Genomic DNA, 102,500 nt, shown 5'->3' with positions numbered 1-102,500 from the left:
ACAGTAGTCGAGCCTGGAGGAGACAAAGGCATGAACCAGCCTCTCTGCATCGGCGAGGGAGAGGGAGGGGCGGAGTTTGGAGATGTTCTGGGGGTGAAAGAATGCAGTCTTACAGATGTGTTGGATGTGAGTGTTAAATGATAAGTGGGGATCAAATCGAACCCCCAGGTTTATTATAGAGGATGTGAGAGGGATATCATGACCAGCAAATGAGTAAACCGTCAGGGGGGAGGATCAGAGTTGATGTGGGGTTCCAATGAGGAGGCCTTCTGTTTTGGAGCTGTTAAGCTGGAGGAAGTTGTCAGTTATCCATGCCCTTGTCTCCTCCAAGCAGGAGGTTAATGTGGTGAGTGATGATGTGAGGGATGTGGGGTCCAACCTGATATAGAGCTGAGTATCGTCAGCATAGCAGTGGAAGGCAACTCCATATCTGCTGATGATGTGGCCCAGGGGGAGCATATAGATGGAGAAGAGGGTGGGGCCAAAAACCGACCCTTGGGGTACTCCACAGGTAACGATGTGGGGCCTTGACCTGGCTTCCCCTAGGGCCACATACTCAACCCTATCAGTCAGGTAGGACTGAAACCACTGAAGTGCTGTGTGTGAAATGCCAATGTAGTGTTGCAGACGGTGTAGGGGGATGGTGTGGTCAACAGTGTCGAAGGCGGGTGAGAGGTCCAAGAGTAGGAGGAGGGATGTAGAGCCCTGGTCAGCAGCCACCAGCAAGTCATTGGTGACCCTGACCAGGGCTGTTTCTGTACTATGAGCAGAGCGGAAACCAGACTGAAATTTTACGTAAAGGCTGTGTGAGTGAAGGTGGTTGTGGATTTGGGTGACGATTACTTTTTCAATTACTTTGGAAAGAAATGGAAGGTTGGAAATGGGCCGGTAATTTGACACACTATCAGGGTCAAGGGAGGGTTTCTTAAGCCGAGGGTTAATAAGTGCAGTTTTAACCGAGGTTGGGAGGTGGCCAGATTGCAGGGAAGAATTTATGATGGTGGTAATGAGAGGGCTTAAGGAGGTGATATTTGTTTTGATCAGGGCAGTAGGAAGGGGGTCCAGTGAGCACGTTGAGGCTCTCATGCTGTGTATGAGAGTCTCAACCTGTCTGTGTGTGGGGAGGATGAAATGAGAGAAAGTTGGTGCTGAGGTTGGGGGAATGGAAGTCGTGGCATTGTCAGGGGTTAGGTTAGAGCGGATGGTAGTGATTTTTGTGGTGAAAGAATCAAGGAATTTATTGCACTGATCGTCACTACTGTTATTTTGCGTCTGGGCTGGTGGATTGAAAAGATGATTTATTGTTTTAAAGAGCTGTCTTGAGTTTCCTGGATTATTACTAATGATGTTGGAATAGTATTGTGACCGTGCGTGGCTGAGTGATTTAGCATATGATCTTTGGTGCTCTCTGTAGACAATTTTATGGACAGTCAGCCCAGAGGCAACGTAGCGCCTCTCAAGGACCCTCCCAGCCGCCTTCTGTCTAAGCAATGCACCGGTGTACCAAGGAGCAGAGCGTGTAAAAGTTACAGTCCGTGTCTTGAGGGGCACATGGGATTCAAGTATCTCTTGTAGTCCAGTGTTGTAGTACTTGACAAGCTCGTCAGGGGCAGAGTGATAGGCAGTTAAGCTAAGATTTTGTAGGTCGTGGAACAGATGTTCAGGGTTTATGTCATTTATTTTCCGGAAACGAATTTGATGTTTAGACTTATTAAGTGAAGTCAGGAGTGAAAAATCTAATGATATGGCATTGTGGTCGGATATGCCTAGATCATGAACATGAACGTTGTTTACAGGAAAATTTGTTATGATGAGGTCCAGTGTGTGCCCTTTGATATGGGTAGGGAATGTCACGTGTTGTTTGAGACTGAGAGTATCGAGTAGTTGTAGCAGTTCTGTGGTATATTGACTTGTGGTGGAATTTACATGAATATTAAAGTCCCCAAGAATTGCAACATTGTTTGATGTTATTCACACTGACAAGTGTAGATCGGTTAATTCTGAAATAAAACTTGGGTTTGTTTTAGGTGGCCGGTATATGAGGATGGTTGTAAGCGGAATGGGATTTCGACATGTAAAAGTCAAGCATTCGAATGACAACAACTTCGGCAAAGTCACAGAGGACAGGTGCAGATCGGAGCGATGAATAACCGCTAACCCCCCCCATGTCCATTACCCCTGGCCTTTTACAGATATGTATAGCCAGGGGGGCACGCTTCATTAAGTGCAGAGTACACTTCTGGTTTGTGCCAGGTCTCAGTGAGGCACATAAAGTCAAGCTTCTGATCAGATATATAGTCGTGGATAAGGGATGCCTTGTTGGTAAGTGATTGACAGTTTAACAGTTCAATTTTAATAATTGAGAATGGAGTCCACTTTACCAGAGAGACAGCACAGTATGGTCCACTCCGCGCTTGTCGGAGCGCGCAGTGCGCACTTCCTCCAGCAGGGGGCCTGGGTGTGGTTGGTTGTCGGTTTTTAGACCTGAACCGCAGTCGCTCTGATGACGTACCCAATGACGCCGTTGGTGCGCGCCGGTGCTAGCAGCTGCCCACAGGTTTGGAATCGAGCTCCCGGTCCTGCTCTCGGAGTAAACAAAACGCCGTCGTGACCCTCTATGGATGTAGCGGGGTCGGCGAAGAATGCCCAGTTGCTTGAGAGCGGAGATGTTTAGTGGGGCGAGGCGAGTGTTAAGTTCCAGGAGTTGGTTCGGCAGGTACCGGAGCATGGTGGTTGGAGGAATCAGTGTGATGCTACAATTAGCAGCTATCCATGGATCCGGTGGTAAACGTGGATGGATGATGACTGTGTACACCAGAATAAATGACAGTGCCCGGCATAGCCCAGGAGACAAATGTGGCATATGGTGGAGGTGAGATTTTTTTTTTTCAGGATTTGTTTCTAGACAGTAGCTGGTAGTAGAAGGCTGTTAGCCTAGCCACGGACCCGCGCAGCTCGATGGACGAGAGGACTTCAGCCAGCTAATTTATTGTGACTGTCCAAGGGTTTATACTATCGATATATTCGATGTACTGAAACCAATCCGGCTGACAGGATCCTCAGCAGAATCTCGAGGTGATTAAATAGCTCCAGATCGCTCACCACTCCAGGGCGGCTTCAGGTAAGGAACATCTGCGCCTTGATGTTTTTATGTCCTAAACGAAGCTGGACAGATGACTCACTATCTGCCTCAATATCTGTCTCAATATTTGTTATCAGTAGATCAGATACACAGAAATGTCATGGCAGTTTAGCAGTTTAAGCAGGCTGAGAAGTGGCGAACACACGACGCCAGCGTCCTCTCAGCAAGCATACAGTATAGCTACTGTATTACTTCAGTTTACATTTTTCAGTAAAAGCCTAGTCATTTATTTTGTCTAAATTGTGCAGGAGGACAACCACAGTGACACAACGCTACACACCCTCAAGATTCTGGTTGTCCATAGAGCTGATGGAAAGGATCCAGTGGACATATCCATTATTCTTGAAGGAAAGGAGATCTTGCCGGGATGCCACAATACTGCTAAATCTTGTGCCTGCTTATGGGACTCATTTATCCCCTCAACCTTGCATACCCCAGAACATTGTGTTACACTTTCGAAGTGTTTCAGAAACTTTTTCTGTAATTGGATAGAATTAAGCTGTCTCCAAAAGTACAAGCTTTAAAGTCGAAGTTGCTTTCTTAAATGCTTTTGCCATTGCAAGTACTGCACATTTTTGGATGCCAGTATACTCCCCAACTATCTTTTAAATCTTCCAGGTTGTATTGAACCGTTTGGACAAACACATTTTTGTGGTCACTTGTGTAGATAATTAGAAGTTTTGCTTTTGAATTTAGTTTCACCATTTCGAACAGTGGTGAGAAGACACTTGCCTATTAGAACTGTTGCCTATTAGAAGGCATCTGGTCATTTTTTTTTTTTTTGACATGTTTGGAGAACTAGTCTAGAGCGCCATGTTTAATTGTTGAAACTGCTTTGTTTTAGACTATTTTAAGTTTAACTGAATTCGTAAAAGCACATCTTTAACTGTTTATTAAAATGTTTTTATGCATTTTATTCATTGTTTTAGATTGTATCCATTTGATGTTGCAATTCACTAGTCCAGAGTGCTGTGTTGAATGTTGAAACTGCACTATTCGAGAGGATTGTTACTTTTATTGAAGTAGTAAAAAATGTTATGTTCCTGCATTACATCCATGATTGTATCATGGATCCCATGTTTTTGTATACCTCTTGTAGTTAAAACACTTTCTGATTTTGAAAAGTTTAGTTGTTTTCAGGACTCCAATCCCTAGGGAAACAGTTGCCATGCAAAAAACGGAGGTTTTGATTTTTCTAACGTTAAAAACCATACATTTGTGTGACTGAGTCATTGTTTATTGTTGGAACAACATAAATGTGAATTGTCTATGCCGTGTGTGGGTTTATTTAAATGCAGACAAAAATTACTACATTTTTTTGAAATATTTAATTACATATATTTAATAAATTAATTGAAATATTGAATAAAACTTACCTAATAACAGTAAATAAAATTTACTATTTTAAGGACAGCTGTGGGTTTAAATAAAAAAATAGACATTTAGAGTTTATCTAAATGCTTTGAATAAATATAGTTTATACATTAAATAGAATTAAGTAATATTTACTTGATATTTTAACACATTTTAAGTCATAGTAATACATAGATTTTACTTGATTCTGGTAAGTGCGTTTTATTTAAAATTATAGCAATAAATTTTACTTAAACATTGTTAGTGCAAATTGTTACAAGGATTTTAAGTAAATTTTACATGTTCTTTTTTTTTCAGTGCATGGCTGTACTGCATTAATAACTAGATGATTTTAAAGTTTGAGTACAAACTTTATGTTGGCTTGAGAATGCCTGGCCTGAAGAGTTTGAAATAGTTTGAATGGTTTTATTAACATGATGGTTTAGCATGATCATTTCTCAATAATTAAAGATTGGAAATAAACTATTATATATATTTATTTATTAAAATATTAAGCCATTTGGAATATTTTTGTGTTTTAGGTAAAGTGGGCAGAATCTGTAGAAGAGGCAAGAGCAGCAGTTTCTGCCTTTGCTGACACCTTGGGTGTGATGGGTGCCTTTACCTACATCTGGACTTTAAAAGACCGTGATAAGGTCATGGAAATTGCACTCTGGTTTTATCTGAAGGACAGACTTTCACAGGCTCTTTCACAGTAAGTTCTGGAGATGTGAAATGTTTAATGTTAAAATGGACAAGATATTAACTCTAACTGAAGCAATTGATGTAATTACTGCTTTTTTACATTATCTTTCACTCTAGGCTAAAGGAAGGTCTAAAGACATTGGGGCTCCTGGATGAAATTGTTGCCAATCAAGAACTATTTCATCAAGTCTTTACACCATGTATATAGAAATCTAAGGGTACAAAAAATCTAAAGACTGAGAAAATCACCTTTAAAGTTGTCCAAATTAAGTTCTTAGCAATGCATATTACTAATCAAAAATTACATTTTGATATGTTTACAGTAGGAATTTTACAAAAAATCTTCATGGAACATGATCTTTACTTAATTTCCTAATGATTTTTGACATAAAATTTTTGGCTTTTGCTACAAATATACCCCAGCAACTTAAGACTGGTTTTGTGGTCCAGGGTCACATATTTATATATATACCCAGACAGCAGCTGACTCCGTGCCGGATCCGTTTTCAAACCGGCAAATCCGCATAACAGTCGCATCTGTTTCAGTGCTGTAACACGGATTCGGCCCGAGCCCGGGTTTCAGTCGGTAGGAACAACAGTCGCAGAGCGGACCCGGGCCGCCTCCGTGGAAACGAGCCCAGACAGCAGCTGACTCCGTGCCGGATCCGTTTTCAAACCGGAAATTCCACATCCGTTTCAGTGCTGTAACACGGATTCAGCCCGGGTTTCAGTGGGCGGGAACAACAGTCACAAAGCGGATAAGGGCCGCGTCCGTGGAAACGAGCACGCTGTTTTTTTGAGTTCAGAAGACGATCGAGACAGATACAGACATAACGTTATGCTCCTACCTCAAAACTCCTACCATTAACTTCACCAAGGTAAGTCACACGGTGTGATCAAACTGTTCTGTTAATAAATGTATTTCTTATTATGTTGTGTACGCTACTCCTTAACTTAAAGGTTTGGTGTTTTTATTGCTCCTTACTTAGATCGGTGTTGGATTGTAGCTAACTAATTATGTTATCAGAGGGATTGCTAACATGAAGAAGACGGCAGGCCCACAGGTATGTAATTATATGTTATTAACGAATTTTAACTGCTTATATTTGTTTTTAATGTTTAAGATTGCTGGGTGGTTAGTGGTGATGGGCTTACAACTATGGTAACGGCTGAGTACTAGCTAAAACATATCGCACACCCTTTAGGCTGAATTTATTTGATCAAAAATAAAGTAATTGTAAGTAAAAGTAATTGTTTTGTGTGCTGGTGGGCTATGGAGTACACAAAGCAAGAAAAGTTTAAAAACAGCCTTTTAATCCACAAAACGAATACAAGGAATCAAGGAGAGGTAGCACATCTAATAGAAACAGAAACAGGTGTGTGGAGTTAATTGCTAATTGACTAAAGAGAACAAGAACAGAACCAATTATGGGCAAACACTAACTAAACCAAAACAGATCAAACATGTGACAGTAATATTGTTACAAATTATTACACTGTGAAATAACTATATCCTATTTTAATATATTTTAAAATGCAATTTATTACTGTGATTTTTTTAGCATCATTACTCCAGTCTTCAATGTCACATGAATGATCGTTCAGAAATTATTCCAATCATAAATATGTATAGCATTTATCTATTATAATATCCTGATTTGCTGCTGGATTCTTATTGGTACTTAGTTATCAAAATTTTATGATTCACAAGAACATGATTTATTTAAAATAGGACCTGAAAAAGAACCGCGGGCAGTTTAACTGTTCAGAACAAACAAGGGACTCATGAATAACTATCAATAAACAAACAAACAAAAAACAGCTGTGAATCATTTAGGCAACAACACAGTATTAAGAATTAAACGTATGTAAACTTTTGAAAATGGCATTTTTTATAAATTCAACTATTTTTGCTTGTGGACTGTATGTAAACATTTTATGTGAAATGTCTGATTCAGGTCAGTAATAAAAATGACAAGCATTTTGTATAATCTATCTTATTTTGTTAAATAATTAACATTTTGCATATTCTGCAAGGTGTTAGTACACTTAGATCAAAAAAGTTCATCAAAATTTTCCATTCCTTTTGGTTTTAGGAAAATTTTGATGGAAGGTTTTGAAAGGTTTCACTTCAAATGTTGACTCCTGTATATATATATATATATATATATATATATATATATATATATATATATATATATATATATATATAGAGAGAGAGAGAGAGAGAGAGAGAGAGAGAGAGAGAGAGAGAGAGATGGAGAGATGGTAATAACATTTTTTTCCCAATTTTAATCTTATTTTTAGAGACAACGAAAAGGAAAGAAATGTCTGGAGTCAGAAAGAGGGCTTGCATTTACCTTAAAAACGACATTGAAGAAGACTATTTCAACTAGAACCAACTCAAGCACACAATGGTGACAACACATTTGTAGTATAAGAACTTTCCCTGTGGTAATTATTCAGTTTCTTTTCATTCCCATTGTGTAGGCTTGTGACTTGTTTTAATCTTTGCAAATATTTTGTACAGTAAGTAAGCACTAGAATTAGAGACATGTACTACTTGGAATAGTGTTTTAAATAAACGTTAATTTTTCCTTTTGTGCAAAAAAGATCAAAATGAAAGAAAAAATGCAAAGTGGACCATCTTTTGCTCTTGTTTTGTGTAGTAATTCAGTTGTTTTATTATGAATATGCTGCTGTGTTTTGTCTTGTTTTCTAGTATAAATATCTAAATATTCTGAAATTAAGATGCCTATACCTGACAAGTAAAATCACTTAAGACATTAAGTCTTGTTTTCTAACAAAAAATATTCAGTAAAATGTTCAGTAAAATTATTGTCTATACATCTAAATCAGTACTTTTAAAGTTTTTGTTGATTTAGAGCTTCATTTTACAACTCAACAAAAAGGTGGTATAAGACAGTAAGATAATTATGCATTATATAAGATGCTTGTAGTCACTATAAAGTCATAAATTTACTTGTATGATTTGTCTTATCAAGTAACAACAAAACATGCTTTTTCTGTAAAGCTGCATTGATATATGTATTGTGAAAAGCGCTATACAAATAAACAAACTGTATTTAAATTCTAGTTGTGTATACAATTTGTGCTTGTGTGTGTGTAGGTCTATTTATATATAAAAAAACGAGCTGGCCCAGATCCGGCATGGTACTGGCCCAGATCCGGCATGGTACTGAACCAGATCTGGCATCGTACTGGCCCAGATCCGGAATGGTACTGGCCCAGATCCGGCCTGGTACTGGACCAGATGCGGCCCACGTTTGGGCCAAATCACCATAAAGGACTCCACATCTGGCCCGGGGCTGGCCCAGTTCTGGTCCAGATGCGGAAAAACGGATCCGTGCCGGTATTGGCCCGTTGTGCCGTACAAAACCGGCCCGAGTCCGTTGCGCGGATCTGGCCCAGAACTTGCGATAGGTCTGGGCCAGATCTGGGCCAGATGATTTTTGCTAGAGCCCTGATAGAGTTATTTGCATTTTGGGGGGGAAATAATACATTTTTATTATAAATCTTTGAAAATCAAAATCTGGATTTAGATTTTTACATTTAGTAATAACCTAAAGATGCTATGTGAAAGTTTGAAACAGAAAATTGTGTTTTTCATCTTGCCACTTCCTTGATAAAGAAAATACATTTTTACTCAAATTAATAATAATGGATTTATAGCGTTTTAAAAACCAAACTCTTCATTTGGTCCTTTTTGTAAAATTATATTTTATTAAGGTAAATTAAATTATATTTCCTTACAAACGTACCACGTAGCAATAAAATCTTTAAAAGAAATTCGGGTTGTTAATTAAATTATGGCGTAGACATTGCAGACTAAAAACGCATAGAACACAAGCTGAAATGTACTGGTAATGAAATTACGGGACAGTGACGTTGCAGTTACATTGCCAGTAATGTAGAAATATAACTATTTATTTCAGTGAAAATGACAAAAACAAATGCAATAAATAAATAATGATATAAAAATAATAAATAATTATAATAATATTTGAAAAAATACTTGAACTTGAATACTTGAACTGTGTGGGCCGCAAGCAAATCTTAATAGAGGTTGGCCTGCAGAATGGCAGAAAGAGAGAGAAAGAGGGGACACACAATGACAGAAGGTTAGTCAGTCAGAGAGATCTTAATGGTAAATAGTAACAAGATTTGAAACATACCTTAAGAAGAAGTAACTTGTTTCAGGCCCCTCTCTCTTCTTCCTCCATCCCTGTCTGATGACAGTTGGAGCCACCTTTTAATTATCTCTCCATCCAGTGCATGGGCAGTATTGCCATTTTTTCGGATGGATTCTTAAAAAAAGAAGGGAAATTAATAGGTGTAAGTTTGCCTTTTTTAAAACATGAAGTTGGCTATCCTAAACTTAGCATAAAGACCAGGGGTCTGTTTCATAAAACAAGTTTACAATATAAGCCAGGTTTATTTCAGTTAATCTGACGTATTTTTAACCAAATCAACTGACAATAAGTCAGACTAACTAAACCTGGCTCATTATTATATCATCCAGGTGGAAGCTGCACACTGGTGGTGGATGAGGAGATACCCCTGACACTGTAAGGGTTTGGAGTGTCTAGAAAAGCACTATATAAATGTAACAAATTATTATTATTTGGTAAACTTGTTTTATGAAACGGGCCGCCAGATGGGAAGAAGATAAAGAGTAATAATAATAATAATTGAAATAAAAATAAGAAATAAAAAATAGCACTTCATTGGATTATACAGTCATTTGAGAATGTATTCAGACCTCCTCTCTTTTTGCAGTCATTATTGTACATTGTACATTTTGAAAATGATGGAAAAAAGGCCTACAAAAGTTTGAGCACCCTACATCATCACTACCAAAATAACTGAAAATATCTCATTTCTGATGGTCACAGTTAACCATCTTCTGATTCCAGCTCTACTTTTAGCATATAGACATGCCAGAGCTATCAATCTCCTCATCTAAATCTCAGCATGAAAGTGTTAATGTGTTCATATAATGATGAGAATTAAGAAACAGTATGAAACACAAATACAACTTACTGAGAACAACATCTTTAATGGCAAGTCGTTCAAACCCCCATTTCCTGTTTACCCCACACCAATTAAACTGCTTTGCTAGGGAGTTGGTCAGTAATTTCGCCATCACTCTCCAAACACTGTCCTTTACAGTCAGGCCCCCTGCCATTGCAAAATAGATGACCTGAAAGACCGCATTGTTAGTTACTGATGGTACAGTCTGGACAATCGCAAACATGTTGGGGGCCCTAAAGTGAAACTGTCAGAAAGCAGCGAGGGGTAAAAAGCGTGCAAAAATGTTACAAATCAGCTATTTAAAAATAAAAATTTAATATTGGTGATTATAAGTATAGTGATAATAATGGCCTACTGTCTGCAGTGCATTAACAAGAGTAATAAACAAGATTGTATTAAAAGAGACCACCAATTATTGTTCCTAGGTGAATTTATTTTTACTTTGTTAATGCTTTATTTGCTAATTTTTTTATTGCATTTGTTACTGATGCATGTATTTTTACACAATATGTGATAACTTAATTTCTGATTATTTTCATTCTGTTTATTTAGTGACTGAAGTGTAGATTAAATTTACTCTATTGATTTACGTACTGCTTGTTTTCTTTAAAAAAAAAACCCAATTTGTTTATGAAAGGATTTGTGAGATATGTCTGTGATACATTATTCAACGCTGCAAAAACATAAAAAGATTTTAAGCTCCCCTCAGCAGAAGCAAAAATATGGTGATTGGATCAGTTGCAGTGGTGCTCCTAAATATTTTTTGTATAGCCACATGCACTAGTGATTACGGAAGTTCTAAGCGGCCATGCATTGTTATTTTTTTCTTCTCGTTTTGTCATGATCACAACATAATTTTCTTGTGATCTCAACATAACAGAAGTTGTTTTGTCGTAATCACAACATCATTTTTTGTCGTTTTCATAACTTATATTTCTCGCTATTTCGACATTACAGAGGTTCTCGAAGTTACTCAAATGCGCCAACAGGCGGCAGTATAGTATTACAAATAGCTGATTGGGACCAGAATACTGTACTGTATATCCACCTCACTGTACAAGTTTGGGACAGAGTAAGGACCTCTCCATGTTCACTGTAATTCGTGCAGTTAATTATTGACATTTAATTAACTTATAAATGTTCCAGAATCACGAAACATTCTTAAGAAGAAATTTCTTCTTAGCTGCCATTTTCTTCTCATTTTTTACAATAAGAAAAAAGTTAAGAATATTTTGTATTCCAAAAAATCATCTTAAGAATATACTTATCTTTTTACTTAAGATTAAGTGTGACTTCGAGAACCTTGGTTATGTCGAAATAACGAGAAAAATAAGTCATGAAAACGAGAAAACAACTTTTGTTATGTAGTGATAACGGGAAAAATTTGTCATGATAATGCGGTGGCCGAGAGAGCTCAATGGGCTGCAACTTAAGAAAACACATGCAAACAGAAAAGAACTACAACAAATTAAGAAAACATCTTCATCAGTTTGACAACACAGGCGCTGCAAATCCTCGCAACACAAACACAAAAAAGTGCTGCAAACACACAAACGCGCTGCAAACACTTTCACTATCTTATCGGTGAACTATCACCTTTTAGTTCACAGACAACACCTCTGCTCTGACCAACAGCCACTGAACAAATAATTAGGTCCCAGATGGGTTCGTCACTTTTTGAGGTCCCCCTGAAATATTTTCGTTGTGCTCCGTGCTATTTGCAGCGTTTTTTTGTGTTTGCAGCGCTTTTCTGTATTTGTGTTTGCAGCGTTCCTGTGTTATCAAACTGAGGAAGATGTTTTTTTTTTTTTTTTGCAGATGTCCACCGTAACAAACTTATTGGAGAAAAAAAAGTGACAGGTGTGTGTGTGGGGGGGGGGGGTTATGCAGAATGGGTGACACTGACACTGTGAACTCAAGTAAGTGTTAGGTGCATGACACTAAAATAAGAAAACAACAAAATTATATTATACTGAAAAACATTTATTTTTTCCTTCTTAGCCTGGACAAGGATTTCACAAGCTTGCTTTCATTGTTTGGCCGCATGCCTCCTTCTGGCCAGAGCCTTCTCTTCTGCCTTGGTTCAAGCAGCGCTTGAGGATGGCTGGCAGTCGAACATCCTCCCTCTCTCCATCTCCTTCAAGGCTGCTTGCTTTCTTAAAGCTTTGTCCTTACTTCCAGCCGACAGGATGTTTTGACATCTTCTGTTACACTGGCCCATACTTTATGTTTTCTCTATTGAACATTTTAACTGCAGTCTTCTTTTGGGTCAGCATGGTGTGTTTCACAGTTTGGATGGCACTCAGAGTGCTGATGCTCATGCCGCCACTTTTTGAGTCAATGATTTTTGACATGTAACTGAAAGATGACTCAATCAGTGGCCCATGGCAAACAGACATTGCTGTCTGTGTTGATTTGGTGAGTGCTGGGTACCTTCCTGTATCAGAAACATCTGCCCACCAGCTGACAGCATTTTCTCCATCAGTGAATGTTGGCAGGCTCTGATCCACACCATACTGGAGAATCTAAGGCAAGATAAGAACTATTTAATTATCCCACCAGGGACATTTAACCTCCACAGAAGAAAGATATAGGGTTAAAAATTAAACAACTACGGGTAACATCAAAAGCATCCATACACATCTACTCACAAACACATTAACGTTACATACTAATAATATGGACGTGCATTATTCAGCTAACCTCTTGCTGAACATCCACATCAGCAGTACTTACGTAGCAAGCTACGTAGTTAACTTTAGTTAGCAAGATGGTCAGAAAATGCAGTTATTAACATTACAACTAGCTAATAATGTTAGATGGCTAGAAAATTTGCTATCTTGCTAACGGAAATTCCAGCATTGGATCCGCTTGCATTGCTTGCTATTAAGCATTTTGCTCGAATCATAGGCTAACTGTATGAAAAAAAAAAAAAAAAAAAAACGCTAGCTGATGTTATTTGACTTAAGCAAACAAATATCTGTTGTTTAGCTCCAAAAAGACCGACTTACCTTGAATTCAATTTCCATCAGTGGAAACATTAGGTCGTGTAACTTGACATGCGCGAACACAGATGGCAGCATGTTTCAAGATCCTGAATCAAGCGCTGAGATTCCGATTGGTCCAGAAAAAATGTCATTTATAAGAATTGTCCAATAATGGTCTACATGGCACGCAAGCCCACCCCCATCTCCCTATCTTGACAGGCGCGAGCTCAGTTGAGATTCCGATCGGCCCAGATGTCAATTAACTCAAGTTTTTTATATCTGGAGTGCAGTCCAGAATTATTGAAAAAAAATCTTTGCCTGTATTGCCAATATTAGATGTTTGTGGAGACATATGACTTGCTGAGGACACAGATGACAGCTCATCCTGAAGAGCAGAGACCATTCCAGCAGAGTCCTGTGTCGGGGGGAGGTAGGTGGCTCATCCTGACAAGTGTCAGACGCAGTTGAAATTGACATCAAAAGACTGTTGGCTACAATATTACTCTTAAAATTGCAAATTTAACATGCTAAATGTCTGTCATTAGACACTATATTAATCTTATTTAATCTAATCTAATCTACGAGAGGAACAATTAGCTCCTTGGTTAATTTACTGCCTCAAATTATATACTTTGCGACGTTACAGAGTTATAGCAAATGGAAAATGTTTGTCTTTTAAACTATCAACACTGGCTATTTACAGTAGCCAAAATTAACACAAACAATGGAAATAAATAACTGTACTTGCAACAGTTGCAAAGCATAATTTTGTGGTTAAATTTAATTAGATCTTGTGCTGAAAAAAATAATAGAACCCTGCCCAAAAATAATAGAAAATGTAATGTATTTAATGGTTATAATGGGAATTGTATTGGTTTTAATGGTAAGTGTCTGCTGGTATGTGATGGATTCTATTGGTGGGTGGGATGGAAAATCCTATCGGAAAAGTGCCCAAAACACACTACAATAAGAAATTTTGTAATAGTTTCACTGGAAAAAGTTAATGGTTCATAATGGTATTTAATAGAAACCATTAGAATTTCTGTGATGGTTTGTATATTAGGCTTTTAATGTGTGTTTTTTTTTTTTTTTTTTTTTTTGCAAGGTGAGCATATCAAGCATTATAAGCGATAAGGCTAACAAACCTAAGAGTTTACATTATACCACTAATTAACATAATGTCATGAATACCTCAATCATACAGAGAGAATATTGTTGCATACCTTTATCTTTTGCCCCGTTTCTCCTCATCTTCTTTTCTTTCTTTTTTTTCCTAAATTGGGCACCTGGCAGCTTTGACCTTTTCTTCTCCATCGCTGTGTTTACTTTGCAATCGACAATCAACAGTTTTAGCTATGTGGTCTTTAAAAGTCAATTGGACATCAAAGATTACACCAAGATTTCTGGCTGAAGTCGATGAGGTAATTGTTGATGAACCTAACTGGATGGAGAAGTCATGTTGTAAAGTTGGAGTGGCGGGAAAGACAAGGAGCTCAGCCTTAGCTAGATTGAGCTGAAGATGGTGTTCCTTCATCCATGCAGAGATATCCGCCAGGCAGCCCGAGATCCTTGCAGCTACTGATGGATCATCTGGTTTGAAAGAAAGATAGAGCTGTGTGTCATCAGCATAACAATGGTAGGAGAAGCCATGTGCCTGTATGAAGGGGCCCAGAGATGTGGTATATATGGAGAAGAGGAGGGGTCCAAGAACTGATCCCTGAGGAACCCCAGTGACCAGTTGATGAGTTTTGGAAACCTCCCCTCCCCAGGCCACTGTAAAGAATTAACTCAAATTTAAAGTTGATTCGGATATAGAATCAAATCTAAACTTCAGGGAAATCAATTCAGAATTAATAGTTTATGTTTCTTGACCGGTCGTCCACCGAATCGGTCAAATCAATGTACCTTATCAATTCTGAAGTCTATTCACGCTCATGGTCAGGAGCGTAAATCAACTTAAATATTACTTTGGGAAACTAAAGCCAGGTAGCTTGATCTAGGCAAAATAGTACTTTGTGAACACAAAAAGGCAAGACAATTCTCTCAATGAAAACAATGATTTATTGAAACTACACTAGGATTACAAAACTAAACAACTTAAAACACGAACACACACCCACACATTCACACGCACACTCATACAGTTTCAGAGATGGGATTTCATGAATTTAGGAGAAAACCCAAAACGTGTTCTATTACCGTTACTAGCTTCTCAAATCACAACCTCAGAAAATTACAAAGCAGAGATCTAACTTAAACGAAAACGCACCAGATTTCAACAAGAAATGTGAGACCCTGTTTACTTGCGCTCGTGCTGAATGGGTATTTCCCTCTGGGGGCTCGTCTCAGCGGATGCCCTGGTTGGTTGCTTGCTTGTCGGTCTTTCGGATGACGTCTTTGGAATTCCTCAGGAGCTGAGAGTTGGGCAACGTGAGTTGCTGTAGTCGAGCCGCGGTGGCCCGGTTCCGCCGGTGTTGCTCTCAGAGTTCGGTTGGCGCCTGGGTTGCAAGGCGCGTAGGCTCTGAAGGTTCAAACCGGGCCGCGAAAGTCTTTGCGGTTTCTTGCGAGTTCTGGAGGGCAAGAATGCCTTGTAGCTGGAAAGAGCAGGCGATCTTCGGCAGAGAAGAGCTTAAAGTCTGTCAGGATGTTTCGGGGCTCTTCTCGCTCAGTTCAATCAGGTCAAGTCGGCACTTCAAGCGCAATTCAAAGCCAATGTTCTGGTTCGGGCCATTAGGTTTTAAGGGGTCTGTTAGACACGACCCTGGGGCCTGAAGGCCAATGGCGTTGCCACGGGGCCGGGGTCATGTTTGATGCAATTCCTTCTGGCATGTGACTTATTAGGACACAGATTTATCTTCAATTTGGTTATTAACTTCTGTTAACTAGTGTAATGCATAAAATACACACAACATCAAATTCTCATTCACTCAGACAACCTGCATTCGTTATGATCTTTCGAACGAGACCAAATATAGAAATATAAGGTTACACATGGGATACATACTTAATAACTTGGTTAATTAAGGCACACAATAGTAAAGTACACGATTACACGGCACACATTGAACATACGGGAAGGAGGGTGCCCTATCCCTTTGCATAGTAAGTTCGATTGATTGAAATGGCGTTCTTTGTTTCTTTTCGCCTTTGCATCATATTTGATAGCATGTAACGCACGTAGCGTGAGTTCAGTTTCGTGCGGTGTGAAGGGAATTCTGAGGGGGGTTTCGCAGCAGGAAGGCTATCCTGTGATCCATCATTTTTCTTAACTCAATTTGTTAAATCAAGTCACAAGTGGGTCAGGCGACCAGTTCTTTGGAGGGTCTCAGAAGAGGGGGGTGATCCCCGCAGATTGCCCTCTTCCTGTGTCAGCGAATTCTTAGTCATGTGTTCGGTGAAGGTGACAAATCTCCATTTGTTTTAATGAGTCTCTCAGCACAAATAGCTAGTTGTTCATTTGATAGGATTATCTTTTATTGCTGCTTTTGTTTCCTGGGGTGATCAGCAGACGGAGGTTTGGCGTAGACAAAGTGGCGCCCAGTGGCTTCGCGCCGTTTTGGCAAATGGTTCAGATAAAAGAATCTTTGAACTTCCTTGGAGTATGGAGATTTGTTCGTTACTTGTGTTTAGCGTAACTAAAATCCTACACCACCCTGAAAGACCTACCAGAGAGGTAGGATTTGAACCAGCGAAGTGAAGTCCCTGTGATGCCCAACGATGAGAGGGTAGACAGGAGGACCTGGTGATTCACAGTGTCAAAAGCAGCAGATAGGTCCAGCAAGATGAGCACTGATGATTTGGAATCAGCTTTTGCAGTCCGCAAGGCTTCAGTGACAGATAGTAGCGCCGTCTCAGTTGAATGGCCACTCCTGAACCCTGACTGGTTAGCATCCAGTAGGTTGTTCTGTGAGAGAAATAAAGGTTCCAATGTTTTCGCTATGAACGGAAGGAGAGAGACAGGTCTATAGTTGTCTATGAGTGAAGTGTTAAGTGTAGGTTTTTTGAGCAGTGGGGTTACTCTGGCCTGCTTAAATGTAGTGGGGAAAGTACCTGTGAGAAGAGATGTGTTGATGATGTGTGTGATCGCTGGTAGGATTGTAGGGGAGATTGCTTGGATAAGGTGTGAGGGGACGGGGTCTAAAGGACATGTCGTCGGATGGCTGGAGAGGAGAAGTTTGGTTACTTCTGCCTCAGAATGGGGATGGAAGGAGAAGAGGGGAGTTTCAGCCGTGGGTACATTGCTGTATGGACATTTGAGATTTTCATAAAAATATAAAAACAAAAAAGGTTTTCTGCAAATTCCTCGATAAACTTGTTCTTCATTTCCCCAAGTACCTCTGTGGTGATTTTCAAATGGTTTTACTGTTTCATTTTTTAATAATTTCATACCGAAATTCGACAAATGCTAGTTACTGTCACGATGTAGGCAGGAACACACGAACAACGACGTAGTAAAAAACAAATATTTAATAAATCCAACGGAATACAAGCAGACACAGGAACAGCAGGGTAAGACATCCATATAACATCAAAGACCGACAAGAGTACTGGGAAAACACATACACCTTAAATAGACAGACTAATTACAAACACAGGTGCAGACAATAAGGGAGAAACCAAAAACACTCAGAACTGCGGGGGGAAATGGGAAAAACCAACAAGAAAGTCCGGGGGTGTGACATTACCTCCCCCTCCCGGAAGGCATGTCCTCGTGCAGACAAACAGACAAAAGGAAACAGTACAAAGTGTTAGGAGGGGGCTTAGGTGGAGGACGGACTCCCGGGAGGAGGACACAAGATGGAGTCCAGGGTGGTGACGGAGGGAGGAGCCAAGGAGGTGACAGGAAGGGGCTGGAGCAGGAGGAGCCAGGTGGGACCCAGAACTCAGCCATGATGGAGTTCCAAGGTGGAGCCGATGGAGGGAGGAGCCATGGTGGAGGAGAGGCTGACGACTCCATGGGGCCGACCGACGGAGGCAGAGCAGGTGGTGGGAGAGCCCGATGCGGAGACGGAAAGCCGAAGATCTTGGGCCAAGGCGGAACCCAAGGCTCTGGCGACCAAGGCGGAGATGGAGATCCGGAGGTCCGCGGCGGAGCCGGAGCGACAGAGGGCCGAGGCTGTGCCCGCGGGAGGGAGGAGGTCCAACGAGCTGGTGGGACGGAGCGACGAGGCACAGCCGGAGGAGTATAGTCCAGAGGCGAAGGTGGGGCGACGACTGACCAGGGCGGAGCCGGAGGGACGATGGAGCCCGGTGGAGCTGGTGGACCGACGGGCGACAGCGGAGACGAGGGAGCAGAGAACCGGGGTGGAGCCGCAGGGTCGGAGGGCCGAGGTGGAGTCCAGGACTCTGAGGCTGGAGGCGATGGTGAGGGATCCTCCAGCCATGACACCGATGGAGATTGGCAGACCCGCGGCGAACCCACCGCACAGATGGTGGGCTGAGGGTGAGCAAGGGGTCAGACAGCAGACAACGGAGATTCATGAAGGCTGGGCGGAACCAGCGGTGACTCTGGAAGACTGGGCGGAACCAGCGGAGATTCAGGCTTAGGCAGAAGAGGGAGGGTGGGAGGGAAGTCCAGGCAGATGGGTATTTCCGTGAAACAGTCAATTAAGTCCCCAGAGTTGTGCTCTTGCTCACCCCCAGTGGCGGTGCAGTGGACGGGGCTCTCTACAGCCCTCTCTTGCTCCATGAAGCACTCCACCGTCGCGGATGTAATGGCCGGCTCACGCACCTGATCAGCAGTTTTGACCCCGTCGGCACTCCATACTGCTGTCGCTCCGGGCTCGGGCTTTCCGTCTATGTAGGGCTCATAATCCGCGGGTCGGGGTGGCTGGCTGGGCTCTGGGTCCGGAGTGGCACTCCACAAATGCGGCGAAATCCGCTCGAGGGCCGTCCTCGGACGACGGCGCTCTGCATGACGCGTTGAGGTTAGCGTCGTAGAACGCACAGAGCGCGTCGTCCGGGTAGCTGGTGGTGTTTGCTACAAGCTGGAACATGATCGTAAATCCCTCTAGCGGTAAATCCCCCTGCTTCAGCCGGAGGAGGATGAATTCTGGTCGGAGGAAGGGATCCATGGGGGAAACACACTACGGAAACAAAAAGACTGAAAAACAGACCGAAAAACAAAACGGGGTGAAATACGCAAAAAAAAAACTGTTTCGGTCGGTCTTTCTGTCACGATGTAGGCAGGAACACACGAACAACGACGTAGTAAAAAACAAATATTTAATAAATCCAACGGAATACAAGCAGACACAGGAACAGCAGGGTAAGACATCCATATAACATCAAAGACCGACAAGAGTACTGGGAAAACACATACACCTTAAATAGACACTAATTACAAACACAGGTGCAGACAATAAGGGAGAAACCAAAAACACTCAGAACTGCGGGGGAAAATGGGAAAAACCAACAAGAAAGTCCGGGGGTGTGACAGTTACATTGCTGTATAGACATTTTAAAAAAAACATTAAAATATAAAAGTAAATTGTTTTCTGCAAATTCCTCCATAATCTTGTTCTGCATGTCCCCATGTACCACTGTGGTGATGCTGTTTTACTGTATCACTTTTTAATATTTCATACTAAAGTGAAGACAATTGCTATTTATATTCTTTTATAGACATTTTTAAATTTCATTAAAAAAATTAAATAAAATTGTTTTCTGAAAACTCCAACAGATTATTGTTTTGCATGTCCCCAAATACCACTGTGGTGATTTAAGATGTTTTACTGTATAATCTTTTAATAACTGCATGCCAAAGTAAAGACAAATGGTTATTACATTGCTGTACATAAAAAAATCATAAAAATATGAAATCAAATAGTTTTTTGAAAACTCCAACAGATTATTGTTATGCATGTCCCAAAGTACCACTGACATAATTTCCATGTTGTTTAACTGTAATGTTTTTTTAATAATTTCATACCAAAATCAAGACAAAAGCTATTTACATTGCTGTATGGGAAAAAAAATCATAAAAATATGAAATCAAATTGTTTTCTGAAAACTCCAACAGATTATTGCTCTGCATGTCCACAAGTACCACTGTGCTGATTTTCAAGTTGTACTGTATCATTTTTTAATAATTGCATACCAAAATAAGGTGAAATATTATTGAATATTTCTCTAGACATGTTTATTAAAATAATAAAAATATATAATCAAATATGAAATATAAATAAAAACATGAAATCAAATGTTTATGCTGTTACGGATTGGTCAGGTTCTGACCAATAACACTGCTTCCGTAACACATGCAGTTTTACTGTTATATATATTTCTTTAAATAATTGCATACCAAAGTAAGGAAAAGTACTATTAACTCTCTCTATATAGACGCAGGCATAAGACGTGAAGGGGCTGGGGAGTAGAACTACAGTAATAATCTGTTTTCAGAAAACATTTTTATTTTTTATTTCATAAATTTTTTAAATGTCAACAGCAATGTAAATAGCATTTGTCTTGATTTTGGTATGAAATTATTAAAAAATGATACAGTAAAACAGCATGAAAATCAACCCAGGGGTACTTGGGGACATGCAGAAAACAATTTTATTTCATATTTTTATGATTTATTTTTATTTTTATGTACAGCATCAACGGCATTGACAAAGCTGTCCAACAACGCCAGCTTTATCTTTCCTGTTACATCGTAGATGTGCAACTCTTTAATTTGACAGTCCGAGCCACTGACCGTGTCCACTTACTGCAGCTTGGTCATTTCTACGTCGGTCCCATGAGAGCACAAGAAGTCACTGTCATCTGGATCAGAGAAGCCTAGGAACAAGCAAAAATCTTTAATTAAAACCAAAGCCAAGGCCAACTGAGCAACGAGCCACAATACAAAACAGTGAGGTTCATCTGGAAAGGCTTCTTAATGGTGTAGCTGAAGTTCCACAGCCGCACCTTGTTCTTTTCAGCTTGAACAAAGACGATCAGTTTTTGTTTTGTTTTTTGTTTTTCAGAAACTCCTGCCTGGCAGCCGTGAGAAATGCAGAACTATTCCTGGATTGCTTTCTGGGAGTGAAGTTAAAGACAAATCAGTTCACCGCGTCTTCACCTTCTTTACCTTTGAAATCGTTATGTTGGCCCCTTACACTGAAGCGAATGGGAGGCTTAGTCTTAATATAATTTGCATATTAGAGGTATAAAAAGCTCAACTGCTACCTGTGCTGTCGTTTGTCGGAGCAAGCCAAGTTGAGTCTGCATCAGGTGGTGTCTCGAAAAGGATGCATGAGCAGTTCTGCTAAGGTACGAAAAGACAGTGAAGACTCAGTGGAGGGAACGTCTCTCCCAGAAAGCAGTCCAAGAATAGTTATGCGTTCTTCACTGCTGTTCTTCAGCGCGCCAGGCAGCCATACCATTTTTGGTCATCTTTGCTATGGATAAACAAGCTGTTTTCCTCCAGGCTGAAAAGAACGGCAACCCAGTCAGGCGCAGCATAAGTGAGCAGCCTAGATGTAAATGAACCTCCCTGAGAACTTTTATTGTGACTCTTTGCTGAGTTGGTCGTGGCTTCTGTATTAATCACAGATTTTTGCTTTTTCCTTAGGCTTTTCTGATCCAGAGGAATTTGACATCATGTGCTTTCGTAGGACCGGGGTGGAGGTGACCACGCTGCCATTTTTGCGGTGCGTGCCACCAAGCTGCAGAAAAATTACCGTGGCGGAGGTGAAGGCCCTCTGTCCCAGACAGAAGGTGCGAATTGATGATGTTTCAGAGCCGTATATTGCGGGACCTTTGTTGTGTTTGTGGTCAAAATGTATAGCAAACTAATGCTGTTTACTTGCATTCTTTAGGTAGGAGAGGTCCATGCAAAGGTTGTGCTGCAGGGCATCATAAGCAGGGTGGTCATGGTCAGCGGCTCGGACTGAGCTCAAAGAGGTCTATATCTATGATAGAACAGGGGAGATGAAGCTGACGTTGTGGGACAGCTTTGTCAATGCTGCTGAGGCCGGCATGTCCTACGTCTTCAAGAACCTGTCCACCAGAGAGAGAGACGGGTGCCTTTACGTCTGTACTGGTCCATCTAGCAGCATCAAACAGATTGCAGACTTGGAGGTGGCAGAGCGAGCAACCATCCAAGAAGACGAGAAATCAACAACGCTTTTCGGTTGCACAATAAAAGGTATACAGGTGTTTATTCAACGGCGGTGCTCCAGCTGCCACCACAAGCAAAAGGAATTTGTGGAGAAGTCGAAGACGCACAGGTGTGAGGGCTGTAGACTGAAACAGCATTCACTGTTTTTCTGATTTCACTTAAAGATTTTCTGCATGTTTTGATAGAAGTTCAATAAATGTTCATTTTTTCATCAAATCGTTTTTGTATTGTCTGCTCATTTTTTTGGAATAAAGGGTTTCACATTGAATATTTAAAAATATATAAAAAAAATCTAAATATAAAATATTTTATAAAAATATTCATAAATGTATCAAAGTGTGAAAAAATGTAATTTGAGCAAATTTTACTTTCAAGTTTTAAATTCAAGTGCATTTTTAAAGTCTGTTCTAGTCTATACTTAACCTAAAGTATAGAAGCAGGTATAAGGGTTATGCTTAAGTAATTCTAAGGCATGTTCAGGACGCAGGTGTTTGTGTAAATGGTTGCAAAACGTTTTAATAAAATTAAAATGAACATGTGGTGAGATGCTGAAACAATTTAAGAAATATAGTCAGACTGGTTAGTAATGAGTGAAGCTGGTGCTACTGTTTGTGGATTTTGAAAAATCCTGCTTTGCTGAGATTTGATGTATTTGTTTTCAGTTGTTTTTATCTAAGTATGTGGACGAAGTCAGTTGTAGTTCTTGTGTTTGTTTTTCTTCAGTAATTCTGCTTGTTAACAGCAGGTGTTCATCACTAACGCTCAATCAGCACTTAATTGATTACTTTATTGCCTTATCTTTAACTCTGCTTAGAGTGGGACTAAACGTTGATTTAACAATGGGGGTTTAACTGTGTAAATATGTTAAAAATATTACAGAATAGATCAACAATTGTTACAGTGATTGTCTATATTTTGTACTTTTAAAGTTTTCTTAATTTTCTGTGTCAATAAGACTAAATAGATAGGCCTATTCAATCACATAATTTTAGATGTAGTATGCAGTGTAAAGCAAATACAAAAGACAATACAAAAGTACGCGACGCGGTGATCGTTGGAGACTCCATCGTGCGGTACGTTCGTGCTAACTTAGCTACCGGTAAAGTGCACACTCACTGTTTCCCTGGTGCTCGCGTTCTCGATGTTTCCTCACAGATACCTGCCATCCTGGAGGACGATGTGAGCGTCGGTGCGATCGTCCCGCACGCGGGGGTGAACGACGTCAGGCTGCGGCAGACGGAGGTCTTGAAGAGGGATTTCGGGAGCCTGATCCAGACAGTACGCAGCACATCGCCCACAACGAAGATCATCGTGTCAGGACCGCTTCCCACGTATCGACGTGGACACGAAAGGTTCAGTAGACGTTTTGCTCTAAATGAATGGTTGTTGTCATGGTGTAAAGAAGAGAATCTGCTCTTTGTTAATAATTGGAATCTTTTCTGGGAGCGTCCTAGGCTTTACCGCGCTGATGGCCTGCACCCCAGCAGAGTCGGAGCAGAACTGCTGTCGGACAACATCTCCAGGACGCTGTGCACCATTTGACTAGTAAGCAAATCTTCAAATAGCTGCGATGATGGCTTTTGTTATGCACATTTAAACCATAGTACTGGTGCTGTCCAACCTATAAAGACTGTGTCTGTACCTCGAATAGTGAGGTCAAAACAAAAAATTAATGCAGGATCTAGAAAAAACCTAATTGTGATTAAACCAGAAAAATGCACAGTAAATGAACAAAAACAATTTTTAAAGCATGGGCTCTTAAACATTAGATCACTTGCACCCAAATAACTTATTTGAAATGAAATGATCACAGATAATAGTTTTGATGTACTCTGCTTGACTGAAAATTTGATAAACCAAACGACTATATTGGTCTTAATGAGTCTACTCCACCAAACTACTGTTATAAGCATGAGCCCCGTCAGATCGGTCGTGGCGGTGGTGTTGCAACAATTTATAGTGATATTTTCAATGTTACCCAGAAAACAGGTTACAGGTTTAATTCATTTGAAGTACTTCTACTCAATGTTACTCTGTCAGATATGCAAAATAAACCTCTCCTATCTCTTGCTCTGGCTACTGTGTATAGACCTCCATGGCCGTATACAGATTTCCTAAAAGAATTTGCAGATTTCCTCTCAGACCTATTGGTTAATTTTGATAAAGCATTAATTGTTGGAGATTTTAACGTTCATGTTGATAATACAAATGATGCGTTAGGACTTGCGTTTACTGACCTGATAAACTCTTTTGGAGTCAAGCAAAACGTCACTGGACCCACTCATCGTTTTAATCATACACTAGATCTAATTATATCGCACAGACTTATTTCAACTGCTCTGTGCACCCATAAATAAACATGAACTAGACAAAATGACTAGTAACATAGGCACTATCTTCTCTAATACATTAGAAGCTGTTGCCCCCATCAAGCTAAAAAAGGTTAGAGAAAGATGTACTTCGCCATGGTACAACAGTAATACCCATTCTCTCAAAAAAGAAACTCGAAAAACTTGAGCGTAAATGGAGAAAAACTAACTGAGAAAATTTTAGAATTACATGCAAAAACATGTCCAGCTATAGATGGGCTTTAAAAGCTATAGTTTTACTTGATCTTAGTGCTGCGTTCGACACTAAAGATCATGAAATACTCATTGATCGATTACAAATCTATACAGGTATTCAAGGGCAGGCTTTAGAATGGTTCAGATCATACCTGACTGATCGCTATCACTTTGTTTATTTAAATGGGGAGTCATCGCACAAGGATCTGTCCTAGGTCCTCTACTATTTTCAATTTACATGTTACCCCTCGGTGATATTATTAGGAAATATGGGATTAGTTTCCATGGTTATGCTGATGATACTCAACTATATATCTCAACAAGACCAGATGAAACTTCTAATTTAGCAAAGTTAACTGAGTGTGTTAAAAATGTGAAAGACTGGATGACCCATAATTTTCTACTTTTAAACTCATTTAAGACCGAAATATTACTTATTGGACCAAAAAACAGTACACAGAATGCCTTAAACTGCAATTTGCAAATAGACTGATGTACTGTTATTTCCTCTACAGTTAAAAATCTGGGTGTTATATTAGACAGCAACCTGTCTTTTGAAAATCATATTTCCTATGTTACAAAAACAGCATTCTTCCATCTTAGAAACATTGCTAAGCTACGGAACATGTTACCTGTTTCTGATGCAGAAAAGTTAGTTCATGCATTGACGTCTAGACTGGACTATTGCAATGCACTACTAGGTGGTTGTCCTGCTTCTTCAATAAATAAGCTACAAGTAGTCCAAAATGCAGCTGCTAGAGTCCTTACCAGATCAAGAAAATATGATCATATTACCCCAATTTTACAGTCTGTACACTTGCTACCTATAGACCTTTTTCACAGAAACCGGAAATACGCAATCGCAGGGTATGCAGACTTCCTATGTAATGTCAACACAGCAGAAAGCCGGGTAATTTAAAATTAAAATGGAGAGAGTCTACCCAACTTCCCTCGCTGGTTTGCCAAAGATAACTTTTGCCGACCTCATTAGAGTCGTGTAGGAAAACTCCGTCACAAAGAGGAACAAATTGGATAAAGGATATACATTTTTCCACTAAGAGTTTATCCGCGTTTATACACGTTTAACGTGGCTTAACGTACGTAAAAAACGACCAGGAAACCCCAAATTTCTGTCATACCTTACTTGGAACAAACACTAACTACTATCAAAAGAACGAGCCCTTATTCCACAGATAAAGTGAATAATATCACGTTAAGCGTTTTCTCCCCCATAGAAGCCCATTATAAGGAAACAGCTTGGTTTAACTTACCTTAACAGCGACCAGGGAAGACCACACTTCTGTTAAATTTCACTTATAATCAACACTTTCTGTTCTCAAAAGAACGAGCTCTCATTCAGCATATAAAGTGATCGCCCCCCACAGAAGTCCATTATACAAAAAAAAAAAAAAAAAAAAAAAAACCTTAACGTGGCTTAAAATTTTACTTATAATAAACACTTTCTGCTGTCAAAAGAATGAGCTCTTATTGAGCATATAAAGTGAATAATATCACGCTTTTCTCCCTATAGAACTCCATTAAGGAAAAAGCTTAACATGGTTTGTTATAATGGACTTCTATGGGGGGCGATCACTTTATATGCTGAATAAGAGCTCGTTCTTTTGACAGCAGCAAGTATATTATAAGTGAAATTTAATAAGTTTGGTTTTCCCTGGTCGCTGTTGAGGTACGTAAACCACGTTAAGCTGTTTCCTTATAATGGGCTTCTATGGGGGAGAAAACGCTTAACGTGATATTATTCACTTTATCTGTGGAATAAGGGCTCGTTCTTTTGATAGTAGTTAATGTTTGTTCCACGTAAGGTTTGACAGAAACTTGGGGTTTCCTGGTCGTTTTTTTACATACATTAAGCCACGTTAAGCGTTTTCCACGTTGTTTAACTGGTTACCGGCATACCGGGGCGGAAATAGGTTTACACAGCAATTACGTATTTCCGGCGCAAAATACGGAAGTTGTGAGAAAGGTCTATTAGGTTCTGTATCACTTACAAAATATTACTTCTCACCTATAAGGCCCTTAATGGTTTAGCTCCTGCATACCTAACTAGTCTCCTACTACGCTACAATCCCTCACGCTCCCTAAGGTCGCAAAACTCTGGACTTTTAGTAGTACCTAGGATAGCAAAGTCCACTAAAGGAGGGAGAGCCTTTTCTCATTTGGCTCCCAAACTCTGGAATAGCCTTCCTAATAACGTTCGGGGTTCAGACACACTCTCTATGTTTAAATCTAGATTAAAGACTCATCTCTTTAGCCACACATTCACATAATGTATCTCATAACGTTGTACTTCAGTTACATCTGATCAAATGCACATCAACTTTCTTCAGCTTGGGCTAAACACATAATTTTTTGCTTGGTTGGAAGTTGGAACAGCAGCTACGCTAATTATTTCTCTATTTGTTTCTCTGTTTCTGCCAGGGGATTCCCATCCCGTGGTCACTAGGAATTATACAAGATTCAGTCCGGATTCAGAATACCTAATAAGAGATGATGCCAACCCCTCAGAGGACCGCAGATGATGGGGTCACCAGATGAGCTCCAGAGATGAATCAATGAAGACATCGCCAACCTAGACGGCCATTGGTGCGACTCCACAGGAACCTGATGAGTTTCTCTACAATCTGACATTGGTAAAAACTGCTGGTTTCGTCTGGCCAGAAGAGAACTGGTCCCCCGACTGAGCCTGGTTCTCCCAAGGTTTTTTCTCCATTTCTGTCACCCATGGAGTTTTGGTTCCTTGCCGCTGGCTTGCTTAGTTGGGGACACTTTCCAGCGATATCGTATAATACTGAACTGACGATGATATCACTGAATTCATTGCTGTACTGCCTTGATCTTAAAATTGATTGTTTACAATAATGTGTTACCTACCCACTATTGTGGTGTTTAAATACTGTGCAGTTGCTTTGACACAATCTGTATTGTTAAAAGCGCTATATAAATAAAGGTGACTTGACTTGACTAGAGAGTTCTAGCTCATCTTTCCTCATCTTCCTAGGAGTTTAAGGCCTCCCAGGCGCAGAAGAATCAACTCTGGGACTTATCAAACAGAAGATGGCAAGGTGATGAGACACGGTACTAAAAGAACTGAGAAAAGCCTGGAGAACTGAGGCAAGTCACTGTGTGAACCCTTTATCTCCTATGGGGGCCGCAGTTAAGAGATAAAGGTAATTGGGAGGCCAGGTTAATTGATCATTGGGAGGCTAGAGAGCCAATTCTGGGATTGGTTGTTCATGAAAAAACTACTAAAGATTCTTAAAACACTAATATTCTGCATAGGTATCAAAAGATAAGACACAATCTTTTAGATCATCAACAAATTCAACGAGACTTATCATGTTATATGTGATGTTATACTACATAGTGATCATAACACATGCATAAAAACATTTTACAATACAAAAGACAAAATAAATGAACAGTAATAATATACACAATGATCTGAGGATCTGTTCATTCACAGAAAGGTTTTTATAAGAATTAATGAAAGAAGTCAGTTCCTATGGCAGTGTGTGTCCTTTTTAGAGTATTAGTTGGGGAAAGTACATACTTTTGATTCGTAAAGATTATCTGGTCTAGCAGAGAAGTCCTGGATGCCATAGTAAGACCATTTGTAGACATCATGGCAGCCAGTGTTGTGGATTGGGTGAAGGGGGACTGTGACCATTTGTTAATCTAATGAAAAATTGATTATTTGGTAAATCTAATGAACAACTTTGTCTAATTGGTCCGGACCCTACATTGTTTTTTTTCGGTTTGTAGAGTAATTTACAACAGCTTCAGATGTGGCTCAAAAAACCGTAATCAAATAGCCGGAACTGTCCGTTTATACATTTTGGTTGAAACTCTTTCCAGACTGAGGGGATCTGTCAGCCTTCTCTCCATTGTGAATCTTCATGTGCATGTAAAGGTGTCCTATTTGACTGAAACTCTTTCCACACAGTTTGCATGTGTAAGGCTTCTCTCCAGTGTGAATTCTCATGTGCCTTTTAAGGTTTTTATTTTCACTGAAACTCTTTCCACACTGTTGACAGATGAAAGGCTTCTCTCCTGTGTGAGTTCTCAAGTGGTCTTTAAGGGTTCTTTTTTGAGTGAAACTCTTTCCACACTGATCGCACGAGATAGACCTATCTCCTGTGTGAATTCTCATGTGACATTCAAGGTTTCCTTTTCGAGTGAAACTCTTTCCACACTGTTGGCAGATGAAAGATTTCTCTCCTGTGTGAATTTTCTTGTGGACTTTAAATTCCCCTTGTTGACTGAAACTCTTTCCACACTGACGGCACGTGAAAGACTTCTTTCCAGTGTGAATTCTCATGTGGTTTTTAAGGGTTCCTTTATGAGTGAAACTCTTTCCACACTGAAAGCAAGTGAAAAAACTCCTAGTTCTTTTTTTTCGTGTAGATATATTTTCTGACTGTAAAGAACAAAATGATTTTTTTCCAGTTATGGAAACATGAAGATTCTCAAACTGATCTTTCTCTTCAGTTTCATTCAGTACTTCTCTCTCATCTTTCAGTGCTGTTGGGCCTAAGGTGGGAAAACAAATAAATAAAAGTTAACCCGAATTTAATGCCACAAAGCAGGTAACACCAATCATGTAGATTTGTAATGCGTATGCTAGATCTCATATCATGGTGTCCAAACCTGATCATAGTCGGCTGGTGTCCTATAGAGTTTAAGCTGGCTGCTATACAATTTATTCAAGCTAATAAAAGTTTAGGAAACCTAGATAAAGACTTAATCTCAATTATGTACCATTTTTTATGCCCTAGGCTAGGGGACAAATGCAAAAAAATTTAAGAAAGGCAAGGAAAAGGGACAAACTCCCACTCAACCATCAGATAAAAAATTCATCACACAATAATTCTTTCTGGGGTTTTAATAAGGGGGCCATGATGTTAGCCAATCATAAAAATGCGTTGTTACAGCGAGTCCCAACTAGGTTCCTGGAGCCCCCCAACACTGCATGTTTCTCTAATTAAGTGATTAATTACCTGGTTCAAGTGTGTTTGATCTGGGTCAGAGCTAAACTTTGAAGCATGGTAAATCTTTAGGAACAGGGTTGGGCACCCCTGCACCAAGACCTAACATGGGTGTGTGAGACAAAAGAGAGATGCAAAATGTGCATGTGTTTGGGGGCCTCCAGGAACGTGATTGGGAACCACTGGTCTGTTACACTGACCTTTTTAATTGAAAATGCCCCATAACTTACTGTAAAAAAAACTAACAAACAAATAAAAACCACATCACATCAGAACATATCCATTAAAAGAAAACAGGCAATATTTTTACATCAATTGAATGTGAAGTGAGATGTGCTAAAGTATGGTAAATTTGTGCTCTACATTTAATCCATCAAAGTGTGTTTGCATAAACACGCACACGCACCGAGCACTGACTCTCTCCCACACAAATATTTAACTTTATTATCACTTTAAACATAAAAGTACATAGGAAATGCAACGCAAAAAAAGAATAAAAGCCATAGACTACGTACAACCGTATTTATTGTTTTGTGCCTAAGATTTAATGATGTTTTAATATATATATATATATATATATATATATATATATATATATATATATATATATAAATTCCAGATCTAAAATGAGTCTTTAAGGCACTAAATTAAAAATGAAATAATAGAAAACAGCCTACATTTTAACTGGGATGAGGAACAGACATTTAGAAAGTAAATAAGACTGTATTAGTCAGCTTACTTTTTTTTTTCATTTACTGCTATCATAAAAATACACTTGCATTTAGGATTATAATTGTACATGTGTCACATTTTATGTCCAAAAACAAATATTTTAGCAAACTGTCTACTTTTCCCAGAATTATTGAGCTACTACTATTGTCTGTTTAGCGTGCAGCAGCGCTCGTTTACTTGTGTAAACCTCGTCCACTCCTGACAGTAAGCTTGATATGTTTGCATGACTTTCTAACATTCACAGATGAAGAATATGCCCTGAGGAAAACAAAACATCTCGAATGTATTAAACAACACAAATAGATCCATAACCGACATTAAGGACTGTGATAGAACAAGCATGCACATCAAATTGCCTTCACTCACTGAACCATGATCACATTAGTGAGATTGTGTGACCTTAAATGGTAGGGCACGATATCGATATAGCACCAGATGACAATATAACTCATTTAAGGTTATCTTTCCTATAGAACAGGGCTATACATTGTTCTTTTATTAAACAAACTAAATAGCCTTATGTTATTTATCTTATTTACACGGAGGCATGTCATTTATTTCTCTACATGGTCGCGTGTTTACAATGTCTCCTCCGCGAATAAAAAAACACAGACGGGATTGGGGACTCCATTTATAAAAAACGAATTTACTATAGTGCGGAATGCCACCGAATCGTCGTTTTTTGGATTAATAAATCAAAAGTCGGTCTGTCACTTAATTCAAATCACGATATGGACTAGTGTTTGTGAAAACTGAAATGCAAAGAGACAGTTTCAATCTGAATCCTGCATGTTCCTTTTCCCTCTGTATGTATGAATGATGGAAGCACGAGTATTTTTTCTTTACTACACACATACTAAAGCACGCGTGACGCTCCCGCTAATTTTTGGCCTTTGCATCTCACATGAACAGATAAACTCAATCTCCAAAGCTGCTGTGAGTGTCACTATTCCGTTTCATTTGAGAAAGCATCATATCATACTGTACACACAGAAACTTCATGGCAACCTGTCAAAATAAAAGTACGTTTAACATGTAACAGAACAATATCAGTCTTGTATTACTTTTGTACAGTATAATGTAGGTGTTTATATATTCCTCTTTAAATCATTTACATAAAACAATATATATAAAAAATAAATATTACAACAAGATTAACCACTTTTATTATTACCACAATTATTATTTAAACGTTTTAAACGGAATATAATTTTTCTTCTTAACAGTAAACCTCTGTTTGCCAAAAATTAAAAGCGTTTATTTTGCATTTGATTAAAACTAAATAAATGTTTATGCTTTCATTTAATTTCATTTTCATATCAGAAAAATTTAAACACACAAGAAAAATAAATAAATAAATAAGATGAATTAAAATGAGAATATATTAAAATCGATGTCACTGCAGGGTGTGGTGTTGGACATGAAAAGTTAAGCAGTCTCATCTGTTCTCTTCAACATATTAAAAATTAAAACTTTAACAATAAAATAAATGCAACTAAATCTGTTATAATTAAAATATGAAAATTAAAATGACAGGTGATAATGATTTATGACTTTTACGACCCTGTCCGTCACAGGCAATGTAACAGTCTAACGCAACCTCTGGTATATATATTCTCATTATTTTTTAACACATCTATAGTTCTGCGGTGGCACAGAGTTAGACCTCTTGACTCTATTATAGAAGTATCGGATCGGGACTCGGTATCGGCAGATACTCAAAATCAAATGACTCGGACTCGAGGGCAAAAAAACCTGATCGGGACATCCCTATTAAATGGTCATTTATGGAACCACTTTAACTCAGATTGATTTGTTATTTTATCTCAAGTCAGGTTTTGGACTTTAATCCCAGTTTTTCTTAGAATCTTTTGGAAACAGCCCTCAGAGCTTGACATAACATGACATAAACTGAGTTAAGGTTAGGAGACACTGCCAACTAAAGCATAAGGGCAGTCACATGATTGGAGCTCCAGAGAGAAGCTTGCATACAGAAGCATAATACACCTGGTATGGTTGCCTTACGAAGCTCCATGGATCCTCTAGAGCAGGGGCGGCGAACGGCAGTCCAGAAGAGCCGCAGAGTTTTGCTTGAACCCTTTATCAAACACACCTGAACAACATAATCAAGATCTGAAGGGTTACTAGAAAGCTACAGACAGGTGAGTTTTTATTAGGGTTGGAGCTGAAATCTGCAGGACGGTGGCTCTCCAGGACCGGAGTTCGTCCTTCCTGCTCTAGAGAGAAGGGAGCACTGCCAAGCTCAAAGACAGGAGCAGCCTAACAGGGAGGGGAAAAAAGACCTGAGAACCTGATATGACTGCACACAGAGCTCACAGACAAAAGTCTTTAGCTCTCAGATCGAGAGAACTCACATGCTCCATCCGAGACTGGTAGCTTTATCAGGCTTTACATGCAGACAAAATGAAAATGACATTGAAAATTTGAAAGCTGCAGATTTGTTTACTAATGAAGTTGGGGTAGAATGAACAAATGCCAAAGCTCAGCATTTTGTTCAAGTACCCCTGCATCAGTTTGAGAACCACTTAATTTCTTCTCTTTATCTATTTATGTATTTTTTAAATATTTTTTTTCCTTCTTCTTTCTCTTTTTCCTATTTTTCCCCCTTATTCCCTCCTTTATTTTTTGACAAATCTACTTTATTATCTGCAAGATATAGAGGTGTACAACTAATACTACGGCTGGGCCATATCATACCTTTCGAGGTAATACCGGTGTAATGTTATGGTACGATATGAAACTTGGACTAAACGCGCGTGGGCAGAGCTGGTGTTTTCATGCGGTCGCACATGGAGCGAGAAGCATGGCAGCGACCGAGGAGGCGGCATGTACAAGCGAAGCATTGGCTAACACATGTGAACCAGTTGCAAAGCAACTCTACTTTACTTTTGTGGATAATATAAATGGTTATGCTCAGGAGATGTCAGCAAATTTAACTTAAACTGACATGCCTAGGGATGCACCGAATATTCGGCCACCGAAAATGGGCCATTTTCGGGTTTCGGCCGAAAGACTTTTATCACCAAAACAGTATGTTGACGCAAACAGAAACCGCTGCCTGCACGTGCTCGTCTGAAGCAACTCATCTGTGGTGTGGGCGTATTTTAGTATATCTGAGAAAGACCCACGGATAGCGATTTGCAAAACTTGTATTGCCGAAATTTCCAGAGGGGGTGTGTCTGCAGTCGTGCCTGCGGTGATGGGAGCAGACAACCAGACAGATGTAGCTTTCACTGTGAAAAACAATGGCTTTACGTCGCAATATTTTAAAGATATGTCTTTTCTATTTACTGTATTTTTATAAATATATGTTTTAAACCATGGAGGTGAGCCAATGGATATCACACAAGCAACGGGAAAACTCTGCAATGTTAAAGTGAAAGTGAAAACTGACAGTGCTTTCAGCTTCTGACCTGCATTCCCTCAGAGACAATAAGAAGCGATTATACTTCATATGCTGATATTAATGTAGTTCCCCAATATTTTTTTTGTGTCCTGAACATGGTGGGAAAAAATAAAAAGAAACGTATTTTGTGTAAGGTTTGTTTTTGAAAGTAGGTTCTTGAAATAAAGCTCTTAATTTTCATTGATGACTGCAGTGTTATTAGGGGTTAAGAAAGTCTAAATTATGATTTCAGGTGGTCTTAAATGTGGGGACTGAAAGACAAGAATTTCGATGAAACTTCAAAAAGCTATCCACTAAATAAATATGAGCGCTGCCCATTTAAAAGTCATTTGCTGCTCTGCTTTGTGTAATATTATTCTGATAGCGCCTCCTGCTGGAGGAGAAACACGTAGAGTTGTGAATGTGAACTGATGGATCCACAAGATAACGTGTTATAAAAAACTTTAACTATTAAACAATTTAAACAAAGCCATTAAAATAAATGTATATGTTACGTAATATAATAATTGATTGATGATAATTGTTTAAATTAATATAAATGATTTATTCTTTTAAACCTTAATATTAATTTATGCAATTGCAATGCCTTGATTTTAGTAAGATTATTACACATTCATAGCCATAAATGCAATGGTACTAATAATTGCCATAATTCTTTCGGTTTTAGGCCTTGGTGTCCTCTTTTTCAGTTTTCGGTTTCAGCCAAGAATGTTCATTTCAGTGCATCCCTAGAAATGCCTTTTGATTTCACAAACTGTCAGCAAGCAATTTACAACTTGTGTAATATTGATTTTGGTACAAAATGGTAGCTTTAATGCACATCAAAAACAGCTGCTTGTTAAATTGAAACAAAATGTTCTTTTCTTTTATTTGCACCAATAAAGTTGTGCAGTTTTGAAGTATTTTGTCTAGCGTCAATTATATCATCAGTTATATCGTTATCGCAAATTTTGCTATTTAGATTAGATTAATATTTATTGTCCTCAAAGAGGAAATTCATTTTCACAGATCGTACCCAAGCTATACTGCACACATCTTTTACAACATACAAATAATACTTCACACATATACCCCCAGCTACAAATATATATCCTACAGAAATACAATCTTACAAATATATATGTTACCCATAAGCTTATAGCATCAACAACACAGCCCCAAAGTCACACACTCCCCAGTTTCTGTGAATTTAGCATTCTGATGGCAGAAAGTACAAAACTTTTCCCGAAGCGTGTTTTTTTATGAGGTAACTGTTTATATCTACGGCCTGATGGCAGAAGAGAAAAGAAGAAATTAAGAGGATGGCTAGGATTTTTAACTATAGTATTTGCCCTCCGAATGATAGCATTATCGATAAGGGCTAGCAGGTTAGGAGTAGAAAGACCAATTATTTTTGAGGAAGTATTAGTAATTTTTAAAAGCTTATTCCTGTTTTGCAAGAAAGCATAGTAAAATAGCAAGTGACACAGTACATAACAATGGATTCGATGATACTGCGATACAGAAGAAGCAAAAGATATGGTTTCAATGACAACATCCTCAGTATGCGTATGACAGAAAGTCTCTGTTGGCAACGCCTATAAATATCCATGACATGATAGTCAAATGACAATTTACTGTCCAAGGTAATGCCAAGGTACTTAAAGCGGTCGCAGACAGAGCATGCGCCAAGCAACTAGGATATTTATATCGTGATAAAAAAATTGACCATATCGCCCTGCCCTAACTAATACTTTACAATCTTACACCTCACATTTACAACTAAATGGAACTTGTTTGTGATTTATATTTACAGCACAGTTTTTTTTTCCTATTTTGTACTGTCTGCAGAGCGCATGCAGTCGCCAAATATGATTACTCACATTTCAAGGTTTGCTTTGTGCAAAATGCATTATTTTCTTAGAGCCTTTTGCATATATAGCCAAAGTGCTAGAAATCAATGGTTTTAATATTAGAAGCAAATTTAGGATTTAATGTTACAGAAAAAAAACTCTCGCCTGCACTTGAAGGCAGTATTAGTGTTTGTCATGTGATCTCAACTCGACTCCTGTGACATTATTCATAAATACAATTCATTTCAGCTTTGAGAATAAAAAACCAACCTGTTTGTCTCTCAGTATCTTCATGTTTGACTGGAAACACTTCTTCAATCTTCACGTCTTCACTCTCATCTTTAATAAACACCATCTTTGTTTGTTCCTCAGTATCTTCATATTTCAATGTTTCTTCAATCTTCATGTTTTCACTCTCCTCTTTAACAAACACCATCTTTGTTAGTTCCTCAGTATCTTCATATTTCAATGTTTCTTCAATCTTCATGTCTTCACTCTCATCTTTAATGAACTCCATCTTTGTTAGTTCCTCAGTATCTTCATGTTTCAATGTTTCTTCAATCTTCATGTCTTCGCTCTCCTCTTTAATAAACGTCATATTCATAATAGTGTTGCATGGATCTCTGTTGATTCTCCAGTTTTTCTGTGTGTTCGAACACTGTGTACTGTTTAATATGAAAATAATTAAAAGAAAAGTCAATGCAAACTAATACTCTGTGTCTCAATCAGCTCAGGGCTCTCAAGTCTCACGCATTCACCGTGAGACACGCATTTCAACCAGTTCACACGCTCTCACGCCACACCTTGTGTTTCTCACGCTGAAAAGTAAGGGATAACTTGTCTCGCTATATGGTGTAAATGGACGAGGTGCAGGCTTTGCAGAGAGAAGTACTCTGCCAAGCTCATAGCTGTCTTGAGAGTTAAATGGCACCTACCAGCCGAAAAAATTAGAATTAGCTGTTTTCTGGTATATTACGTGATCCCGCTACAATCACGATCGTCACTGGGCAACGTAGACGCGCACACACGGGACAAGGCCAGCGGAGGAATCGTTGCGGGGCTGCCGCTTTCTCTCGCAGTGGAGCGTTTAGTACAGTTGAGGAGGTGGTCGCGTTGCGGCCTCGGATCAGACGTTGCCATTTGTGTTTACTAGAAACTAAATAAATGCAGAAGGGTTTTTCATATTTATTTTTAAAAATCACTTGTCTGTGATCAAAGATAGTGAGAATTTATGTTGGGGATTACAGACAAATTTGTGCAAAATTATTAGTTCTTCAACAGCTTTAACTAATTGTGGGCCTGAAATTAAGGAAAAGACAAGATAATTGGTAAATCTGAAAAAAGACAGACAAATTCGTCCAAATAAAATAAATTGTTTTATATATTTCAAAACACAAATGTATCAACATTGTTGGGAAGGTTATTTTGGAAATAGACTGTAATAGGCTGCAGATTAAATTTCCCTATTTAAAATGTAAAAGTAGTGTAACTATTTCAATTGCTTTAGAGGTAATGTAACATTACATTTGATTACTAAATCTCTAAGTAATGTTTTCAACTGATAATCCTTTTAAAAACTTTTTAAGCAGACAGGTTTTACAAAATCCTTCATCACTTGAGTTAAGATTATAATAATTTAATTTTAAAGCACAGCCACCAAAAAATCTCTAGCACCTCTGTTTAACTCCTGAAACATTGGTGTCTCTTATTTTAAAGCAGGCAATGCGATTTGGGAAATAAATCAATCAAAATATTTACATGTAACCCACTTTGTAATTGTAAACATTTTTAAAAGTAACTGTAATTTAACTATTTATCTGTTATTTCTCCGTAACTGTAACAGATTAGTTAAATGTCATTTATAATTAAATGAGTTCAAGCCCCTACCGCTGTCATCATGGCATCAAAGTGTGCAATAAACTCTTGAAATACAAAATGACATTAGTAAGCTGGAATATGTACCATCTCTCTTTCACAAACACACACACAGATTGACATACATGCTATGAGCAAGTTCTGCAATCCTCCTGTCACTGTCATTCACAAATGATTCGGATTCTCAGTTTCTCTCTTCACTTCTTATCATCACACGATTGATTCATGATAGAGAGAGAGAAATGAGACGCACTTCCCTGTTACTAAAGGCTAACGTTTTATTTCTGTAACACTAAATAAAGCATTGCAACGTTATATTTGACAATGATGCATTTATTTTACATAGCTTGTAAACCCCTTTAATTGTTGTAGCAGTTAGCATTGATTAAAAAACTTTTAAACCACAAACCTTTCGTCAGCTGAACCACAACAGATGAGGAGCGCGGCGCAGCTTTATGACGTCACATCATCAGCCCAAAATAAAAGTCCCATTGGTGCACTGCTCTCTAGAATCACAAACACATCACAGAAATGTTGACTATAGAATAGAATTCTGTACCCAGATAATGATGCATTTCTTAAGTTATTAACATCATAAATCTAGGAATGTTTTTCTCTATTTTAATGTACATTCATAACGCTATATTTATGTTTTTATACCTTGCCATTAAATTCAATTTACTGTGTAACTTATATAAAAGGGGTGTGATGGCAAATGTGATCTATCACTTTGATCTATGACTATTGTAATCAATCTCTTGTTATTTTGTTAGTGTGTTTATTTATTCCTCTTTTGGAAAGTTACTGAAACACTGTCAGGGATTTTATTTGTCGTTTTTCTATTGAAGCAACTATGAGAACTTCAATTTCTGAGAACCCCGTAAATGTAAAAATTTGACTATATAAAGACAAAGTCACTTAAGAAAAAAGGTTCATGTCAATCTTTGCATGAATTTTGTCTGTCACTTGCGGAGTTAAGAATTTGGGTGAAGGATGTCCTAAATAATTTTTTTTCCCCCAGAAAGACAGTTTCTGCCAAGATTCTCCTCTATTTCTTCCTCGTCCTTCCTGTAAAAAGTTAAGGGCTTGTGGGGTTTGCCAAGTATTGCTATTGACACAACTCTAACAAGTATTCTTACGTCTACAATTTAGGTGACTGCACCAGTCAGGGAGATGGAAAGTTAAAACAGTGAACCACATTTTTGGCTGTCATGGGTATCTGCATGAACAAGAGTAAATGCCAGCTAAATTACATTGCTTTCTGATGACTTTTTTGTGCACTTTTTGCACAAAAATGTGGTTATTTTAACTGTGGACATTAAAAAGATTAATGTGTTTTTTCAAAGGTTAAAATCAGAGGATAATTTCTTGATTGCCACTTTGAAAAGATTTCTGGACATTTTATGCATATTTTCTGACTCCCATTAAATGCATTTGCTCTGTTTTGAGCCATATTCCTGTGATTTCTTTTTTTTTTTCCGCCATCATTATTTTTTTAAGGAGATAAAAATATATGTCAACAAAATTCTATAACATAATTTTGGCAGTTAAAATTTTGGGCTGGTTTGGGCTGGAAATCATCAACCCGATCTGGCAACACTGGGTAAGTTACTCTGTACATTTGTCCTAGTTTATATATATATATATATATATATATATATATATATATATATACACACACATGTCTTCTGTTACGACAAACTCATTCAAGCCTATGTTTTTTATTTAGTTCCTTATCTAAATTAAACAATACACAGTAATTTTTTAGTTGCTGTTGCAGATCTGAATCCTAGAATGTTTCTTTTGTTAAATGTGGATAGATTTGCTTTCTGGCCAAAACTTTTTTTGGACCGAATTGGGATTCAAAAGATTCAAATAAATGAATACTCAAGGCGCATGTGTATGTATACCTGTAATAGCACCTTATTAAAATTGTCATAATCATGTCATCAGAACTAATCATATTCACAATAATAAAAAATATAACCTTTTGGGCATATTTTAAACATTACATATTCATTTTATAAATGTTACTTTTCTTTTAAAACTTAAAAAACAACCTTGTTTTTCAGAATAGTGTCATGTGTTTGCTGATTATGCTAAAAAAAAAATAAGGGTTGTTATTTCTGGGCATATGCATAATGAGACTTTAAACTCAGTTTCTCACATTATAAAATACTAACATTTTCTTCAGAGAGGGTTTGATCTGATGTAGACAAGTGATTTGTTGTTGTGGAAGTTGAGGGATTTGTGCAAATGTGGAAGATGTATTTGAAGAGAACAGGCTTTGAGGAGTCGACAGGGTTAGACCTGGAGATGTAGCCTAATTTTGGGGAAAAGATGGAGATGTTTCAGTAGCCTGGGGATTTGTCTAGACGTCTGAAATGACTTGGTTTGAAATGTCCTTAAAAACGTAAACAATCCTATCATAATTTCCCCAAGTAAAATGTGAGCCAAATCATCACAATTAAAAGAACCAAAGACTTAAACACTGAAATAAACAAACTTTTCCACAACATTAATGAGATGCACCTGTATATAGTCGTAGCATTTCTTCAGCCATAGAGTGAATGTATTGAGTTTGTTTATCTAGATTCAACAACAGTAATATTCAAAACTTTCAGCAGCTCCTTGAAAGCTGTGAATGCAGCATCTTTGGAGATAAGGAGAGACAAGTTTCCCAAGCAGTTACAGAAGAGCAGGACTTCAATATGGCATTTGCTGTGAGATCAGCCCTGTGTATCTCATTCAATGTCTTTCAATGTCTCTGTAGATGAAGATTGACCAGTATCTGGAGGACACCTTTTGCCAGATATGTAAACCTCAGCCTGGAATTTTTTTCTGTAGAGCTCAGTTCACTTGGTTTCAGTTTAAAAAATGTTACCATCTCTACCCGAGGAGGGCTAGCCCATTTGCTAGTAGGTCCAGCAACACAGAAGTTCGCACGGCTCCACTTGTGGTCACAGATGAGGCAGTAAAGGCTGCACAAGATGCACTGTGCCCACCCTCAACACCCATTTCTGGCAACGAAGACAACATATACTCAACTTATGGGTATATAACTCTCACAGGTCAAGTGAAAAAAGTAAGTACCTTTATCATTCTATGTCTTACATATTCAACAATTACTACTTCTACTAGGGATGCGCCGAAATTTCGGCCGCCGAAAATTTTTGGCCGAAATAGCATTATCGGTTTCGGCCGACACGTAAGAAAGCGCCGAAAATAAAAGCTGAAATTGTCGCCACGCCTCTCCCATCCTCCCGTCTCGTTCGCGCTGTCATTACGCATCAAACACGGAGTATGTCGGCGGTTTGGAAGCACTTCAAAGTTTACTTTGACGATGAGAAAAGGCAGGATGTACGCGAAATGGTGCAAACAGAGCTCACGGCTCTTGAAACCTCTAGTGAAGCACAAGCCGCGACGGGGAGAACAGAGCAAACTGTGCCTGAGAAACGGTCACGTACAAGTGATGAGGCGCACATTCCTTCGCTTTCTGATATGTTTGACGAAATTTTACAGGATAGCGTCCCAATCCACAGCGATGTAAGAGCAAGTGCAGCCTCACAACAAGTAGCAACCTATCTAGCTGAACTACCCATTGGCAGAAGTGACAATCCACTTGACTACTGGTGCAAAAAATTGAAGTAAAACGTTTAATGCAGGTAATATTTTGCACAATTCGTAAAGGCACTAAAAGCTAGCACAGACTGAGTGATTTTATTCAGTGCAGTATGTTCTTCATGAGAAGAGGAACTGTCTTCAGCCAGAAAACTGAAAAACTTTTGTTCATAAAGATAAACCTGATTCTTTTGCTTAAATTAAAAGCAGACCAATTTAGTGTTTATAGTTATGTTGTTTACAGTAAGAGGTTGGATTTATTTATTTTTCTTCTGTTTGTGCACTGTTGTTTGGTACAGTAATTTAAAATTGAAGTAAAAAAGCAGCTAGCATTTTTTTTTTTGCACAATTTTGTTACAGAAAGAAATTTTATTTAGTTTTGTTATTGTTAAACAGCCTTATTACTGTTATTTATTATCAATAAGTTTGATTGCTTAATTAATTTGTAGTTTTTTTAATACAAACAAAGAGAAAATATTTTAAACATGTTTTTTAATGAAGCCATTTTCGGTTTCGGTATCGGTTTTCGGCCAAGTGCATCCAAAATTTTCGGTTTCGTTTTCGGCCCAGAATTTTCATTTCGGTGCATCCCTAACTTCTACTAAATACAAATTCTGTGAATTCATTTTAAACTTAGATATTTCATACAACATACATTTCATAATTATCACAACAAAATCATATGGTGCTTACCTGTATCTTTTTGTCACCTTCTCTTTACTTTCACAGCTACAGAAAGTGAAGATGACACGATCCTCAATTCCCATTTGAAATCTAAAGCTGCTGTGTGGTCCTGATCTTCTTAATATCTCTCTGTGCAGAGATGAAGCTCTCTGTGACATACACATGGGAGACGACATAGAGATCACCCACCTTTACAGTGACATGGTGCCTCGAGGAGAAGGAAATTTGCATTCCTCTCAATACACAACTGTTCAGGTAATCATTATATAATCCATATAATCTATTATACACTCCTATCATACTCATCTTTGATTAACAACAAAAAAACATTTGACATATGAATAATGAAACTAACAATTTAACAAATTACAAAATAATGATTTATTACTGCTTACAATGTCAGCTACACTTTCAGATGTAAAAACTACATATTATCACAACAATATCATTAAACATTTGAAATCATTCAAAACAATATTAGCCATTTATATTACTGTATTTCAAAGGCCATGATGCTAATGTTGGCCACAGGATAACAGATCTCAATTCAAATACTTTTTTTTTCCTACAGTGTTTCATTTAGGAACCAGAACTCGGACACACTTGCTCTGGATCTTTTGCCCCAAGGCTGCCCAGATTGGCTCTCCAAGCCAACATACTGTTATGCTATTTAAAGGTTACATAGAATGGAAAACTGAATTCACCTTGGCATAGTTGAATAATAACAGTTCAGTACATGGACATGACATACCATGAGACTCAAACACCATCGTTTCCTCCATCTTAAATAAATCTAGTGTTTGCAAAAGACAACAGAAAAATAGGTCAATTCCAACATAACACTGACTGTTACGAAACTTTCCCGGGATCGTTAATAGTTACGCCTCCAACATTTGCATTGCCCAATCATCGGTAACGTCAGCACATCAGTAAAACAAAGAAAACCACTGAAGAGACACGGTTAGCTTAATGCTAGCGCTAGCCTGTTACATTGCAATACATATGATTTCACTTACCACATAAACAGAGAGATGACTGTGCTGATGATGGTGAATGATTTACAGATCTTGAGAATCACCGACAAGCAGCTGAACTTGTGTGGTAAGCACTCCCTCTGCATTATAACTTTACACAGAGCACATGCATCACAGTAAAGAGACTAAAATGTCTGCGATTCAAAATGGCAGATTCAACAAACCTCATATTAAAAGCGGCTAGAGCTCCTTATTAAATATATATTTTTATCCATGTGCGAGCTATAGATGAGCAGCTCTGTGAAACAGCCAATCGGAGCAGAGCTCATTAATATTCATGAAGCTTCCAAATAGGGCAAAAACAGAGCATTTCATTCTTGGGACAAATCCTAGGGTTGTAAATGGACCTGTAAAACAATTTCTGGAGATGTTTTGCCCTTTCCTATGCCATATACCTTCTATGTAGATATCATCAGAGAACAATTTTTAAATATTCTCTCAATGCATTCTATGGCACATTTAAAGCCTGTTCACACCAATAACAATAACTAAAAAAATTACTGTAACAGTAACTAGATTAGTGTCCACACCACTGTTTATTCAAAGCATGTTCTGCAGGTTTGTTGTCTGCAACTTTAAATGCTTGAGCTATTTATTACATTCGTGGAATGGATTCTGATTGGCTTTTTTTCTAAATAAATAAATAAAATCGAACAATATCTGTTTCTCACAAGTTCCAAGAGAGATCGCTGAGGGGATTCTCCACCTCAAATACTGATTCTGATCATCTAAATTTATGTTGCCAAACAGAAAGTATTAATAAAAATGGATGCACGCAGTTTTTGAGGCAGAGCATATCAAATTCACAAGCTAAGCAAGTATCGCAAGGGAGCATCAGTACAATTCTTATTATATTTAATTTGCTACAGGTATAAGTACAGGTCAGAATGTTATCATGCTAAATTGTATTATATTTCAAATGAATTTCACTTCACTGTGCTGTTTTCTGGCACTGTGCACAACAGTTACTTTTTAAAATGATTAAACGTATACAGTAGTCAACATTTGAAGACGATCAAAACCTTTCATCGAAATTGTCCTAAAACCAAAACAATAGCCATTCTTGTCCATGATCAACATTTGAAGTCAATCAAAAAAGTTCAATTAAATTAATTAAATTAAACTGAATTGCTATACTGTAGTTCTAATGGTGTTTGACCAACTGACAATCTAACCATAGGCTCCACACTCTTCAGCAAAATAAAAATTCATTGCCAAAAATATATATACTATATATATATATTAGTGGTGGGCCGTTATCGGCGTTAACGTGAGACTCTTATCGTGCGATAAAAAAAATATCGCCGTTAATCTATTCTCAAATTTGGGTTGGGAGCTGGGTCTAAACTACGCAAGATATGATGACTTTCACCTTGATAGTTTAACGCGGATGTATACCGAAGACTATAGAATATGGTCGCGCGTTTAAGTCTCCTCCGCCAAAACACAGACGGGATCGCGTCGTCCTCCATTCATAAAAACAGAATCTACTATAGCGAAATGCCACGTAAATGCGTAGTTTTTTTGATTCATAAATCAAATGTTGGTCTGTCACTTAATTCAAATCGCGATATGGACTAGTGTATGTGAAAACTGAAATGCAAAAAGACTGTTTTAATATGAATCCGGTATGTTCCGTTTGCCTGCTGTATGTATGAATGATGGAGACAAGCTTTTACTACACGCATACTGAAACACACGTGACGCTCCCGGTAATTTTTGTCACTTTTACCGTTTCATTTGAGAAAACTAGCATCATTTCATACTGTATGACACAGAAACTTCACGGCAACCTGTCAAAATAAAAGTACGGTGTAACATGAACGTAGAAGTAGTGGAAACGTAGGGGAAACACTGGCTACCATAGATATACATACGTAGATTTATATTTTTATCACACTGTACAACAATAATACTGTTTTTTTTTATTACAGTAAGGGCTAAATTTAGGGTTGGGTAGGTGTTGACGTTAAAAAAACACAATCTAATAGGTAGAAAAAATAATTTCATTGTTAGTTAGTTAGTAAACAGTACATCTTATTGAACATAATTTATTTTCATCAACAAATTATCATAGAACAGCTTTATGAGCTTTATGATCCATTCTCAAAGACTTACTTTTAGTCATTATTTGGGTAGCACACATATTCTGAATGCCTTCAGCAGAATTCAAATTAGCCATTTTAATCTAGATTTATCTAGATTTATTCCAAGATTTAATCTAGATTAATCTAGATTAAAAAAATTAATCTATGCTCACCCCTAATATATATATATATATATATATATATATATATATATTTTTTTTTTTTTTTTATATATATATTTTATATATATACACACATATATACATATATACTGGAAACCATTTAAAACTCTAACATTTCCAACATTTATTTGTTGAGTTATAAACACTAACAAAAACACATGAAATAACACGTAATTCTAACATTTTCTTCCTATTAACTGTCAAAAGCAAAGCATGCTGGGGACTAGGAATCTGCTGTAAGATTCTGTTTGAATTCAATTAGAAACCATTAATGGTCAATGAATTTATTGAAGTATATTGAAAAAGATAAGCACTAGTTTCCCATATATTAGAACATATTATATACTGCATTATATTTGGCCATTCCTGTGTATGTTTGTTTTTTAAGGGAAACAAAGCTATCTGCACAATACATGGTATGATACAAATTATAGTCACCTCAATGGCATCAGCCATTGCAGACCAGTCCTGGGGCAAAAACAGGGTCCATGTTACTCATTGCCGCATGCAGGGGTTCCCAGAGGTTTTAAAAAAAAACTTTCAACATCAAATAGGTGGAATTCCAACTAGTTTCTATTTCTTAAAGAAGACGACAAATCTAGGGCATTATCTGATCTTTCTGCAAGCTCTCAAAGCTTTTCTTTGGCAATGCAGCTGGATCTAAAAAATCCAACCACTCTCTTCACTCTGGATCTCTAATAATCTTTGACAATTAGATTAAGAGTGTGAGCAAAACATGGCAGATGCCTCAAGTTCATTTTCCTCACAGCTGCAACCACAATTGCATCGTTGTAACACAAAAAACTTTGTCCTGAAGTCCCCTCTTCAACAGAATATTGTGGAGGTGGGCAGGTATGCCATTTGCTGTGTCTCCCTTCAAATAAAAAAAATAATGCATATAGTTACTTGACTGTTATATCTGAAAAGTAATTTCTACACAACTAACATCACCAAATGAAAAAAAAAAAAAGTCACATGACTTGACTCGCATCAGACTTAAGTCGCATATTTTAGGACTTGAGACCTGCTTAATATTCATAAAAGACTTGACTTTGAGTTGATATTCATGACTTTAGACTTGACTCGGACATGAGTTAAATGACTTGAAATAACTTGTCTTTTGTAAGATAAATATTTGTTTGTTTTCTCAAATACAGAGGAGTTGATTTGTATCTGTTGTTTGATTTTTGAAAGATGTAGTAGTCCCCTGCTGGAAAAAAAAACTGCTAAAAAACAGGTGGTAGGGATGGGCGATACCAATTATTTTATTTACAATTCGGTACCAAGTACTTTCAAGACAAGTATTGCCAATATCGATACCAATACTAATATGAAATATTTTATGTAACTGATGATATAGTGTTTATAGCCATCATTATTAATACTAAATAAACATGGCTTCTGTTTTACATTTATTAAAAAATACTGAACACTATTAATTAAATAAACAAAAATAATGTATATAACAAAAATATAACACTTTGCACAGAACATTTTCAATAACTGTTACTGTAAGGGGTGCGTGCAGGACGAGACAAGACGATAGACAATATTTACAAAATACAATATATTTAATATAAATCTCCAAGTGGAACAAGGCAGGAACATTCACACACCTCTACTTCAAGAAAAGGACCGACAAAGAACTGAACTCAAACACAGACTCTCAAAGACAAACTAATTATCAAACACAGGTGACACAGATGACTAATAATTACAAGGACAGGTGCAGGGAATCACAATGACGAAGGGCTAAACCAAATGACAGATCAACAGGGGGAAGACAAATAGGAAAAACCAAGGATAAAAACAGACAGAACTGTGACAGTCACATAATGTTTCTATATTTCTTCCTTTTTAGGTTTTTGAATGTTGACATTCTCCTCTTGAGCATGTTTTTTTACTTATCAAGTCTCTTGCTTTAAAATAAATAAATAAAATAAACAACCCTGTCAATGGGCTGGAATGCACTGAAAATCAAAGGTTCCGTTGTACATTTAAGTTGTCATCTTCATTTGTGCATGAACTGATTTACACATGAAAACCATGTGTAAACCATGAAAACGATAACTTATACGTTTCTGTGTAGGAACAAGAGAATGTTGATATTTTTCCCCTTTATCCTGTTTCTTCTTTGACCAATCAGCTCTCCTGCTTTTGAGAAAATTCTCTCAGAAGGGACCGATGAGGCAGTGATCCCAAGATATTTTTTTGCTAGTTTGCTGGGAGCTTTGAAGGTTTGCTCACGATTCCTCCACCAAACTAATGGGTCTTGGTTTCGGGGAACTACTTTCTCCTCAGCATAGCGTCACATTTCAATTATAGAATCACTGCTTCCTGATTGTTGTTGTTGTGCTGTTGTGCCTCCTTAAGATCTTGACCACTCATAAGCTTAAAGAAGGGTGACATCTGGTTTTACTCCTGTGATCCACTTCTTGATCTGATCAACCAGCTTAGGGTGAATCTGCTGAAAATGGCCATCTTTTTCAGAAGAGTCATGTCCATTGTGTTGGCCAAATATTCTCTGCACAACAACTTTGTGACCTTTCCAGTCATTCCTTTACTTTAAAAGAGATGTATGCTTTGCATCTCCAGATCTTCTGCAATGGTAAATATAATACCTATTTTTTGGTCTTGCAAACTAGAAAAATTTGTGGTCCTGAATGATTTTTTGTATTCTTTGTCAATTATTAGTTCATATCTGGGACATCTGGTTTAATGCGGTCTTCGTTTTGGAATCACACTAATGGTCTTTGGGTCTTTAACAAAACTTAAATTTTGTAACAAATTTGTAACAAACTTTGCAGTTTTCATAGGATTTATGCTATTTTTTAAATTTATATAAATTATTAAATAAATATATATTTTAATAGGTTTATATGCAAAAACTGCTTTTTGGCTGCAGAGCACTACTATTTACTAATTGCTATTTGACCAACAATATTTGCTATTTTTCAGTTGGAATAGTATCTACATATTATGAAATCACAATTCTAACAATAACAATTACTTTTATTCATAGTTTATTATTTTTTGTACTGGAAAAAAGAGCATTTTATAGTGATGTTACATTATGATTAGAATCAATGTAAAGAGGATGTCACAAAGATAAAAGTTGGAATTTTTAGAGTTTATAGTTTATTTGATTCATCTGTTTTTCATAAAATCCTACAAATTTAGTCTACACTTCAGTTAATAACTGAAAGATAACACAAAAGACCAGAAATTAACACTTATATACATATTGAGTACCAATAAACTGCATGAACATCAGAATGCAACAAAAACATCAAAATGCATAAAAAAAGCAGTAACAAATTAACAAATTAAATGGGGAACATCTGAACAACTAGGAACGATAATTAGTGGTCTCATCTCATACAGTCTTTATGAGTTTCTGCAGTTTATGAGTTTCTGCAGTACGCCCTGCAGGCAGGTGGCAAGGTAAGTGGCAAGCATCTTGCAGACGGCGTTGTTGCAGGTTTTGCACATCACTGTGGTTTTACAATCCTTATCACAGGAACAGAGGTAGCATCTCATCCTCTTCCTGAGAGTTGCTTCTGTATGTGATGTGGAAGCTTTATTTTCCACCTCTAGAGGTATTTTTGCTTTTTTCAGGCTGCAGAGAGAGGCTGGGGTGCGTGGAACATGCTGTCGTTTCTCCATAAGAGGAGCCACCAGAGCTGTTCCAAGCTCATGCAGAAAGAGCCTTCTCTTGAATGTTTTCCCTGAGTGCCATTCTGGACAGATGTCAGACCACAGCACGAAGGAATTCAGTGCAGAGACATTAAGCATGTTGTAAAACAGCACCATGGGCCAACAAGCTGTCTTTTGTTTGCAGGTGTAAGTAGCGACCATCTGCAGTATTACAAACACTCACACTTAGTTCATCTGCTGTTTGCTTGCAAAATAAATATTGCCACCTTGGAATTATAAGGTTCTATCTGAATTATGAACGGTTTTGAGATAATGAGCTTCATCTTGACAAAAATGTCAGATAGAACATTATACTATAATTCCAAGGCAGTGATATGCCACTCACTTTATAACTATTATTTACATTTCAATAAAAATAGAAAATACAATAAAAAAATTAGTGGTGGGCCGTTATCGGCGTTAACGTGCTGCGTTAACGTGAAACTCTTATCGCGCGATAAAAAAAATATCGCCGTTAATCTATTCTCAAATTTGGGTTGGGAGCTGGGTCTAAACTACGCAAGCTATGATGACTTTCACCTTGATAGTTTAACGCGGATGTATACCGAAGACTGTAGTAGAATATGGTCGCGCGTTTAAGTCTCCTCCGCCAAAACACAGACGGGATCGCGTCGTCCTCCATTCATAAAAATCGAATCTACTATAGCGCGAAATGCCACGTAAATTCGTCGTTTTTTGGATTCATAAATCAAATGTTGGTCAGTCACTTAATTCAAATCGCCATATGGACTAGTGTATGTGAAAACTGAAATGCAAAAAGACCGTTTTAATAAAAATCCGGTATGTTCCGTTTGCCTAGCTGTATGTATGCATTGCGGAGACGAGCTTTTACTACACGCATACTGAAACACACGTGACGCTCCCGGTAGTTTTTGGCTTTTGCATCTCACATGAACAGATAAACTCAATCTCCCAAGCTGCTGTGAGTGTCACTTTTACCGTTTCATTTGAGAAAACTAGCATCATATCATACTGTGTACACAGAAACTTCTCGGCAACCTGTCAAAATAAAAGTACTGTGTAACATGTAATGGGCTGGGTAGGTGTTGACGTTAAAAAAAACACAATCTAATAGGTAGAAAAAATAATTTCATTGTTAGTTAGTTAGTAAACACAAGTACATCTAATTGAACATAATTTATTTTCATCAACAAATTATCATAGAACAGCTTCATGAGCTTTATGATCCATTCTCAAAGACTTTAAGTCATTATTTGGGTAGCACACATATTCTGAATGCCTTCAGCAGAATTCAAATTAGCCATTTTAATCTAGATTAATCTAGATTAATTCCAAAATTTTATCTAGATTAATCTAGATTAAAAAAATTAATCTATGCCCACCCCTAAAAAAAATAAACACCTTATCCAGGTTGTCCATTCCTCCTTTGGATTTGTTATAATCCAATATCATCTGGGGCTTCTTGTCTTCTCTGCTGCTTACTGTGGCCTCCCTGTGCAGTGTGCTTAGCAAAAGCACTTTTTTTTTTGGGACAGTAAGAAACCAGCGACTGTGTCTCCATAAAGGCACACATTGAAAAATTAGCTCTGGTCTTTGTTGCAAGTATGGCAGGTGGGAGTTCTGGCTTATTTTTTCGAATTGTTCCGACCATTGTAAGTCTCCTCTTTAGCAGCTCCTGGGAAAGCGATGTGGGAAAAATTGTCACAGAAGATTGTATGACCCAGCAGCCCTTCGGTGACATCCAGAACAACTCTCATCCCTTGGTTTGTTTCTTGCTGTCCACTCACAGACTTGCCAGTGTAGACTTGCATTTGCCATACGTGGCTAGATTTCGAATTGCATGCTGCCCAAATTTTGATGCCATATCTTGCTGGCTTATTGGGCATGTATTGTCTTAATGGACAGCGCCCTCTGAATGGCACCAAGCACTCATCGACCGTGACATTTTGGCCAGGATTGTAGATGTTCAACCCATTTGTTCCACAAAAAACGGACTTGTTCTAATTTGTCGAGCAATTCTTGTCTGCTTATCATCAAACCTGATGACCCTTGACATTTTTCTGAAGATTTTCAAAGGCATTACTGCACGAAAAATTCCCCTTCCAAACTCTGCATCCCATAAACTTTCCATGGCCTCATTGTTGGAGCGGTATACGCCAGAAAGAATGAGAAGACCAATATAAGCCTGAATGTCTACCAAACTCTCAGCTAAAACTTGTCTGAATTTTCACCAGTTTCACTGTGATCTTGGTCCTGGTCGATGTTGTCTTCTGTTTCAGAAGCTTCATCAAAGTCCTGATATAGTATCTCCCACTTCTTCATCGCTGGAGTCCAAGATCTAATCCAGAGTCTCCTGAAGAGTGAACTTTCGCCATGATGTTGCAGCAGAATGAACTCTGTGCTGTATGCAAGTCACAGTTATACCTGAGCTGCAATCACATAATTTTGTTTCCAAAACAAATAGGCAGAACCAGACAAAATATTCTGAAGCAGAAAAGGTCATTTGCCTCAAACTCTTTGATCTTGGATTTGAACTGTGTTTGAACTGCTAAAAAAAAATTCATCCTTTCATCTCTCTCTCCCTCATTTTCTCTTGTGCTCTGTGTGTGTGTGTGTGTGTGTATGGGTCACCATACTTGGCCACACGTAACGTCCTTCACTTCCCATTCCTTTCGTTTCTGTATTGGGCTGACCAACAGAAGGTTTTGGTGACTACAAGGACAGGCAGAAATGAAGGATATAAAGCAGTGTGTAACAGTTGACTTCTCTGTTAATAATAGAAATACTAATTGCATTTTATCAGCTTTTAATAATGTATGTAATGATAAAAGATTTGAATTAATGACCCTAATACTCCATTTTTCTTTAGAAGGTAGAACTTGTGGGTTTGAAAGCACTTTGTTTTCTTTTCTTTTCGGTGACATGTTCTTCTTGGCTCATTTTTCTTCAAGGTCCTCCAAACTTTATTTTTCCACATTGAAACGGTTCTGTATCATTCTGTCTGGAAGGTTGTGTTGCAGAATGTGCTTCCTGTACCTGCCTTGTAATGATGCATACATTCCTTGAATGAATATTTCAGATGGTGCACTTGTTTTATAGGATTTTGTCTTTGACAATATAGAACTAGTTTTAAGAAATCAATTTGTGGCATATGTTTTCTGTAGGTCTTTGTCATGTCTAACAGACTCCCTGTTATTGTACTACTTCAAATCTCAAGGAATTATCCCTGATCAGAGTGCAAAAATTGGCCTGGACTCTTTCATCAAAATATCCATTATCCCTGAACAATGATATTTGTTGTTGCCCATTTCAGCTTCCTCCTCAGGATTTTCAATCAACATAACAGCCTCAAATACACCTGAAAAGTCTAATAAATGGTCAATGTTGACCTGGCCAATGCTGTATTAGCCTCTGGAGGATGTAGTTGTCCACTGTCTGCTTCTCATCTAGTGTTTCTTCTGCAATTTTTAATCCACAAATGTGGCTATAAATGTCTTTATTTTGCTTTGGTGTGAAAGCCATGGCACATTCACTTGAAAGTTTGTCCTCAAAAAGGTTGAGCCACAAAAATAAATAACTAACACAGACACAGAAACACTCCCAGCAGACATCTGTGGATATATTTTATTGTCTGGGTGGGGTGCGTGTTTGTGTTGATGGTTGGGATTTAGTGGGTGATATGATTGAGCTTGATGTTTGAGATTCACTGGGTTGTAGTGTAGATGTTTGAGGGGCTGATGTGGATGAAGTTATGGATGTAGCTTGTGTAGTTGGCCAAAAATATCTAGCACAGAGATCTTCATGTGTTGCTTGTGTAACAGTGAACTTGGGAAGCACACAGTGGCATATTGGGTAATTTGTGCTGTTGTGGGCAGATGTGGTGAATGTGTATTGTTGTTTCGATGTTGTCTGCTGTGAGGTTCTGGGAGTTGCTGTGATCTATAGGAGACGTGGCACTTCATGTGGACTTACAACTGTATACACATTGTTATTGCTTATGTAAATTATGTATATGTATTGCCAAATGACCAGGTTGCAAAAACATCATAAAAATATAGAACAAAAAAAAAAGCATAGTGGTTTAATAATAAAAAAGCCTGTTCTTTATGATAAACATAGTATAATGGGGTTTTTTTTAATTCAATGGACAGTTGTGACATTTTGGTTTATTTGGCTCCATATAAAGAGGGACGAGGTCTTCACAAGAAAGTGTTTGAAGAAGTGTTGAGTGTGTTATGTGCTTCTGGCAAAGTATCACTGTTTATGTATTTTTTTGTATGTTTGGGAAATTAAGGAGATGGGTCTGCAAAACCAACTCAATCCCCAGGAAGCAAAACAATTCGGATGTGAAAGAGGAAGAGCAGCTTAAGCCATTATTTTATATATGTATGTCAAAAAGGATTATTTTCCTTTACAAAATCATGCTTACTTATTTCTTCCGGGTAAAAAGTATAAGCACACATATTATAGTACATCATTTTTTTAATTTTAACATTTATGCTACAGATGGTTCATTTCATCATTGCTATTGTTTCACTGTCGATTCTGTGGTAAAACCATAGTTCTTTTGTAGTTACTATTGTTTTACTATAAAAAAAACATGGCTTAACTACAATTACTGTAGTAAAACCATGGTTTATTTTGGAGTTACTATGGTTTTACTTCAAAAACTATAGTTTTACTATGGTGACTGTGGTAGAACCATGGTTTATTTTATAGTTAAAATGGTTTAATACAAAAACCATAGTTAAACCATGGTTTCTACGAAAAAAACATTGTTAATTTTCGTAAAGGAGTGATCACATCTAGCTGACTTTTCTCCAGAGTGAACTCTCATGTGTCTGTTAAGAGTTCCTTTTCGGTTGAAACTTCTTCCACATTGTTTGCAGGTGAAAGGCTTCTCTCCAGTGTGAACTCTTATGTGGTCTTGAAGGTGATGCTTATAATTAAACCCCTTTCCGCACTGAGGGCATGTGTAGGGTTGCTCTCCAGAGTGAATTCTCATGTGGTCTTCAAAGAGCTGTTTTTGACTGAAACTCTTTCCACACTCAGAGCATGAGTAAGGACTCTCTTCATGAGCTCTCTTATGGACTTCAAAGTTTTCATGTTGATCAAAACTCTTTCCACACTGATCACACTCATAAGGGTGTTCGTGAATTCTCATGTGTCTGGTAAGGCTTCCATTTTGAGTGTAACTCTTACCACACTGTTGGCATATGAAAGGCTTTTCTCCAGTGTGAATTGAAACATGTCTTTCAAGATTCAGCCTATGATTGAAATGCATTCCACACTGTTCGCAGACATAAGGCTTCTCTCCGGTGTGAATTCTCATGTGGACTTTCAGCTTTCCAGATCGAGTAAAACCCTTTCCACACTGTTGGCAGACATAAGGCTTCTCTCCAGTGTGAACTCTCATGTGGACTCCCAGGTGCCCAAGTTGAGTGAAACTCTTTCCACACTGTTGGCAGACGTAAGGCTTCTCTCCAGTGTGAATTCTCATGTGGACTCTCAGGTGTCCAGGTTGAGTGAAACTCTTTCCACACTGCTGGCATGTGTTAGGCTTCTCTCCAGTGTGAATCATAAAATGCCTTTTAAGATTTTTTCTAAGACTGAAACTCTTTCCACACTGTTCGCAGACATAAGGTTTCTCTCCAGTGTGAACTCTCATGTGGACTTTCAGCTTTTCAGATCGAGTAAAACCCTTTCCACACTGTTGGCAGACGTAAGGCTTCTCTCCAGTGTGAATCATAAAATGCCATTTAAGACTTTTTCTAAGACCGAAATGCTTTCCACATTGTTCGCAGGCATAAGGTTTCTCTTCGGTGTGAACTCTCATGTGTCTTTTAATACTTCCTCTTTGACTGAAACACTTTCCACACTGTTGGCAGGCAAAATAACTTCTTCCTTTCTTTCGAGTCTTTTTTCTTGAGGAAGTCGTTTCAGTCTGTGAACAACTAAAAGATTTTTCTCCATCTATGAAATCATAATCTTTCTCTTCCATTTCATTTAGTACTTGACTCTCCTCTTTCAGTGCCATCAGGTCTAAAGTGAAAAAAGACAAGTAAAAGTTAACCCCAGTTTAAAGAAACAAAACAGCAGACATCAAAACATTTAAACATGTAAAGTGTCAAAACTAACACACAACTAAATCCTATATGCCCTAAGCCAGCGGTTCTCAATTCCAGTCCTCACGCTCCGCCTGCTCTGCATATTTTGCATGTCTCTCTTAGATAACACACCTGACTGATAATCAGCTCATTAGAATTGAGCTCTGTGCATGAACTGTGTTCCAACTGACATGGTCCCTACACAGTATTCATTGTTCCCTGATCACTGGAAACCCTTTGAATTTTACTTCACGCCACTGCCTGCAGCGTCTTCAAGCTGCAACCTCCCGCTCTCTCAATTGAAACCAACACGGAAGTGGCTTAAACTGCAATTCAGCCAGAGCCAGTCGCGTTTCCACTGTCACTTCCGGGGCCTGATCGTGCCTCGTCGGTGCTTCCTCAGGGCCAATGGCCCGGGTTTTTCGGCCCGACGAAAACCTTGGGCCAACGCGGGCCAGCCGGGGCGTGGTCAAAGTGAAAGGCGGAGTGTGTCTGCGGTACGATGCGCATTTCACTGTATTACTAATACAGGGCTCTTCTATGTATTTGGGCCGATGACAATATACAACGCCAGTTTGACGGCGTCTGCAGAAACAAAGACGTGATAAAATACATCGCTGCTGGACTCACAAAGCTAAATATCCAGCTGACTGTCTATATCCAAATGACTGTCTGATTAGTATCTACTCGTTTTTAAATTTGGAAAAATGCAAATAAGATCCTATAAAAATTAGATCTGATGTATAAGTTTATTTACATCGTCCAAAAACACCCACAGAAACTCACCAACACACCTTGATAAATTGTTAACATACACTGTACCTGTATCTGTGCCTAAATAAAAGCATACAAAATTATACTAGAAGTACAACTGTGTAGTTATTTTTCGCAGTAGTGTGTAGATAATATGCAACATTTAGTTTAATGTAATACCAAGTTAGAAGAAAGACTTGTGTGTCGGTCATAAAAACAAAGCTTCTTTTCAAGTAATTTATTCATGTAATATATTACAAATATTGCTGCTGCATAAACAACTGTTGCAGAGCACTTCTTGCATCAGAACAGACATCACGAACATTAGACGTTTCTGCATTCGCTGTATCCGGCTTCCACGTCGCTTTATTGTTCTTTTTTGCCTTGCAGCTAATATAAGCTTTCGCCGTAAACGCTACTGAGCCTCCGTCTTCGCATCTTGTTTTCGCTGCCTCATCTTCCACCAAGAAAACACCAAAAGGAGCAAACAGCCGCTTCGGCTCTCTTCCTTCGATAATCACACTACGGTGACTGACTTTCAATCTCCCCGCTGAAAGGGGAGGGGTTTCGTGACGTTTGATTCAAAGAGGTGTGTAAAGGGCGGGCTTTAGGTTTGCGCAGCGAGGCTACTGGCTCGATAGTGGAAACGCAGCTTACTTTTGGTCTTGGTGCTTGCGACTCGAGGCCATTGGCCCCGCCCGGCACGCTCTTAGCACTGGCTCGCACTGGCCCGACAGTGGAAAAGCGGCTTCTGACTGGCCGCAAGAGACTGGCTGCAAAAGGGAGGTGCAATTTACGAGATACACTACATGTACTGTCTACTGCTGTAACAAGCAATTCGAAAAACTCTAATATCTCCATAAATGTTCGACTAAGGTAAAAAAAAAAAAAAACTTCGGAAGGGACTTCGCAGTGCATAGCAATGAAGTCAATCCTACTCCGAACCATACCTTTAAGAGGGAGTTGGAGAATGAGCCTTTTCCAAAAAAAAAAGTGGAGTGTTCCTTTAACACTCATGTTGACAATAGCCAGTTTGGGCCAGTGTGTACCAGGGCTAACAATGAGCTGGACAGAGTCAACGGCTTTGCACCTCAAACCGCGAGCCCAAAATCAAACAGCACTTCCACTGTCAGACCAGCCTTACTGTAAAACCCACCCCTAACACCCCTCTCTGAAACAAACGTCACACAACCCCAGCATTTGACCAGCCAGGACAAGATTATGTAGTATTTTATAACTATATGTTAGAAAAAGCAGCTTAAATACTGAGGCGGCTGATAAACTGGTGTGTGTCTCAGTCCAGCATAAGTCACCAGATGAAGCAGATGAAGCGATCTGCTGCTTATTTACATGCTTCACTTTCAAATGATAAGCCAGATGTGAGCTTGATGAATGATAGACGAATGTTTTTTTTCCCTGCCTGATATACTGGAATTAGTCCTAGATGTTTACGATCTCTTTGACGTTTTTGACATGGACAGTTTTTTTCTGTGACTGACCAACTAATAAAATATTAGTTGACTCTTCTCATAAACTAACATTCATTGAACTATTAAGGCGGCAGAACTAGTCGAGTGAAAGCGACGACCAGACTTTATTTCACATACGTAATCATTACATCTGAGCAAGTTAGACCACATGAACACAGCCCTTATTTACCTATTTCATATGAAAATATTACTCAATCCTAGCAGTATTAACATATAAATATTTGATTTCACACAATTATTTAAATGCTGTTTTTAAATCAAAGCACTATGAGTTAAAAATGGTCTTTAAGATAACTCTAAGAAAAAAATGAAGCTGAAATCCTTTAAAAAAAAGAGATCTGCAAGAGGGCAAACTGTAGAAAAACACCTGCCAAAGACAAATTAATTGAGAAAATGTAGAGGACAGTTCATAGGATACTTTAGCTTTGAGAATGAAAACCAACCTGTTTGTTCCTCACTATCTTCATGTTTGACTCTCAATGTTTCTTCAATCTTCATGTCTTCACTCTCCTCTTTAATAAACGCCATCTTTATGTTGCATGGATCTCAGTTGCCTCACCAGACGTTTTTTTTTTCTTCCGTGTTTGGAAACTTTGTCCTGTTTAAGATGACAATTATTAACAGGAAAAAAAAATTGTGTGCATCTCAATCAGCTCTAGTTCAGTAATAGTGCACTAGTAAGGGAGTCAGAGCAATAGTTAATGCACTTAAATGATCTGATTAGACAAAAACTCAAAACTTCAACTTCAACATTTAATGATGAGTATATTACATTTATTGAGGCATCTTGTACAAAAATCGCTATTTTATTTTAAGATTGTCATTACAACAACAAAAACGTTTGCAATTGTTTGTAAAAGTTGTCATTGCACATATTTGAGTTAGTTCTCGTTGCTTTGACTCTGTTTTGAGCTGCAGGTCTCTCAGCGAGCAGCGATTCGAAACAGTGAATCATTTTGTGAATCAACTGACTCAATTGACTCGGAGTTTGTAATTCGTGTTTATGATCTGAATCACTACAGAGAGAGAAATCAGGCTGATCTGTGGAGGCGCGTTACCCACAAAATAACGTTCATTATTATATTAAATATTGCAATGTTACACGCAATAATTATGCAGTCTATATCGCGTGAAACCATATAATAGACTGAACGCGTAGTATGAATTTAAACACTTTAAATGATTAAAAGTACAGACCTTTCTTCAGCTGAAACCATTCACCGATGCAGGAGCGCGCCGCAGCCCTATGACGTCACTTTTTTTTAAACTTAAAAAAATAAAAGTCCTGTTCACACGCTTCTCTGTCTGTGATCCAAAAAGTGCCCTGATATTTACAGGGAAACACATATGAACAATAAAACTTATGTCAGTGGTATTAGGAGTTTTTCTATTGGTTAAAAACACATTAAAGTATATTTATGGAATGAAATGAAAAAAGTATTATTTTTCAAATATTTACAAATAATATTTATAAGATTTATTACATATTATTACATTTTCCAAATGTATTCATTCATTCTTTCATTTATTCAATCATGTGTTTATGATGTCCACAGTTGTTTCTTTTTATGTTCATTTAACATTCATTTAATTATGTAGTTATAGACCATTTCAAGGATGTAAACAATAACAAGCGCGTTGGAACGTTACTGCGCATGTCCGGTCCTGAAACATTTCCGGTAGCGCTATTTCTCCGATCTGTCAATACGAACACATTCTTTTAAAATCTAGCAAAAAGGCTAGTTAAGGTAAAAAAGCTGCTCATTAACTAATCGATGCTGCGTGCGTGTACACGGGAGATTGCTAAAAGCATATCACATGAACGGAAATATTGTGAACATTTATTCGTACAATGGATGTCATCAGTCTGAAGCAAGCAGTGCAACTTACTTCATGTTTTGTTCCCAAGATATCCGGAGGTTGTTCGTGATTAATTTACTTGCATTGCGTGGTCAGTCTGTATTTCTTGTTTAAATATTTGTTTTCATTAGTACATTATCTTTCACAATACATATCGTTCCAAACAACGCTAAATGTATGCTATTAAACTAAGCGCTCGATGCTATTATTACGTGTTGAATTCATTTCAACATGTGTTCAACGTTAGTTTGGTCAAGTTTGTTGCTGTGGAACAGTGCAAGTGGAGGGTATGAATGCTTCGAGTCATCATGTGATCACAAATAAACAAGATCGTCGCAATTCAATGCTGGCTAACGTGTTTTACATAAACCTGTATATCTGCAGATTAATAAATGCACACACAAACACATATAAAGCATTCATATATTTTATGCACGTATTTACTGTTCACACCCACACAAATTATATATATATATATATATATATATATTCATGAGAAAATGAATACTGGTGTAATGTAAAGGCTGATGCTAATTCAGCTTTGCACAACATATTTTTTACAATAGAAATCATTTAAATAATTAATCATGTTAATAAACATAAAATACTTATTTCAAAAACATAAAAAACTACTTTGTCCAAACTTTTGACCAGTACTGTATATAAACAAAAAGCATTCTCTCACTTTCAACTGTTTTTATTTCCAGCACATGTATTGATATGTAAATATTTGTATGAACATAAAATGCTTCAACAAATGAAACAACAACAACTGAAACAACATTTGAACTGAAATGGAGTACAAAGGGGGAACAAATATCAAAAGCAGGAGTCTGTATCCGGCCTGGTCATCAGTCGCTTTAAGTACTACACTAAATTACTGAATACTACACTCAAGTTCTCAAACACATCTGGGTGTTGATATGGTCAGATGTGGTTTGTCACTGCAGGATGATCAGCTGTCCTTGGGTGTCTACAGATGATGGCTCTCCTTACACTGCCTTCTCAGATTTGGTGACCCTTCTGTATTTCTGCAACTGTTTACATCAGTTTAGAATACTTTCTTGAAAACAAAACAAAGGATATTAGCCATCATTATGAAAATGTATATAACATTTAACCAATTCTATGGGAATTACAGGGAGCTAACAAATTTCAGTATTACACTGTATTGTCAGATTTAGTGACCCTGCTGCATATTTACAACTGCTTACTTCAAAATGCTTCCTAGACTAAGAAACAAATGATATTAGAAATCACCTGTATAAATTTTATGTACATTATATAAGGATAAAAGTAGAAAAACAATCATTTAATATAATGCAGAATATAAAAAAATAATAATGCTATTATTGCTTAATACGTCAGTACAGCTTGGAATTAACATTACCAAAGCTTATGTGATGGAAAATAATATTTACCATAAACATTACGTTTTGTAAACTACTGCTGTTAACTGTTACACAATACGACATTTACGTACTTTCATGTTACTCACTGCATTTGTCAACTGACAAAATAACTAGACGACTAATATGAATTTAACCCACATAACACTTAGCAATAAAACAGAAATAAAACAGAAATAAAAAACTTGCCTTTTTTCATTAACGTTACACACGAAAGCTAGATGCATATGTAAACAATGACAAAATGCTACTTTAAATTATGCAGCATCATACTTGAAGAGTTAACGTAAAGATATACAAATAAACAGAATAATTAAAAACTATATTTACTTGCCTGAATCGAAATGTGCGCTGTATATCCTAGAGTTGCTTGTTGTTATCCAGCCTTCTCCTTCACTGCCGCAACACAGGTACGTTTCGCGGAAATCTACCGTTAAACACGTCTCAGAATGTTTGTACCGCCCCAGAGGGAGCACACAACCACTGAACGACAAGGATCTAATTTTAATTTAGACATTTAAGCAGGATGTGTGTATATATATAACCACAATCCCACTGTTCATAAACCGCTTCTCGCCATTGTTTTGAATGCGCTGGATCACTAACCGGAAACGTCCTGGGACCAACGACGTCACTTCCTTAAGCCGCCGAATAGCGCTTGAAATGCTCTATACATAACATTTGTGTAGAGAATTTTGGTTAGCTCAAAGAATTTAAGATGATCAATATATGTGTGTATATGCATGAGACTGTTTCTCTCATCACATATACACTGCAAACTCCACCAGGTCTTACGACCAATGAATAGGATGAAATGAGTTATTTAAAACATACATTACAGTCAGGGAAAGTAGTTTAACTCACAGGAAATCGTGTATAATAATCGTCATTAAATATACGCAATTTCCAGTTTCTGATCAGTAACAGTAATAACGATATCAACTGGTTTCTTTGTCCAGCAAATTATTCAGTGATACCTATTAATCTGACGTTGGCCCGTCGTCACGGCAACGCATTTTTACTAACCAGAACGGAGTTAAACAATTGAACAGAATAGGGCTTAAGGTAGCAATATGAGATCGAAACAGTTTAAGTGACTTTGTAATGTAAGCATTCAGCACAGAGAATCATTATATGTGAATATATGGTTGTTTATTAAACTATTCTACTTACAAACGATCGCACATGGACAAACGTACATAAAACACAAATAGACAGAGAACGCGTGAGAGAGAGAGAGTAAGAGAGAGAGAGAGAGAGAGAGAGTAAGAGAGAGAGAGACAGAAAGTGAGTTTGCAAAGGGACAGGAATGAAACGGTTCTGAACATCCTGAAATCGTTTCTTTTATAAAACGCCTTAAACGCAGCTATCTACGTTTGTAGAAAGGACGGATACTTGCAAGCTTGTTGTTGTTGTGCATTGGTTCCGTATGTGTTCAGTTCAGAAAGTCCTTTCCAGTTCCTTGAGAGTATTGCAGGCCTCATCATCTCCTCTGCTAGGTGAGACCCCCCCCCATGGATCTGGGGGGAGGTGCGGGTGACGTGTCCTTGTGTCCCGAAGGCAAGAGCAAGAGAGAGGGATGAGGGAAGGTTTATAAACCTGTAGGTCGTTCACACCCACAGTTGGTCCTTGTCCAATCCGGTTGATCTGAGTTTTGGAGGGAAGATTGAAAGTCTTTGTCTCTCACAATGGGGTTTCGCATGTGGAAGCTGATTGGTTGTTTGGCCACAAAACTTTCAAAAGTTCAATAATACCTATAAAGCAAGGAGTTATTAAGATGCCACAAACATTAACATTTAGGGAATAATAAATGCTGCTCATAGACACCAAACATGATCTATGTATCTTCTCGTTTGACTGAGTGATTCTAAACGTGAGTCTTAGCATGCACAATAATTCACCTATTGCGGATTAATGTTTGAGGCCGACATACATAACAGAAACAACAATATAAGAAAAGTTAACACATTGATACGTGTACATTTCTATATAACTGTATGTGGGACTGCATGTCTGAATAAGGAAAGTCTATCTTTCCCTGCATTCCTGTAAGAGTCTTATCTTGATGGTGGGGGATGAGTTGGATAGTGACCAGAGGACTGGCTCATAGCACATAGGTGTTAATCATGGGGGAGAAGTCATTTAAGGAATATAACTAGTTATTTCATGTCTGATTGGCTCCAGGCACTACAATTTGTGTATAGCCTATATGTCTATATAAAAAATGCATATATTATTTTGAAACCCAAAATAAATGAGTCTCAAACATTATTAACAAACGTGTGTTTATTTGAACACTTTCGTCAGTGAACAAGCAGCCTACAAAACGCTAAAATAAATCAAATAAATAATACATTTAAATATGTAACTAGCCTAAATAATAATGTTAAATAGGCTATTAACGACCAAGTGGCAGATTAATTTAGCCCTCTCAAGTAATCAAGATTTCAATTAATTTTAAAACTTTAAGCATATCACAATGTTAGTTTAATCGTTTAACCTAAATGTGTGCTATATTAGGTGCATATCCGGGCGTTTGTGCAGAGAGTGAATGCTGAAGCTGGCTTTGCAGGACATGGAAGCGCCGGTGTGATGTGAAACTTCATTCTGCTTATAAAGGTTAGAGTTATACATCATCCAGATCTGTAAAGAAATAATTTAAATAATTCAAATCAAAAACAAAACTGTTTCATTAGCTATATGCCTAATTCATAAAGACGCATTTAGGCATTAAAGGCGGTAAAGAAATGGTGGCAATTTCGAGCCCTGAATTGCTTTGCGCGGTCTTTCGCAGTGATATTTGTAGGTAATTTGCGGTAAAGTCGCGGTGATTGGATGAAATTGCAAGGCCGCACATAATTCGCGGGGATTGGCTGAATTAGCGTGAATTGGCGCGATCGCAAAATCGCGAATTTCTGGAGGGACTGAATACAAGTTCACAACATATGAAACAATGCTTTATTTAAATGTATTGTGCTAAGTCTCACATATTTACAGGCGGTGAACCCCACATCCTACTGCGGTCTTAATGCAGCTGTGCCGATTCTGCAGCTGTATTTGGATGAAGCAGCTGACCACCGTGCCCACTTTCGCCTGTCTTTGCCGTCTATCAGGTCCCTCATTGGTGCACTCAGACTGGAATCTGACCATGGGTGGGAAATGAATATCAAGGTGCTGGTGTTCCTCTACTGGCTTGCCCATGCAGCGTCCTACAGGCTAGTGTCACAGACCTTCGATATCCCCAAGACCTCTGTGCATGACATTGTGCACAGAGTGAGCAAAGCAGTCCTGGGAATTTTAAGGAAGGTGATTTGCTTTCCAACCGGTGATGACCTGGAGGCAGTGGGAGCAGGATTTGCACAGCTGTCTGGTTCACCAGCCTTCAGCAGGGCAGTTGGTGCAATCGACGGCTGTCATATCCGCATGAAACCTCCAGCAAATAACTCCCACTGTTACTACAACAGGAAGTTGTTTCACTCCATCCAACTCCAGGCCATCACTGATCACCAGGGGAAATTCCTTGACATCTTTGTGGGATATCCTGGGTCTGTGCATGATGCCAGGGTACTGAGGAACAGCCCTGTGTATTTGGGCAGCCTGTACCCACCACCAGGAAAGTGCATCCTTGGGGATGGTGGCTATCCTTGTCTGAGTGCACCCATCTGTCTCATCACCCCTTACAGAGAGCCTGTGCAGAACCCTGTGCAGGCTCGTTTCAACAGCAAGCACTCCCGTGCCCGTAACATCGTTGAGAGAGCTTTCGGGATGATGAAGACGCGCTGGCGCTCTATCTTCTTCAAGGCCTTAGAGATCAGCCCTGCCTTTGTGCCTGAGGTTGTTGCGTGCTGCGCTGTGCTTCATAATCTGGCTCTTCTCAATGGGGACATCGTTGAGGCAGAGGATGAGGAAGACCATGATGACGGCCCCCCTGAACCCCACAACCCTCAGGCAAGACCGGGAGATCACGTGCGGGACAACCTGGCTGCAGCTGTGTCTGCCCCAAACATTTGTGTGGCTGCTCTCCATGAGCATGACTATCTATAAAACATTTTAACCAATTAAAACATTTGAAAATGAGTATCGTCAGCATTTCAGTTATTAATGATTAATTTCAAATGTTTACAAAGATATGCTCATTTCTGGTGAAGCCTTATTACTTTTGTGGTGTAGTTGGCTGAACTGGTGAGCAGAAGGTTGCGGGTTCCATCTCTGCAGCAGCCATCATAACCAGTGTGTCCTTGAGCAAGGCTCATTTCTCCAGGTTGCTCCAGAAGCACTGGGGTCCCTGTAATAAGAACACTGTAAGTCAGTTCGGATAAAAGCATCTGTCAGAAATCAAAATGATTTTAGTAAAACCTTTTTTGAAAGCGTCTCGGACACAAACTCTCTATAAAGCTTCTGTTTTCTTACTGTTTTCTAAAGCTGTTACTATAGTATAACTGCATGTCATACAGTTTTTATTTGGGGCTTAAAAGGTTAGTTCACCTGAACATAAATTCTATCATTATTTACCTGCCTTCATGTTGTTCAATTTCTCTTTTTCTATTATTCCGTTAATACAATATTAGTCAATGGAGCCTGATTTTCTGGAGCTTCATGACATTATTTGATGATGCTTTTGAAACTTCTGAAAGTCCACTGACTGATACTCAGCTCTTGTGTAAAAGGGGGGAAACACGGGGACCAAACAACATGAAGTAAATACTGATTAAATTTATAAAGTTTGTTAAACTTTAATCACTTTGTTACTAGTGTGTAGTTAATGCAAAACTTAAGGCAGTTTGTGCAAGCAGTCTCAAGTTCAATTTAGGTCATGGAGGGAAATTGTTCTGCAGAGTTTTTCCTACCCTAATTAAACACACCTGAACAATCTAATCAATCCAATTAATAACAGCTGCTTTGAAAATTACAGACAGGTGTGTTGGAACTAAACCCAACAGAGCAGTGGCCAACATGATATTCCTTTAAGTGCTCTATATGCATTTAGGAATCAGACACACAATAACGAAACTATCCTTTTAAAGTGTGTGTGGTACATTGCACCCCACATATGCACAAACTGTTCATCACTTTATATTTTAACAATTTATGAATGTTATCTTCTGAATGCATCACCAAATGTCTATAAGTCCACAGTGTACTGTGAATAGAAATTGTTTTATATGCATCGTATCAGGCATAATGTCTCAGGCCACCATTTGATGCTGTTTTAGCAATGCTATTATGAATAGATGATTACAAATATATATACCCTGGACCACAAAACCTTAAAGTCTTAAGTCGCTGGGGTATATTTGTAGCAATAGCCAAAAATACATTGTATGGGTCAAAATTATTGATTTTTCTTTTATGCCAAAAATCATTAGGGATTTATTTAAAATATTCATGTTACATTAAGATTTTTTGGTAAAATTCCTACTATAAATATATCAAAATGTAAGTTTTGATTAGTAATATGCATAAAGTTTGGACAACTTTAAAGGTCATTTTCTCAGTATTTAGATTTAGATTTTTTTGCACCCTCAGATTTGCCTATAGAAGCCATTTTGATCTGATTTTTAAAAATGGTTTAATGTATCTCCTTTATAAAAAAATAAATAAAGGAGATACATAAAACCATTTTTCAAAAAATCTGAATCTTTTAATCTTATTAAAAGAGACTACAAAATAAATATGGATGGTCATTAAAGCATTGCTAAAACAACAAAGCAAGTAGTGGCCTATGATTTTTGCACAGAACTGTATGCATATTGATAGATCGATAGATAGAATCTATTTTAAAATGCTTGTTCTTTATGTAAACCAAATGAGTAAATGATCAGAACATGCTTTTATTTTACAATTTATTTAATTCATTTTTTTGTGAGAGCCTCAAGGACGCGAAGGAATCTTTCCTCCCTTTCCTTTGCCTCCCTGTCTCTCCTTTCCTCTCTCTCACTTGTTTCCTGCCGCCATCACTCTTCTCTTTCTCTTGCCTCTCTTTCTCGTCTCTCCTCTCTCTCCTGTCTCTCTCGTTCCCTTCTGTCTTCCTTCTCCTCCATTTCTCGCCATCTTCTTTCCTCCCTCTCAGATGCTTCCCGCTCTCTCTCCGCTTCCCGTTCCTCCATCTCCCTCATCAGATCGGCAAGATCTTTTTTTCTTTTTCCCAGCGCTGGCATCTCCGAGGATGAAGAGGCCACAGCAACACCTGGCCCAGATGAGGCAACGAGAGCAGGTGGTGTGATGGAGGGTCTGCTCCCAATTGCCTCATCCATGGCACTATACCATACCACTTCCATGATGCTGCTGTGGGCTCTCCATCCTCAGTGCTCACGCCAGTAGCTGGACATTTCAGTTCCTACAAAATTGCACAAACACAATACAAAAACAGTCAGTTTAACAGCACAGTGTGATTTGATTTCTTTATTAGAGGTTACAATATGATCTTACTTTGTATTTTTGTTTCAAGTTTTCCCATTTTTTTAATGAATGAAGCAGTGACCTTTCCTTGCAGGCCCTGCTCCACCACAAAAGCTCTGCAGCAAAGGCACAAAATCAAGAAACAGAAAAGTGCTGTAATAACTATTTGAAATTACAATAATTAAAATAAACTACAGCTTAAAATTTAAAAAGATGTTTTATTCATTTCTGTTGTATACTTACTCGAAGCCTTTGATGGCAGCATTTCGCTTTCCGGTGAAGAGGGCTTCATTAGCCGCTCTCCACCGGATAAGCAGATGTAGGGCTGGGCAATTTGGCTTAGAATCAAAATCTCGATTAATTGAACATTTTAACCCGATTACGATTAATGAACGATTATTTTATTTATTAATAAAATTATATTTAATTATATTTATTTAATATTTATTTTTTGGCCCTCATAGTTCACTGACAAGTTTTGTACAGTAAATATGTTCACATATTACAAGCGAGAGATTTTTGGATGAAGGGTGCATTACTTGATTTTAAAATAATTGAAGGAAACACACTATCTACGATCTATGATTATTAATTGAACATCAGTGTTGAACAACTGAAATTAAAGCAAGCATTGCTTAAAACGAAAAGTCACATTTTTCTTAAATTAGTGAAAATAAATAACTTGCACTATTGGAAACAAAATAAATAATTTTCAATGTTTTTCATATTAAAAGTAGAAAATAAGCAGTATCTCCTCTAAATAAAATTACTCTTGTATATCCTGTAAATACTTTTTACTGTATAAATACTGTTTAAGCTCTCCATCAAAATGTCGGCAGAATAACGGAACGGAGCGCTAGTGTTTTTTAAAGGGAAAGTAATTGAAATAATCTTCATGGAAAAATTTTAACGATTATAGGTTCTGAATGTCGATTTCGATTATTTTTCGATTAATCGCCCAGCCCTAAGCAGATGCGTCTGCTCATCTGTCCCTGTAACATTCAAATAGATTCCCTTTGTGATGTATGCTCTCAATACTACATTCACATGTTGAGTTAGTTACTGAAGTTGTTTTTTATCCAACACAAATGTTTCTCAATACATCAACAGTACTAATGGACAAATAAAACATTCTTTATGTAATCTAATTTATGTTATCTAATTTCTTTATGTAAATGTATTTACATTACATACAGTAACATCTAATGTAAGCAGTGATGCTAACTGCATAAAAGCACACATACATCATTCACATGTGTTCATCTGCAAAACTTATCTAAGATTTTCCTGTCAGATGTTAAGTATACATTTGGTTATCATCTTTAAGATATATATGGTGTATCATACATGTATATTCACATTAGAGACGTACATGTGCTTACTACTGTTTGCTATACATAAAACAAATCAGAAATATAACGTTACTATGCTATGTAGCGGCTTTACACCTGCAACAATTAAAGTTTACAGAATCTCAACAAACAGAAGGAACGGTGTTATTGGTTTCTAATACTCACGTTTGAAAACACCCGCGTCCATTTTTTCATTTGAAATGTTTGGATATGACGAATCCTCTTTCTCTTCTTCTTTATGACGTATTGATCTCCCGTGGGCTTCTGGGATAGAAAAGTGTCCATCGGATGCACACTCCAGAATCTGGGCTAAAGCAGTAGGACATCCGGGGATTTCTCGCCTACTCTTTTATGAATACTGAGGTTTCGAACGTACTTTTTTCTTCACGTACTCATTTTCCCTACTATATAGTAGGTAAGTAGGCATATTCGAACGCACTTTAAGTAGACGTTCGTCCGAATCTCGCGGGAATTAGTGCATTCGCCTACTGATTCTCGCCTACTCTTTTATGAATACTTAAGATTCAAACATACTTATTCACTCGCCTACTGCTTTTTGCCTACTATATAGTATGGAAGTATGCGGTTTCGAACGCAGCCAGAGACATGCAAAATATGCAGTAGTCAATGTGCAGTATAGTAGTATAGTAGTAAAGATTTACTGTCGTCCGACAATAACTGCATAGAGCCATTTTTATCGAAATAGCTGGCAACATAAGTGAGTACACCCTAAGTGATAACAGCAGGGACTTCCTGTTCACCCATGCCTGAGTAAGACGCGAGTTACGGTGCTCCCGCAGTCGAACTTTAAAAAACCTGTCTGAGATGGAATAAGCCAGCCTACAAACGATATAAAAACTGTAATAAATTACTACACGACCATTTCTTGCCGTTACGTTTGATTAGACCGTTAACTACGACCATGCCAAGGGGTGCCCGCCATACTGAACCAGGCCTTGCAGCCTCGTTAACGCCTGAGGTGGAGTCCTCGGGTGGAGACGCTCCAAACTCCACAGTGCTGCAGGCTATTGCTTCCCTCCACGCCGAACTACGCTCACTAAAAATGGAGATTGTGGACATAATTGACACAAGAATTGATCAACTCTCAACCACCATCAGGGGCAAATTAACAGCTCTCAAAAACGAAACCAACACCGCAATTTTAGCTGTTAAAGCTACTTCAAGTGAGCACGCTACTAAGCTATCGGATCTGGAGCGCAACGCGTCCAGTGCCGCTGACACGATCACTAAGCTGGAGCGGGACGTTGGACGTCTAAATAAAGTTGTGGACAAACTCCCCGACAAATGCACCGACCTGGAGGGGCATAGTAGGAGAGAAAACCTGCGGATCCTGTATGTAAAGGAGGGGGCTGAAGCGGGTACGAAACCCAGAGATTTTGTAGAACAACTTCTGAAAGATGCACTATCGCTTGCGGCGCCTCCGCTTATCGACAGATGCCACAGAGTGCATGGGCCCCGGCCTGGTGACGACAAGCGGCCTCGTCCCTTCATTCTTAAAATGCACTACACTCGTGATGTGGAAGAAATACTACGAAAGGCGGCCCAGATGCAGCGGATCAATTACTGCGGTCAAAGGGTCCTGATATTTCCGGATTATCCCCCTGCAGTCGTGAAACAGCGTGCCCTGTTCAAAAGAGCCAGAGAGCTGCTGAAGGATAAACCGGGAGTGAGGTTTGGCATGCAATACCCCGCGAAGCTGCGGGTCACATTCAACGGCATGGAACACTTTTTCACGGACCCAAAGAGAGCAAATGAGTACGCGGAGCAGCACTTTGGAGCCGCTGCCACTTGAGTAGCTTTGATAACTGGACGAAGTGACTCAATCTATTTGGTGTAAGTGATCTTTGTTTTCACGTTTCTCTCCTGACGAACTGAATAACCACTAATTTTAACTATAAGGAGAAAACGTTAGTCCAGTTTAGAGCTTAGATCGGGCCCAAAAAATTAAACCCGATCCTACCCGAGCCCGTGCACCTTGTGTCCGAGCCCGACCCGGTCCGACACATTAACTGTAATTATGAGCCCGAGCCCGATTTAAACCCGACTATTTTTTAATACGTGAGCCGTTACACCAGACGTTCTCAATTACAATTCTTAGTTGTTTGAACTACAGAAATTAGTTTAGATATAGCCTATCTTATTGAAAAATGCAACAAGGACGAAACATGTAAACTGCATTGTTTGTTTATTCAGAATGGATCGCACATAGATCCGAATGAAAGAAAAAATAGCCTTAAAAAACATGAACAATGATAAACACAGAAAATGAAGAAGTAATTAACTTTGGATGGCATATTTAATACATATAAGTTTTAGAATATTTTTTAAACAAAATAAATATTTTAAAGCCTATTATAAAACTTAGCACTTAATGCACTTCACAAAGCCGACACATATGTTGTCACTGCCCACGACTTGTTGAAAATGTTTCCATATCTCCGATTTCCTCCAAACTTGCTCAAAGTTAACTCCCCCATTTAAATTTTTGTCTGTACGTCTTCAAGCTCCATGTTGCACTTAAGCTATACACATACACAATTCAGCACAGCTGGCCCGGTGTTATGGATGCGAGTGGAGAAGTCGCGGGAGCTATAGCGTTGCAGCGCATGAGATGCGTTGCGCAACATTGTACACGTCACGTTTGGCTCAGGTCGTCTTTGCTAAAATATTCGTATAATATTTTTAATTATAGCATAGCTCTCCACACAATTATCCTAATTAAGTAATAATTTAAAAAAAAAAAAAAAATAAAACACACACAAATGCTTGATCATGGCCCCGCCCTACCCGGCCCGGCCCGAAGATAGTGGCAGGAAATATCGGCCCTGGGCTCGGGCTCGGGCAGAGAATCTAAACTCTAGTCCAGTTCACAAGACCCTATTTTGATCTCTCCTACTGCGGCTGCAGTATTGTTTATTTTCAAGATTGTTTTGCTCTGGCAAGATACTGCTAACATTTTATTTTAGACACTTTGCGATCTTAAACTCTTTGCTTTACACTGTAAGAAAAAGAAAAAAGAAAGCATAATATACCCACAGTTTGATGGAACTGTAAGGTCCCTTTTTATGTTTTTATTTATTTATTATATGGACCTTTTTCAATAGGTACATTTTGGGCTGTTTGGTTATATTCTTTGTTGATGTGGGCTTGCTTGTTTTACTTCAGTAAACTTCAATGACAGCGGAGTTACCTACACAGTATATGAGGAGCTCTTTTTCAAAATGCTATAAATCCATTTTAATAGTTTTCAGGAAAATTAAAAAAAATTTTCCTAGACCTATATATTTTGTTAATATTCAATTTATCCTGTTAAAATGGTCTGTTGGGTCATTCTGAACATGTTAAACAACGATTGTTAAATGAAACAACAATATTGTCGATCATACATTCAAAGTTTATATTTATTTTTTCAAAACGCTACAAATCCATTCTTTTTCCCAAAACATTGCTCGTTTATGTCTTTAAAAAAACAAGAGAACATGCAAAATATGACATAAGGGACTCATACTATAAATTAATATAAATCTTTATTTTTTAATGTCAGTCTTTTCGTTTGTTTAGACTTTCAGAGACTGCCTTTCCACTTGCGTTATGTCCAGGAGAATTATGGCCCTATCCTTGTAAACTGTCTAAATTTATTATCAGGTCATCTGGTGACAGCATTAGTTTGTGTGTTTTAGTCTGAAAACTCCAGGGTTGCGTTTCATTGTAAATGGACCAAAACTTTTGGAGACTTTTGAAAACGATGGCGTGGCTGTCCACATTCTCTCTGCGTATCCTTGACGACCATGTAAACAATCACATCATGCTCGTTGCTTTAGCCATAGATATGTATAAGTAGATTCCCCTTTCGACCACTTCAAGCACGTCCTTTATCAAAACAATAGGGAATCTACCTATACACGCTACTTTCTTGTGATTATCTTTTTCCCTCTTGTTCTAGTGTTCTATATCTCCCTTATGGAGTCATGCCGTGCATTCTGTTTTAGCAGCGACCAGACAATGTGGGGCTTTATGTTTGTGTTGGGAGGATGGGTATTCTGCTCTATAATAAATCATCTTTGTGTCGCACTGGAAACTCTAAGATTCTGCCAAGTTTTCTTTCTCCAATACAGGACAGTGGTGTAATTCAAGGTAGTGGACAGTGTAGAAATTAACTCAAATTTAAAGTTGATTCGGGTATAGAATCGAATCTAAACTCCAGGGAAATCAATTTAGAATTAATAGTTTATGTTTCTTGACCGGTCGTCCACCGAATCGGTCAAATCAATACACTTTATCAATTCCAAAGTCTATTCACGCTCATTGGCAGGAGCGTAAATAAACTTAAATATTAATTTGTGAAACTAAAGCCAGGTAGCTTGATCTAGGCAAAATAGTACTTTGTGAACACAAAAGGCAAGACAATTCTCTCAATGAAAACAATGATTTATTGAAAACTACACTAGGATTACAAAGCTAAACTACTCAAAACACGAACACACACACACACACACACACACACACACACACACACACACACACACACATTCACACGCACACTCATACAGTTTCAGAGATGGGATTTTATGAGTTTTGAGAAAACCCAAGACTTATGTTACCGTTACTAGCTTCTCAAATCACAACCTCAGAAAGTCATCAAGCAGAGATCTAACTTAAACAAAACGCACCAGATTTCAACAAGAAATGGGAGACCTTGTTTACTTGCTCTTGGCCGGAATGGGGTTTCCGTCTGGGCTGGAGGCTCGTCTCAGCGGATGCCCTGGTTGGTTGCTTGCTAGTCGGTCTTTCGGATGACGTCTTTGGGAATTCCTCGGGATGAGGGTTGGACAACCGGAGTTGCTCTCAGAGTTCGATTAGCGCCTGGGTTGCGAGGCGCGTAGGCTCTGAAGGTTCAAATCGAGATGCAAGTTTTTTGCAGTTTCTTGTGAGTTCTGGAGGGCAAGAATGCCTTGTGGCTGGAACGAGCAGGCGATCTTCGGCAGAGAAAGTTTAGAGTCTTTCAGGATGTTTCCAGGGCTCTTCTCGCTCAGTTCAGTCAGTTCAAGTCAGCACTTCAAGCACAATTCAAGCCGGCGCTTCAAGGACAATTCAAGCCGGCGCTTCAAGCACAATTCAAGCCAAAGTTCTGGTTCGGGTCAGTAAGTTTTAAGGGGTCCGTTAGACACGACCCCGGGGACCTGAAGGCCAATGGCGTTGCATGTTTGATGCAATTCCTTCTGGCATGTGACTTATTAGGACACAGATTTATCTTCAATTTGGTTATCGATTATCATAAACTACTGCAATGCATACAATATACACAATATGAAATTCTCATTCACTCAGACAACCTGCAGTCGTTATGATCTTTCGAAAGAGACTAAATACAGAACTATAAGGTTACACATAGGATACACACTTAATAACTTGATTAATTAAGGCACAAGGTATAGTAAAGTACATGAATACACGGCACACATTGACATACAGAAAGGAGGGTGTCCTATCCTTTTGCATAGTAAGTTCGAGTGATTGAAATAGCGTTCTTGGTTTCTTTTTCTCCTGTATCATATTTGATAGCATGTAAGCACGTAGCGTGGGTTCAGTTTCGTGATGTGTGAAGGGAATTCTGAGGGGGGGTTTCGCAGCAGGAAGGCTATCCTGTGATCCATAATTTTTCTTAACTTAATTTGTTAACTCAATTCACAAGTGGACAAACGATCCGTTCTTTGGAGGGTCTCAGAAAGGGGGGAAGATGATCCCGCAGATTTCCCTCTTCCTGTGTCAGCGAATTCTTAGTCATGTGTTCGGCGAAGGTGACAAATCTCCATTTGTTTTAATGGGTCTCTCAGCACAAATAGCTAGTTGTTCATTTGATAGGATTGATTATCTTTTATTGCTGCTTCGTTTCCTGGGGCGATCAGCAGACGGAGGTTTGGCGTAGACAAAGTGGCACCCAGTGGCTTCGCGCCGTTTTGGCAAATGGTTCAGATAAAAGAATCTTTGAACTTCCTTGGAGTATGGAGATTTGTTCGTTACTTGTTGTTTTGCGTAACTAAAATCCTACATAATCCCCCTCTTGGCTGGCGATGTTCCTAGTGCAAACATCGGCAGACACTGGAACAAGAAGGCAAAGAGAGAGAGAGATTTCACCACACTTTATTCAATCATTACAAAGTCACTTAAAACAAATCAAATTTTCCAAGACTCAGAGAGCACACAAAAAAAAACAGAACTTATTGTAACATGGTGGAAAAAATCAACATTTCTTCCACAACTGTACAAATAGCTTCTTTAAAACACCATTTTTGCAAAAAACTTTCTAGATCGTTCACCATTTTATAGAACTTAAAATCAAGCATTACCCACGATTTTACCAGGTTTTTAAAAACTGTTACCACATGATGTCTGTCTCTACCTTCTATTTTACTTTTCCTGCTTACATAAACAGCAAACTTAGCTTGTCCAATTAAAAAATTCAACAACTGACTTTGTATTCTTTTCGCCACACTATACTTAGGGCCAAGAATAAAAACTTCAGAAGAAAAAGACTCTGAAAACTTCCTGAAAAGGATATCAAGAAAACAAAACAAATCATACAACCTTGAACATTCTAAAAAACAGTGAAAGATTGTCTCCCTCATTTTACAAAAAGGACAATCACTTGACACATTAGGATTTATAACACTCACAAAAGCATTTACAGCAACTGCGCCGTGTAAAACCCTCCACTGAATATCACCTATGCGTTTTTCAATTGGTGGTTTATATAAAACCCTCCAAACAGGTTTAACTCCATCGTCTAATCCCAATTTCTCTCTCCACACTGTATCATTACGTTCTTTTAAAGTTGCCTTATTTAAAACTTTCACAATGCATTTATATAGAACTTTACTCTGAACATTGTGCAAACTTAAACCTTTAAGTCCCCTCAAGTCCAGAAAAGGTCCAGACAGTCCTTTAAGATTGGGACAAAAAAGAATATGTGGAAAAGGATCTGTACTATTAGGCACCAGTTTCTCATCATAAAAGTCTTTTAACATCTTATTTTCCTCCTCTGAAAGTTTCCTTTTAAGAATGTCCAGAAATTTTTCCACTTGCCGCAATGACCGCACACCTAGATGTGAGGCCAAGAACTGAGCATTACTTAACCCCGGACCAGCAATATTCAAAAAATTATGCAGTTTCAATGTCCTTGGGTGAACTAAACAAAAAAACAATCCAGGTATACCTTCACAAAGAACATCAAAACGAGCTCCATATACAAGAGGTTCTTCCAAAAGCCAGTACAATGACGAAGTCGCCTCTGGCCTCTGTTTTTCAAGTAAATCCCAAACTTTAAAAAGTCCCCTGTAAAAAGGAGTAAGTTCACTGCACTGCAGCTTGCTCGAGTCCATCAAAAACAAAGCAGAGCTCAGGCCCAGTCTTCCAACTTGTTTAAAAATGATGTCCGCCACCTTTCTCCAGACTAGTTCCTTAGGTCCTGTGAGATATCTTTGAATAAAAAGGAGTCGAAAAACTGCCCCCCTGCTTGGGAGGTGAATAAGTCCTTGTCCTCCTTCATCTCTGGGTCGAAAGAGTATACTCTGGGGTATCCAGTGAAAATTACTCCAAAAAAAGTCGACTAGAATGGCTTGAATTTTACTCAAAAACCCATTTGGAGGGTCAACACAGGCTAAACGATGCCACAACATTGAAGCCACCAGATTATTAATTATTATAACCCTCCCTCTAAAAGACATCTTTGGCAAAAGCCATTTCCATTTTTGCAACCGACCTTTTACTTTTTCTAGAACACCCTCCCAATTTTTACTTAACATTAAATCATTGCCAACATATACTCCTAAATATTTTAGCCCACCCCTTTTCCAGCACAAACCGCCTGGTAATTCAGGAAGACCGTGAGACCATTCCCCACCTACTATAGCTTCACTTTTTGACCAATTAACTTTGGCAGAGGAGATTATACCAAAATTAATAAGAATTTCTTTAAGGAGGTCAACATCATTTTGCCCTTTAATCAGAACAATAATATCGTCTGCATATGCAGACAACTTAAAATTCGCTCCAGAACATGGTATGGTCCAACCTTCAATACTTTCCCTTATCTTAACCAATAAAGGTTCAATGGAAAGAGCATACAACATGCCAGAAAGAGCACAACCTTGTCTAATACCTCTAAATATTTTAAACGGAGCACTCAGACCACCATTTATTTTCAGTACACTCTCAACATCCCGGTACAAAACCCTAATCATAGCAATAAAACCAGGGCTGAGACCAAACTCCTCCAGTGTGCGCCAGAGATAGTTGTGCTCAACCCGGTCAAATGCCTTTTCCTGGTCCAAAGAAATAAGACCAGTATCTATGCCCAATAGCCTAGAGACTTCCAGGATATCTCGAATTAGATAGATATTATCAAGAATGGACCTGTTAGGCACACAGTAAGTTTGATCTCGATGAATAACCTGCCCAACCACCTCCCTCAGCCTTATGGCCAAAGCTTTAGAAAAGAGCTTTAAATCTGAGCACAAGAGCGAGACAGGGCGCCAGTTCTTTATTTCTTTCAAGTCACCTTTTTTGGGCAACAAGGTAATGACTGCCCTCCTGCAGCTCAAAGGTAACAGCCCTCCGGCCAGACTATCATTGAGCACAGACAGCAGATCTCCACCCAGCACGGACCAAAAAGTTTTATAAAACTCGATTGGTAGACCATCAATTCCAGGAGCCTTACCGCAATCCATGCTCTGCAGAGCAACATGCAGCTCCGATGCTGAAAGTGGCCTCTCGAGCCAAGAGTTGGTCTCATCCGATACTTTGGGCAAACCCACATAAAAAGAACTGGCCAACTCATCCGCCTCTTTATTTTCACTCCTGTACAGCTCAGAATAAAACAGTATAGCTCTTTTTCTAATTTCTTTAGGTTCAACAATTTCTGTGCCATCCAAAGAGTATAAAGAATGTATAAGTCTACTTTGACCATTCTTTCTTTCCAGACTGAAAAAGAAATTAGTTGGGCCATCCACCTCTACTGCACTCTGAAAACGTGAGCGGATAAAAGCTCCCTGTGCTCTGATGCCTAACAGGTTATTCAGATCCCGTCTTTTGGCTTTAAGGAGCTCAAAAAAAACCCTATTTCCTGTGGACTCTGCCAAATTCTGGAGTTCCACTATCTCGGTCTCTAGGGTTCTCACTGACTGGGAAATGTCCTTAGATACATTAAGAGTGTACTGACGGCACAGTTGCTGTATTTCCTTTTTCCCATGATCCCACCATTGCTGTAGGGAATTAAACTCTTTTTTTCTAGAACTAAATTGCTTCCAAAAAAAATAAAAAAACATCCTTAAAAAAATTATCTTGTAGCAACGAAACATTAAAATGCCAATAGGCACTTTTAAACTTTATATTAGAGGTAAAAATGTTACATGTAACTAGACTGTGATCAGAAAAACCACTAGGAAAAATCTCACATTTCTTGATAGAGTTAAAATGGTATTTAGAACAATAGAACCTATCCAATCTAGCCATGGAAATAAAATTCTCTCTTGTTTGAGCCCATGTGTACTGCCTTTGTTCTTTATATAAGGTCCTCCATATATCACACAAGTCATGTTCTGCTAAAAGCCTTATTAAAGTATATTGAGAAGCTAGATGTGGCTCTTTATGATTCCTATCCATTCTGTCATTTGCCGTGCAATTAAAGTCCCCTCCAATAAACACAAATTCCTCCCCTTTACAATTTGACAAGATATTACTCAATTTATCCAAAAAGACAACTCTTTCCAGACCAAGAACAGGAGCATACACATTTATAAAAACTAAGATCCTATTTTCAAACCTTGCTGTTATTTTCATTAGATGTCCATTAACAACATGCTCCACATCATATGATACAGGTCTTAAGCTCTTTTTAAAGAGTACAGCTAAACCACCACTACAGTGATTTTTGTGGCTTAGGACAGTTAAACCATCCCATTCCACTAACCAGTCATTCTCATTGAAAACATCACTATGAGTTTCCTGGACCAGCATTACATCAATTTTCTTTTGTTTAATCGAATCATAAAGTATTGCTCTCTTCTTGCTGTCCCAAGCACCATTTAAATTTAGTGTGCCCAACCTTATACTACTCATTAGAAAATAGATTCAGCACACCAAAAACAAACACCTCAAAAAGAAAGAAAAGAAACTATACTGATTCAAATTCGTCATTCAGTAGATTAAGTTTTAGCTTTTGAACAATTTTCTTCAGCCTAAAAACTTCTTGTTCAGTGAAGGCTCCAGCCTCCTTCATTAAGGTTCTAGTTGAATTTATGAACAACTCACGATCTGGAAAGTAATCCTCTACAATCACACCTTTCATGCCCTTCGTTGTCTGAAGAAACTTTTAAATTTTTTCCAATGTGTAAGCGCTGCGTACAGACCTCTTCTGTGAGACTGAGCTCACAGAGTCTGACGACTCACAATCGCTATCCACAGCAGACTCCTCAACATTACTTAGCTCTGAGTCCAACTCTCTTGCATCCTCAGTGACAATTCCAGAGGCTTTCTTACTAGCCCTTTTTCCCTTGCCTTTAGTTTTTCTTTTTAATGTCGGTGTTTTAAAAAGATTTTGATCCTCTAACATATGGACATCCACAGCATCATCTATTATGGTCTGCTTGCTAATCTCAGAAGTACTACCTTCTTGCATTTTTTCGTTTGTAGCCACACTTTCAGCTTTATTACCTCCACAATCACCATGCCCCTCTTCATCAACACACGATATTTTATCACTTGTTTGTAGCTGCTCTGAATTATTTAGCACTTCATTTGTATCACGGTTCTGGTCTGCACTCTTCTCAGGGCACACACGTATTACGTGACCCTCACAACCACACCGAAAACATTTCATGGACTCTGAAGTAGCAAAAATGACATGATCAAAATCCTCAATCCTAAACTTCATGGCTAAATTCAACTCTTCGTTTTGATTGTTTAAAATCATGTGCACCTGCCTCCTAAAAGATACAACGTGCTTCAACTGTGGTGATCTACAACCAAGTGAGATTTTCCTAATCTTTGACACAAACTTTCCATGTCTGGACAATTCTCTCTCAATTATATCATCCTTAATAAATGGTGGAACATTTGACAATACTACTCTTTTGCAGGCTGTACTAAAGGCAGGTCTTGAGTAAGGGAATCGTTCACAATAATCCCAGTCTCTACGCCTTTGTTTACTTTGTCAATGTTATTTAAAAACATCACTATTGCGCTATTCATTCTAGACGCAGAAAGGATGCAATCATGACCAATAACAGCGGCAACAGCAAGGACACATTCCTCCACTGAACACCGCTCCACGGGCATGACTTTAACGCCATGCCGACGCGATAAACTTTCCAAGTTTGCGTGTTGAGACGCCGCCATAGCGATCACCCTGACCGACGACGCCTCTCACACACACCTGAAAAAAATTTACTAACCCAACAATAAAGCCACAAAGGATAGAAACAAGATAGAAAAACTCACTCGCACCGCAGAACTCACTCCAGCTCACGCACGCCAACTCCGCCCACTCACTCCCAGCATGCACTCAGAGAGAGAGAGAGAGAGAGAGAGAGAGAGAGAGAGAGAGAGAGAGAGAGAGAGAGAGAGAGAGACCCAGCTTAAATCCTGTGATCTTTGGGGAATGAAAAGGCTGCAAGGCCTGGGGCAGGCTTCTGGTCCTGGAAAGTTCTAGCTCATTTTCCTTATCTTCCCAGTTCCTATGGCAGTATGTGTCATTTTTTAGAGTATTAGTTAAAAAAGATTCTCTCTACATACTTTTCAGTCATAAAGTTTATCTGGTCTGGCACAGAAGTCCTGGTTGCCATAGTAAGACCATTTGTAGACAAAAAGGCAGCCAGTGTTGGATTGGGTGAAGGGGGTCTGTGATCATTTGTTGTTTTTTTTCCAAGCAACACATCAGCAACAAAGAATGTCGGGTTTTAGAGTAATTTACAACAACTTCAGATGTGGTTCAACCAATCAGAATCAAGGACCGGAACTGTCTTACACATTTTAGTTGAAACTCTTTCCACACTGTGGGGATCTGTCAGCCTTCTCTCTATTGTGAATTTTAATGTGCCTGTCAAGATTTTCTTTTAGAGTGAAACTTTTTCCACACTGTTGGTAGGTAAAAGGGCTCTCTATAATGAGAATTTTCTTGTCGATGTCAAGGTTTCCACTTTGATCAAAACTCTTTCCAGACTGAGGGGATCTGTTAGGCTTCTCTCTATTGTGGATCTTCAGGTGCGCGTCAAGGTTTTCTCGTTGACTAAAACTCTTTCCACACTGTTTGCATGTGTAAGGCTTCTCTCCAGTGTAAACTTTTATGTGAATGTTAAGGTATCTTTTACTAGAGAAACTCTTTCCACACTGCTGGCAGGTAAAAGGGTTCTCTAAAATGTGAATTCGCCTGTGTGTATAAAGGGTTTGTTTTCGATTAAAACTTTTCCCACACAGATGGCAGGTAAAGGGTTTCTTTCCAGTGTGAACTTCCATGTGGTTTGTAAGTTGTAATTTTATATGGAAACTCTTTCCACACTGTTTGCAGGCGTAAGTCCTCTCTCCAAGGTGAACTCTCAGGTGCCTTTTAAGGTTTGTATTTTCACTGAAACTCCTTCCACACTGTTGGCAGATGAAAGGTTTTTCTCCTGTGTGAATTCTCATGTGGCTTTTAAGGTTTCTATTTTCACTGAAACTCCTTCCACACTGTTGGCAGATGAAAGGTTTTTCTCCTGTGTGAACTCTCATGTGCCTTTTAAGGGTTCCATTTCGGGTGAAACTCTTTCCACACTGTTGACAGATGAAACGCCTCTCTCCAGTGTGTATTTTCTTGTGGACTTTAAATTCTGCTTGTTGACTGAAACTCTTTCCACACTGATGGCAGGTGAAAGGTTTCTCTCCTGTGTGAATTCTCATGTGTCTTTTAAAGTTTCTATTTTCACTGAAACTCCTTCCACACTGTTGGCAGATGAAAGGTTTCTCTCCAGTGTGAATTCTCATGTGGTCTTTAAGGGTTCCATTTCGAGAGAAACTCTTTCCACACTGTTGACAAATGAAACCCCTCTCTCCAGTATGAATTTTCATGTGGTCTTTAAGTTTTCCTTTTTGAATGAATCTCTTTCCACACTGTTGACAGATGAAAGGCTTCTCTCCAGTGTGAATTTTCATATGGTCTTTAAGGCTACTATTTCGAGTGAAACTCTTTCCACACTGTTGGCAGATGAAACGCCTTTCTCCAGTGTGAATTTTCTTGTGGACTTTAAATTCTCCTTTTTCATTCGTTCTTATCTTTTGAGCTCTTTTTTGTGCAGAAATATTTTCTGACTGTAAGGAACAAAATGATTTTTCTCCAGTTATGAAATCATGAGGATTCTCATACTGATCTTTCTCTTCAGTTTCAATCAGTACTTCTCTCTCCTCTTTTAGTGCTGTTGGGCCTAAGGTGGGAAAACAAAGAAATGAAAGTTAATCCCACTTTAATGCCACAAAGGAGGTAACACCAAAACATGTAGATACTGTATGTAATGCATATATGCTAGATCTCATTTCATGGTGTCCATACTTGATCATGGTCGGCTGGTGTCCTATAGAGTTAAAGCTGGCTGCTATACAATTTATACAATCTTATAATATATTAGGAAACCTAGATATTGACTGATCTCAATTATGATGTACCATATTTTATGTCTCCTAGGGGATCAAATGCAACAAATTTAAGAGAGGAAAGGAAAAATAAAGGAAAAGGGACAAACTCCCCACTCAACCGTCAAAATTAAAAATTCATCACACAATAATTATTTCTGAGGTTTTATTAAAGGAACACTCCACTTTTTTTGGAAATAGGCTCATTCTCAAACTCCCCCCCATTCAGCCGTTCTCCTGTTCTGGCAATATCACTTTTAGCATAGATCACTGAATCCTATGACAACAATATAGCATTGTGTTCAAAAATGACCAGTGAGTTTTGATATTTGTCCTATTTAAAAATTGAATGTTTTGTAGTTATTTTGTGTCCTAAGATCAGTGGAAAACGTAAAGCTGCGATTTTCTAGGCCGATAAGATTAGGAACTACACTCCCATTCCGGCGTAAGAGTCAAGGATGTTTGCTGCCGTAATACAGATGTAGCAGGCGCAGTAATATCAAGCAGTGCCTGATGTTCGATCACAATTTCAAAAAGCCGGTCACATTGGGAGTTACCTAGCTGGAATATTACAAGCTGTATACACCGCTGATGCTATATTGGTCTTATAGGATTCAATAATCTATGCTAATCTATGCTAAAAGTGATTAGTGATGTCCGGTTCGCGAACGAATCGTTCTATTTCACCGGATCTTCTTAGTAAACCGGTCGAACCAGTTCACCAAATCGAACTGAATCGTTTGAAACAGTTCGTGTCTCCAGTAAGCACTAATCCACAAGTTACTTAAAGTTTCTTACTTTTTAACGTGCCCGACACACCCGCTGATTCGTAATAAACCAATTTCCCGAGTTATTTAGTTACTCAAACAGTGTTTGAACGGCTGTGAAAAGAGAGCTGATGATGCGCATGAAGCGGTTGTCGGATCACCAGTACACTGAACGAGAACTGGCTTCTTTCGGACGCGTCCGATTTGAGAATCGATGAGCTGATACTGTGCGCATGTGTGACTCGTGCAGCTGCCAAACATAAACAACCTCCTGCTATGACTGACTCCATCTGAACCGAACTAGTTCTTTTTTTCTACTGTCTCTGTGCTAATGCTATGAGCAGTTAACTGAGGACTTGAATGAGGGGATCTGGTGAAACGTATGTTTATAACACATAAATCTTTATGGATTGTCCATGTGCATAGTAAGCTGATCGTGTTTCTGATTAGAATTAATTGATCTTATAATTTGTTATATCAAGACTTTCTCATATGATCACTGCATGTAACTGTATATGGGTGCTTAGATGCAAAACGTAATTGTCAGAAACTTGTCAGACCAAAATTTTGTTTAAGTTATTAGCTACTAACTTTAAGTGAATGTTGACTTGAGTCCCAGCCTGGTGAACCGTTTTTTTTGAACCGGTTCTTTAAAACGAACTGTCCGTAAGAACCGGTTCAACAGGAGAACGACTGAATGGATTTCAAAACGGTAAAACTCAACTGATTAATTCGGGGGGAGTTAAAGAACGAACCCATTTCCAAAAAAAGTGGAGTGTTCCTGGAGGCCCCTTAACACTGCATGTTTTTCATGTTTCTCTAATTAAGTGATTAATTAACTGGTTCAGATGTGTTTGATCTGGGTTGAGCTAAACTTTGAAGGATGGTAAATGTTTAGGAACAGGGTTGGACACCCCTGCACTGAGACCTAAAATGGGTTTCTCAGACAAAGAAGAGATGCAAAATGTGCAGTGGTCGGGCCTTCGTAAATGTAGTTGGGAACCACTGGTCTGTTACACTAACCTTTTACATGGAAAATACCTCAAAACACATCACACAAAACATGTCCTTTAAAAGATAACTGGCAATATTTTTTTAATACCAATTAAATGTGAAGTGAGATGTGGTGAATACATAAGAGACCCCGAGAGCAGGGGTGGTGAACGTCGGTCCTGGAGAGCTGCTGCCCTGCAGTTTTGCGTAGACCCTAATCAAACACACCTGAACAACAAGGTCTGAAGTGTTACTTGAAAGCTACAAGCAGTTGAGTTTTGATTACGTTTGGAGCTTAAATCTGCGGTGCTGTACCTCCGTGAAAAATGTACTAACCTGGTTTTCTGACATACACCAGCCCTGTTTATAACAGAGAATTCTGGGCAGAATTTGAAATAGTTATGGTTAGTTCTTGAACGATTCATTCATTTTGAACGAATCTTTAATGTGACTTGAGAAGAACGAGTCGTCCCGGGGAGAGATTCGTTCAGTCGCGCATGCGCAATTGCGCAACTATGAATGAACAACTCAAACCCAAAGACTCGAGAGATTAAATAAACAACAGAGGAGGGTAGAGTACCCAAAATCTGTACTCAAGTAAAAGTACAAGTACTTATGGAAATATTTACTCAAGTATGAGTAAAAGTAACAATCTTAATAGTTACTAGAGTAAGAGTAAAAAAGTATCCGATGGAACAAGTACTCAAGTAGCTAGTAGTGTTGTCAAAAATATCGATATTTTGATAAATATCGATACTGAAATATCTGAACGATACCAATACTAATTTCCCGAAGTATCTATACTAGCCGAGATGTCACTTTCACTTCTACACCACACGTGACCGCAGTGCCTGTCTCCTCTTATTCAAGTGAAGCGAACAGAAAGGCGAGCACGGTGCCCCGCGACCGCCTTTGTTTGATAAAGAACACAGCCGGAGTGCTATCTAGAAATATTTAGGATATGAAACAAATAAACATGGAAAGCCGAAGTACACAATCAAGCCAATATGTAAGAGTTGTTACAGAGCAGTGCTATCAAAAGGCGCTAACACCACTAATTTCGCTAAATTTATTTTTTAAATCACACGATTCCACATTTTGAATGCTATGAAAACACAGTGCTTAACAATTTACAACAATTCACCTGTCGTAATAAAGAGAAAAGACAAATATCTGAAAAAAAAACACACTAACAAGCATAAAATACAGTGTTTCTGCTATTTATTCCGCCGTGGAGGTGTTTAGTGTCCCGCTAACAGCAGCAGCAAGCTCAAGTGCCTTCAGCAGAGTTCCGCGTTCTAATGCACGCAGTAAGCTTAAACTGGCCGCAAAGCCCCAGCTAAAGTAATTACCATGAATTTGCAGGGGGAAAGTTTGAGTTATTCAAATTATTTATTAATAAACTAGTATTTTTGGAGCGCTGAAATATTATGGTTTCCATAGTAACAGCTGAATACACAGCAGTAATAACGCAGTTTTATCAGACATGAAATGAAAATTCCAACGACACGTTTCTGAGGACAGTAACGGAGGAACGCCATCAAATGTAGTGAAGTAAAAGTAAAGTTTTTTCACTATAAATGTACTTGAGTAAGAGTAAAAGTACCTATCTTTAAATATACTCTAAAAGAACTAGTTACCCCAAAAATTTACTCAAGTAAATGTAACGAAGTAAATGTAATTCGTTACTACCCACCTCTGCTAATCAATTCTCTTTCCAGCTCAGGCAGCATAGGTTAAGCTTATGGGGCTGTCACGTGATGAACGAACGACTCGGACCCGAAGACTCGAAAGATGAACTAATCAATTCTGTAACCGGCTCAGGCAGCATAGGTTAAGCTTATGGAGCCGTCACGTGATGAACGAACGACTCAAACCCGAAGACTCAAGAGATGAACTAATCAATTCTGTTTCCGGCTCAGACTGCATAGGTTAAACTTATTTTTTCCTGAAACAAGTTCTTGATGCAGTAGGTCCATATCTTGTGACTTTGATTAACCGATGTTTTGAAACTAGTTATGTACCTGACGTGTTAAAGCATGCTACAGTATATCCTTTGCTCAAGAGACACAATTTAGACCCTACTGTTTTAGAGAACTATAGACCAATTTCAAATTTGTCTTTTATTACAAAGATCCTCGAGAAAATAGTGCTTCTACAATTGCAGAGTTTTTTAGATGAAAATAAGATATTTGAGGTCTTTCAATCAGGTTTTCGAAAATTCCACTCTACAGAGACTGCACTCCTGAAAGTTTTAAATGATATTCTACTTACTAGCGACTCTGGAAACCACTCTGTGCTTGTGCTCCTAGATTTGAGTGCTGCGTTTGACACTGTTGACCATGCAGTCCTTCTTACTCGCCTGGAGCACTGCACAGGCATAACAGGAAGCTTTCTTGAATGGTTCAATTCATATCTTTTAAATAGACGTTTTAATGTTAATATGGGTGAACACTCATCTGAGTCAGCTCCTTTAGCATGTGGTGTACCTCAGGGTTCCATCTTAGCTCCAATTCTTTTTTCTTTGTATATGCTGCCATTGGGTTCTATCTTTAGGAAGCATGGTCTGTCATTTCACTGCTATGCAGATGACACTCAAATATATTTGCCCTTAAAAAAGAGTTCCAATGGCTTAGAAGCACTTATGACTTGTTTGGCTGATGTGAAAGCCTGGCTATCTTAAAATTTTCTTAATTTTAATGAGAGTAAAACTGAGATAATAGTATTCGGTCCTTCAGACTCTGTTAGTACACCAACAATACATTTTGGTGAGTTATCTTCCTCTGTAAAACCTTGGGTTAAAAATTTAGGGGTTATCTTTGATGATAAGCTGAAATTTGACAAACACATCAATGCAGTGGTCAGATCGTGCTTCTTTCAGCTTAGATTACTAGCTAAAGTTAAACCCATTTTGACGAGAAAAAATTTTGAACAATTGATCCATGCTTTCATTACGACGAGACTGGATTACTGTAACTCACTATATTTTGGGATTAGCCAGTCAGCTTTATCCTGGTTACAAATGGTCCAAAATGCAGCCGCTAGATTTTTAACCAGGACTAAAAAACGGGAGCACATTACACCAGTTCTACGTTCTCTGCACTGGTTGCCTGTGCGGTATCGAGTGAATTTTAAAATGATTCTTTTGGTGTTTAAATCATTAAACGGTCTGGCCCCTCCGTATCTCTCGGAATTACTTACTGAGTATCGTCCGGTTCTGTCTCTCCGGTCATCTAACCAGAAACTGCTATGTATCCCAAAGTCAAAGCTGAGGTGCAGAGGAGACCGGGCTTTTTCAGTAGCTGCCCCCAGATTATGGAATGCTTTACCTCTGTGTATTCGCTCTGTTTCATCCTTATCTGTTTTTAAAACTATGCTAAAAACGCATCTTTTTGAGGTTGCATATACTTAGTGAGGAAGTTGTATTGAAATGTTTGTTTTATTATGATGTTATTATTGCTTATTTGTATTGTGCAATTGTCTATTACAAATATGTGCAGCACATTGGCAACCTTGGTTGGGATAAATGGTGCTATATAAATAAATTTGACATTGACATTGACATTATGGAGCTGTCACGTGATGAATGAACGACTCAGACCCGAAGACTCGAGAGATAAACTAATCAATTCTGTTTCCGGCTTAGGCAGCATAGGTTAAATTTATGGGGCTGTCACGTGATGAACGAACGACTCAAACCCGAAGACTCGAGAGATGAACTAATCAATTCTGTTTCCAGCTCAGGCAGCATAGGTTAAACTTATGGGGCTGTCACGTGATGAATGAACGACTCGGACCCGATGACTCGAGAGATGAACTAATCAATTCTGTTTCCGGCTTAGGCAGCATAGGTTAAACTTATGGAGCTGTCACGTGATGAATGAACGACTCGGACCCGAAGACTCGAGAGATGAACTAATCAATTCTGTTTCCAGCTCAGGCAGCATAGGTTAAACTTATGGGGCTGTCACGTGATGAATGAACGACTCGGACCCGATGACTCGAGAGATGAACTAATCAATTCTGTTTCCGGCTTAGGCAGCATAGGTTAAGCTTATGGGCCTGTCACGTGATGAACAAACGACTCAAACCCGAAGACTCGAGAGATGAACTAATCAATTCTGTTTCAGGCTTAGGCAGCATAGGTTAAACTTATGGGGCTGTCACGTGATGAATGAACGACTCGGACCCGATGACTCGAGAGATGAACTAATCAATTCTGTTTCCGGCTCAGGCAGCATAGGTAAAGCGTTTGGGGCTGTCACGTGATGAACGAACGACTCAAACCCGAAGACTCGAGAGATGAACTAATCAATTCTGTTTCCGGCTCAGGCAGCATAGGTAAAGCGTTTGGGGCTGTCACGTGATGAACAAACGACTCAAACCCGAAAGACTCGAGAGATGAACTAATCAATTCTGTTTCTGGCTCAGGCAGCATAGGTTAAGGTTATGGGGCTGTCACGTGATGAACAAACGGCTCAAACCCGAAGACTCGAGAGATGAACTAATCAATTCTGTTTCCGGCTCAGGCAGCATAGGTAAAGCGTATGGGGCTGTCACGTGATGAACAAAGGGCTCAAACGCGAAGACTCGAGAGATGAACTAATCAATTCTGTTTCTGATTCAGGCAGCATAGGTTAAACTTATGGAGCTGTCACGTGATGAACGAACGACTCAAACCCGAAAGACTCGAGAGATGAACTAATCAATTCTGTTTCTGATTCAGGCAGCATAGGTTAAACTTATGGAGCTGTCACGTGATGAACGAACGACTCAAACCCGGGACTCGAGAGATGAACGAATCAATTCCGTTTCTGGCTCAGGCAGCATAGGTTAAACTTATGGAGCTGTCACGTGATGAATGAACGACTCAAACCCGAAGACTCGAGAGATGAACTAATCAATTCTGTTTCCGGCTTAGGCAGCATAGGTTAAGCTTATGGGGCTGTCACGTGATGAATGAACGACTCGGACCCGAAGACTCGAGAGATGAACTAATCAATTCTGTTTCCAGCTCAGGCAGCATAGGTTAAACTTATGGGGCTGTCACGTGATGAATGAACGACTCGGACCCGATGACTCGAGAGATGAACTAATCAATTCTGTTTCCGGCTTAGGCAGCATAGGTTAAGCTTATGGGCCTGTCACGTGATGAACAAACGACTCAAACCCGAAGACTCGAGAGATGAACTAATCAATTCTGTTTCAGGCTTAGGCAGCATAGGTTAAACTTATGGGGCTGTCACGTGATGAATGAACGACTCGGACCCGATGACTCGAGAGATGAACTAATCAATTCTGTTTCCGGCTCAGGCAGCATAGGTAAAGCGTTTGGGGCTGTCACGTGATGAACGAACGACTCAAACCCGAAGACTCGAGAGATGAACTAATCAATTCTGTTTCCGGCTCAGGCAGCATAGGTAAAGCGTTTGGGGCTGTCACGTGATGAACAAACGACTCAAACCCGAAAGACTCGAGAGATGAACTAATCAATTCTGTTTCTGGCTCAGGCAGCATAGGTTAAGGTTATGGGGCTGTCACGTGATGAACAAACGGCTCAAACCCGAAGACTCGAGAGATGAACTAATCAATTCTGTTTCCGGCTCAGGCAGCATAGGTAAAGCGTTTGGGGCTGTCACGTGATGAACGAACGACTCAAACCCGAAAGACTCGAGAGATGAACTAATCAATTCTGTTTCTGGCTCAGGCAGCATAGGTAAAGCGTATGGGGCTGTCACGTGATGAACAAAGGGCTCAAACGCGAAGACTCGAGAGATGAACTAATCAATTCTGTTTCTGATTCAGGCAGCATAGGTTAAACTTATGGAGCTGTCACGTGATGAACGAACGACTCAAACCCGAAAGACTCGAGAGATGAACTAATCAATTCTGTTTCTGATTCAGGCAGCATAGGTTAAACTTATGGAGCTGTCACGTGATGAACGAACGACTCAAACCCGGGACTCGAGAGATGAACGAATCAATTCCGTTTCTGGCTCAGGCAGCATAGGTTAAACTTATGGAGCTGTCACGTGATGAATGAACGACTCAAACCCGAAGACTCGAGAGATGAACTAATCAATTCTGTTTCCGGCTTAGGCAGCATAGGTTAAACTTATGGGACTGTCACGTGATGAATGAACGACTCGGACCCGATGACTCGAGAGATGAACTAATCAATTCTGTTTCTGGCTCAGGCAGCATAGGTTAAGCTTATGGAGCTGTCACGTAATGAATGAACGACTCAAACCCGAAGACTCGAGAGATGAACGAATCAATTCTGTTTCTGGCTCAGGCAGCATAGGTTAAGCTTATGGAGCTGTCACGTGATGAATGAACGACTCAAACCCGAAGACTCGAGAGATGAACGAATCAATTCTGTTTCTGGCTCAGGCAGCATAGGTTAAGCTTATGGGGCTGTCACGTGATGAATGAACGACTCAAACACGAAGACTCGAGAGATGAACTAATCAATTCTGTTTCTGGCTCAGGCAGCATAGGTTAAGCTTATGGAGCTGTCACGTGATGAATGAACGACTCAAACCCGAAGACTCGAGAGATGAACGAATCAATTCTGTTTCTGGCTCAGGCAGCATAGGTTAAGCTTATGGAGCTGTCACGTGATGAATGAACGACTCAAACCCGAAGACTCGAGAGATGAACGAATCAATTCTGTTTCTGGCTCAGGCAGCATAGGTTAAGCTTATGGGGCTGTCACGTGATGAATGAACGACTCAAACACGAAGACTCGAGAGATGAACTAATCAATTCCGTTTCTGGCTCAGGCAGCATAGGTTAAGCTTATGGGGCTGTCACGTGATGAATGAACGACTCAGACCTGATGACTCGAGAGATGAACTAATCAATTCTGTTTCTGGCTCAGGCAGCATAGGTTAAGCTTATGGGGCTGTCACGTGATGAATGAACGACTCGGACCCGATGACTCGAGAGATGAACTAATCAATTCTGTTTCTGGCTCAGGCAGCATAGGTTAAGCTTATGGGGCTGTCACGTGATGAATGAACGACTCAAACCTGATGACTCGAGAGATGAACTAATCAATTCTGTTTCTGGCTCAGGCAGCATAGGCAGGGTCCGAAATTAACACTCGCCACTCGCCAAATGCGAGCAAATTCTCTGTCTGGCGACTTAAATTTAAAGCGCCATCCGCCACATGGCGAGTAAGTCTTTTCACCAGTAATGTTAATCAATATCAGTCTCACGGATCTCTGTGATGCTCCCCCGATCGGGCCAGTGCTGCCTTGTCACTAAAGTTTAATTTGCCCTGCGCAAATACAGTCTAATGGTGTGTTGACTGTGTTCACACCGAAAGCCAAGCGAATATGCGCATCGCGTCACTCGCTGTAGTTTTTCCCGTCACTAGCGCGAATAACAAGAAGGTGCGATCAACCATGGCAGAGATAAATACGATCTCTGCTTTGTACCTGTTGTGTAAGTCCTAAATACACCAGAAAGTCAAATGCTGACGTGTCTGGGTTCACAGCACAGTAATGTATCAGAGATATATCTAGTGTAAATAAGAGATTGATCTTGCGGTACAGAGAGCGTCGTTGTTTATAATAGAGCTTTGTGGTATCGGAAACTAAGATGAGTGACAGCTTTTAATATTTTTTATGGGAGTTTGTAAATGAGATATTGATTTAATACAGCAGTTAAATAAACAAGAAGTTATTATTAAGTGACTTACATTGTCTGACAATAACACTATGGCTGATTTTCCGTCGTCAAAATTATTCTGGTCCAAGTCACACTGCTGTGTTTGATTGTAGATGTGCAACGGCTCTGCGCGTCTCCATTCAAACACAGCGGTGTTTCGTTTATAAGTGAACATGTGTTTTTAAACGATTCTAGTGAAATGATTCAATTTCCCATTCATAAAGAGAGTCACTTGCTTTATTCTTGAATGAACCATGCATTCAAACGAATCAAATGAATATGATTCAGTGATCAATTTCAGTTTCGTGCCGCCACCTGCTGGCATATATGTTTAGTTGTTGAAATCTTAAATACTTCTTTAATTCTTTAAATTATCAATTGTATTTTTAAAGAAAAGTTATGCTGAATAAAAAGTGTATGTATAGTTATATTTGGCTTTTGACACATTTAAAATATGTGGCTAAGAAATAAATATTAACTATTTTTTTTCTTTTTGGTGGGGCTAGTAAAAATTTTGGCAGGGCAAGTAAAAATCTGAACCACTGGCCGATCGGGCCAGTAGAAAAATTCTTTAGCGTTGAACCCTGCTGTGGCACAAAGACTGCGTCAGAAGCAGGAGGCCAGATTTCATGGACAAAGAAAACAAGTAGTCAAAACATTTCCAAGTTATAATAAAAAATCTAAAATTACCAAAAAGTAGTTTTTCTTATTGATGTTTTAATTGTCACTCCTCTCTGTCCGGAGCACACATAATATACAGAATAACGTGCTTTGGATATATCTGTGTTAAATCGTTCAGAATTTTGGCAGGTAAAAAATAAGCTTGGCCGGTGTGTCAAAAACTTAATTTCGGTCCCTGCATAGGTAAAGCGTTTGGGGCTGTCACGTGATGAACAAACGACTCAAACCCGAAGACTCGAGAGATGAACTAATCAATTCTGTTTCCAGCTCAGGCAGCATAGGTTAAACTTATGGAGCTGTCACGTGATGAACGAACGACTCAAACCCGAGACTCGAGAGATTAACTAATCAATTTTCTTTCCGGCTCAGGCAGCATAGGCTAAGCGTACGGGGCTGTCACTTGATGAACGAACGACTCAAACCCGGACAGAGGTGAGGGAGCTAATCATAGACCGAAGATCCAGGTAAACAATGAATTAATCTTTTCTGTTTCTAATAGCGTTATAGTTTTGTCTTGTTTGTAGTGTGATCAACGTTTGTGTAAGCAGATCGTGTGTTATGGAAGCTTTTTAATTATATTTTGGTAAAATGAATGAAATGACTCGAAAAAAAGATTTGTTCATTTTGCTGAACGAGACTCAAAGATCCGAGCCGGTAAAATTATCCGAACTTCCCATCACTAATTTGAAAGATTCTCACTCGATCTTACATCAACCTTATTCATTGTGCGGCAATTTAAAACACTTCTCACTGGATCTCGCAGCAGTAACAGTGTCGCAAAATCAACATTAGCTCCCGAATAAAGCTGTTCGGGGTTCGTGCAAGTTTGTTTGCGCTGCGGTCCATGTTGATAAACGGTATGTGCTGAGATGCTCAAACGTATCGTGTTAGTTTTGCGTGCTGTTTGATGTTTCTTATCTGAAATCATTAACACAGAGCCACACATAATTCATATTTAAACATTCCGTTTGCAGATTAGTATTAGTCCATATCGCGATTTGATAATGAGTGTAATGACCTACCTTTGATTAATGCATCCAAACTTTGACAAATTCTGGGGCATTCCGCGTCAAACTGTAAATTCCGTTTAATGACTGGATTCCGCAATTCCTTCTGTGTTTTCCGCACTGCGTAACATATGAGACATGTCGCCATTTTACTGGCTGGTTGGTCCAGTCTTAGTCTTACTGCTAAACAGCGGACATACTGCTAGCATTTTTGTATTTTTTTCTTTTGAGCAGCGAAGAAGAACTGGATTCTGATTTACTAGCGGGAATAACTTATATCTTGTTTAAGAAAATGGTATCGGATTGGTACGTAGGTTCAAGTACTCACCGACTAGCGATTGAGCATATTTTGGGTCAGTTTTGGTGATGACATCGCCTATTATGTAATATCTAATCATTTAAAAACCGAAGCAGTACAAACGAAACTTTTACCAGCACAAAGGTAACTTAATGTCATTTGACCATTTACTCACTTTTAACTGTTTTTATAATAAAAGTGGCATTTTGCATGTCAGAAATACTTGCTTTAATGTTACTTTCCGTTGGGGTAGAAATAAAGCTCAGTATTTTGTTCACGTACCCCTGCATCAGTTTGAGAACCACTGGTTTATACCGTTCTCATGGTAAAATACAGTACCTTCTTTATAAGTAGGACCTACTGCTCCCCTCTGATGCTCCTGAAAAGCGGTCATCTATTTTTTTACTTAATTGTATTGATATTATTTGAATTATTTTCTTAATTTCTTCTCTTTATCTCTTTATTTCTTTTATATTTTGCTCCTTCACCTCTATTCTCTCCTTTAAAAAAATACACACACACACACGCACACAAGATATAGAGGTGTACAACTTATACATTACAATCTTACACCTCACATAATTACAACTAAATGTAGCTTCTTGCTTCTTTGTGCTTTTTTTAATGTAAGACGCTGTTTTCTCCTATTTTGTTCTGTTCGTAGACAGCATGCATTAGGCAAATATGACTACTCACATTTCAAGGTTTGCTTTTTTTCTGTCGAATGTCTCAACATTTCTACACTCGTTTGACATTATTCATTAATATCTTTAATTTCAGCTTTGAGAATAAAAACCAACCTGTTCGTTCCTCAGTATCTTCTTGTGTGACTTTAAATGCTTCTTCCCTCTTCTCTTTAAGAAACTCCATCTTTGTTTGTTCCTCAGTATCCTCGTGTTTCAATGTTTCTTCAATCTTTATGTCTTCACTCTCCTCTTTAATAAACTCCATCTTTGTTTGTTCCTCAGTATCTTCGTGTTTCAATGTTTCTTCAATCTTAATGTCTTCACTCTCCTCTTTAATAAATGCCATCTTTATAATAGTGTTACGTGGATCTCTGTTGATTCTCCAGGAGTTTTTCTGTGTTTGAACACTTTGTCCTGTTTAAGATGAGAATAATTAATAAAAAGAAAAATCAATGCAAACTGAATCTCTGTGTGAGTCTCAATCAGCTCCTAGTTCACTAGTCAGTGCACTAGTAAGACAGTCAGAGTTAATTGACTTATATATAAAATATAAATAAATTACAGTTAATTAGAACGTTATGTACGTATGCTATTTTGAGTTATATTTGGTATTTAATTATTTGTATATTATTTGTATATTACACGTTCATGAAATCGTTCTCGGTTGTCATTCACTCGTTTGTGTTTGTTGTTGTCGTTTGTAGTCCGCGTGCCACTGAATCGACCGTTTCGAATCACTGAACCGTTTCACAAATGATTTGAATCAAATGATTCGAGTCTTTCTCATCACTTCTTATCATCAGTGTTGCCAAGTCCGCTTATTCTAAGCGACTTTGGGCTTGTTTTTTTGTAAAGTCGCTTACAAATATTGATAGTCGCGGGTCGCGTTTTTTTGGGCTTGTTTCTAAAGTGTAGTTGCTTATTTGGGCTTGATCCCAGCTCCATAATAAGTTGTCAAGCAGATATTTTCTATATGTTATTTAAACCATAGACAGATATAAACGATTAAAACGTAGGAGTTTGTCTACTGTTCCCACGGTCTCTCCCTCCCCTTTCCCCATACACAAAGGAGACAGCAGTTTTTTCCCACCCACATCGTGCTTCTAATTGGCTTTGACCCAGATGGCAACGAGTAACAGCCAATCATAGGCAGGGCAGTGCAATCTGTTTTTTTTTTTCTGGTTAGGAAAACGTCAGACGTTTAAATTAATGCGCGCGAGTTGCGAGTCGAATGATGGTGACTGACTGGATTATATGATAGTTTTTTTGGAGGAACAAATGCAAGGGAAAAAGTGAGCGAAATACCCCAAGAGATATAACAAAGACTGGGAGAAAGAGAAAGGAGTAAAATAATGGATTCAACCGGTCGCGGGGGATGACTCAAAAGCACTGTGCTGAGTATGTAAGTGTGAAATACGTGCAATGTCAAATGTTTTCTTATGAAGTTTTCTAATGTTAAATAATGTTAAAAGGTGGTTTAACTCCCTCTTGTGGTCATTGTCCTGAAGGTCAGGGGGGAGAAAAATAAATAAACTACTGTATTGACAATCTGTATCCACAGTTTAAAAATCCGTCCCCACGGATTGTAAAACTGCACACAGTTTATTTATTTTTCTCTTCCCTGAACCTAGGGGGGCTCCGTAGAAAAAGTCGCTTGTTTTGGGCTTGTTTTCACAGGCCTGGTTGCTTATTTATCTCGCGAGATCTGGCAACACTGCTTATCATCACTCGATTGATTCATGATATAGGGGGCAAAACGGAACGCACCTTCTCTGTTACTAAAGGCTAACTTTTAAGTAACATTAAATAAAACATTACAACATCAAATTTAACAATGATGCATTTATTAATTGTATTATTGTAAATGCATTAAATGATGTAACAGTGTGCACTGATACAAAAACGTTGAAACCACAAACCTTTCTTCAGGTGACTCACAACAGATGAGGAGCGCAGCGCATCTTTATGACGTCACATCACCGGACCAAAATAAAAGTCCAGTTCGTGCACTGCTCTCTGGAATCACAAATATATCATAAAAATGTTGCATATAGAATAGAATTTCGTACCCATGTGATGATGCTTTTCTAAATGTATTAATTTAACCGGGGCAGGAGTAGCCCAATATTTAATTATCCTGGTGATTTTCCCCTTTAAGATTTCTCCGTGATGCAGTTACTTTTGTAACGTTACTTGTTTAAGAGTGTATGCACGAGAGTGAGATTGAGTCAGAGAGGAAAACAGAGAGAGCGCTAGAAGCAGCAGCTACAAGGGAGGAGAAAATAGTTAATAAAACTGTCAATTGGATATAATTCACCTGTGTGTAATGCGTGAATAAACAGAGTGGACGAATGAATTCGTTTTGTATCTTTGCTGCTGCATGCGAGAGATCTCCGGTGGGGGAGAGGATTTGAGCCTTATCGAACGGAGATTGAGCGTAAGTTATTTCGGAACATGTTTTGAAGGCTGTTATAATGTAAAATAATGCACTTTATTATATGTATAGAAAGAACATGCAGTAATTGTTGTGTTGGATGCTGTTAAGAGGGGAGATTGAGGACACGTCTCAAATTCAACACATTTGTGAATCCAAAGTTTTGAATCGCAGTGAGTTTTGTTTATTCTCCCAAGTGTTCACGAATATACTGTGTAAAGTGTATACTGTTATCTTTAGTCTGTTTGCCGCTTAATATGTTTAAAAGAGGTTCAAATGTGAACTGTGTGTAACATGGGTGGTGTGTTTAGGTGGAATGATGTACACATTTTTCATGTATAATCATACAGTTTTTTGTTTGTTTGTTTTTGTTTGTTTTATCATCCACATACAGGCCACATTAATATTGTAAATCTATTAATATTTTCTCTATTTTTAAATGTACATTTATAACATTATACTTTCTGTTTTATACATTGTCATTAAATTCACATTAAACTAGTTAATGCTGCTGTGTAACTGTTACAAAGAGGATGTGATGGCAAATTTGATCTATCACTCTTTTGACTATTGTAATCAATCTCTTGTCATTTTGTTTGTGTATTTATTTATTTATTCATCATTTGGAAAATCATCGAAACACTGTCATTTTATTTTTCTTTTGCTATTGGGCCAAATGAGGACACAAAAATATATTTGTGTCAGTTTCTATTTACCACTAAAGAAGTTTATTTATAATGAAATATGATTTACATTTCCCCAGATTATTATTATTTTTTATTGTTATATAATCTGTGCTAAAATATGATTATAATACAAAAAGTGACATATTAAGATTTCAGTTTTCAGTTGTTTGAAATGTATTTACAAACATAAGTCATTAATAACAGATCCACACTGAAAATGAACAAATCTTCTGTAAGGATTGGATGGAAATGATAATATGGTCTGTATTTGATCTTACTGATTTCAGTGGTAATGTTCTTTTATGTAAGCAATTTTTTTAATACAGTTTTTGCAGTGTAAAGGAATATGATTCATTTATTATTACCTTTTCAGTTTCCTTAATTGGCACAAACATGCCAACAAATTCAGTTGTTACTCCAAATCTTCTCTTATTAACAGTGGAATGTTTGGGTAATAAATACAAGACACAATAAACAGTTTATTAGAACCTTTAACTAGAAGTACATCTATCAGAAAAAATAAAATATGTTATGTAGTATTAGTGTTATGATTTTAGTGAAGTTAAATGTTTACGTTTAATACTCCTGCAGGAAAATGAAGATCAGGAGACATAGTCTTCATCATATCTTGATTGAGCTGGTCCTGTATGTCTCTGCAGTCATCCAGACTGACTAAAGCACTCAATCACTTGAGTTTTGTTCAGATTTCAGGAGGCCGTTCTTACAGATGAAGACAAAGCTCTCAGATCACAAGCTTAAACACAGTATTCAAGGGATGTGATCAGTTCTATACTAAACTCTAACTATAGCACTCATGATCACAGAGATCAGGGAAAGACATTCACACACAACTCAAGTGTTCATTAGCATTAACATTCACAAAAATTAAAGAGGCAGAAACATGGAGAGTATCACAGACAAAAGATGACAGTCTCACTTTACATATTCACACACACCTAAAGCAAAAGAGATTCATTTAGAATTCAACATTTATCTTTTCTGCTGAATTTCGTAGGCAATAATTTCATTTCAGCCAATATAATTTAGTCTTTTGCAGTAATGATTGTCACACTTATGGACTGTCCTTGTGTTTGTTTTTGTTTCCATGAGCTCCTTGTCCTTGTTTTTCCTGATGTTTTCTAATGCCTATATTTGGTTTTCCTGTTCCTGTTTCCATTGATTTCAGGAGTGTCTTGTCTTTCCTTCGTTTAGTCGAGTATTTAAGAGTGATCTGTTTCTGGTTTTCTCCTCCGATGTCTTACATCATCTGAGTGAATGTCTTCCTGTTGTACTCCTGAGTAGGGCTGTGCAATATAGACAAAATAATCATATTGCGATTTTTTGAACAAATATTGCGATTGCGATTTTATTTGCGATTTTTTTATTTATTTTTTGCTTTTTCAAACAAGCTACATACATACATTCTAAATGTATTCAGTGCACAAGAAGTGCATAACAAAACATTTCACCATGAAATAACAGTATTAAGTTTAATAAAAAAAAAAAAAAAAAACTAGTAAAATTGGCTTTAAAACAGACAACATAAAATAAATAAGCCATTTTACTTTTTTTCCCCTGGTACTTTAGCCTACTTTGTGCAATAACGAATACATTCATTTCAGTGGAAAAATAAGTCCAAAACTCTCTATTTTAACATTTTGAGGGTTCTAAAATCTTTTGCTTTTTTTTTTTTTTTTTTTTGAAATTCTTATGTGTTTTAATTTTTCTGATAATGAAAAAGCATAAACATTTATTTTTAATCAAATGAAAAATAAACCCTTTTCATTTTTGTCAAACAGAAACTTACTGTTAAAATCAATGCGTGTAACAAAAATTATATTCAGTTTAAAACGTTTAAATAATAGTTAAGTGGTTAATCTTGTTGTTATATTTTTTTTATCATATATATTGTTTTATGTAAATTATTTAAATTGGAATATATAAACACCTACATTATACTGTACAATAGTAATACAGGACTAATATTGTTCTTTTACATGTTAAACCGTACTTTTATTTTGACAGGTTGCCATGAAGTTTCTGTGTGTATTTGATGCTAGTTTTCTCAAATGAAACGGTAAAAGTGAAACTCACAGCAGCGATTTGGCGATTGAGTTTATCTGTTCATGTGAGATGCAAAGGCCAAAAATTAGCGGGAGCGTCACGTGTGCTTCAGTCTGCAAGTAGTAAAGAAATAAAACGCTCACCACCATTCATACATACATACAGAAGCAAACGAAACATGCAGGATTCATATTAAAACGGCCTTTCTGCATTTCAGTTTTCACAGACACTAGTCCATATCGCGATTTGAATTAAGTGACAGACCAACTTTTGATTTATTAATCCAGAAATCGACGAATTACGTGGCATTCCGCGCTATAGTAGATTAGGTTTTTATGAATGGAGTCCGCGATCCAGTCCGTGTTTTCTTGGAGGAGACATTGTAATCACGCGACCATGATGAAGAGACAGAAATTACATGCCTTAGTGTAAATAAGATAAATAACATAAGGCAATTTAGTATGTTTAATAAAAGAACGATGTATAGACCTGTTCTATAGGAAAGATAACCTTAAATGACTTCTATTGTGATCTGGCGCTATATCGAAAATAAAATGAACTTGACGTTCAAGGGGGGCGGGGGTGCCGTTGGGGGGATAGATAAAATCGCAGCCTTGTGCGGTTTAGAAATCGCATGTCCTTAAATCGCGATTTTTTTGCGATTGCGATTAATTGCACAGCCCTACTCCTGAGTTGTGTTTTAGTTTGTCTGATAAAGACTGTTTTAAGTTCACTCCTGCGTTTCCTTGTCTCCCTGTTTCCCGCTCCGTAGTGTTGTGAAATATGACAATGATAATGAAATGATAATAAATAGTAAATATCCAATCATAAATTTGGAAAAGAGTATTTTGAGTGCCTTAACAAATTACTTTATATACCTGTGTTAAAAAGTAAATATTTCTTATTTGAAAGTACAAATAGAGATTATGTTAATAACATAATACTTTAAGATTCTTTATACATAAAGGCAAATTTATATGTCTTTATTTATACCCAAACTTAGTCAACTGGAGTATACAGAGTACTTGATTACTATATCTGAAAAATAGGAAAGCTCTTTAGGTGATTTAAATGTTTATTAAACCTCGATATTTTATATTATTTGGATTTACATGATTGCATAAAAAGTTGTGTAAAAGCATCAGTCAGGAGTTAAGAGTCAGCAAAGCAGACTCAGTGCCATGAATAGACTTAAAACCTGAATTAAATTTTTCAGAAGTACTTTTAATTAGAAAAGACTAATTGGCTGAACACAAAATGTTCTAGTACCTTAGGTTAAAGTAAACACAGAATTTGGCTGATAGTTATTTAAAACAGGGGTGTCTAAAGAATAATTACTGCAACAAAAAAAAAAAACATTCATTAGAAAAGCAGCAGAAAAGATGGATGGCATTTAAATTTTAAATGAATATATTTATCTTTAGGAGAGTGTGAACATGAATGTGAAATGATGGTAAGTGTCATCTTTTGTCTTTATTGGCTGTTGATGTTTCTGCCTCATTTCTTTAATTGGTGTCTTTGTTTCTGATCAATATCTGAGTTAAATATGAATGCAGAGGCTGAAGGTGAGACTTTCCCTGATCTCTGTGATAATGAGTCTATGGTTCTGCTGATTGGATTAGAGTCGCTGAAAATCTGGGCAAATTCCTGTAACTGCTTACATCCTTTGCATATTTTATCTTCTAATGATGATCCTGAAATCTGTCTTAAACTCCAGTGATTGAGTGCTTTAGTCAGTCTGGATGACTGCAGCGACACACAGTAACATCTCAACCAAGATCTGATGAAGATTCACTCAGTCTCCTGATCTTCTTTTTTGAGTTTACTACAGGTCTAACTGGATATTGTCATCTTTATTATTCTCATCTTAAAAACAGGACAAAGTTTCCAAACACAGAAATACTGGCATTCATCAAAGTGGAGAGTGAAGACATGAAGATTGAAGAAACATTCAGAGTCAAAGATGAAGATACTGAGGAACAAACAAAGATGGACTTTGTTGAAGAGGAGAGTAAAGACATGATGATTGAAGATACTGAGGAACAAACAGGTAGGTTTTCATTCTCAAAGCTGAACTCTTTTGATCCTAATTAAAATGCCTGGCTCTAGAAAGAAAAAAAAAATGGCAAAAAATGTCCTAGACTAAAATGTAAGTTTGAGCTGTTTCAACTGAAATGAATCTGCAATGATTGATCTTAAATCAGTCCCTCCAGGATTTCACGAATTTTTTTTGTGATTTTTGCGATGAAAATTATAAATTTTGTGGTGGCAAGTCCTAGAAATTTGCGAAAAATTTTGCGATTAATTTAATTATTTAAATTATTTATTAATAATTAGGATATCACATTTACCATATTAGGTATTATGTTAGAGGCTCAATTATCATACATAACACAAATCAAACATAAAATTAGTTTATTCTGATACATTTGAACTTTTAAAATAACCTATGGGCAATATTCTTATGTGACCTTTGTAAACATTAACAGCAGGTGTAGAAATTTATACTGTACATAGCCTACTTCATTTCAGTCGCATCTCAGGTGATTTTTACATTTTGGTAGCCCAAAAATTTATTGAACTAGCCCAAATAAAAAAGCTTTTTAATTTTTTTTTTTAATATAGAAATTCAAACAGGAGTCTAAATGTCAATCAAATATGTTTTCAATACACAAATATAAACAAATATCAAGGAAGGAATTTTATTTCACTCTTTAGTGTATCTGCATAATTTTTTAATATAAATTTAAAGCAATGTATGGTCCTTTTTAAGAGCTGCACAAGTAAAATGAACAGAATGAGTGGGGTTGGACGATGTAAGGTAGAATTTTAGGTCATAAAATTACATGATTTATAATTCAGATACAGATTCACACAAAAACAATATCTTATACAATGGCATTTCAGCCTTTATACCATTAAAAGGGATAAATCAAGTATATAATTTATCATATTTAAAACAAATTACTGTCTTAATTGTTTAGATTTTTTAGAAGGCACATTAAAAACCCTATGTGTTTGCTGCATAAAAACAAACAGCTGAAAAATGTTTTGGAAAAAATTCAAAAAAATTAAAATTAAAAATTCTGT

The 102,500-nt window shown here is 38.2% G+C and overlaps 3 protein-coding genes across 3 annotated transcripts; all 3 read right to left on the bottom strand.

Annotated features, from left to right (window-relative positions):
- Positions 1–27,767: 27,767 nt before the first annotated feature.
- Positions 27,768–36,570, bottom strand: LOC141340725 (uncharacterized). The gene is made up of 2 exons (XM_073845817.1): positions 36,180–36,570; positions 27,768–29,463 (listed from the first exon to the last, which is right to left on the bottom strand). Exons 1-2 carry the CDS (start codon positions 36,511–36,513, stop codon positions 28,760–28,762), a joined length of 1,038 nt encoding a protein of 345 aa, XP_073701918.1. The 5' UTR covers positions 36,514–36,570; the 3' UTR covers positions 27,768–28,759.
- A 16,979-nt stretch (positions 36,571–53,549) lies between these two features.
- On the bottom strand, positions 53,550–58,005 carry LOC141340644 (uncharacterized). The gene is made up of 2 exons (XM_073845697.1): positions 57,864–58,005; positions 53,550–55,112 (listed from the first exon to the last, which is right to left on the bottom strand). The coding sequence occupies exons 1-2, from the start codon at positions 57,946–57,948 to the stop codon at positions 53,818–53,820; spliced, it is 1,380 nt and encodes a 459-aa protein (XP_073701798.1). The 5' UTR covers positions 57,949–58,005; the 3' UTR covers positions 53,550–53,817.
- A 16,493-nt stretch (positions 58,006–74,498) lies between these two features.
- On the bottom strand, positions 74,499–87,230 carry LOC141322657 (uncharacterized). Its single transcript, XM_073833440.1, has 6 exons — positions 87,207–87,230; positions 80,584–81,799; positions 79,172–79,342; positions 78,868–79,063; positions 77,178–77,317; positions 74,499–74,560 (listed from the first exon to the last, which is right to left on the bottom strand). The coding sequence occupies exons 1-6, from the start codon at positions 87,228–87,230 to the stop codon at positions 74,499–74,501; spliced, it is 1,809 nt and encodes a 602-aa protein (XP_073689541.1).
- Between the last annotated feature and the right edge of the window lie 15,270 nt (positions 87,231–102,500).

Source organism: Garra rufa, chromosome 1 (genome assembly GCF_049309525.1).
Source record: "Garra rufa chromosome 1, GarRuf1.0, whole genome shotgun sequence".
Classification (NCBI taxonomy): domain Eukaryota; kingdom Metazoa; phylum Chordata; class Actinopteri; order Cypriniformes; family Cyprinidae; genus Garra; species Garra rufa.
This window is presented reverse-complemented; position numbering and strand designations above follow the sequence as displayed.

What these genes read in the sequence shown, in the direction of transcription:
- LOC141340725 (XM_073845817.1), bottom strand. Translation starts at nt 36,513, where the DNA reads ATGAATATGACGTTTATTAAAGAGGAGAGCGAAGACATGAAGATTGAA. An exon ending in AGATACTGAGAGACAAACAG is followed by an intron (nt 29,464 to 36,179) that starts GTTGGTTTTTTA and finishes TTCCCACCTTAG; the next exon opens with GCCCAACAGCACTGAAAGAT.
- LOC141340644 (XM_073845697.1), bottom strand. Translation starts at nt 57,948, where the DNA reads ATGGCGTTTATTAAAGAGGAGAGTGAAGACATGAAGATTGAAGAAACA. An exon ending in AGATAGTGAGGAACAAACAG is followed by an intron (nt 55,113 to 57,863) that starts GTTGGTTTTCAT and finishes TTTTCACTTTAG; the next exon opens with ACCTGATGGCACTGAAAGAG.
- LOC141322657 (XM_073833440.1), bottom strand. Translation starts at nt 87,230, where the DNA reads ATGAAACAGAGCGAATACACAGAG. An exon ending in AACAGAGCGAATACACAGAG is followed by an intron (nt 81,800 to 87,206) that starts GTAAAGCATTCC and finishes TGTTCCTTACAG; the next exon opens with TCAGAAAATATTTCTGCACA. An exon ending in GGGGCATGGTGATTGTGGAG is followed by an intron (nt 79,064 to 79,171) that starts GTAATAAAGCTG and finishes TCCATATGTTAG; the next exon opens with AGGATCAAAATCTTTTTAAA.